The 144179-nt window shown below is 42.7% G+C and overlaps 1 long non-coding RNA gene across 1 annotated transcript; it reads right to left on the bottom strand.

The window, feature by feature from the left end:
- Positions 1-2638: 2638 nt before the first annotated feature.
- On the bottom strand, positions 2639-113800 carry LOC309653927. Its single transcript, XR_014259650.1, has 3 exons — positions 113751-113800; positions 76456-76503; positions 2639-2702 (listed from the first exon to the last, which is right to left on the bottom strand). It is a non-coding gene; the product is annotated as an uncharacterized lncRNA (long non-coding RNA).
- Between the last annotated feature and the right edge of the window lie 30379 nt (positions 113801-144179).

The following is a 144179-nucleotide window of genomic DNA, read 5'->3' on the forward strand; positions in this document are numbered from 1 at the left end:
CTAACCAATAGAATATGGCCAAGGTGAAGCACTGTCACGCCTGAGATTATGTTGTGTTATATAAAATTCCGTCTCAGCAGACTGGAAATCAGGATTCTGGCCTTAAAGAAGTACATAGCTGTTTTGTGACCTGCCAATGAAGGGGGCCACATGGGGCGGGACCACAGGCAACTTCTAGGAGCTAAGAGTGCACTCCAGCCAAGAGTCATCAAGGAAACAGGACCGCAGTCCTACAACTGCAAGGAAATGAATTCTGCCGACAACTGCAATGAGCTTAGAAGCAGATTCTCCTACAGTCGAGCCCCCAGATGAGAATGCAGCCCAGCCAACACCTTGATTACAGACTTGACAGACCCTGGGCAGAGAATGCAGTTAAAGCTGTGCCCAAACTCCTGACCCAAAGAAACTGTGTGTTGTGTTCAGCCACTAAGTTTGGGGGTAATTTTTTATGCAGGAAGAGGTAAGGAATATAAAGAAACATTAATGTGAATGCCAGGTAAACATGTTTCCTGGAAAAGGTTGGATTGGATCCCTAAAGAAGCCTGAAGATATTCTGGAAAACCTGAAGTATAATATGTCAGCGCCCTTGAGGGAGGGCAGAAGCCATGATTTATACTCCTCTGCATCATCTCCAACATCCAGAAAAAGATACAAAAAGACATACGAGAGTTCTTCTACTTGATTTGACACTAAATCATTCGCTTAGCTGTGTGTGTCCATAGCAGAGCAATTGGCTATGTAACTTCAAATATCTGCCAGTCCTATGTATTATTTGAAGCATTTTAAAGTTCACTACTACAGAATGCTTCCAAAGACTTCACTGATGGTAAAACCCTCAGCCCCCAGGTACTTCTGGCAACAGATGTCATTATGTAAGAGTTTGCAAATCACCCATATTCCAGCCAGTCACAAAATGCTGAGTAGAAACTTCTGGAGCAAAATAAAACTGAGATTAGGAAGATCACGTATTGATTACATTAACAGTTGAGAAACACTTCCATTCTAGTTTTCCAAAACAACAGTAAACACTTTTCTAAAATAACCCTATAACACAGTGAGCCCCTGTAACTGTCCAAGGGGAATCCAGCCACAGCAGCACATGGACATGGGGAGAGGGGTCAGAGATGGAGTTGGGAGCCAGTCTTGCCACCTGCAGTGGGTGAGCCCTATGACTTGATAATTTCCAGCTTCCCAGGCCTCCACGCTTCCACACACAGCTCTGTGGACTTACAGTGTGCCCTGCTTATCTCCATGCTTATCGGGAAGGTCAGACGGTATCAGGACTGAGGATGTATTTCACGCACCTTAAAACTGATGGAGCTGGGGCTTCCTTGGTGGCTCAGTGGTTAAGAATCCGCCTGCCAATGCAGGGGACACAGGTTCGAGCCCTGGTCCGGGAGGATCCCACATGCTGCAGAGCAACTAAGCCCGTGTGCCACAACTACTGAGCCCACGAGCCACAACTACTGAAGCCCACGCGCCTAGAGCTCGTACTCTGCAACAAGAGAAGCCACCGTAGTGAGAAGCCCGCGCACCACAACGAAGAGTAGCCCCCACTCGTTGCAACTAGAGAAAGCCCTCGCACAGCAGTGAAGACCCAGCGCGGCCAAAAATAAATTAATTAATTAAAAACAAACAAACAAACAAAAAACGGATGGAGCTGTTATGACCCCAGGTCCACAGGCATGTTTGCAGAACGGAATCTGTGTGCCCTCCAAGGTGAAACGCAGGCAACAGGACCACCTTGGCAGCTCCCGCACGGGGGCAGGGCCAGACCACCGTGTCTGTTTGGAGAAGCTCGGAAGTGCCCTATCGGCCCCCAGTTCCACTCAAAGAAGCCCTGCGGCGCCGTTTCCCTCTGATGCCGCACGGGCATGTCTTCCGGCGTCCCCTTGCCACCACCCTGCACGGTGTTTCTTTGGTTCCCACAGTGGACTTTTCCAACTCTTGTGCTCACGGCCCCTGTGGGCTTTCCGCCTGCTCTTCCTCTGAGCGGCCCCTGTGCCATCAGCCGTCAACCTTCACAGCAGGTCCCTGGGTCCCTGGTTTGCCCTGGAAGAGACCGGGCAGCAAAGCAGCCCTCCCCCGCTTCAGCCCAGCTGATGACTCTAGACCGTGGTTGTCTGGGACAGCAACGCCCTCTCTTCTACCTGAGAGCGCGGGGAAAGTAAGGCGCCCTCCATACGGGAAAACGTGGGCAAGCCTCAGCCCAGAGTATGGGCAGCCCAGGGGGTGAAGAGTCAGGTGAAAATCTCGGAGAAACCCCACCACTAATAAAATCGTGGCTTCCTCCAAAAGGCATGAGAATCAGCATGCCGAGAATCACCCACAGGAGAGCCATAATGTGAGGTGGGAGGATGGCAACAGCTTGTACCTTTCTTCAATATGATAAAAAAAACTTTTACTGTCTGATGAATAACGGAAGCAGTGGGTGGCTAGGTTTTAAGAAGTCTCGAGAATGTTTTTAATGTGAATTTACACACGCACACACACACACACACACACACACACACCTGAAGGAGAGTGAACTTCCCCAGCCACAGAAGAACATGATGCCCTCCCATTCCAAGGACCCACTGGCACGTGGTCAGCCTGCAACTGTGTCCCGAGTGTCCGTGGCTGTGTACGGGGCCTCTTACCTCACAGAAGCTCTGGCACTGCTGCTTCCGCAGGTCCCAGGACACCTTGCAGGGCTCCAGGCACTGGGAGAGATGAACAGGGAAAACCAATCAGTGAACACGGGAAAGAAACAAAGCCCAAAAGGAAAGAGCCCACCTGTGTGCACCCCTGGCTTTTCAGGGCCTACTTTCCCTAGTGACTTCGGGAAACACAATGAATCAGCAGCTCATCTGAACTCTGTGTATCACAGGAATATGAGGAAGAGCGTCACGACCGAGCAGGGACAGAAAGACATATGTTTCCACACAATCGAGAAAAGAGAGCCGCACGGTCTGGAGGCGACACGGAGGAGAAGCAGTTATATCCCCTGTCAGGCACAGCAGTGTGGATATTTACTTTTATTCAGTAAAAAATATTTTCTAAAGGTTGTGGTTACAGATGGATTCTTTTCTCATCTGCTTTAACAATAACTTGCTTTTAAATGGACAACATAGGGCTATTTTTTGAATATTCTTCTGTAAGTGACTGAAGTATTGCATTAAATATATGTATATGTGTGTATATATATATATGTTTATATATATCACACCCATTACTGTTAACTTATGTGTTTATCTCAGTGAATCCAGCAGCATTCACATTTGTCCAGTTTAATTACTCTATTAAAATGGATTGAATAAACCTGAATATGAGACTCTGCCATAAGAGCTTCAGAATAAAGTTTGAATACATATATATAATTTACACATATGATTTAATAAATCAAAGATAAGAGCCAGGATCCACTGTTCAGTAACAATTGTAATAATAAATATATTATTGAATGAACAAAGTATATATACATGTAAATGTAGGTTTTATATACATACTACTATATATAATATATAATTATAACACTTAAAATATAGTACTATATATACTATCTATATAATATATTGTAATAAGAGATAACAGCCAAGCCTCGTGATTGAAATTAAAATCTTACATTCATATGAATGGATATTTGATTCTCAAAATTATATTTTAATGCAAATTTTAATTAGTACAAATTAATCATCTCATATAGTTAAATGACAGTTTTCTAAATATTGGCATACCCTGGCTCCCATAAGCTCATGATTATTCTATCTATCTTTCATTATTGATAAATTTTCCAGTTGATATCAAAATTCTCAGTTAAATTTCAGACATATATAATGTAGAATTCAGAACATACACCCGTACTATATTTTCACTTTACTCTCTAGTACCCTCCCTGTTTTAAAATACAGTTTAAAGATGAACTGGAAGACTCTATGTGAAATTTACTTTGCAAAAATCCATTGCTTTATTTTTCAATCAAAAATGCATATATGAAAACAAACTACTGACTGTATCAACTGTCAGTCTGTCACAGCACTGCTCTCAAAGTGTGATAAAGGACCAATAATATGAGCATCACCTTGGAGTTCATGGGAAATGCACTAGATGTACAGAGTCAGATCTCTGGGATTGGGAGCCAAGAATCTCTTTTAGCAAGTTCCCCTGAAAATCTTGGTGCTTACACTAAACTTTAAAAAGAACTGCCTTATTGTGGTAAACATTTCCCAATATATATGTGTATCAAATCATCACACTGTACACTTTAAACTTACACAATGTTATATATGTCACTTATATCTCAATAAAGCTGGGGGAAAAAAAGAACTGCTGTAGAATTTGATGAAAACAGAGTCTGTAATGGCTCTTTCTTGGTTCATGTAAGTATCATTTAAGAATCAGTCTACTTCTTGTGAGAATATTCTAGATTTGATATCCTTTAAATGTTGCATATGAACAATTCATTTTTAGTTATTTTAAATTAAAAAACTTGAGCTCGTCAATGATGCTTTTCCAAGACCTATATAAGCGTGTCCCAAGTCTATTAGTGTTCACCTCTTCCAAGCATGTTCTAAAACAGATGTACAATTTTTCACCAATATAACAATTCTAAAAGAATACCATTTTTCTAATAGCAATGAAATAGTTTAAAACTTGTCTACCTTACATATTTCATGAGCTCCCTAAAGAGTGAGTTTTGTTTCCTAAAGGTACATCCAATGCCTTACCCACAGAGCTATCCTAATTTGTTGCAAGACATTGGCTCCTAGTCAAAAAACTTTACTGGTCATTTAATAAATATGCTTAGACTTAACTCCTTCTCAAGACTACTTGAAATGAATAACTGACATTCTTTCAAATACCTTGCAATTTTTTTCATTTGAAGAAGTGGCCTACAACGGAGCAGGACCGCACCACAAGACCTGGGGATTTTTCACGGACAGAGGCTCAGCTACTGACAAGTTAAGTCTCTGTCATTTCACTCGGGAAACATCCAACAAGCATTTATTCCATATAAAAAGTGTTCAGTGCAATGTGGCTAAAAATGTCTCAGAATAATTATGTAATTCTTGCTTTCTGTCATTGCTGAAAATGTGAATTATGAAAACAAGATATTACATGTGTACAGTTGCATTTTCACAACTAGGGACATGCATGAGTGCATTAAAAAAGTCAGTCCTTTGTGATGTCCATGATTCCAAATAACCATATTCCTGACAACTTGTGGAATAAATGCCTTATAAAAACTAGATATCATTTACAAAAGTGGGCATATTTCTGAAATGCTAACAACAGCAATACGTAATGCACTTGTCTTCTTGTTAACCCAGAATCTCCATCTGTCAAGTCTAGCATTGGTATATGCAATTCATTTAAAGTTCTATTTTAATTGCATGCTTGCCTCATTTCCAGTCACCACTAATCAGTAGCACCTAAAGATACATCTCAAAATGCTACTAATGACAGCCAACATTTTCTTTTAGTAATCCTCTGTGAAAACTACCTGACAAGAACAGCCTAGATGTAAACATTTGAGTAAATCTTTGCAGGATAAATTTTCCAAAGGTCTGTTTCTTTATGGTGCTACTGGCCAGGTAAAATGATTTCAACAAAAGCTGAAGAGGAAAAAAATGACAGCCTTTTCTCTCACACTTTGAACAAGAAGGAAACACTTTCTATTTCTCCAAGTAATAATAATAAAAAAGTACTGCCAAAGAAAGGTAGTCGCAAAACTCTCTTCCATGTGTGAAGGGAGTAGAAGAGAAATAATACTACAAGCAAACAACTGCAACTCTAAGGGCCATGATCACATACTGTGTCAAACTACAAAAACAAACAAACAAAAACAGTAATCAAAGTTAGTATTTTAGCAAGTGGTTTAGGCTTTCAAGTTTTAGGCTGATCAACTGTTTGAAATCATTTCCTCCTAGGCTACTGCTTCAAGCCCAATGAAGAGAAACTTTACATTTCAGAGAAACTTAAAAAAAAAAAAAAAGGTTGAGCAAGCTAATCACATTGATCATCATTTGGAATGTAGCTATCAATTTTTTTTTTACTTAATCTAGAAAGATACATTCACAATATCACTTGCTCAGATGATAATTGTATATTAAATTTATATTTTTTAAATGTACAGTAATAGAGATTGGTTCAAGATGGTGGAGTAAAAGGACGAGTGCTCCCTCCCTCTTGTGAGAGCAACAGAATCACAACTAACTGCTGAATAATCATCGACAGGAAGACACTGGAACTCACCAAAAAAGATACCCCACATCCAAAGACAAAGGAGAAGCCACAGTGAAACAGGAGGAGGGGCGCAATCACAATAAAATCCAATCCCGTAACCGCTGGGTGGGTGACCCCCAAAATGGAGAATAATTATACCACAGAAGTCCACCACTGGAGTGAAGTTCTAAGCTACATGTCAGGCTTCCCAACCTGGGGGTCAGGAAATGGGAGGAGGAATTCCCAGAGAATCAGACTTTGAAGGCTACTGGGATTTGATTGCAGGACTTCGAAAGGTCTGGGGGAAACAAAGACACTCTTGGAGGGCACACACAAAGTAGTGTGCACATCGGGACCCAGGGGAAAGAGCAGTGACCCCATAGGAGACTGAACCAGACCTACCTGCTAGTGTTGGAGGGTCTGCTGCAGAGGCAGGGGGCGGCTGTGTCTCACCGTGAGGACAAGGACACTGGCAGCAGAAGTTCTGGGAAGTACTCCTTGGCATGAGCCCTCCCAGAGTCCGCCATTAGCCCCACCAAAGAGCCCAGGTAGGCTCCAGTGTTGGGTTGCCTCAGGCCAAATAACCAACAGGGAGGGAACCCAGCCCCCCCCATCAGCAGACAAGCGGATTAAAGTTTTACTGAGCTCTGCCCACCAGAGCAACAGCCAGCTCTACCCACCACCAGTCCCTCCCATCAGGAAACTTGCACAAGCCTCTTAGATAGCCTCATCCACCAGAGAGCAGACAGCAGAAGCAAGAAGAACTACAATCCTGCAGGCTGTGGAACAAAAACTACGTTCACAGAAAGATAGACAAGATGAAAAGGCAGAGGGCTATGTACCAGATGAAGGAACAAGATAAAACCCCAGAAAAACAACTTAATGAAGTGGAGATAGGCAACATTCCAGAAAAAGAATTCAGACTAATGATCGTGAAGATGATCCAGGACCTCGGAATAAGAATGGAGGCAAAAATCAAGAAGATGCAAGAAATGTTTAACAAAGACTTAGAAGAATTAAAGAACAAACACCTAGAAGAATTAAAGAACAAACAAACAGAGATGAACAATACAATAACTGAAATGAAAAACACACTAGAAGGAAAGAATAGCAGAATAACTGAGGCAGAAGAACGGATAAGTGACCTGGAAGACAGAATGGTGGAATTCACTGCCACAGAACAGAATAAAGAAAAAAGAATGGAAGGAAATGAAGAGAGCCTAAGAGACCTTTGGGACTACATTAACATTGTAGAGGTCCCAGAAGGAGAAGAGAGAGAGAAAGGACCCGAGAAAATATGTGAAGAGATTATAGTCAAAAACTTCCCTAACATGGGAAATGAAATAGCCACCCAAGTCCAGGAAGTGCAGAGAGTCCCAGGCAGGATAAACCCAAGGAGAAACACGCCGAGACACACAGTAATCAAATTGGCAAAAATTAAAGACAAAGAAATATGATTAAAAGCAACAAGGGAAAAACAACAAATAACATACAAGGGAACTCCCATAAGGTTAACAGCTGATTTCTCAGCAGAAACTCTACAAGCCAGAAGAGAGTGACACGATATATTTAAAGTGATGAAAGGGAAGAACCTACAACCAAGATTACTCTACCTGGCAAGGATCTCATTCAGGTTCCATGGAGACATCAAGAACTCTACAGAAAAGCAAAAGCTAAGAGAATTCAGCACCACCAAACAAGCTCTACAACAAATGCTAAAGAAAATCCTCTAAGTAGGAAAAACAACAGAAGAAAGGGACCTACAAAAACAAACCCAAAACAATTAACAAAATGGTAATAGGAAGATACACACTGATAATTCCCTTAAATGTGAATGGTTTAAATGCTCCAACCAAAAGACACAGGCTCACTGAATGGATACAAAAACAAGACCTATATATATGCTGTCTACAAGAGACCCACTTCAGACATAGGGACACATACAGACTGAAAGTGAGGGGATGGAAAAAGCTATTCCATGCAAATGGAAATCAAAAGAAAGCTGGAGTAGCAATACTCATACCAGAAAAAATAGACTTTAAAATAAAGAATGTTACAAGAGACAAGGAAGGACACTACATAATGATCAAGGGATCAATCGAAGAAGAAGATATAACAATTATAAATATATATGCACCCAACATAGCAGCACCTCAATACATAAGGCAAATGCTAACAGCTATAAAAGAGGAAACTGACAGTAACACAATAATAGTGGGGTACTTTAACACCTCACTTGTTAAATGGACAGATCATCCAGACAGAAAACTAATAAGGAAACACAAGCTCTAAATGACACAATAGACAAGACAGATTTAATTGATATTTATAGGACATTCCATCCAAAAACAGCAGATTACACTTTCTTGTCAAGTGAACACGGAACACTCTCCAGGATAGATCACATCTTGAGTCATGAATCAAGCCTTGGTAAATTTAAGAAAACTGAAATTGTATCAAGCATCTTTTCTGACCACAATGCTGTGAGATTAGAAATAAATTACATGGGAAAAAATGTAAAAAACACAAACACATGGAGGCTAAACAATATATTACTAAATAACCAAGAGATCAATGCAGAAATCAAAGAGGAAATCAAAAAATACCTAGATACAAATGACAATGAAAACACAATGATCCAAAACCTATGGGATGCAGCAAAAGCAATTCTAAAAGGGAAGTTTATAGCAATACAATCCTACCTCAAGAAACAACAAACATCTCAAATAAACAACCTAACTTTACCCCTAAGGGAGCTAGAGGAAGAAGAACAAACAAAACCCAGAGTTAATAAAAGGAAAGGAATCATAAAGATCAGAGCAGAAGTAAATGAAATAGAAACGAAGAAAACAACAGCAAAGATCAATAAAACTAAAAGCTGGTTCCTTGAGAAGATAAACAAAATTGATAAACCTTTAGCCAGACTCATCAAAAAAAGAGGGAGAGGACTCAAATAAAATGAGAAATGAAAAAGGAGAAGTTACAATGGACACTGCAGAAATACAAAGCATCACAAGAGACTAACAAAAGCAACTCTGCCAATAAAATGGACAACCTGGAAGAAATGGACAAATTCTTAGAAAGGTATAAACTTCCAAGACTGTACCAGGAAGAAATAGAAAACATGAACAGACAAATCACAAGTAATGAAATTGAAACTGTGCTTAAAAATCTTCCAACAAACAAAAGTCCAGGACCAGATGGTTTCACAGGTGAATTCTATCAAACAGTTAGAGAAGAGCTAACACCCATCCTTCTCAAACTCTTCCAAAAATTTGCAGAGGAAGGAACACTCCCAAACTCATTCTATGAGGCCACCATCACCCTGATACCAAAACCAGATAAAGAAACTACAAAAAAAGAAAATTACAGACCAATATCACTGATGAATATAGATGCAAAAATCCTCAACAAAATACTAGCAAACAGAATCCAACAACACATTAAAAGGATCATACACCATGATCAAGTGGGATTTATCCCAGGGATGCAAGGATTCTTCAATATATGCAAATCAACCAATGTGATACAGCATATTAACAAATTGAAGAATAAAAACCATATGATCCTCTCAATAGATGAAGAAAAAGCTTTTGACAAAATTCAACACCCATTTATGATAAAACCTCTCCAAAAAGTGGGCATAGAGGGAACCTACCTCAACATAATAAAGGCCATATATGACAAACCCACAGCAAACATCATTCTCAATGGTGAAAAACTGAAAGCATTTCCTCTAAGATCAAGAACAAGACAAGGATGTCCACTCTCACCACTCTTATTCAACATAGTTTTGGAAGGCTTAGTCACGGCAATCAGAGAAGAAAAAGAAATAAAAGGAATACAAATTAGAAAATAAGAAGTAAAACTGCCACTGTTTGCAGATGACATGATACTATACATAGAGAATCCTAAAAATGTCACCAGAAAACTACTAGAGCTAATCAATGAATTTGGTAAAGTTGCAGGATAGAAAATTAATGCACAGTAATCTCTTGCATTCCTGTACACTAACAACAGAAGATCAGAAAGAGAAATTAAGGAAACAATCCCATTCACCATTGCAACAAAAAGAATAAAATACCTAGGAATAAACCTACCTAAGGAGGTAAAAGACCTGTACTCAGAAAACTTTAAGACACTGATGAAAGAAATCAAAGATGACACAAACAGATGGGGAGATATACCATGTTTTTGGATTGGAAGAATCAATACTGTGAAAATGACTATACTACCCAAAGCAATCTAGAGATTCAGGTCAATCCCTATAAAATTACCAATGGCATTTTTTACAGAACTAGAACAAAAAAATCTTAAAATTTGTATGGAGACCTAAAAGACCCTGAATAGCCAAAACAATCTTGAGGGAAAATAATGGAGCTGGAGGAATCAGACTCCCTGACTTCAGAATATACTACAAAGCTACAGTAATCAAGACAGTATGGTACTGGCACAAAAACAGAAATATAGATCAATGGAACAAGATAGAAAGCCCAGAGATAAACCCATGCACCTATGGTCAACTAATCTATGATAAAGGAGGCAAGGATATGCAATGGAGAAAAGACAGCCTCTTCAATAAGAAGTGCTGGGAAAACTGGACAGCTACATGTAAAAGAATGAAATTAGAACACTTCCTAACACCATACACAAAAATAAACTCACAATGGATTAAAGACCTAAATGTAAGACCGGACACTATAAAACTCTTAGAGGAAAACATAGAAAGAACACTCTTTGACATAAATCACAGCAAGATCTTTTTTGACCCACCCCCTAAAGTAATGGAAATAAAAACAAAATAAGCAGTGGGACCTAATGAAACTTCAAAGCTTTTGCACAGCAAAGGAAACTATAAACAAGACGAAAAGACAACCCTCAGGATGGGAGAAAATATTTGCAAACAAATCAATGGAAAAAGGATTAATCTCCAAAATATACATAAACAGCTCATGCAGCTCAATATTAAAAAAACAAACACCCCAATCCAAAAATGGGAAGAAGACCTAAATAGACATTTCTTCAAAGAAGACATACAGATGGCCAAGAGGCACATGAAAAGCTGCTCAACATCACTAATTATTAGAGAAATGCAAATAAAAACTACAATGAGGTATCACCTCACACCGGTTAGAATGGGCATCATCAGAAAATCTACAAACAACAAATGCTGGAGGGGGTGTGGAGAAAAGGGAACCCTCTTGCACTGTTGGTGGGAATGTAAATTGATACAGCCACTATGGAGAACAGTATGGAGGTTCCTTAAAAAACTAAAAATAGAATTACCATATGATCCAGCAATCCCACTACTGGGCATATACCCAGAGAAAACCATAATTCAAAAAGACACATGCGCCCCAATGTTCATTGCAGCACTATTTACAATAGCCAGGTCATGGAAGCAACCTAAATGCCCATCGACAGATGAATGGATAAAGAAGATGTGGCACATATATACAATGGAATATTACTCAGCCATAAAAAGAAACGAAATTGGGTCATTTGTAGAGACATGCATGGACCTAGAGACTGTCATACAGAGTGAAGTAAGTCAGAAAGAGAAAAACAAATATCATATATTAATGTATATATGTGGAATCTAGAAAAATGGTACAGATGAACCGGTTTGCAAGGCAGAAATAGAGACACAGATGTAGAGAACAAACGTATGGACCCCAAGGGGGAAAAGCGGCAGGGGGTGTGGGTGGTGGTGGTGGGATGAATTGGGAGATTGGGATTGACATGTATACACTAATACATATAAAATAGATAACTAATAAGAACCTGCTGTATACAAAAAATAAATAAAATAAATTCAAAAAAAATAATTAGGGATAAATCTGATTTTAAAATGTCAAGACCTATATGCCGAAAACCCAGACTACTTCTAAGTGAACTTAAAAAAGAAATAAATAAAGTGAGAGATATGTTGTGTTTAAAATAAATAAATAAAAAATAAAATGTACCGTAATATAAAACATGTTCATACAATATTCCACTCATGGAATAGTGAGCAATGAGACTTTGTGACATTTACTACATTTACTACAATACTCTTTATCATTTAGCTGCAGCTCAATAAACACCTGCTGAATAAATTTATTGATAAATTGAAATGTTTTTATAACCAGTACTTAGGACTGGGATACCCAAGTACTTCCAGAGACCAAGCAAATAATGAGGAAGAGTGAAGGGGGTAAATTTTGGATAACTGGGGTGACAGAAAGAATGGTAAACTGGAGAGGTCAGCCAGTATCCAGGAAACAACTGCTCTTTGCTGCCTTCTGGTTGTTTTCCAGAATTGCCTGACACTCAAACTTTACAGAGAAGCCAATGATGCAGAATTTATCTAAATCCTTCCAACTTTTAAATATATTGTACAACACTGTACAGGTCTTTTTTATTGTAATTAACTTATATCATAATATACTAGAGGGAATCCCCTGGTGGTCCAGTGGTTAGGACTCCACGCCTCCACTGCAGGGAGCCCAGGCTTGATCCTGTAAGCCGCGTGGCGTGGCTAAAAAAAAAAAAGATAGTAGGTAAATTTTTTAAATTGCTCTAAGTAAGTGGTTCTGAAATGGGAGTGATTTTGTATTCCCAGGGGACATTTGGCAATGTCTGGAATCATTTTGTTATGATTAAGGGGAGAGGTACTGGCTTCTTGGGGGTGACGCTAGGGATGCTGCTTAAACATCCACCAGGGCCCAGATAGCACTCACATGATAAAAAATTACCTGACTCCAGATGTTAACCGTGCCAAGGTTGAGAATTTTTGAACAACATGCAAAGGAACCGGAGTAACAGAGCTGGTCCTGAGAAACAACTTCCCCAGGATGGAGGAGTAAATGCTACTCAGGACCATGACCTACAATCATGGAACAATTCTGTACATTTTGGCCACATTCATCCTTCTAAAACACGGTTTTGAAGATGTGAGGTCACTGATACAATTAGTCAATCATTATCGAATTTAACCTAAAGTACATGGTTTTACATTCAAAACATCTGGTCAACCAGCAAATCCTGTCCAACCAACTCCTTCAACCTCCTATGAATTGCTTCCAGTGAAGCTGGTTGCTTTTCTGTTCCCCCCAAACAAGATCCTTTCTAATTCCACTCTGTTGTGATATGTCTTCCTTACAGACAAGCTATTCTGTCCTTCTCCACTCAGATCAGTAGCTGCTTCAAACCATCTATTTTTGGCCATTGCTATCCACACAGCACACACTGATTTGCCCTCTCTGCAACCATGTAGCATTTAGAGTTCCCCCCAAGAATTCTCACATTTTTGACTGATTTGTGGAGCCTATGACTTGTATTAAAGTTACACTACCTCCAGATCCTCCTGAGGAGGGAATACGTCTGCAAACCCTTTTATAATCCCTCACAAGGCATATGGGACTGAACATGCAAACAAGAGAACAGATTATAAAAAACAAGCCATGTGCACCATGGAATGGAAAGCCGTGGTTTGAGCCCTAACTTGGCCATGTGTCTCATCTACAACTGAGAAAATCACATGAACTATTTAGCCTCAGCTTGATAATTCAAATATGAGAACACCACCATCCATGTTCACTTGTTAAACTATCACCGAATGTGAGAGAATCTTTACAGATTTATGGAGCACGTTTAAAATGATTTGTTCAGTGGAGCCTCTTAACAACAAAACTACGGAAGTGTGTAAAATTAGGTATTATTATTCTCACATTTTAGAGAGAGGAAACTGCAGTTTAGAGAGGTTGAGGAAACAAAGCAAGTGACTGTGGGTGAGGCTATGGGAACTGGAATTTTGAGCCACGCTTTGGCACACTCCAAGGAATGTTATTTCCATTATAAAGCACTGCCCCATTTACGCCACATGCTGCAAGAGCTTAAAGAGATGAGATATGTGACAGAGATTTGGAAACTGAAGAGCAGTCTGCAAATCTATGAGATTACTAAATTATTATGATCCCAAGGAGGATTCAGCTCCAGAATGCCCTAGGTGCTACAAATTCCAAGGTATTTATGTATACCACAGACAAAGAGATCCCACTCTTCTGAGCCAAAGTACTGACAAGGAGGAAAATTATTGATATTGCTTTGGTGAACTACCATCTGGACAGTTTAGCACAAAGTTCCATACCTTACATTTAACCCAAAACTTTCACGCAAAAGTACAGAAAAGGAAATTATACTACCTAAATGGCAATCACAAAAAATTCTGAGGCAAAAAAGTTTCCTATAAAATTCAAATTTTCACACATGCCCAATCCTCAAGGAAAACAGAACCCATAATTACATTATGCTAAATAGACAGAACCCACGTTAAAACAAAGCAGCCAGCATTCCATACTTTTCAACCTGTTCACATTAACTTCTGCTAAATCAATGAATGTGGATTCGTATTTCCTATGTGCTAAGTGGTCATCGACTCACCAAGGTGGGGGAAATCTGGTCGAAATTTGTTCCACCCTGAGGTAGTCTATCATCTCCATGGGAGAAAAGCATGCAAATAAATCAGTCTACAGCAACAAAGTATACAATAAGTGATAGAAGAGTAAAGTCCCATAAGAAACCAAAGTGGTATGTTGTTCCATATGGGATAATTGGAGAGGATTTCACAGAACTGAGGGCTCATGAATTAGCTTAGAAGGATGAGGAGGACCTGATCAATTGTAAATAGATCTGGGGCCTGGACAATGTCGTAAATATGTGGAGTGTGAGAGCTAAAAAAGAAGATGCAATAAAACACAAGGCTAGGAAGATGGCCCTTGGAATTCAATGAGAGCCACTGACAGTCTTAGAAAGGAGTTGCTTGCCCCTATCTGTGCTTAAAATGACTTGAGTGTTAGAATAGGAGATGGATTACGGAGGCAAAATATGCAGGAAATGAAACCAGAGCAAAAGGTTTTACAATTTCTTCCAAACCTTCTCTCCAGCACTTCTAGTGCCAATACGCCATTTGGATGGAAGAGGACATTGGGTGAAAGGAAAAGAAAAAATCAACCTATGAAAGGCAATGTGGGAGAAGTGAGAACGGGAAAGGCACCCAACTTTCTAACCTCAATCGGAGGAGCTGACTGTGTCAATATGACGGAGGGTGCAGGCGAAACAAACATGGGGCGAGAGGTGGAATTAAGCGTTTAACGTGATGAGTTTGAGCTGTCAAGTGGATATACAGGGAAGGATGTCCACCAAGCTACTGGAATTATGGATACACAGTTCTGGAGAAAGGGTAGAGCTAATGATGAGCATTTACAGGTTTCTTTTCTCTTTCTTTCTACATCATGCATTCATTTCTTTCATAAACATGTGCTGAATTCCATCACCACGGCATCATGCTAAGTGATGGATCTGTTAAATTCATGAATTACACACACACACACACACACACACACACACCTGTCTTCAAGTTCTTCACAGTCTAGAAAGGTAAACAAGGCATGTTCACTTTTAAGCAAAAGTCCAAGATACATGTCAAAAGGAAGTAGAGAAAATATGAAGTTGGCATGTCAAGAATTTGGGGAGCTGGGATATATGACAGCTAGAATGGCAACACTGAGGCGACCTCACAGTTCAGCAAAATGGTTTTGTGTGATCTATCTTGCCCCCTCTTCTGTATTTGTGCCCGGGAAGACTGAAAAAGAAGGGACTGGAACATATTGGTAGGCAGAAAAAAAGGATCAGGTGGAGGGGGTCTGACTGAAGATGTAGGAGAAATGGGAAATAATCAACAGATCCAGGTTCCAGAGAATGTTGCAGGGGTTACAACATGGAAACACAGAATTTTAGAAAGGCAAGCATCTTTGATGGCATCTAACCCAACCCTACATCTTCCAGATTTGGGAACTAAAACATCTTTACAGGAACAATGGCTGGGTAGCAGGATTCAGGTCCAGGGCTCCATTTGTGATTGGACACAGACCAATCAATTCACTGTTGAGCTTAGAGGATGTAAGAATCTGGAGGCAGAGACACACAACAATGGTCATGAGAAGCACATTCTGTCCATAGTTCTCCAGTGTGGTGAGAAAGTGCTGATGATGAGATGTGTGTGCCCTTCTAGGGGCAATTCTGGTGACTGAGCTTGCGAGGTCCTGAGCTGATAGACAACACAGGTGAGGGACACAGAAACTGACGATTCCAGCCAGGTCTGAGGTTTCTGACACATGAAAGAGTAACATTTGCCCAAGAGGATTCTTTCAGAATAAAAACTTTAATGACCACATTTTTAAATGCCCCTATGTAGTAGGTACTCAGTGAATGAGATGCCCTTCCATTTCTAGAAGACCAATAAGGAGAATTAATTTTAGTTCTTTCATATTTCCCGCATATCTACCTTTGTTTCTTTTAATTAAAGAAGAAAATAAACCTTCTTTCAATTCTAGTCTCTCAAGCATGTTCCAATAATTGTTTTAAAAGTGCCAATTTTTTGCCCAAATTCCAACAGCTATGGACGGGTGAGGTGGCATGTTCTTGCGTATGTGGCCGGAAGGTGGAATCAGAAGGAAAAATCTGAGACTAGAGCACTGTACGTTTTATAGGACATATGGTATGCTCTCACACAAAAAAATTTTCTGTTGAATAAAAAAAAGTTAAATAGTGATTTATATTTAATTTTTGTCTGAATGGTTGCCTGGATGTAAAGAATAAATTTGGGGTTCCACAAAAAAAAAATCCACTTTTCATTTCATACAGGTATATACTCATAGCATATAATAATGCCAGCAACAGACGTTTCCAAAGACCTTTTCTGTTTTCTGAATTAATGGCAGCAAGTTTCTCTAGGAAACTGTAGATCTGTTTTTTAGATGGAAGCGTTTTTTTCCCCAGTATATTTCCGGAAATATGTGCGCCATAGTGGCTTTAGAAGTATTCACGGACTCTCTCCAGCTCTAAACTGGTATAGAAATTGTTACAATCCTGTTGTGTCAAAAAGTGTACCGCGTCTTGCCAAAATAATGAAACCTTTTGGCAGCCAGCCCACGGAAGTACAGCTGAACAATCAGCAGAACCTAAACCCGAGAGCTTCAGCATTGCCAGCCCAGCACGGCGATGTCACACCTCAGACATCTCACATCACAAGACAACTTTCTCTGAAACACTCTAAGGATAGTTACTCTCCTGCCGCGATGCTTATCAAGAAATCTGGGCCTCATTTGATCACAACTACTGTTCACAATAAAGGGAATTCTAACATCAAGAGCTCTTTTAGTTTCAGCGAAAGTATTTAGAAACAAACAAACAAAAAAAACAATTAAAATGGAAAAAAGAAACGAATCGAGGTAGTTATTATCAGAAAACCGTCCTGTCACTGTCATTCCTTCTCATACCGTTATGCCTATCATGAAGCCTCTTGAAATAGATCCGTCAGGGGATTCTGTTTCATTAAAGACCAAACAGACTTTCCTAGCATCCAGATTTTCCACTTGATCATCTGCTATGGCATTTTGGCAGAGTACTGAAGTTCCAGATAATAGCCCATGGTTACTTCTCAAATTAAAAAGATACTATGTATACCTGTATACATACCTGTAACTTATATGATATTGTGCATCAAATATAGTTCAATTAAAAATTTTTGTAATAGAAAGTTTTCAAAAATAAAGGTAAAAAATATTAGTAATGAAGAGAAAGTGACAACTTTACAGGGGAGAAACCTGGAGATAATACCTTAACTAAGTGATAAAGGATACATCTCCAGGAACGGGGAAACCCACCTGGTGCGCCCCTGATGCGATGCACTGGTAAAAACAAAGCATCACCATCACTGAGACAGTGTCCTGCCCAAAGGGCAGAACCTGAATTGAACCATGAGGAAGTATCAGACAAATCCAGAATGAGGCGCCTTGTACAAAGCAACAAGCCTCTAGTCTTAAAAAATACCAACATCGGGAACTTGCTGGCAAGACGACGGCATAGAAGGACGTGAGCTCCCCCCTTCTTAGGAAAACACCAGAATCAGAAAAACAAAAACAAAAACAAACAAACAAAAACACTGGAACCTACCAAAAAAGACCCTACATCCAAAGACAAAGAAGAAGCCACAAGGAGACGATTCCTTTATAAGAACTGGTCTCTCATCTTTGTATCTGTGTGGTCAGTATTTGCAGGACTTTGAATTTACCCACATTAAACTTCATACTATTAGTTTCAAAACAAAACCCAATATCATGAGAGGCAAAGAAGGGCTGAGGATTGCTTCCAGATGAAAGGACAGTAAAGACATGTGACAATTAAATGCAAAGCCATGCTGATGGGTCGGATCCTGAATCAGAGAAAACAATGCCAGACAGGACGCTATTCACACAATTAGTGAAATTTAAAATTCAGACCAAATGTGAGATCTTAAGATTACATCAACGTGAAATTCTCTGAGTTCGATTATTCCACGGCAGTTATGCAAGAGATGCATGCTGAAACGTTTAGGCGTAAAGAGTCATGATGTCTGCAACTTACTTTTAAATGGTTGGGAAAAAATAACAATTGTAACAAGTGCACACATACACCTATATCTGTCTATCTAGAGAGAGAGAATGTGATAAAGCAAATAAAACTTAACTGGTAAATCTAGATTGGGGTCAGAAACTAGAAACCAGGGACCAAATCTGACCCACCATCTATCTGTTTTTGTAAATAAAATTTACTGGAACACAGACACACCCATTCATTTATGTATTGTCACTGGTTGCTTTTGTGCTACAATAGCCGAGTTGAATAGTTGAAACAGTTTGTATGGCCAAGAAAGGCAAAAATATTTACTTGTCTTTGTCAGAATGTTTGCTGTACCCTGATCTAGATGAAAGATATGTGGAAGCTCTCTGTCCTATTCTTGTAACTTTTCTGAAGTGTTCTAAATGAAGTTAAAAACGAATAGATCAAAACAACAATCCTACTGTATAGCACAGGGAACTAGATTCAATATCCTGAGATAAACCATAATGGAAAAGAATGTAAAAAAGAATGTAAAACAGAATGTATATATGTGTATAACTGAGTCACTTTGCGGTATAGCAGAAATTAACACAACATTGTAAATCAACTATACTTCAAATTTTAAAAAATGAACACATCAAGTAATCTTAAAATTACTCAAAATCACAAATTTTCTTCAGCAGGCATCACTGAAATCTACTATGGACATAGACCTATGGGCAAAAGGTGATTTTAAAATTAGTAAAGCGGTTATAAACAAGTTGTGGGAAGAAATGGAGACTTAGGGACAAAGGCTTGAGACCTGAAACCTCATAGTGACCGAGGGGCACGTCTTCCCACAGAATGGTTAACAAAAACCGTCTAGGCTCTGCAAAGTTGTATCTAACAGGTTCTGTAAACAGGTGGTTTAAGGACAGCCTCAGGAACCCTGATGGTGCTGAGGCTGGAACAGCCCCGTCATCCTGGAGTCTCAGGGTAATTCCATGCGGGGGTGTGTGACGACCCCAATCATCTCGACCCCTTGTCTCGGTTTCTGATTATAAACACAGGAAATGAGTTCACTCAGCCCTGTGGTCCAATTTGCCTCTGAAAATGTCCCTCCCTCCTTTGTACTAAAGGAACCATTCTTACAACATCAAAGCAAAACGTTTCTCACAATGAAAGTAGGAAATGAGTATAACCTACTTATTTTGCCATTGCAAACCATTCAATGAGACGTCCTGCATAATTATCAGCTTCCAGTAGTACTTGCACATGCTGCCTAAATTCATACCTAAATTCTAAAATCAGCGGAATCAGCCCATCCCTATTACAAGTCCAATGAGGAAAAACTGATCCTGGTGTTTGGCCAAGGCAGGGATGTAACAGAAGGGTGTGTTCCATTTCCTCATCCTAACTTGAACATTTCCCTAAAGACACTTGAGAATGGGCCCTCAGTGGGATATGGACTGCAGAAGCAGACAGCCCAACCAAATGATGTACACGACAAGACAGCCTTTCCTCTGGGAAAATTAAAAATGTATATTTCATCAGGGCGCTCAGCAAATCAACAATGGCTGGAGAATATTATCTCTATGTCATTTCAAAGCCAGATATCTCCCTCTCTCTCTCTCTCACGCATGCATGCACGCACACACGCGCACACACACACCATTTTTTATTATAGTTTGATCACAGGCCTGTGTGTCCTTCACAGGCTATCAAATCAACGACTCATCCTTCTCCAATATTGACCCCCAGGTAATCAAAATAACTTGGGAAGCCTGTCTCCACCATGAGTCAGATTTTAGAGACTGAATTAAGAACTGTCTTGTGCTTTCATTCGATCAGATGCTGCACAGCTCCAGAGGAATCCCTGGTCAGAGTGTCCTGCGGGTTTAACCAGCCAGGCCCCGCTCCCTCGTGAAAGCCAGAATGTAATCTGCACAGCATGCGTCTGACAGCACTGAGGCCCGAGTTAAGGAACTGCTCCCGACATGCCACACACTGAATGGAGATTAGGACTGCCCTGCCTTCATGCTACATTGAAAAGCTTAGGCAAGTCTAGCGTTGATCCTTATCTCCGTATATATTTTCTTCTACACATTTTCTTAACAATACACAATTCCTAAGGAATCATGTAATTGGTGGTGTCAGAGAACCGTGTCAATCGTATCCCCAAGCTGGGTGGCCTGCTGTCCTTTTGCCCTGAGCTACCGGCCTTATAATATCTTGCCTACGTCACAGGAGTAATTGAGTTCTCAATTTGGCCCTATATTAAACCTCACGGAGGTACCTTTGAACTTATTTATAATACGTGCTCTGGGTTAATAAGATTATTTATATCAGCAGTATATAAGAATGGCTTAGGCAGATGTACACTGTGGCTAATTATTTCCAAGAAGTCGGATCCATTTGTCTGAGAGGTGAGTGATTGTAGCAGCTACTCCGCAAGGACCCAGGAACGACGCAAGTCCTTACAGTTAGACAAATCATCAGGAGTGTCAACGCTAATCCTTTTCAGACAGAAGCAGCTTGTTACACTGACAGCTTAATATGTATCTGTGTGGCTCGGCTGTCTGACACGTCAAGCTCCAGGAAGGCATGGCGTGCTCCTGAAAGGACGGGGAGTGGGGGGGGCTGCAGCTCGTAAGGACTTTCATGTTTCCTGTCTCCCGAGCCAGATCAGATCACCCTGGCTTTGTTGACAGTAAAGGGCCTCTAGCACATTAGGGCATCCCTGAACAAACCCATTCAAGTGGGCCTTATGCGGTAGGTCTGCTCAAAATTAACAAGTGAGTCGTAATATTCGTAACCTTCCAGAAGCTGAAAACACTGGGGAGGAGGATATACGTTAGTTATGGGTGGGAGACCCTATTTCTATAGACCCTGTTTGCCCTTTAAACCAAACTTGGAACTTGCACAATCTCACCTGGGTATTTAATTTTGTTCTCCCTTTGAAGAGTGATCTTGAGGTTCTTGTGTCCAGTGGAATTCCATTATAATAAAATAGCAATTAAACCTACTGTGAGCCCAATCAAAACTAGCAGCAAGAGCAAACTTAGTAAGTTTGGATCAGAATGAAGATTTGTTTAATGATTCAGATTTTGCACAAGGTCTAGAATAGACTTCTTTACACCGTGGGCAACGCAGATGTGGGTTTCTTTGCTAATTTCCCCTTGTACCTCTTTTGACCTGAAACACACAATGGAGGACCCAACCAAGGAAGTGTCCTCTTGCTGTTCCGCATGTCCCAACTCAGCTGATTCAACCCTGCTTGATGAACTCTATGCTGACCCTCTCGACCACCTTACCCGCTCCTTCATCAGTGGCTCTGCTGGACCAAAAAGGGCAGAAAGAGAAGGCATTTGCATCATCCTGACCAGGGCTACCCAACATAAGACCCAGTGGGAATGCTCTACGTATGCATGGTCCAATATGGGAGCCATCTGCCATAGGAGGCAACTGAGGGCCTGAAATGTGGCCAGTGTAAATGAAAAAGTAAACACTTAATTTTAATTCATTTAAATTTGCAGAGCCATATGTGGCTAGTGGCAACCACCTTGGGGAGTGTTAAAAGAAAGTACAAGGGTGCACATTCAATATCCACTATACATACTCCTTCTAGTGGGAAAGCAAATAAAAACTACATTTCCCAGATGACCGTATCACTAAGATTCGGAATGCAATTTGGCCATGGTAATGAATGCTCCAGGGCAACCTTTGAAGGCAAAAGTGAAGCAGAAGGTATTTTCTTGCTCGTCCCCTCTTCACTCTTTCAGAACCACTGTGGATGCGTGCAGGTTCTCTTCTGTCTTCACTCCTCAGCTTCCTGGATGTCTGAAGAGACTTCCCTGGGGGAGATTCCCAGCTCTGAGGTCATTGTTCTAGAGAGACCTCAGAACAAGCAAGGGGGTCGGCTCTGAATCGCTCTGGAGTCACCTCTGGAGGTTTAGTGCAGAGCCCGTTCCTTCAACACTTCCAATCATTTTAGAAGCATTTAATTCCCTGTATTAAATTCCTTCTAGTTTATGCACCTAGAGTGGTTTGTTTTCTTCATTGACACTGGCTGACACAAGCAACTAGGACGACAGATGTGCATTCAGATTTAACCCCTACGCCATCAAAAATGCAAAGGGTGTACCCACGGCTTCTCCCACTGTCTACTGTGTCACCCATGTTAATTTATAAACTCTGCCTTCACTTTGTTACCTCCCTACCCCTGCATAAGTATGTGTTGAGCCACATCTGTGTGTCCGACACCCTGAGAGACACGGGAAGTTCGTGGGCACATAAGACAGACAGTCTGCCTGCTTCAATCTTAAGTGTGATGGAGGGCAAAATTAATCAAGCCAGTGTAACACGTGGGATCAATACCATGGAAGAAGGATGGAGAGAAGCACAGATGGGGACAACGTAACCCTAGCATAGAGCTGGACAAAGCTCTCTGCATGAAGGGGTGTCTAGGCCGTAAAAAGAATAATGAGTAGGAGAAGAATGCGTAGCAAAAGCAAGTGGGATGTTCTTGTCAAATGTGACCTTCAGAAGCATGAAGATAAAGCTGTAAATTTCAGCAATATAGATCCATCCCAATAGTTTCTGCTGGGTTGTGAGATGGGAAACATGCATGATTTATAACACACAGGCTACTCAGAGTAAACTTTAGCTGTTGGGCAAATGGAAGCTGGGATCTTAGCAGTCCTTAGAGTAATTGCTGAATGTGTTTCCAAAAGCATAGCAGACATGATGTCAAAGTGTAGAACAGAGGAAAGAAAATGACTCTGTTATTAAAGAAATTTATGTTCCCTTTATCAGAGACAAATGATCTAGCTTCCGTTTCTCCAAATATGCAGTGCCGTTTATAGAACCAATTCTTCAATTACCTAATAAATACAGCATGGAGAGAGCTGCTTTATGAAATGGTAAAATTCCTAAGTAAGAGTCCATGCACTTGAAAACAGTCTATATTAGGACACTCCTATATTATAACAGACACATGTGGTATTTATGACATAGCTGGTATATTAAGATGGCTTTCTTCCAGCTTAGGGGAGCTTAAAAATAGTCTCACCCACACATGAGATTATTTTGGAAATTTTAGATAAGGTGTACAAACCTCATAAATCTGAGTTGGCAGCTCAATATAACTGAGGACCACTAAATGTGGCAGGATAACTGGCCAAGGACACGCAAGAGGAAAAGTAAAGGGTATTTCTTCCACAGGTTCTATTATTTTCTGCCCAGTTCATTCAGTGTGTTGTCCACTTGCTATTTCCTGAGAGGGACCTAAAACACCTGGAATCTGCAGAATAAAGTAGAAGTGCAATCAGCCAAGACACTGCTAACTGATGGTAGTGTAGCCACAAGGCTGATGGCCAGCCACTCTGCTCTATTCCTGATGGCACCTAATGAACGCACTTTTACACTCTGAGGACTGCTTTTCTCCTGTTTCTTTAACACACTCGCGACGTCTCTCCGTGTTGATACAGAACATTAGAAACGTGTACCCCATTATTAACTTTAGGTAGGAAATGTGACTGACTCGTACACAGACTTCATTGCAAAGAGCATTCCAGCGCCTGCAGGAAACAGAGTCTGCTAAACGCTTCGAGAGACTCCAGGCTTGTCCGATAAGGTAAGTCCTTCCCACGAAGTGAGGAGTTTCTCCTTCTTCTAGCTTTTATTTTTTGGACACGAAGCGGCCCTTGCTGTTTGTTAATGAGGAGAAGCCAGGGGCCTTCCCGTGCAGAGAAGACTCCAGTCTTCCTCTCCAGCCCTCCCCCGCCCCCCCGAGAGTGACCCAGTGACAACAAAATGCTCTCGGGCCGGGTGGACGGCTCCTCAGGAGTCTTACAGACCACCTAGCAATCAAAGAAGGGGGGGCAGGCCGCCTTTGTGCGGGGGTATTTTGTCCATCCTCCCCCCCCCCACTCCCTCCCGGACACCCTCACCACTGCCCCGCATGGCTAGGCAGCCAGAGGCAAGGGCTTTTCACTCCGAATTTCACGGCCTGATAAAATGCAGGGGCTGTTTCCCGGGGGACCTGAAAGCCCTCCTTTGTGAGCCGTGGAGGGTCAGGTTAAGTCCTGCGTTTTGGCAGCAGGCATCTGTTTGTCTTCAGCGAGGTCTCCTAATGGGAGGAGGGGGGAGGGAGGGGAGGAAGGGAAGCCGCTGCAGAAAGGGGGTTTCGTCTTCGCAGGGGCAAATCCCCGCCTGCCGCTCGACAGAAATCAGGCACATGTAAATGGGCTGCCCACCGCACTGAGAGCCCTACCAAATCAATGCGATTAAGCCGTGAGACACGGAGCTTTCTCTGTCTTGCAGACTCGGCTCTCCCGTGTTGCTCTAAAGAGAAAAAAAAGCAAAGCAGAGCCTTTTGCCCACACTTTTTTAATTAGCAAAAAGAACCTGCAAAAAATAGTACTGGGAATATTGAAGATCTGTTTCTTGGGCTATTTTTTCTTCTGCTTGCAATAAAATCGTACATAGGACTTTGAAATTAATTCTTCTCAATTCAGGAACCCTGTTGGACTGTTAAGAGATATTTGCTATTCGAGGCTAATAAAGAGCTCATTCTATCTAAAGACAGTCTCTGTGAGAAAAGCTTTACAGGACATGATTCATATCGATTATTTCTATAAGTTATAGCTACAATTTCTACTCCGGAAAGAAACCAATGGGTAGAGATGGCCCCATCACTGACTATGACCCAAGTCAGTAGTTAAAAAACAGAGTTTTCTAATGTCGTTATAATCAACAGAGCAATGCTTTCTCATTGTAAGAGGACTGTACTTCCTTCTCCAATGTTCTTTAAGACTATACTTCAATAGCTTAGCTTATACGAAGAAAAATAAACATTTTTAAAGTATGAGAAAACTATTGGAAATAAGTGGGTTAGTCAGACATATGGAATGCCCAAAGAGTAAGGAATTTTACAGGGGAGGAAGCAATAAAAAAATAATATATTTTATGACTCTGAAGAGTCATAAACATAACCAGGTACACACACACACACACACACACATACACACACACACATACACACACATACACACACACATACACACACACACACACACAGCAAAGAAATAAAAGCAACACACTGCCAACTATCTAATTCATCGTTGCTAAAACGAGAGAATAATCAATAATCAGATGTGTGGAAAGAGAAAAAAAGAGGCTTCAGGACAGCGGTCAGTGAAATAAAATAGTGATCCTTATATTCACCTTCTCATTAAAGTATTATGTCTTGTGATCCTTTTTCCCCACTGTCACTAAGGTAGACACAATTATCCCATCAATCTTCTTAAAGGAAAGACAATATCACTGGAAAGTCAATCTTGTTAACAACTGTCATCCTTCTTTGACCCATTAGAATATTATAAAGAGAAAGTACAAGACCTGAAAATCAGAAGACTGAAAAGCAAATAACACACACAGGCATACACACACAAATACACACGCTATTTTACTGTAAATCATCATGGATATCTTAAAGCCCACAAGATATCACATCAAATACCAAATGTAGACCCCAGTTATGCCAGTGTGCTCAAGGGAACGTCACCCTGAGGGAATGTGGGGGTGTGCACGCAATCTCCTCATCTTTTCTCAACAGTACTAAGCAAATTTCCCCACAGGCTGATCTAAGGTTAGTGTTTAGTGTTCCAGAAAGGCATTCACTCTGGTTTTGTTTTGGTTTGTTATTGTTTTAATGTGAGGCGTGAGTTTTATTATGTCAGGAACTTACAATGGGGACAAACAATGAAAAAGAGTTTATCTTAATATTATAACAGACAACTGTAGAATAAAGTTAATGCAAAAATTTCAGGATAAAATATGTCCAATAGGTTTAATAATTCCATCCGTGCCACCCAAAATTTGTACACAAATGTTCATAACAGCACTCTTCATGATAGTCAAAAGTGGAAACAACCCTAATGTACATTAACTGATGAATGACTAAACAAAATGAAAATGTACAATGGAATATTATTTGGCAATGAAAAGTAACGAAACACTGTTGTGATACATGCTACAGCATAAATGAACCTTAAAAACATTATACTTGGTGAGAGAAGCCAGATAGAGAAAACTATGTAGCATATGATTCCATTTATATGAAATGTCCAGAAGGACCCAATCTACAGAGGGACAGAAAACAGATGAGTGGTTCTCTAGGACTGGGGAAATGAGAGGGAAATGGGAGTGACTGCTAATGCCTACGGTGTTTTCTGAGGGTGGTGTTGAAAATATCCTGTAATGGTGCTGATGGTTGCACAACTCTGTGAGTACACGGAAAACCAATGAATTATTTAAATAGGTAAATTGTATGGCATGTGAATTATATCGCAATAATGCTACTATTTTTTTAAATTATGTTTATAAATCCACCACTATATAATTTTACTGAACAATAATCGAAAATGAAAGTCACGTAGGTTAAAAATTTAGTGATCTTTGTCCCATTTTGAATAGATTGGTGCTGTCAGACGCATCCCTCCCATTCAGTGGGCTGAGCACATAGATGAGTCTTTCTCAGAGTGTGAGCTCGGTCCCCTCCCCAGCACCTCACCAAGATTGGGATTCAGTCTGAAGGAGCACCCAGGAAGATGTGTCCACAGGGACTCCAGGTGACGCTTATGCAGGCTGAACTTGAGGACCACGGTCCAAATGACAGCAATTACTTCAGGTCACTCTGAGACCGGAAGAAGGCCTGGCCACATAAAAACAGGACTCTTTCTGAAGAACTTTAAATGTTTCTACTTCCATGTTAATTTTGGAATAATTATTTTCCACACAACGTATTTAACCACCCACAAGCAATGAATCTAGAAGACGCTAGAAAACAATGACATTATCTTAAGTTTTATAGGGCAGTCAAAACACTTTTTTTTATTTGTCTGTCACCTGGGGAAAAAAAAGACCTCTTGAAAATGAAATGACCTCTTGAAAAATAAATTCTAGACATAGCAGTGCAAGAACTGGCAGTCCTTTATGGATTCCTGACATTGCATATGTTACCCAGGAAAGGTCCTTATAATAAAAAAAATAGGAGGTGTGTTTGCAACTTGTAAGCACTGGACTCTTTTCTAATCAATGTAGCAAAATGACGTATCATCCCGAGATACTGGTGACTACAATTTTAAGCTAAAATCCTCCATTGCACTCATGAATCGGGTCCTCCCATTCTAAGTTATATTACTGTTCTGTTCTGCTTCTTTTGAAGATTTAGGTTGAAAGGAATGGCTTCTGTGGTGTACCTTTTGGCCTCAACACTGTATTGGATGGGCTTCCCATATGTATTTTGAAGTGAAATGCTTTTACCATTAAAGCACTCAATTTCAAATGCATGTTCCTCAACATGCAATTCAAGGCTCCTTGGGGGAGAAGTGCAATGAGGCAGAGGTACCCTGGCGCTGTGTGCAACCTCCCATCGACAGAGGGAGGTCAACGTGTCCAGCTGTCCAGCAGGAGAAGAAACGTCCACGCCCGCCGGACCCAGAAGGGTGACCCAAAGGGCTCTCTGCAGAGGCTGGCAAAGCACGAACTGACTGAGATTTCCAAGTGCTGGCCTCCGTGAAGGAAGACTTCTTGTGTGGACCCTCAGATTCTACATTCAATAACCCTGCCGACCTAATGCAGCGGTAGACGGAGATCAGTGTACTTTGTGTTTCTACTATTGCTTCCTCTTATTACATTTCTCCACTCACCTTTAATGTGTTATCGTTACGCTCTTTTGTTTTTTCAATTTATTTTGGAATTCATCCTATCTTTCTCTTCTCAGCAAAGAAACATGAACTCAAACATTGCCTGAAAGTTGGGTCTACCTGATGGAGTTTCGTATGTCTTTTCTTCTTACACAAAAAGATCTGGGGAGGGAGGGTGGCTATATGCAGATATACAGATTCTCTCTGATTCTGGAAAAAGACTGTTTTAAAATTCTCCGTAATTTACTTTTTCAAAAGAGGCAAGAATATCCTTAGCTGTATCTAGGCATTTAGCCTCATGGGAGTCTTTAGCTGGGGAAGAAGAGCAGTAGCATGAAATATGTGTATCATAGACTCTACTTTTCAAAATAGTAACAAAGAGCAAAGGAAAAGCTGCAGAGTTCAAGAACAAGAGTAATAAATGCGGGACCATCAAGGAAGACGTGTTCAGGCATGTGAAATTTGAATTCTGTGGGCCTAATGATTTTGGAAAGCGCTGCCAGGATACTGAAGTGCTTTAAGAATGGCTACAATGAAATGACATCATATGTCTCAGCATGAACATAAATGTAAAATATAACACCCATCTTGCATCCTTACTTGGCTATGATAAAAGCTTTATACCTTTTGTAGATTGCAATTATTAGTAAAGGCTATCCCTCCTCATCCCCCCACAAAAAGGGAAAGTCTTGAAGATAGAATCATATTTTAAGAGAATACGTCATGCGGCATTTGGAGGCTACTAATGAAATCGAGGTTGAGGGCTTGACCCCCAAATGGCACAATCTGTCATATGCAAAGCAAACTCTCTTCTACCTTCTGAGCAGGCGTCTGCTAAGTAATGTACTGTTCACCTTGTGGAAACAGGCAGGGCTTCTCAGCCTTAGCACTCTGGACATTTGGGACCTTATATCCTTGCTGGGGGAGGCTGAGCCGTGTGCACTGTAGGATGTTAGCAACATCGTTGACCTCTACCCACTAAAGGCCGGCAGCACCTCCAGCCCCAAGTACGAGAACCCAAAATATCTCAAAATATTGCCGAGCCCCCAGGAGAGAACCAACGGGGATGCGGTAAGAGCATATGAATAAATAAGTTTAAAACCATCAGCACCAAGGGGAAAAGCATTCAGAGCACGCCCTACTGATTCTGAATAGGAATGCTCATCTCCACAACGTGGCTTTCTCAACAATATAATCCAGATTGCTAAAACCAGTAGGTTGGAAGAGAAGTAATTCACTGTAGCAATTCAAAGGGTGAAAGAAAAGAACAAGGAAAATAAACAACAATTATAACTAACACTTGAAAATAACTTTAGAGTTTAAAAGTATTTCTGCAGATCAACATTGTTTTGAATAATATTTCTGTGGTACTTTGGAATATTTATGTAAAGAAGTCAAATCTGTTAGCTTTTCAGTGAACAGAATGTTTCTAGCTAGAGGCTCTTTTAGAGATACCTTCCCTCTTAGCTGTAAGCAGTAAGCAAATAGAGTTACTATGTTCAACCTTGAGAAAAGACCTAAGGTTTCCAGGAAGATGAGGGACAGAGAGAAAAAATGAATCGTTACATTACTGAAATTCCCTCATCATACTCTCTTTAGCCAAAGGAACACCTTAAACGCACACATTTTGATTGTACCTCATTTAGTCGCTCTGCTCTGGTCCACTCAGCCGTCTACTTGAGGGCAACAAACATCATCAAAACTTCCCATTTCCACTAAGCATTCAAAACCTGGTGAAGTTCATTAAATTGTAATGATGTTATAAACTGTTAGATGAGCCAATTAAAATAATGCTTCTCGGGTTAATCTTCAGAGTGTAAAATACTTTATATGTTTCTTATAAAGTAGACCAATACGATATATTAAAACCGAATCATTATATAAAGATAATTTTATTACAAAGGAAACAAATTTAATCAGGTCAAGTAAATGCTAAAAGAAAGCATCCAATCAGCATTCAAACTAAGTTACTATTGGCCATAATTCTGGAGTCTAAAAGAAGCAAAGTAATTCAAAGGTGGGCCAATTTTTTCTCATTTTGTTATACCTAATCCAAGCTGAAGAACAACAATTCTTTAACACATGTTAACTTTATATCCTCTATATTTTCAGTATATATTGTCACTTCATAAAATAAAAGAACCATAGAAATTTGTTACTCATATTAAGCACCAATACTGTATTTAAAATACTCTTATGAATCTCTAAGAGAACCAGTTACTACACTGTCAGTTTTAACATATATGCTTATTTACTTGTTAATTTAATTTCCAGATAAGTTAGTAAATAGCCAATGTTAACACATATGCTCATTTAATTAAATTTTAAAAAATTAATAGCCCGTTTCAATATATACTTATAGACATATGGACATATGGTATTCTAAAGAACTCTGCACAGAACCAGGTGCACTCTAGATGTTTAATAAATAAAAATTGAACCCATGACTGAACATTGCCTTAGAGCTCCTTTCTTTAAAATAAAGAACCAAGCAAGGAATGGCAGTGTCCCAAGCCAGCAATTCCTTTCTCACCAGACCGTCCATTAAAGTGGTTCCAATAGAGAAAGGTTTAAAGATATGAAAATCCCCTAGAAAAACGCTACACTGCTCTAGCCTACGTCTCTCCCAGGAATGACACCTGAGTTCCCTTAGTACCCCAGGTATTTACAAAGGGGCTCGTCCTTAACTCCAAGACACCTCATAAAATGCAAAATCAAAACGATCCCAACATCTCTGATGGTAAGAGGTATGTAGGGATGGAATTGTTGAGACCAGACATGAGATCGAGAAAACAAAATATAAGACTTCATAAATCCTAAGAATGATCCAGAAGAGTCGAAAGGATGCCATTTTTCTGCTGAGAACGTTATGGCCCAGGGAGTTGACATATGTGACTAACATCGTCTCATGACAAAACCAGGACGTGAAGACCCATCTCCTCACCTCCCCGCCAGCTCCCCATCATGCCCCTGGCACTCACTCACCCGGTGGTCACAGCATCTCCCTGAGCCACGGAGAATGGTTACCACCACATCCTTCACTATATTTTCTGCCATAGCCCCATCACCGTCTTTTCTTACGCTCACGAGGACGAGATTTTTGTCTCTGTCCTCAGGGATACTTTGCATGAGCCGGAGGTACTCCACGAATGAAGACAGCAATCAAATTCCAGCGCCCCCAGTCTTCACAGGACCAAGTCCTATAATTTAAAATTTCTCACCAACAGGAATTGTCATCTCACGTTTCACCAGCACCAAGTGGAGCTCCCACGAGCACCAGCTACTTCTGAGGTACACCTTCCGGGGGCAGCAGGTGCTGAGCCCTCCCTCCCCAGGTGCCGAAGTGAATTTCACAGCATGCTCCCCAAGTTGAGAGCTCATGGTTCCTCACTCCACATGAGCCCCCTCCAAGGCCCTGGAAGAAGTCTTTGCTATGTGTCCACATATAAAATCTGCAAAATTAACACATCTTCATTCGTTTTTCTTAACTATGTAAGCTTCCATTCCACACACCTCCATTGTGTGATGGTGACAGGCTTCATTTTTGGCAAAGGGTTGGCTGGTATTAGTTTGATCTGCTGCCCATGAGAGCTGCCTGGGGGACCTGCCACCATCCCCTTGTGGGGACTGCAATGTTTTCCAGAGTTCTCCAGGGTCTCTCCTGGGTGTGAAACTGTTGCCTCAGAATATGCCTATGACCCTGTCTGATGATGCACTTTCTATCTGCCCTTTACGAGAACATCCCCAAGGGTTCCTGGACCATCAGGAAAAGGCATGTGAGAATCAGAGTGTCAAATCAGCTCTATTTGTAAAAAGAGAACAGCACTGTTACAATTCAGAGAGAACCAGAAGATGGGGTAAATAGAGCAACTGTAGGAATTACCACAAAAGAGACAGCCAACAGGAGAGGATGGAAGATACCCTCCTATAAAATACAGTCTGAAAAAGAGGTGCAGGCTGATGATGAAGGCTGTCACCCTCAGGAGGCTGTCCTTTTAACCACACTGCCGAATCCAAGTAACAGGAGAGGTGTAGACAGGGGGGAAATCCAATTTGTAGTCACAGAGGGAGGACAGAGTGAAAACTATGTGAAAAGGAGTCAAGGCTTAACAGAACTAGTTTATCAATGAAAGACATTTCAAAGCCTTAAAAGGAAAATTACTAATGACCATTGCTAATTAATCATTCCACAGATTCTCATGCAAATGTCCTTTGGGTGGCTTTGATCCACACTGACACCTGAAAGAAAGCACACAGTGTCTCCAGACTGGACAGATGATTGGGAAGAAATGGCCTGGCCGGGACACAGAGCCCTGTGCCGCGTACCCTGGGAACGCCGGGGCTGCTGGCACGGGGCGGCCAAGCACGCAGGTCCCTCCCAGCCTACCCGAGGGACTCAGAGATGCTCCAAGGTGGCCCGCCACCTCTCAAACCGCAAAACACGTAGCCTGCTCAAAAGCAGGCGGCCTTCTCATGCCCTCTGTCTTCAAGCCAATGCAAATCGCCTCCCAGACCCCTCCAATACTACCCTTTGCATGAAAAGGAGCACAGAATACGTTAAGGCCTTGAAGAACCGGGGAGAAAATGTTAAATAAAATTAGCCAGAGATTAGCAAAGTCACGGAACTGGAGGGGGAAAAGAAGATTACTTGGGAGGGATTAAGGAGAAAACCTTTTTCAGAACGATGTTCTCATCTAATAGGTGACCAAGTGTCATCATTTTTATCTGATTTAGAACAGGAGTGTGTCTGAGGGATGGGCCTCTGATTTGCGGGATACTAAAAGCGGGTGCACCTAAAACCATTTAAAATGATATTAAATCAAGAAAGTTTCCCCAGTTGAGATTTCTGCACTGGCTTCCACAAGGTCACACAATAAAACACTTCAGAGGGGAAAACGGCACGTACAAAACTCGACAGATTGCTGCCATTTTTACCTATGTGAAATAAACTCCTGTCAAACCAGTAGTTTAGCTGCAACTGCATTACTGTCCTAAAGCTCCCATCGTAATTAGTGAGTAAAGGGCTCAGAGGTCCTGGGTCAGGTGGAAACTTCCCCAGGGGACACGCACTTCAGACGGCAGACACAGAGAATGCGGAGGTCGGGGGTACATTGAGGCCTTGGGTTCTGTTCTTAGGAATAATTTTAAGTGATACACATATTCACAAAAATAGAAAAATGACCTAAATTGGAAGTTAATGAGAAGAAATGAGAGGAAACGAGGTCATGACGTGGAATCAATAATCTGATACCAAATTACAGCCTCCAAAGGCCTTAACACTCACTGAGCAGAGGTCACAAATACTGGTCTCAGCTTTCGATGACCTGGCAGGGAAAGGAGACCGTGGCCATCCACATGGTTCACACATGTAGAAGTCAAAAGTAAGGAAGCAGGCTGCGGGAACAATGACTGCCGATGCAAATACTAAACAGAAGGTCCTGCTGAAGTTCAGCAACAGCGCATTCTGGTAACAGAACACATGCTCCAGTATCCTCCTAGGAGTGACGCTGGGGGTGCCCCCCAAGAGCCCCTTCTCACAGCCTGTGTCACCGCAGGGTAGCGTCTCCCCAGAGCCAAGTCAGGACCCTCCGTTCCACAGGGTCCGGCCGACCGTGTGAGCAGAGCCAGCCCTCCGTCCGAGTGAATGAAGCCCGTCTTCGTTGCACTTAATTCACATCCCTCACCCTCAGATTTGCTGCTTTCCTTCGCACTTTTGTCACGTGCTCACCTCGTCACTGGACGTGTTTTGGGTTTGCTGATTTTGAGGCACAGAGGAGAAACAAAGCTCATCGTAGAGCTGTGCGTGAACAAGTCTACGTGAACCCACCATCCCTTTGCTGGGTTGCTCTCCCGGGTGGAAAGGAAGCGCCCAGATGGTGAATGCGTGGTGTCCGCCCCAGCAGGTGACGTCGCCCCTCCATCCCTGGAGTCGTCCTGGACATCTTGCTCTCTCTTCTCCCAGCTGCAATCCGTCCACCATATCAGGTCTTGGTGGCTCCACCTTCAAAATCCTTCCCAAACACCTACGTCCTCTCTCACTTCCTCCAGATGTGCAGATACGAAAGGTCTTTAGCAGGAACCTTTTGCACAATAAACATACCTTCCCCAAACTCCCCCTTCCCCTTATCTACCTTCAGTTTTCTCCCTTGCTCTCCTTGCCAACCACAGTATTTAGATTTGCTTCTTGTGTTTCTTGTTTCTCTTCTGCCCCAGAAGGTCCCCCATGAGGACGTGGAACGTGTCCACCCTTTCATTCTAGAATCACTAGAGTCCCTCACAGTCTTTGGCACTCAATAAACGTTCAATGTATGAGTGAAGAATAAACCAGATTAACACGCAGCTCCAGATATGAAGCAACATCTTTGGTTTCCAGCTGAACTGTAGTGAGTACCAAGCATGGTGCCAGGTGCTGAGGATTCAGTGGTGACGAAAATACACATGGCTGTAGCTTCCAGGGAACTTCTCAGCTAAATCCCTTGGCACTGGCCCTGAGTGGGATGAAATTAATGGCTCTGCATTTCAGCTTCAGCCTCAGACACTGTCCCTGCTCTAACTTTCAAGGCCAAGCCGTCCAGCCCCAGAGCTGACACCTCTTTTGCCAGCCATGCCCCCTTGAAACTGGACCTGGTGTTTTCTCCCCATCGGTCTGCATCAGGAGGGCAGAGTCTACCGGTACAGGACGTCAGTATTAGCATTTGGATATTTACAAAGAGCATTCAATAAAATTGAATACAAAACCCCTCCCCCCCAAAAAAAAGAAACCTGTGCTCTGCTAGTAGGAAATGTAACACCACAAAAGAAACAATAAACTGTGGTCTTGGTGAAGGTCTGTCTCTACTCCATCTGCCCAAGAGCAACAAAATATATTTCTGATCTTCTGCTAAAAATTCACCGTGCTGTGGCCTAAAAAAAAAAAGTCTGGGGCTTCCCTGGTAGCGCAGTGCTTAAGAATCCGCCTGCCAATGCAGGGGACACAGGTTTGAGCCCTGGTCCGGAGAGATCCCACATGCCACGGAGCAACTAAGCCCGTGCACCACAACTACTGAGCCTGCGCTCTAGAGCCCGCGAGCCACAACTACTGAGCCCGCGAGCCACAACTACTGAGCCCGTGCGCCACAACTACTGAGCCTGCGCTCTAGAGCCCACGAGCCACAACTACTGAGCCCACATGCCATGAATACTGAACCTGGCACACCTAGAGCCCGTGCTCCGCAACAGGAGAAGCCACCGCAATAAGAAGCCCGCGCACCACAACAAAGAGTGGCCCCTGCTCACCGCAGCCCGAGAAAGCCCATGCTCAGCAGTGAAGACACAACGCAGTGAAAAATTAATTAATTAATTAATTATTTTTTAAAAAGTCCTTGTTCGGCAAACAAGATTTTACATTCCTTGATTCTTGCTTTTTATATCCATTTAATTCACCCAATATAGGAACTGTAGCAGATTTTTAAGAACTGAACATAAAAAGCCTTTAACTTATGTCCAACAGCAAAACTTAGCCCAGGGCCTGCTCTGGGATCTCTGTCCCATGACTGCAGTGCTCCCTACACGGTGCTGACATGATTTACCTCTCCGTTTACCTCCCTAGAATCGTCGATAAGCTCCTTAAATCAGGGGCTGTGTGTGTCATCCAGGGTTTGGCCAGCTAAGGCCAAACCAGCCTGACTCCTGTTTCTGTACAGCCCACAATCTAACCATGATTTTTAAATTTTTAAATAGTTGAAAAAAAACAAAAGAAGAATAAGAGTTTCATAGTATGTGACAATTACATGAAAATCAAACGTCAATGTCCAAAACCCAGGTTTGATTGGCACACACTCCCATTCACTGATATACTGTCCACAGCTGCTTCCAGGCAGGCAGGGTTGAGTAGCTGGAAGAGGGCACTCGGCCCCACAAAGCCCCAAATCCTTGTTATCTGGCCCTTTAAAGAAAACGTGCCAAGCCCTGTTCTATCAATAGTTTATCACTCCTCCCCACCATACAGCAGGGCCCTGGAACACAGAGGGTCCTCCTCAAACCTATATCAAATTCAAATCAGCAGAATTCTGACCTTTGGAAAGAATCTGAGACCTCAAAATTGTTTTCCTTTATCTCGTAAAGTACCTTAAATAGCATCAGCAAAACGGGGCTCTGGCGGGTACAAAGCAAGTTTATCGCTTGTAGGAAGCTCCCCAGCCAGGATGAAGGAGAGAAGGTGGTTTTATCCGAGGCGGTGTCACTCAGCTCAGTCCAGCAACAGCAGCGGAGTCAGCAGAAGTGGGAAGCAGGCCCCTCGCTCCCCAGAATCTGAGACCCAAGGCTCCGGCCTCAGGTTCCCCCAGATTCATGCTGAGGGAGCTGCGTGCTAAGGAAGGTGGCCTCCCTCAGAGGGGTCCGGCCTTGGTCCTCTCGCTCTTGGGAGGTGACCTCCCTCTAAACCCCTGGCATTTCCTGAGTGGTGGGAGTGCCCTTCTTATTCATGGAGAGTTTAACTGATGAGATGACTGACTGATGGCGGGCCGCATGGTACACGGCCAAACTCTGGGGAGGTCGGCGGGGGCACCTGGAGATGGAGGTACGTGGGCAGTGACTCAAGCAACCATGCCCACATGATGAAGCCCCGAGAAAACACTCTGGGCACCAAAGCACGGGTGAGCTTCAGGCTTGGCGATGTTCAGTGGGTGGTGTCACACGGGGATGCCGGGAGGGAAAAGCTCTGTTTGGAACCCTCCCAGACTCTGCCCTGTGCGTCTCTTCCTTTGACTGGTTCACATTTGCCTCCTCTCCCTGTGATAAACATGAACCATCGAATTCTGCATCTTTTCAGTGAACTTTCCAACCTAAGGGAAACTTTCCAACACCATAAGTGAACTTTCCAACACCATTCTGCAGTGGCCGAGAAGTAAAAACGGAACATTTGAACTTATAGCCGGTGTCAGACGAGGAGAACACACGTGACAGTCAGGAGGACTGTGCCTGTCACCTCCCGGCCTGGAGAGGTCCTGGCCAGCGCGCTCCTAGGACAGAGCGGGGGGGGCAGGGGAGTGAGGCAGGCGAGGGCAGGAGCCAGAATGCAGTCACGTAGAGCTTCTGCTCTGAGCACCTGGGGCTCCGCGGCCCTGGGGACCACTGCGGACCGCTCTCCCACCCCAGTGACAGGGAGACCCGGGTACTTATCGCCCACCACCTCCCGGCGTCAGGGCTTGGGGGCTGCTCTCAGGGCGGCAACTCCCAGCCCTCCCGGCCGTCCCTCAGGTGGCTGAGGGCAGGGTCCCCCCCGTGTCCAGGCTCCCAGGCAGAGTGACATACACGTGCAGAAGCAGCGTGGGTGTGAGGGCATCAGCCAGCGCCACAGGGGGGACACAGGAGGCCCCACCTGCATCTGGCCTGGTCAGCTCTACTTCCTCCAGTGAGCCTGGCCCATCCGGCTTTCCTATAGCGGCCGTTCACCTGCCGGGAACACAGACACGCCCTCGACCCCCCACCCTCCCAGTTGGCCGACTCATCCTCCGGAGTCAGCTCAGCTCCAGTGTCATCCCGGGGCCTGGGGGCCTTGTCTTATTTGCCCTAGCCGTCCACTCACAGCACTTCTCAAGTTCTGTTACCATTTCCTCTTTATCCTCTGTTTTCCCCCCATAAGATCTGACTTGTCCGATTTATCCCCAGAGACTAAGATATTTAGTAATTGTTCAATGGATATCTGTTGATATTATGAATGAAGGAATTTATTCTGGGAATAATGGTATGAACTGATTTAAAACTTGGTCTCAGGAGCATTGTCATTTTAGAAGGGATCCCAAGAAACTCTAGGGGAAGAACTGCAGACAGGACACCATCTCCTTGAAGGAGGGCAGTTTGGAAAATATCTTCACAGGCCCTCAGCTTACACGCCCTGGATGTCCACCTCTTCTGCTCTTGATTTGCAGGTAAAAGGCACGCACCAGAACACCGTGGAAAACAAGGAGATATGTCTTCCTTAACCCACAGCATGTCACAATCTTGTTGCATACACACACTGTGCTTCACACTTCAGATGCATGTACACTCTAGAGGAGATGGGGAATGCCTTGTAAACAGTAGGGCCTCACTGTACATTTATCAAAACAGAAAGAACTTCAATGGCCCAGACAGTGATGCATGCCAGGGCAGACCAGGAAGCTGAACAGCGGGCAGAGGAGACAAGAGAAACACAGCAGTACCTACTAAAGGCAGTTCTAAATAATATGCTAACGGTTACAGCAATAGACCGATCAACCAGGTAAGAAAGTGTAAGGATCTAGGCAGATGTATAGGTTGCTAGGGCTATCAGGATACAGTACCACAGACGGCGGGCTTAACCACAGAAACTCACTGTCTCGCAGTTCTAGAGGCTGGAAGTTTGACATCAAGGTGTCACCAGGGTGGGACTCTCCCGAGGCCTCTCTCCTCGGCATGTAGCCAGCTGTCTTCTCCCTGTGTCCTCACGTGGTCGTCCCTCTCCGTGTCTGTGCCCTAATCACCTCTTCCTGTAAGGACACCAGTCCCACTGCACTAGGACTCACCCTAATGACCTCACTTTACCTCAGTGCCCTCTTTAAAGATTCCATCTCCAAATACTCACATTCTGAGGTTCTGGGGCTTAGGGCTTCAACATATAAAGCGGGAGAGGGGACACGATTCAGCCCAGAATGGTAGACTTTTTGGAATTCTATTGCTTGTTTGATTTTTACGAAGGATTGGCTCTGACCACAATTCAAAAAGCTGATGCTAAACAAGAGTGCCTGCTGCCATAGTAAGAATAATAAAGACCACACCGTTCCTGGGCTCCCGGTGCGGCAAGCGGTCCTGATGGTGTGGGACCGGCCCATCGCACACACAACTGGCATTCCTCACTGTTAAAAGCGCTCCTCCCAGGGCATGAGAAAGAGCACGTCCACGCTTCCGCCGGCCCTCCTGCAGGGCTCAGGCTCTGGTTTTCTTTCACGAGGTAAATAAAAATTCATGAGTCCACACTGATAACACAAACACAAATATGAAAGTAAACTCTTCCTTAAGACAGGATGCAAATTAATAAACGCAGAAGGAAAGAGGAACCCAGTGGTCCCCAGAGCTGTCCCAGACAGAGCTGTGCTTGAGACGTGAGCTAGTCCCAGCCCCACGCGCCAGAACCACCAGCGAAAAGGTTCCACTGGTACCAAAGGGCTTCCTAGTCCTAGAAAAAAATACAGGAAGCAAATGCCAGCAAATGCTAATATTTGAGTAGTGGAACTATGGGCGACATTTTTTTCTCCCCATTCGCATTCTCTACATGTTTTTGAAGGGGTGTATATTGCCTTCAACATGGAAGCAGCATTTTTATACTATGCTCTCAGTAAGACAATTGTTGAAGTCTAAAATATCAATTTTTTTCCTTCTTAAAACTACTCGATAAGGATGTAGATGTTTCAGGTGCTGAAATGTTGGGGATCCAGATGATGTAAACATTTTTAAAAATTCTCCTCTTGGTTAAGTGACTATTGAGAAATAAGTGACTATTGGGAAATAAAGCAGTCACTTAATTTAACCTTCAAAATATTATAGCAGGTAACTGTGGCAGTATTTACCATGCTCACTCTGGCAAAGTGAACAACTTTTGATGATATTCTTTGAAATTAATAATACTGACATTTCTTCAGTCTAACTCATAAACACTTCACAAAGGAAAGAAAAGAAAAGAAAAGAGAAAAGAAAAAGAAGAGAGAAGGGAAGGGGTCTCATATTTCCAGCTTATTGTGTAATCTCTGTCACATATGTACCAGTATGAAGAATCTCCTTGTTCACACTTCACAAATTTTAAAGATTAACATGTTTATACAGGGAGTCGAAGGAAACAGGAAATAGTGTTCAGTGTTCACTATTAACAATTCAGGGATTCCCAAACCAGTATTAGGTTATCTTTTCCTATATCATAGGTGTTGTAACAAGAAATTAAATAATGCTGCTACTGTGAGCTAAAGGAAAATTTACACACACACACACACAAAATGGAGTCAGAAAATTTGCAAAATTGTGATGTTTTCAAGTTTTAACTTTTAACGTGTTGACGCATCATTATAGTTGGTTACAGAGGAATTTAAGAATTTAGGAATTCAGGAGTGCATGGGCTGGTGTCTATGACATGGTGAGAACCTTGAGAGGAAATGCTCTACATTCTGCAGTGGCTGAGAAGTAAAAACAGACAAACTGGTTTTGTACTAAATGAAACAGTGGCATCTCTCCAAAACGTGGAGATTTACATCACTTGTGATAAGTGCCCTTTAATTCCATATTTCCTCCCAGCCTCCAGACTTCTTGATAACTGGAAAATTCGACTCTCCTTATGAGCCCTGGGATGAGGGCCAGGGATACCCAAGAGCTGACGGCATCACCCACGCCAGCAATCCGCCCTCCTGCTAGCCACCTCGAACAAGCACAACAAGTGCCCACAGGCGGAACCACCTGGGAGAAAATACATCCTGCTCCAGGCCAATCAGACTCGTGAAAAGAACAGAAGCCCCAGCCATCACCCACAGCCTTGGGCTGAATAGTGTAGAACTGTATGGGAATTATAAACTCTGTCCATATTCTTTCACCCAGCCCTACCCCGTCAGACGCTCAGAGTTGCTGACACTTTTCCTCAAAATTCTAGGACATATCTAAGAAAATTCAAGTCTACAATGAAGAGAAAAATGAGTTTACATTTGCTTTATAAGAGATTCAAGCCTTCCTGATATTGCACAAATGAAATTCTTCCCTAATTTCATGCAAGTTTCAGAACTTAATCTTAGAGGTCAAACCCAGGAGAGTATCTCATGAAAACCCTTCAGTTCTCAAGTAGAAGATCAGAGTTCCCGAGAATGAACATGACCGTGGGACCCGGCTTACACAGCAGGCAGGGGACCCAGGGGATCAGGGGTCACTGTCCTTGCCCACTTAACTCCACTGTGAAGTTTATTGGATATCACACATCATCAGGGATGTGGAGGGTTTCTTTTGGGGGAGGGGGGAGCAATTTAAGGAATTTAGCTGCCAAAGACCAGAAACGACCACTCTCTTTCAAGTAGGCTCTCCCCCAAATCCCGCTTGGGTCAGGAGGGCAAGACTGCAGCTGTGCAGGAGCAGGAGGGGGTGGAGGCTCAGAGCGTGGACTGTGGAGCCAGGTGTCCCGGGTTCAAATCCTGTCTCCTCCAGATGCTCCACGTGTAGAATCAGGGAAGGAAGAGAAGCTACTTCATAGGCTTGCAATGGGTTCCGCGGGAGTTAATACCTGCAAAGTGCTTCCAACTGCCTGGAGCACATAAGGTCCATTCAATTACAACAGCAGCTATGAAAACCTCTATGTCCACAGCAGCAGGATCAGTATTACAGTATAAACCAAAGTGCATGGAGCCAGTTTCCAAAACAGCGCTGACCCAGGAAAGCTACGTCAACTTTGTGGGAGCCATAACCTTCCCCTGTCCTACCCATAACCCAATGGCTGGAATCAACAACTATGGTCCGAAAGCTTTGGGTTGAGGTAGGAGGGCCTCAGCATCAAAGGTGTAACAGCAAATCCTTTCCTTGTGGCCACAACGAAAACTAACAAAAAAGCGAAGTGAGGGTAAAACTCCAAAGCCTCTTAAGAAGACAGTTAAAGATCGGTGGTCCCAGGAGAGGAGGGAGGGAGGGAGTGATGAACAGGTGAGGCACAGGGGACTTTTAGGGCAGTGAAACTATTCTGTATGACACTGTACTTGTGCATACATGGCATTATATGTTTGTCAGAACCCACAGAATGCACACCAATAATGAAACAGAGCAGGACCCCATGGTCCCTTCCCCACCATGTCCTCAGCCTGCCTTTTGTCTGTGAAAAAGCTTTAGCCAAAGAATAAGTTTAATGAGAGAAGTAAGAAAATGCAGAAGCAAAGGAAAACAGTCAACGGAGACCAAATAACAATAGTTTAGTCATTAAGCAAAGTCAAGGACCTTGAGTTCCTCCTCAAGGGCTATAGATCATCTTCTGAGCCACATCTTGTGAGCTGTCTTGTAAATACTGAAACCCCGAGCAGGGGAAGAAGTGGACTCCATAATGACCAGACTGTAGCCATGACATATAAGCTGCCACAATTCCGAGAACTGGCCTAAGGAAATGGGAACAAACAGACCCTGGAACTGAAGACTAACTGTACCTAAAACAGTCAAGAGGACGCTGGTCAGACCATCAATGACCAATTTCAAGATGACGGTCAGAGCTGACCGTGCTGTCCCCTCCCCTCCGCCTATAAAAGCTCTTGCCCACTGATTGTCGGGGGCGGGGTGGGTGGGGAGTCAGCCTTTGGTCAGGCGTCCACCCTCCCACCCCGGTTGCCGGCCTCCAAAATAAAGCAAGCTTTCCTTTCCACCAACCTGGCCTCTTTATTGGCTTTTGAGGGGTGAGCAGCCGGACCCCACTCTTGGTTACATTAAGTGTGAACCCTGGAACTTCCATGGTGGTCCAGTGGGTGAGACCCTGGGCTCCCGATGCAGGGGGCCTGGGTTCGGTCCCTGCGTAGGGAACTAGATCCCGCACGCCACAACTAAGAGTCCACATGCCGCAACTAAGAGGCTGTGAGCCACAACTAAAGATCCCACGTGCCACAACTAAGACCCGGCGCAGCCAAAATACATAAATAAATAGACAAATATTTTTTAAAAAAGTGAACCCTAATGTAACCTATGGACTTTAGTTAATAATAATATATCAATATTGGCTCATCGATTGTAACAAAGGTACCAAACTAAAGCAAGATGCTAATGGTAGGGAAAACCATGCAGAGGGAAAGGAATATATGGGAACTCAATGTATTTTCCACTCAATTTTTGGGTGGAAGTGCTAAAAAAAAAAAAAAAACCCAACATAAGTCTATTCATTAAAAAATCCACGATCTCTTAATGTTCTCAGACATATGGCAAACATGCAAACATTCCATCAAAGACGATACCTCTAGTAAGAAATCTATCAACACAAGTACCAAAACTATGTTGAAATTAATGCCACTCCAAGTAGGTGGATGGACTGAGTTGACATGGTAGATGACAAAGAAAACACAATTTAGAACTCTACACAGAAATTTAAGAAAAAACACAAGAAACTATTGCTTGAATTATTTTACCAGCATCTATAAATGGTAAAAATGCTAGCTTGCATATATTATTAAGTATCTTTCATCAACATGCATGTGACATGAAGGTAGCATGTCAAATAGGATATCAATGAAAGAAGAGAGTAAACACCTGCCTTTTTTTGTGGATTCAGAAATGCCCTCTAAAATAGGTATTGCAACTATGTCATTACTTCCATTAAAAGTAGGATATTCATCCTGTCTGTACATTGTGGAATGACACTGCCTGTGAAATGAAACCGCTTCAGCAGTGGTCCACTGGCCACCCGCATTCGGGCTTATCACTCCCTTCTCCACGTGCGTTTATAAAGCATCTATCAGCACAGCACCCGTGATGTGCCAGAAAACTTACATAAACCCAGATTTCCCTATGTGGTTGAAACTACATGAATCTGCAAGGTAAAACTTAACTTTCATTATTCTCATTTTGGGGAAGAAAAAGGCAAGGAGAGGAAGGTAATGGGTGTGGCCACACAGCAGGTGTGAAGAGCGGGAAGTGGACTTCACGCTGACCCGGCCTCTGGTCCCGCCCATCCGATGAACCACCCTAACTGCCGCCAAGGTTGAGTCCCCGCCCATCCTCACCAACATACTGTGCTTATTAAATTACCACGGAGGCAGGCAGTGACAGACACTCTCCACGGGCACAGAGAGTGGAATTACCCAAGGGGTTCTCCTAGGACGCTGTAAACGTCACACAACCACTGACAACTCAACTTTACGTCTCTCGTCCCAACTGCTCCTGAGCCAGAGACCTCAGAGACCTCTGTCTAAGAGCTGCCTTTCCTTATCTCACAGGCTTCAATGTATCATGTTCGAAAGGAAGTTTCAACACGGCCCTCCCCTCCCCAAGAGGAAGAGCCCAGCCCCTCCTCCAGTCTCTTCCATCTCAGTAACTGGCCCATGCTTCTCCCCAGTTCCCCAAGAAACCCAGGCATCCCTCTCCCTCAGACCTCATATCCAGGCCTGGCCAATTCTGAGTGGATGTTCCCCACATCCATCCTCTTCACCCTGCCTTCACCACAGTCTCTCTCTTCTGCCTGAATCAGTTCATGTGCTTCAGAACAGGTTCCCAGTTCCCAGTCTCTGCCTTATGAACCTCCCCCAAATATAACTTGTATCACATCACACACACACACCAAGTTATGACTCCTCATTGGCTTCTATCTTTGAACTTTCAGACAGGATATAAAACACTTGATCCTCCAAAGCCCTGTAGAGCGCAGGCCCCAGCCTTCTTCACCAGGACTCCTGTGGCCATGTAACAGTTTCTTAAACTCCCCCAAAGATAGTGAGTTCTTTCCTGCCCCAGTGCCTTGGTACATGCCATTGACTCTGCCTGCTCTTCAAAATTTCCAAGAAATTTCATCGTCAGAGAACTTTTTCAATATGTCACATCTCCTATCTTTCTCATCTTAGTACCCTATTTTTTCCAAAACACTTGATAAAATGTCTATCCATTTCTGAAATGGCTGCCTTCCTCACTTCCTTCTTTGCTAATAGTACCGATTTTACTCCATAAAGGCAGAGTCTGTACCTATATGCAGAGCACCCTGCAGAGAAAAGGCTTAGCACACTATGATGTGCTAAAATGAGTGTTTTTTAAGTGAATGGATGAATGAATCAGCACACTATGATGTGCTAAAATGAGTGTTTTTTAAGTGAATGGATGAATGAATCAGCACACTATGATGTGCTAAAATGAGTGTTTTTTAAATGAATGGATGAATGAATCAGCACACTATGATGTGCTAAAATGAGTGTTTTTTAAATGAATGGATGAATGAATCAGCACACTATGATGTGCTAAAATGAGTGTTTTTTAAGTGAATGGATGAATGAATACATGAATGAATTATTTTAAAGTAAACATGAGAAATATGTTAGATATCAGAATTCATTCATTCATTTAGTAAATATTTACCATCCTCCCCCTCATTTTGCCGTAGGAAGGGGAAAAGCCCTTTTCATAATATTAAATATTTGTCATTCATTACATGATATCAAGGTACCTGTTGTGTAGGAGAGAACCTCACTTCCAGAAGAAAGAGGTTAAATACTAGCTTCTTACTAATATTTCCATTTTTCATCTGAGGCATTTATAAAGGGTCAAATAATTTACTTTAGGGAAAGATGTTTTCATCTCTATGAGGGGAAATGCCTTAATTTAAATATTTAACATTCAAATATTTTTTTTTTTTCAGAAAAGTGGGTCAAGGCATGTACAAATCAGATAAGAGGATATTTGTAGAAAGGTGCAAATTACATTTCCTTTCCGGTTGTGACTGGAGGATACAGCGCTAAATTACTCTTCTGAATAGTAATTTCCTCCTGGTTTCAAAAGAGAAAAAAGGAACATGGATGTGAAGCCTCTGTGCTGAGCCAGGATGTAACCTGACCGAATGCCAAGACCCATCAGTAGCCAGGAGTGATCCTCTGACTTAGGAAATGCCTCGGCATGCTTATAAAAACCAGCCTTCTCTCACATAAAGCTACATTTACACATGCTTTCTATTATGATGGCACATATTATATGTACATATACTATGTGTGTACAGAAGACCGTTCAAAAACTCCAATGATAGAAATCAATTTTCTTGACTGGATCAAAAAAATCACTTCCCCAGAGAAATCACGGACCCCACACACACACACACACACAGAGTCCTGTTTGTACCACATGGCTCCCCTGACATTAAAGAGAATTAAAACTTGGACCCACCCCACCATGCCAAGGAGAGTTTAGAAACCTACTTTTACAGCAGGAGAGCGTCCGGTTCTCGGTGGTAGCTGCGTGTGCACTGCCCGAGGGCATCAGTGTACACGGAATCCACCTGCCGCTCAGGCCCTAACCTGTGTGTATAAACCCCAAATCTATCAGCCCAGTTCCCAGGAACGGTCTGTTTAGGCTTGGCCTGAAGCAGTGGGAACGACCCACGCCGGAGCGTTCCCCGTCAAGTGACGGGGGGTCAGTTTATAATCTCCGCCAGGGCCAGGGGTGCCCTTGCTCCCAGCATGCGAGTCATTCATGGCTAACAAGCTTTGCTGCAGCTCAGCAGCCGGGAGCGCTGGGCACAGGGGCTGATCTCTTGTCCCCTCGATGAGAATTCGGAGCCAGACACCCTCGCCCTTAACCGGCCCATGACAGGGCCAACCAATCTGTTAATTCATCATCTTGGGGTCTTCAGCTTGAGCAGCAGTCATATCCTGATTGTAACAGGAAAACTCATCGCCCAGAGGGTGGCTGATCTCACAGAGCAGGAGAGCACGACGGACCTCAACAGGGTGAGTTTTCTTCCAGGAAGCAAAAAACAAGAGTGAAAGGACATTTTCTTAATTGTTCCCGGGGACATAAAAATAAATAAAATCTACTAAAATCATAGAACCAACAAAGAAGTTAGAACTGTATCTCGGCAGCACATAACTAAATAAATATTACCTAAAATGGAGTATCGATGCAGTATTCAACTTTATTATGCACATTACGGAACAAGACAGCTATTTTTTTTTACACTGAAATCATTTGTTACTTTAGATGTCCTTTAACATAAAAATATGAAGGTGATGTAACATGATTTTAAGGTAAAACCCATATTTAAAAATTGTTACTGTGCCACCAACATCTGTTCACCTTTTGGCATTAATTCGGTAAATGCTACTTAATGCTTCATGCATGACTACCTACCACTGATCTAATGTATTTTTAAAACTGGCGTGTAACACTGAATTTGGCTCTTTTCTCTGCTCATTGATGCCCCCAGGAATGACTTTTTTTTGTTCTTTTTCGGAAACTGACAAGAGATTCCATAGGACATGACGGTGCTTCAGAAACGTGCGGAACCATGGAACTTGGCAGTCGTACGTGTTTCTGTTCACCATTACTACAATCTTCACGGAAAAGGAAACTCTCTGTCTGACAGACCTGGGGAGTTTTTCCAAATGCTGTCAAAAACAGAACCCTGGTTTGTACAGAGAGTCAGAGCAGCCTGCAGACACATCAGCCCTCTGGATCCAGGACGGCATGGGCAGTGATGTCACCTTAAAGGCGGGTCTGAGGGTCTCCCCTACAGTACACACACCAACTCCTACTTCCAGACGGTCCTCCTCCATGTCCATGTCCGTATTCTGCGAGCGTCAAGAAATGGACAATGAACTCTGTTCTGCCTTGAAATGTCAGGTAAAGTTAACTCATGTTTCTGAAATGATCGTGTTGGGTCCTCTCCCCAAATCACCACAGAGACGATGCTTAATTCATTGTCCAGGTTGACTGCAGTCAACATTTAAGCGAGATTGAGGGGCCAAAGGTGCACATGCTTGGAGAACGCAACCAGCAGGGGCGAAGGGAAAGTGGAGTAAACTGTGATGACCTTGACGTTGCAGGCCGGCCGGCCTCGGCAAGGGGCCACCTCCACCACCCAAAGCTCTGCACTGCAAGGGTGCCTATTGTCTCTCTCTGCCCAAGGTGTCAACCAGCCTGTCACCGCGCGCCAAATGCCAACAGTAAAGGACACTTCACAAGCTCCCGAGAAGGGCCGCATAAACCAAATGTAAGGACCTTTTGGCTTATTTCTTGACTTTCCACCAAGACACTCATGGTCTGGATTTATTTATTTTTTTTAACACGCGAAGACTCTACAAAGCCCCTTCACTTTTATGTGATAGAAAAGGGAGGCGCAGAATCCACGTGCGTATCTGTTGCAAAAGCACACAAAGCATTTCCTCAAGGTCTCGGCTAATTTAGGTTTCAAAAATACTACTCTTGTTTATTCTTTTCAGAAATGAAAAAAATGCCTACTTTGTCTGTTTTGTTGTTTGTGTTAACATTTCTGTGATCCTGTTAAGTCAGACTTATAAAATCAACAAGCCTCACAAAGAAAGTAACACATGTTACTAATTGAGTGATGGGATTGCTGTATCTGCTTTCTAAGGTCTTAAAGACACAGATGACTCAAATGACAAGCATAAAACTCTAGGCCTGGGGAGTTCCTAATAAAATGCATGTGCCTCATCCATGTGAAATTTATAATTCACACACAGAAATCCCTGAATTGCCTCTAAAACGTGGGCGATCCCAGGAGCAATAGAGGAATCCCAAACAGATTTTCTCAGGCAAACTGTGGTATCTGTGCATTTGACCTCCCGACTTGGCCGTCTCTGCCCTGTCTCCATGCAATCAGCTCCGGGTATCATAATAGCAAGTTCCCACTTCCTCAGCCCCTTTTTGATTGTAGAGTTACCCTTACCAAATACAATCTGAAAGGCGTATGTGGGCCATGGAAGGAAGTCTAGAAACTGAGTCTTGCACGCATGGACTACCATGCACCCTACACAAGAAAGGAGCTTCCCAAGACCCAAAAGCTGTGAATTCAGCACCCTCAACTAGCACAACTTTCCTTTCAAAAGTTGGCACCCCTGAACTGGCACAAAAGTTAACAGAGAGAACCTCCCAAGTATTTTGTAACATAATGTGTTCCATATTTTCCTAGGCATCGTGGTAACACACAGATACATAAACTGATCATATGCTGGCTTCAACCTTCAAAGCAGAGAAGCAGGATCTCAAAGCACCTCCTCAAAGAAAGGCATGGTAACCATGCCACCAGAAGTCCTGTCCTCTCTGGTGGTGTTCAGGGAGAGTCCACCCAGATGTCAGGTAAACTCTCGAGAAATTAATGACCACGGCGGTCTCTATCCGAACGTGGAGCTGAAAACAGCCATGGGTCTTAACCTTTGGGAGAACGCAATCATCAAGATATCTAAATATAAGAAACCCATGTCTTTGGTCTCTAAAATTAAGCATATCTACATCAACAATTTTGTTTAGAAATGGTTAAGAGGAGTTTCTCCTTGGGTGTCCCAGTTTATATTTCTTGCTGTTTTGACTGATTTGTTTTTCATTTAACTCAAATGGCAAACCAGCCAAAGTTGAGAATTGGGTTCCCTTATATATGGTTTAATATCATATACTTTGATTTCCTCTCCAAAATCGCTCATTTTGATGAAATAGCATAACTAACTGTTTTTCCTTTGGAAAGAAACTAAGAAAACTAAGGCACATGCATATGTTATCTTTATTTGCATCAGCTATTCTGGGGAAAATTATCTTTCCAAATATGAAAAATGACTGGATACTTTTTGTAAAATGTTGCATCATTCGTCCATAAGTTCCACTGAACTTAGGAGGTGGGGGGCGTATGCCTTCTCCTCTTAAATTGAGATGTTCCGGTAAAAATGTATTTATGAAAACATGGTCTCTACATTTAGGAAGATCCCTAACTGTCTCATAAATGTTCACTGAGGGGAAGAGAACGACATTTTCTTTCTACCTTTCTTTCCCTTCCAAGACTGACCAAGGAAAATTGAGATGCAAAAATGACTGGGGGTTTTGAGAGCTGGCCTATTTCCAAACATTATACATTGACTAGTGCAGTCTTTAAAAACTTTCTCAAAGGACACATCGGTGACAAAGTGGAAAGGGCACCGCCTCCCAAACCAGAAGACCTGGGCTCCACCCCTGTGACGTGGGCATGACCAAACCAGTTTTCTGTTTAAAATATATTAGTTCACTCACGTATGAAGACAGTCAAATCGCTCTCTCATTTTTGTAAATCTGTAAAATGGAAAGCTTATCTGCTTTAGAGTTCTGCAAAAATTAAATGAGACAGTTGATGGTAAAGTAATGGTCAGTCACGGATTTCTACACGACGAGGACGAGCATTAACATTACTGACAGTTGTGACTTCAGTGAGGGTCGTGATCTCCACAACCTAAGACAGAGATTGGAAAAGGAACACAGAAGCTGCACTACCTTGTCCAGAGAAATCTGTTGTATAAGCATATTACTTCCCTGCTCTCTCCCTTCCTCACCTCAGTCTTAGTCACGCCTTCCCGCTCACCTCAGATGCCGCTGTCCAGGAGGACTGTGCGCAGCGAGGGCTGGAAACGTTCTCTACCTGGGCTGCCCCACACTGCAGCCTGCAGCCGTAAGTGCACACCGGGCCCTTGCAGTGTGGCTCACGTGGAGTTTCCCTACCTGAGCACTACTGACATTTTGGGTCAAATACTTCTTTGTGGTGGGATCGGTCCTGGGCACTGTAGGATGTTTCGAGCCGCATCCCTGGGCTCTACCCACTAGACGCCAGCAGCACCTCCTCCTGCTAGCTGTGACAACCAAAGATGTCCCCAGACATTGCCAAATGTCCCCTGGGGGCAGCAAATTTATCTCTGGTTGAGAACCATGGGGCTACTGGAACTGAATTTTTAATTGCATTCAATTTAAATTAATTTAAATAGCAAATGTATGAAGCAGCTACTATTTTGGACAGCACTGTCTTAAAACTCCTGAGATTAGTATAAAAAGCTAGACTGGGCTTCCCTGGTGGCGCAGTCGTTAAGAATCCGCCTGCCAATGCAGGGGACACGGGTTCGAGCCCTGATCCGGGAAGATCCCACGTGCCGCTGCGGAGCAACTAAACCCGTGCGCCGCAATTACGGAGCCTGCAAGCCACAATTACTGAGCCTGCGAGCCACAATTACTGAGCCCATGTGCCACAACTACTGAAGCCCGCACGCCCAGAGCCCATGCTCTGCAACAAGAGAAGCCGCCGCAATAAGAAGACCGCGCACCACAACGAAGAGTAGCCCCCGCTCGCCGCAACTAGAGAAAGCCCGCGCGCAGCAACAAAGACCCAATGCAGCCAAAAATAAATAAATAAATAAAATTTATTTTTTAAAAAAAGCTAGACTGACAGTCAACAAATATGATGGGACAATCAGAATTATTTTTCCTGAAAGGGCTAAGGATTAAAACAATGTAAGCTTTCACTTTATTTGCATAATAATTATTTATTTGCTGTCTTCAGCTCAGAGCAGTGACAGCAATCCGAACCCAGCAATGTGTAAGAAGGTACAAAATTGATAGGAAAAGGAGATTTTACAAAAACCACCACAGGTTTTTTGTTTTTGTTTTTAATCCATACCTGCCACCCAGGGAGGGAATAATGAGATGAACAGAGATCCATCAGTAGCAGGGGCCGGAAGCAAAGAGGGGGTTAAGAGCCGTGACCACCCCAAGCTGTGCCTGCTGGCTCTCTCTGTGCCCTCTCTGCGAACACCTCCACCACATGGGACCAGGTGCGACTGCTCTGGGGCAGCAGGAGTGACCCGACCCGGCAAGCTGTCCCTCAGCCCGCTGCGGTCACCTCATTTCCGTCACTGGACCCCGAGCCGATGCCGGGGCCTTTCAAGGGGGGTTACACAGGTTCACAGGATGCGTGGAAAGTTTAGTGACGAAGGAGGAGGGAAGACACTCCCCCATGGACATGAGATAACTGTGTCAGGTCAGAGAATCCACAAACAACCAAGGGCCCCAGAATGAGTCCAAGTTCAAAGGGAGTGGCACATAAAGCAGTCCGCCTCTCTGGAATGTCAAAGGCAATTGAACAGCAAGAGCTGGAGGCTGAAACGTCTCACTTCCCAGTTCTACATCCCAAGAAATATACGGGTACTTCTGGAAAGAAACAATATTCAGTGTGGTGAAACACATTAACATGTTATATTTCCTCCCAAATACTTGGAGGGGGAATCTACTCAACGTTTGTGATGTCAGGAACAGTCAGTTAAAGTACAAAGAAAGAACATGGGCTGTAGAGACAAACAGTCCTGCCATTTAGCCCACAACTGGCCAATTTCGGGAACCTTGGACAACTCGTTATTCCAAGCAGAGCCCAGCTTTCTGAACTGTAAAATGAGAAAAATAATAGCCACTTTCTGGGGTTCTTGCAAAAACTGAAAAGAGCATCTTTCAGAATGTGCCAACCCGTACATTTCGCCCATTTCACGTGCTCTAACTTTCAACTTCCCTTTACCGAGGGTATTTTGGTGCTCGTGGTGCTAAAAGATACAGAAAAGAATAAAGACTTCCCTGCCCAGCAAGGAGCTCACGGAGCCCCAGAGGCTGTCAGCACTGTCTCTCCGCTCCAGGGACGCCCATCTAAGGAGACAGGCACATAAACACCGCAGTAGATGAAAGAGGTCCACAGTGGGAACACACCACTTACTGTGGGAGCAACCCGGACGCCACGGCTCATATAATCTGGAGAGGAAATGCCCCCTAAGTGAACAGCTACCAAAAGAGAGCAAAATAAACAACTCTCTTTAATTGTAAAACAAAAAGGGTCAAGCATCTGTTAGTTTCAAGAGCTCTTCCAAAGGACAAATAGTTCAAAACCATTGATTCATGAGTACTTATTCAACTCAAGAGTCCTAGAGATAAAATGATGACCGACCAACCTTTGTTTTGACAATTTAGCATAAAAAATAACAATAATGGTCAAGTAAGTAACAACTTGGCTTTAAAAGAAGTGCATAATGGTAAGTGAAAGGAGCCAGACAGGAAATGACAAACACTGCACGATTCCACTTACATGAGGCTCTTAGAAGGGCCAAGTTCACAGAGACAGAAAGTAGAAGGGTGGGTGCCAGGAGCTGGGGAGGGAGAAATGGGGAGTCAAGTGTTTAGTGAGTACAAATTTCGGGTTTGGGATGATGCAAAAGTTCTAGAGATGGATAGTACTGATGGTTGCACAACAATGTCAATGTGCTTAATGCCACTTAAAAGTGATTACAGGGGCTTCCCTGGTGGCGCAGTGGTTGAGAATCTGCCTGCCAATGCAGGGGACACGGGTTCAAGCCCTGGTCTGGGAAGATCCCACATGCCACGGAGCGGCTAGGCCCGTGAGCCACAACTACTGAGCCTGCGCGTCTGGAGCCTGTGCTCCGCAACAAGAGAGGCTGCGACGGTGAGAGGCCCGTGCACCACGATGAACAGTGGCCCCCGCTCGCCACAACTAGAGAAAGCCCTCGCACAGAAACGAAGACCCAACAGAGCCAAAATAAATAAATAAATAAAAATAAAAATTAAAAAAAAAGTGATTACAATGGTAACTTTTTAATCTTATGTGTATCTTATCACAATAAAAAAAAGATGAACGGCCTGGTTATGCAGCACTCCTAGCTATGAGGCAGGCACACGCACACACACACACACAGGCTCACACACACACAGGCACACACACACAGGCTCACATACACACACACACAGGCACACACACACCCACACACACACTTTGCACCAACGGGCCCCTTGGCATTGAGATGGGAGAGAACGGTGGAGAAACCTCTTGGCCGCCCCTCACAGCACACTCCACTCACAGGAAACCAACAGTCCTGAAGGTGTGCCCTGTGGCACGCACCTCTGCTGTGACTGAACTGCGGAATCAGTGCTAAGGAGAGAATGTTAGCGGACACTCCTTGCCGCGGACACGATGCTTAAAGTATCCCTGTCTCCTGCCGGGTGCCCACGTCCTGTGGTGTAACATCACCCCTTTGTCTTGCAGCCACATCAAAGAAGCTTTTCTGGTTGGTGACCAAGCAGACTGCTAACAAGAAGAAAAACACTTTAACAATTCGTCTTTTAGGCAAATATCTCCTTTTTAAAATAATGACAATAAAAGTTCCTGGAACTCAGCTTGTCTGGATTAATTTTAGTTTGTGGTGAAATAAAATAAATTAATGCCTTGGGAGACAGAATCATTTCCATTAGGAGAAGAAAGGAAGGAAGGGAGGGAGGGAGGGAGGGAAGAAGGAAGGAAGGAAGAAGGAAGGAAGGAAGGAAAAGGGAAGGGAAGGGAAGAGAAGAGAAGGGAAGGGAGGGGAGGGGAGGGAGGGGAGGGGAGGGGAGGGGAGGGAGGGGAGGGGAGGGGAGGGGAGGGAGGGGAGGGGAGGGGAGGGGAGGGGAGGGGAGGGGAGGGGAAGGGAAACCCAGTTCCACATAGTAAAATGGAAAATTCACTCAACTACATGTCATAACCTTTGCCACGAATGAGCAATGTTACTGTAGACATGGCGCCACCCCCGAAGGGCTGCCGTATTTCCAGTTCATTGGTTAGACCCTTGCTCTTCAAAATGTGGTCCACAGACCAGCAGCACCAGCATCACCTGAGAGCTTGCTGGAAATGCAGACCCTTGTGCCCCATCGGACCCGCTGAATCTGAATCTACATGTGAACAAGATCTCCAAGTGATGCACACTCAAGTTTGAGGAATCTGGTCTACGTAAGTAGGCCCCCAAACGGGGTCTTGACACACTGGTGCACTGCACTATGTTGTGTGACATGGCACTAGTAATCTGTGGTCTGTAATAGCAAAAACAGTTAAAAACGTCAAATAAATACATGTGGGCAAATCCATGCTTTTTCATCTAAAATGAGAATCTTAGCTGTTTGCATCTCTATAAGGTTCCTTGACTGGGAAACAAAGTGGGGAGAAGAGAAAAGATACAGCCAAAGCCAGACCCAAAGGTCTGCACCCCTGGGATAATAAAGCACTATTAAGACATCAAGATGTTACACAGAATCACATGTAAAATAATTCAAAATTTTAGCTGATAGAAAAATTATTTGTAGCAGAGTATTATGCATATAGTGCATATTAAATAAACACTGCCTGAAATTTCACACATTAAAGAAATCATACTATTTCATCCAGGTGAGTTGCATGAACCAGTCCTGTCTCAGAGGAGTTTCATGCCCATGTTAGGGCAAGAGAACACCGCTTCCAACACAGCTAAATAAACAATGGCTTAGGTGTGATATTTTAGTATGAGTGAGGCAAATTATCTCCAGTTACTGCCATTATTTGCAGACCTGCAAAAATGTTTAATGATTAAAACCAATACTTCATCATTCTGTCATTTTCCTAGTAAGGCAGACTGTACGCTGATCCCAAATGTCTTCTGCCCCGCCTAGAAGTGGATGCCCATGACTACATACACTTCTCTGTCCATGGGTGCTGTGTCTTGCTTGGCCAATGGGCTGTGAGAAATGCCAAGTACCACATCGGAGCAGAAGTTTTAGGAGCCATCCCAAGATTCTGCCAGTTTTCTTTACCCCCTGCCTCAAAACTAGCATACCTGTCAAGTCTAGCCAACAGACCAAGCTGAGGAACCTAAGAGGGTAGGGGAAAGTGTTTTCCCTCTGCACTAGTCTAGGAAACCAGCAATTATAAAGCAGGCAATGAAAATCAGTATCCATACAAACCAGTAAAATGTGAGGAGGAATATTAACTTATGCATATTCAAGAAAATATAGCTAAATCTATTGTTTGAGAGACTGTCCTGCCGCTCAAAACCCTGATTTCCGTTTTTATTCTCTTTTCCTTATGGCCACACTACCAAAAGGAGGAGGCACTATAACATGAAATAAATCTCTCCATTTCCACATTTTCCTCAACTCACATGCAGTCAGGCTCCTGCCATGCAGGCTCTCCTACCCCTCCTTCAAAGTCACCAAGGCCACTGGGGTACATTCCACTGTCCTCATACCCTATTAGCCACGAGACACTGAGAGGGCTATTCACTACACCGTATCTTGCACAACAAAGAAAGTTAATATTTTCCCTTCTCTTTTCAGAAAGATGCTTTGACAAGCAAATGGTATTAATTTATGTGAAGACTTTTGCAGACTGTAAATCTTAACCAAGCAAAAAGATATTAACATCAGGACTGAAGACCAAGCCAAAGTTGCTGTCAACACATTTCGGAAGGAATCTAGAAGTAATAAAAACGTCAAATTACCACTAATGTACATGTAGGACGTGAAAGAAGTATACTGATCAGAAAGTGATTCTGAGAACAGAAAACTGAAGAATTCTGATCAGATGACGAAATGTATATCCAACCCACACCCCATCCCCTCGTCCTACTTATCCCTCCGCAAGCGGGACCAGGCACACAGACATAAGGTAATTAAAGCTGGACCAATATAAAGGGAGTGAAGAAGGATAAACTAACTATAATAAAGTGAGGGTCACGAGGCTCCAAGCCTCGAGAATCTTGGGTTCCACATGCAAACACACAGCAGCAAAAAACTCCAAGACAATGAAAACGAACACGACATCGTGTCGGCCACAGGAGGGGCTGAGTCATCGGTCCTGGGGCTGAGGAAATATAAAGGTCAGGAAAGCCTGCACAAAAGAAAGGAATTAAATCTGGCCATTGGAGGAAAAGGAGAATTTCACAGCAAAAACATATGGAACGGGCACATCTGGTTTTCAGGTCCACGTGTAAGGAACATGGAAGTTGCCACTCCATCTTAACAACAAATTAAAAGCTGAACAGACTGAAAAATCAGCAACTGCTCTTGGACCCGTAAGGCAAGGGAGGACACAGAACAAACCAGTGCGCCCAAGACTGGAGAGCCAGACAGGCAAATACAGGCAGTCACGGCTTCCCAGAGCAGAGATCCACAGCTGGAAACCACCGTGGGAACCAGTGCTGGGGTAGGGAACCTCAAATCTAACTGACCAACTGCTGGAGGCTCCAGGTGACAAGTCTGAGGGTTAAAACTCCAGAGGGACTCCAAAAGGAACCCTTCTGAAATATGCTGGAACACTCTGTTCTTCCCAAGAGGGCCAGCTTCAGGGAAACTAGTTCAGCAGACCTTAACTGGCCAGGGTATTATCAGAGCCTACCTGACCTGGGGACAAGGAATACCCAATGCCAGCTGGCTTTAGCCATTCTGTCCCACCTGAGGGAGGAGAAAAAATTTCAGAAACACGTGTGAAGTTCACAGTCCAGAGGCAGAGGCTCACTAAAAGACTGACATCTAAGGATAAGACTAAGGACGCCTCCACTCCCCACACACCTCACCACCACGCAACTAAAGGCCTATTTAACAGCCGCTCCTTTTACCTGGTAGATCACATCCAGCCTTCAAGAGATAATTACAAGCCATATCAAAAGGCAAAAAACACAATTTGAAGAGAAAAAGCGAGCATCAGAAGCAGACATGGCAGGGATGTTAGAAATATCAGACCAGGAATTTAAAACAACTATGACTAATATGCTAAGGACGCTAATGGATAAAGCAGACAGTATGCCAGGACACATGGGCAATATAAGCAGAGAGGTGGAAATCCTAAGAAAGAACCAAAAAGAACTGCTACCTAACAAAAACTGTAACAAAGGGGCTTCCCTGGTGGCGCAGTGGTTGAGAGTCTGCCTGCCAATGCAAGGGACACGGGTTCAAGCCCTGGTCTGGGAAGATCCCACATGCCACGGAGCAACTAGGCCCGTGAGCCACAATTACTGAGCCTGCGCGTCTGGAGCTTGTGCTCCGCAACAAGAGAGGCCGCGATAGTGAGAGGCCGGCGCACCGCGATGAAGAGTGGCCCCCACTTGCCATAACTAGAGAAAGCCCTCGCACAGAAACGGAGACCCAACACAGCCAAAAATAAATAAATAAATAAATAAATGGATCATCACATTAAAAAAAAAAAAACTGGTTCATTCTTAAAAAAAAAAAAAAAACTGTAACAAAAATGAAGAATGCCTTTGATGGAATTATGAGTAGCTAAGTGCACGGCTCAGGAAAAAAACCATCAGACACAAAATTTCAGATCCACAAGCTCAATAAACAAGTGGAATAAATGCCAAAAATCTACACCTCAGCATATCACTTTCAAATTACAGAAAATCCAAGGTAAAAAAAGAAAGCCTGAAAAAAGCCAAAGAGGAGAAAAATATACTTTACCTACAGAGGAACAAAGGATTACATCCAACTTTTCCTCAGAAACCATGCAAGCAAGGAGAGTGGACAGAAATATTTAAAATGTTGAGATGAAAAAAACCCCACCAACTAGAATTCTTTAACCTGTAAAATTATCCTTTAAAAGTGAAAGAGATATAAAGACTCTCAGACAAACCAAAACTGAGAAAATTTTTTGCCAGTACACCTGCCTTGCATGAAATGTTAAGTTCTTTAGAGAAAAAAATAACATCAGACACTCAGATCTACATAAAGCAAGCAAGAAAGCATATTAAAGAAGGAATAAGTGAAGATAAAATTTTAAATTTTATTTATCTTATTCTTAATTCATAACTGTTTATTCAAAATAATAATAGCATCAAGTTATTCAGTTGTGTGTGCTTACATATACATTATGCATTATAAATATATATTTATATGTGCATATTTTATTTTATAATATATACATTTATCTATTATATAACATATACAAAATATATATGTATACATAATGTATATATTTATACATAAATATATATTTATATAATTGTAGATATATATATTTCTGTATACTTATATATAAGTAAAATGAATGACAGCAATGATAGAGGGGCCAAGAGAAAGGAATTAGGATTAGTTTGTTATTGTAAAGTACTCACACAACCAGTGAAGTGGTATAGGACTATTTGAAAATGGACTTGGATTAGTTGTAAATGTATACTGTAAACTCTAACACAACTAGTAAATAAAGTAGAAAAAAAGTATAACTAACATGCTAAAAAAGGAGAGAAACTAGAATCATAAAATGATTTAGCCAGACTCATCAAGAAAACAAGGCAGAGGGCCCAAATCAATAAAATCAGAAATGAAAAAGAAGTTACAACTGACACCATAAAAATACAAGGGATCATAAGACTAGTATGAGCAACTATATGCCAATAAAATGGACAACCCAGAAGAAATGGACAAATTCTTAGAAAGCTACAATCTCCCAAGACTAAACCAGGAAGAAATAGAAAATATGAACAGACCAATTACCAGTACTGAAATTGAATCAGCAATTTAAAAACTCCCAACAAAAAAAAAAGTCCAGGACCACATGGCTTCACAGGAGAATTCTACCAAACATTTAGAAAAGAGGTAACAACAATACTTCTCAAAGTATTCCAAAAGATTGCAGAGGAAGGAACACTTCTGAACTCATTTTACGAGGCCACTATCACTCTGATACCACAACCAGAAAAAGATACCACAAAAAGAAAACTACAGGCCAATATCACTGATGAATATAGATGCAAAAATCCTCATCAAAATACTTGCAAATTGAATCCAACAATACATTAAAAGGATCTTACACCTTGATCAAGTGGGATTTATCCCAGGGATGCAAGGATTTTTCAATATCCACAAATTAAGCAATTTGATACACTACATTAACCAGCTGAAGAATAAAAACCATATGATCATCTCAATAGATGCAGAAAAGGCATTTGATAAAATTCCGCATTCATTTATGATAAAAACTCTCCAGAAAGTGGGCATAGAGGGAACACACCTCAACATAATAAAGGCCATGTATGACAAACCCACAGTTAACATCATACTCAATAGTGAAAAACTGAAAGAATTGCTCTAACATTAGGAACAAGACAAGGATGCCCACTCTCACCGCTTTTATTCAACATAGATTTGAAAGTCTTAGTCACAGCAATCAGAGAAGAAAAAGAAATAAAAGGAATCCAAATTGGAAAGAAAGAAAGAAAGCTGTCACAGTTTGCAGATGACATGATACTTTACATGGAAAATCCTAAAGATGTCACCAGAAAACTACTAGAGCTCATCAATGAATTTGGTAAAGCTGCAGGATACAAAATTAATATACAGAAATCTGTTGCATTTCTGAACATTAACAATGAACTATCAGAAAGAGAAATTAAGGAAATAATCCCACTTACCATTGCATCAAAAAGAATAAAATACCTAGGAATAACCCTACCTAAGGAGGCAAAAGACCTATACTCCAAAAACTATAAGACACTGATGAAAGAAAGTGAAGTTGACACAAACAGATGGAAAGATACACCATGTTCTTGGATTGGAAGAACCAATATTATTTAAATGACCACACTACCCAAGGCAATCTACAGATTCAGTGCAATTCCTATCAAATTACCAATGGCATTTTTCACAGAACGAGAACAAAATATTTGAAAATTTGTGTGGAAACACAAAAGACCCTGAAGAGCCAAAATAATCTTGAGAAAGAAGAATCAAGCTGGAGGAATCACACTCCCTGACTTCAGAATATACTACAAAGCTACAGTCATCAAAACAGTATGGTACTGGCACAAAAACAGACACATAGATCAACGGAACAGGATAGAGAGCCCAGAAATAAACCCACGCATCTATGGTCAATTAATCTATGGCAAAGGAGGCAAGAGCATACAACAGAGAAAAGACAGTCTCTTCGGTAAGTGGTGCTGGGAAAACTGGACAGCTACATGTAAAAGAATGAAATTAGAATGTTCTCTAACACCATATACAAAAATAAACTCAAAATGGATTAAAGGCCTAAATCTAAGATTGGATATTATAAAACTCCTAGAGGAAAACATAGGCAGAACACTCTTTGACATAAATCGCAGCAATATTTTTTTGGATCCTTCTCCTAGAGTAATGGAAGCAAAAGCAAAAATAAACAAATGAGACCTAATGAAACTTAAAAGCTTTTGCCCAGCAAAGGAAACTATAAACAAAATGAAAAGACAACCCACAGAATGGAAGAAAATATTTGCAAACAATGTGACAGACAAGGGCTTAATTTCCAAAATATACAAACAGCTTATACAGCTCAATAAAAAAAAAAAACCCAATCAAAAAATGGGCAGAAGACCTAAATAGACATTTCTCCAAAGAAGACATACACATGGCCAACAGGCACATGAAAAGGTGCTCAACATCCCTAATTATTAGAGAAATGCAAATCAAAATTACAATTAGGTACCACCTCACACTGGTCAGAATGGCTATCATCAAAAAATCTAGAAAGAACAAATACTGGAGAGGGTGTGGGGAAAAAGGAACCCTCCTACACTGTTGGTGGGAATGTAAATTGATACAGCCACTATGGAGAACAGTATGGAAGTTCCTCAAAAAACTAAAAATAGAATTACCATATGACCCAGCAATCCCACTCCTGGGCATATACCTGGAGAAAACCATAATTCGAAAAGATACGTGCACCTCAATGTTCATTTTAGCAGTATTCACAATAGCCAGGACATGGAAGCAACCTAAGTGTCCACTGACAGATAAATGGATAAAGAAGATGTGGTATATATACACAGTGGAATATTAGTCATAAAAGAATAATGAAATAATGCTTTGCAGCAACGTGGATGGACCTAGAGATTATCATACTAAGTGAAGTCAGAGTATACAAATATCAAGATACCACTTATTTGTAGAATCTAAAAAAATAATACAAACTTACAAAACAGAAATAAACTCACAGACATAGAAAACAAACTTATGGTTACCAAAGGGGAAGGGATGGGAGGGATAAATTAGGAGTTTGGGATTAACAGATACACGCTAGTATATGTAAAACAGGTAAACAACAAGGACCTACTGTATAGCACAGGGAGCTATATTCAATATCTTGTAATAACCTACAACAGAAAAGAATCTGAAAAAGAATATCTCTATCTCTATCTATAAAACTGAATGACTTTGCTATACACCTGAATCACTGTAAATCATCTAGACTTCAATTTTAAAAAAACACAAAAAGTAGGAACAAAGAACAACAGCAACAAACAAAATAGTATCAAATATGATAGATATTAACCCAACTAAATCAATAATCACTTTGAATGTCAATAGTCTAAATGTACAATTAAAAGACATTGATTGTCAGAATGAATCAAAAAACCAGACCCAACTATATGTTGTCTATAAGAAGTGTGCCTTAAATATACAGACACATATAGACTAAAAGTATGCTAATACTAATCATAAGAAAGCATGAGTAGCTATATTAATTTCAGACAGAGCAGACTTCAAAGTAAAGAAAATTATCAGGGATAAAAAAAAGAACATTACATAATGATAAAGGGGTCAATTCTCCAAGAAGACATAACAGCTCTTAACAAACTCCATGAGACAAAACCAAATAGAACCACAAGGAGAAATAGATGCAATCACTATCATAGCTGGAGACTTCAACACCCCTCTCTCAGCAATGTACAGATCCAGCAGGCAGAAAATCAGTGAAGATATGGTTGAACTCAACAGTACCAACAGTCAACTGTATATAATTGACATCTATAGACTACTTCGTCCAACAACAGCAGAATACACATTTTTCTCAAGCTCACATGGAATACTCATGAAGACAGGCCACATTCTGGGCCATAAAATACACTATAACAAATTTAAAAGAAGAGATATCATACAATGTCTGCTCCCAGATCACAATGGAATGAAAACTAGAAGTTAATAACAGAAAGATCACTGGAAAACCCCCAAACATATGGAGATTAAACAACACACTTCTAAATAACACATGGGTCAAAGAAGAAATCTCAAAAGTAATTCAAAATTATTTTGAACTAAATGAAAATAAAAACACAACTTTTCAAAACCTGTGGCATGTAGGGGAATCAGTACTTAAAGAAAAACATATAGCATTGACTGTTATATTAGAAAAGAAAGATCTAAAATCAATAATCTAAGTGTCCGATTTACAAAACTAGAAAAAAAAAGAACAAATTAAATCCAAAGTGAGGAGAAGAAAAAAGAATTAGAACAGAAATAAATGAAATTTAAAACAGGAAATCAATAAAGAAAATCAACAAAAAACAAAAGCTGTTTCTTTAAAAAGATCAATAAAATCATTAAGCCTCCAGTCAGGTTAACAAAGAAAAAGAGAGAGGACACAAATTACTAATATCAGAAATGAAAGAGGGGACATCACTACAGATCACATGGAAATTTGGAGTATAATAAAGGAATACTATGAACAACTCTATGCTCCGAAATTCAATAACCTAGATGAAATCGACTAATTCCTTAAAAGATACAACCTGCCAAAACTCACACAAGAAGCAATGACCTGAATATGCTTATATCTATGTTAAGACATTGAATCAATAAGTAATAACCTTCAAAAATAGAAAGCACCAGGCCCACACGGGATCACTGGTGAATTCTACCAAACATTTAAGGAAGGAATTATACTAATTCTCTACAGTCTCTTTCAGAGGATAGCAGCAGAGGGAGTAATTCCTCACTCATTCTATGAGGCCAATATTACCCTAATACCCAAACCAGACAAAGACATTACAAGAAAGCTGTAGAAAATTCTCTCTCATGAACAGAGATGCAGAAATCCTCAAGAAAATATTAGCAAACCAAATCCAAAAATGTATAAAAAGAATTCACAACATTTGACCAACAGGGATTTTATCCCAGCATTGAATGCAATGCTGGTTCAACATTCAAAACTCAATTAATGTAATCCATAATGATAAGAGGCTAAAAAAGAAAAATCACATGATTATATTAATAGATGCAGGAAAATCATTTAACAAAATCTGACACTCATTCATGATAAAGACTTTCAGTAAATCAGGAATAGAGGGAAACTTTCTCAACTTGATAAAGACCATCTACAAAAGTACCTACAGCAATCATCAGACTTAATGGTGAGAAACCTGAACCTACCCTGGACCAGCAACACCAGAATCCACTGGAAGTCTCTTAGAAACACGGGATCTCAAACCCCAGCCCAGACCTACTGAAGCAGAATCTTTGGAGCTGGGACCCAGGAATCTGTACTTGAGCAAGCTCACCAGGAGACGCTTAAGCATGCTAATGTTTGAGAAGCATTGCTCTAAGAAGTTGGGAGCCATAAAATAGTAGAAAGAGGGAGAAAATAGAGGCCATGAGACTAGTATATTTCAAGGACGATACACATGTGAGTTATAGCAGAAAGGATGGCCAATTAGCTTGAGGCATGAAACTGAAGAACTTTGCAAAAGGATGGGTATATAAAGGTAAAGGAGAGGATGGCACTAAGGAGCATTGTGAGTTTTTAGGTTGAGTGATTGAGTGAATATCCACGTTTTTAATTACTATAGAGAATCCAGGGTGAGGGACAGGTTTGGAGAAGGCAAATAGGCAACTTGGTCCAGGTCACAGAGCTTGTAAGTCACACCCTCAGCCCTGGAACCCAAAGACCAGACTCTCCACATGACGCTCACCACCTCTCATGCAAAGGGCAGAAGAAATGTGTCTCAGTGAGGACTCAGCAACTTAAAGGGTTTTTAAAGGACCATAAATCAGAAATGATCAGTATGGAGCTGAATCCACATCTCAGGATAGAAATAATGGCAGTGGTTTGTGCACGTATAGATGGAGGAATATCAGGAAGAATGAGGCAAGTAAAGAAGTGACATTTCATTGGCCAAAAATGAAGTTCTCATTCTGCCTTCCAAATATCAGAGAGCAAATGCGACTGTCCCATTTCCACTAGATTTTGGTGATTCAGAAAGACAGCCTTCACCTCTATACATTAAGTGTCTTAAGGCTTGATTTATGCTACTATAAATGCATTGTTGATACTATCTTAGAGGTCCAAGGAGACTGCAAGCAACCTAGCTTTGCCTTCGTCCTGAGCAAGACACAACCTCTCAGCAGAACGACAGCTACTGTGATAACATGGGGGATTCCAGCATGGTGGCTCACAGCGGCCTGGAGACATGACTCTCCCAACCTAGGTTATTTTTTCCTCCCCAATACTGTCCCCTGACTGAGCAGAAAATGATTTAGAAGTCACATAGAAAAGCCTCCGAGTGTTTGTAATTCAACGTTCCATCAGAGTTCACTTCTCCTTATAATATTCTCCATTACCAGTTGGAAAACAAAAGTTCTAAGGAGTCTCATTGTCTTTTTGTCTCCAAATGACAAAGAAACGAAATAAACACACACAGGATGCAAACAACAAAAGCAGAGGATGGAGCAGAGAAGAAGCAGCATTCCAGCGTTTTAAAACACAGCAGATCAACATGTTTGCTGCAAATTTGCCCCAGGTCTTGAAATTACGCTTCCTGGTGATCGGAACACTTTTCGATGCAACTTCACGCAATACTTTGGGGATGGCCAAGATTTACAGTTGATTAGCCCGCATAGTTCAGCTTCTTTCTCAAAAGCTTCTAGGAAGGGATTATTTCTGTGCCCAAAGAGCCCCAGAGAATAGGGAGGGCGGCTCGCGGCCATAATGTGAATTCCCCGGACTCGGTACACTGTGCTCATTGAAGCAGATAAAGCAAAGTTAAAGAAGCATTTAGTTCTTCAGAATGCCAGCCTTAATAAGTATCTTTTTGTGGAAGGATTTAGGAGGAGGGGAGGGTTTACCCTTAGTGCAGGCATTATTTCCTCATACAAAAAGGGAAAATGTGCATACAGTTGGATGTAAAAAGCCAAAAACGCACATGCCCCCCTCGCTCCCCAAGGAAAAGATGCTGAACACACACTCGCAAACGCCAGAGCATGAATCTTCACAGCTTAATAGTCCCGAAGCCATTATGCAGCTTCTCTTGGGAAAGGCGGCTCATTCATCTGCAGCCGCCCAAGTTCATCCTTGCAGCTGTGAGAACCGGGAGGCGCGCAGCCCTCCAGAGCCCCACCTTCATCAGCAGGCGGACTCCACAAGAGCCGCATCCCGTCCGGAGGAAGAGCGGGCAGCTCCCCGGCGCCTCTCCACACAGCTGCCATCAAGGCACGTGGGAAACGTCCACGAAAGGCTGAACCGGCCACATCTGCAGGCGGCCGAACACCCAGTGACCTCTGCTTGCAGAGCGCAAGGCCCGTCCTGGCCCAGGCAGCTTCCACGGTTCTCATTCCCTATGTGGAATTCGACGCAGAATCAGTCCCTCGTAATTACTTAAAACACCCGGTGTTTAATAAGGCAATGCCATGTGATCCCAGTTTTCTAACCACCAGCACACGTCTCCCCTTCAGCTCCGCCTTACCGCGACCTGTCTTCCAACACGAAAATACATCAACATCTATGTGAACTGAGCTACTGACGTAAGGAAAAGCACATGGAGATGCACACGCTGTAGCTTGAGTGGGATTTCTGCTGTAGCTAAAGAAGGTGAAATGCCCAGTTCATCCACATCTATTATTCTGTGCCTAAAATTTTCAAGAGAAATTCCCATAACCTAAGGCAGACTGGGAAGGTTCTTCATAGACATCAACATTTGCTACTCTAATAGATACTATAATAGAGAGAAAGAAGAAAAGAAGGAAAGAAAAAAGGAAGGGAGGGAGGGAGGGAGGGAGGGAGAGAGAGAGAAAAAGTAAGTAAAGAGAAAGAAAAGGGAAAGGGAGGGAGGGAGGGAGGGAGGAGAGCCATCTTTACAAAGTGCACATTTTAAGTCATTGCCTCCCCCATGCGAATGGAAAATGAACTCACCCACATTGGTAGCTCTGCTCTGAAAAGACCCAGTTGAGAGAAGTTCTTTCTTTATTGTGTGGTTTTAAAGACTATTCTTTGACCTCTGCTATTTATGCCTTAAGATCTGTGAAGACAGGGCCAAACCCCTTTGGCTCGAAAAGGCGCTCACAAACAAAAGCTTTTCACCTTTGTTCCACTTACCTCATTCCCCCTCAGAACACGTCCATACGCACCCCCTGGTTTCACAACTTAAACTGCATTTTCTTCTTTCTTTTGCCCAGTCACAGCCATTACCTAACTGACAAGTGGCCACCTTCGCTCCTTTCCAAGGAGTGAAGCCCTAGTCGTCAGCACCAGCTGAAAGAGCTCTGCTAGGAATATAGATGTCTTGTCATCTCACCTCAGTGAACCATGAAACTGTGGATAAAATGGTTCAGGAAACTAAACAACGCACGAGGCAAGTGCAGCCACAATGGGGCATTTCTCTAGTTATTTGTAATTTTAGGGATTTATGGATTTATCTATTGCCTTTCTCACTCCTAAAAGGATTCAAGACAATTTACAAAGATCCATAGGATACAGCTAGAAAACAAATCTTACGTGTGTGTGATAAAAACAAGATAAAGGAAAATAAAAACTGGAGTCAGGGATAAAGCTACTTCCCATATACACGGGATAAATTTCAGTAACCTTGTTAAAGTAGGTGATTTTGTTTATCATTCAGCTTTCTAACAGTCAGTTCTAAGGGGAAAACACAGTGTCCACAGTTTCTAAGGGACGCATAATTAGTACTGATAAAGTGAACACAATGAACGCTTTCCCAAGTTTTCTCCTAAAGATGGCATGGAATAACAGACCGATGTCCTTGGCAAGTTCCTCAGAGTGGCCTCGGTGACTGGGCTTGTGAGATAGTTTCTGAGAATATTACACGTGCTGCATTGCAGCAACATGGGATTCAGTAAATGTCATTTGTTAAAGGACAATTTTGAGATTGTGAAAGAACATAGTTAGTCCTGTAATGGAGGCATGGATTGTACAGCATCTGGAAACTATATATCTATCAGGCATGTATAAATACTGTTTCTCTCTGGTGCCTTTTGGTACTGCAAGGATACAAAAGGTTTGATATTCTAGCTCTTGGCAAGTACCAGGAGAGCAGCGGCTTGTTGATACGTCACTGTCATTTCACAGCCAGCAGAACTGCTGTTAGCTCTGACATCCACAGCAAAAATTACAGATCCTAATGAGGATGACTGTTTGAATAAAAACGTCATCCTAACTCTGCCTAGACACGCATCAAAGAAGATGAAGGGAGTACTTGATAAAGATCCTCCTTAGGAAAAATTTTCTCTTCCAAGCCAGAAGAAAACAAAAGGTACAAACTCACTGGTAGATCCCATGCACAGCTACAGTAATTTTAGGCTGAAAAAGAGTTTAGAACAAATGCCCAGCTTAGCCATTAAACATACACACACACACACACACACACACACACACACACACACACTTCATATTATAACCAAGCAGCACCTTATGGGACCTTCCCAGGACAGACCATCCCCCCATGTCCTCTGCATTCCTCTTGTTTGTAGAAAAACTTTAGCCTCCTAGGCTTTCCCTGAGTTCCAAAGAACAAATTTCATCTGAGAAGTGAAAAATGCAGAAACAAAGGAAAACAGTCAAGCAAGACAAAATAATAATAGTTTAGCCATTAAACAAAATCAAGGACGTTTGTTTCCTTCTCAAGGGCTATAGATAATATTCTGAGCCATGTCCTTGGGCTGTTTTGGAGATACTGAAACCCCCACCAGGTGGAAGAAGTTAACTTCATGTTGACCAGAAGCATGTTGACCACAAGCACGTTGACCCCAGACCAGCTGGAACCAGAAGGTTGATGACGTTGACTCCCAAAATACCACCAGGTTACCTCACCACCAATCAATCAAAATTATGTCCACAAGCTGATCATGCACCTGCAACCCTTCTCCTCACCAAGTCATTAAAAACCTTTCCCTGAAAGCCATTAGGGAGTTTGGGTCTTTTGAGCACGAGCTGCCCATACTCCTTTCTTGGCCTTGCCATCAACACTACACTTTCCTTCACCACAACCCAGGGTCAGTAGAGTGGGTTTACTGCACGGGCGATCAGACCCAAGTTTGGTTCAGTAACAACATCACCCAAAGAACATCATGCTTTGAGCAATGAATCTTACAGAAAGTCCTATGACCCCAAATATTAGAAAACAAATATACTAAGGTAATTGAATGTGATTATTTATAGGATGAAGGAAGTTCTTCCACATCAAATAGATAATAAGTGAGAAATCTTAAGAAAAATTAATTTTTCAAATAATTAGCCTATATTCCTTCTTTAGGCAAATTAGACACAAGAGCATCTCCTAGTAAAGAGAGTGTCAGCTAGTAAAAACAGAGTTGAAATTAATACCTAGGTTTATTTCCCTATAACAACTGCTCTTTTACAAACATAGAGCAATAATCTTTCCAAGACAGACCGTGTACCAACACATATTAGGCTTCTAAGAGGAATTCCTGTGTATATTAGGTAGAACAACTTGACCCTCATGTCAAGGATTACCTACAGGATGGGGTCACAATCATGAACATAGAAAAGCAAATGCTGACCCCCCACTAAATTCAAGAGAGAGTTTTCACCTCAGTGGAGACTACTTCTCCTTGGAGAAGGCAGGGCAACTCAGCACAATGACGTATTCAGTGCCCACAAATTCTGCCCTCCCCGGCTTATTGAAGTCCAGGTCTGTCTTCTTTGTAAAACATAACCATTCCCATCCCTCAATCGACACTGGTGCTCTTTGCCAGTTGCCAGCTCAAACCCAACATCTTCAAGCAATCGGAGCTCATCCAGGCTCCTCTGTGTGCCTTCTGATGAATACATTACAACTTCAAAACGTCTGTCAGACCATAATCACCATGTGACGCATCCTGACGTAGACGTGTTTCATATGTTCAAAATGCATTCCCTTTCTAAAGCCAGCTTTCAGGAACCCTTCCTCAGTCATGAACCAAATAAGAGATTTCGTTTGCATCTTCTTTCATCAGATGGAAGGAGAAATTAATAGGAAGAGCTGAGGAAGGGGTGAGGATAAAGACTTACACAGAGGTGCTTTTTCCCCTCCACATGTCTTTGAAGTTTACAGCAGGTGGAAGTCTTTCACATCCGTAAAAACCGATATGGAAAATCAGAAACACGTTGGGCTATTAACATGTCACATGTTGGATTTAAATCCAAATAAGAACCTGTTCTTTTCCTTAAATATTGATTGTGCTATGAGCCTGGCCAAGTTTTGCAAGTTATTGCAGCACACAGGCTAGTTTCCAGGCTAAAAAAACCCTGGAATGTTCCAGCTACTGATGGCTAATGATCGCCCCAAAGCACACTAATATGTTTGATAAAAGTTCCCAGCGTGAGGGCAGAAAACACTTACCATAAGAATGACAGTGTGAGGGAAAGCAAATCAGTGACACCAGTTCAGGCTGCCTTCCGTGCTGAAGGCTCCAATTAGAGCTGTGAGCTTGCATTCCAGGAGGCGGTGACAGATGGCAAATCTCTCATTGTTAAAATCATCAACTCACCGATCCACCTGCCTGAGCCCTAGCAGGGACCCTGCTGGGAGCCTTCGCTGATTCTCACAAACCTCAGCACTTACCACTTCAGAAATGAAGTTTTGAAACTAGGTGTTCATTTAGCTCCCCCATTTGTAAGTTCTTTTTGTTTTTATCTGTTGTTCCACATTCTCTCACTTTGTTCTTTCTTTTTTCTCCATTTCTGCCTTCACCTCAGAGACGATACCGACTTGAATGTTCCCCTACAGTGACACTGGATGGAGTACTTGAGAATGTAGCTACACATGGACCCCTAACTCAAGGTTGCTGACGATGTGATTTTTCAGCTGCATGGAGACCAGGAAATCCAAGAGCTCAGGTCTCCCGGAGGAGAGACTTCATCTCTTGGTAAGCACAAAAGCACATAATGGTCTTTGGGGTACTTAAAATTATGCCATTTACTGGCATGATGTTATAGGATAGTCTAACAAATGTGCATTTGACAATTTTTACTCATCATGCTAGTACAATATTGCATGTACAGACTGGTATTTCAAAAGAACACTAGCCAAACTTTCACACACCTCACAATTTTTCATAGGCATTCCATACACATTTTAATTCCACTGGTTTAAGGAAATAGAATATTTCTCTTCTCTTCCTAGATTATCACATCCCATTTACTTAGAAATAATATCATGATCATTACTTATGGAAATAATAACATTGGTATCCAAAATAAAGGGAATTAATTATAACATTGGAGAAGTTTTCTACTCCTCCAGTGGCACAAACCTACAACTTCTCTTGACAATCAATGTCAATGGTGGCTTTGCCTGTGAAATAATTGGTACCTCCCAAAAGATATCAATATGTTGGACAAGAGGTGCTCAGTATACATCAACTTTGTCCTTGAAGTTGATTACACAAAATCAGGGAAAACTGTATGAATATCAGTAAGTAGTACAATAGGCTTTAAATGTTTTAAAGGATATAAAACAACTGAAATTTCAAACTGTTGTATACTAGAATATTACAAAAAATAAACTGTTCAACTTTGGTTCTTTGGGTGTTTGGACATAGTGCGTTTCCATGGGTGCCTGAGTTTTCGTTTTCCTCCTTAAGATGTATTTTCCTGGGGCTCTATGGATTTACAGTCATTACCACATAAATCATAGAAAGCATCTAACACAACGCAAAAACCTTCAACAGTCACATTCAGTCATGTTTCTGGGGTTTGACCTTTATCCAATAAATTTCACAGATGTCAAATGAAACTGTCCAGATGTTCGTACAAGCAAAACCAATCTTCCTCACCTCTAAATTTGGCTCTGAATAAACCTGGAAAATCACTAAGAATCTGGAGTTATAGCCCTTATAAGAACCAAACTCCCACCGAGATCAAAGCAACATGCCACCGCACCAAGATTGAGCCCTAAATTACTGCTTTTCAACTCAAATCCTCACAACCAAATGGGAAACAAAAGTCAAGTGAGTGAGTTATAACACCCAAAAGGAGAAGGACGAGAACGCCTGCTCCCCAGACAGGGGTGGGTGTCAACAAGAATGCCATTCTTAGATACAATGTTTAGAAAGGTAACTGAGCAGCGTAAGGGCAAAGGATGCTTATTTTATAAAGTAAATGCATGACTCGCATGCAAATATCAAATGAACAAGTGTCAAAGATTTAACTCGTGAAATGCTGCAAGAACCAGTAATATGTTACATGTGGTTCAAAGGAGAAATCCAAGAAATACAAATATAAATATATTCACACACAAAAACAAACGCTAGAATGGATTTACAGCTAGATGCAAAATGGTCTATTGATGGGGGAAGCATCAATTGCAATACACTGCACACAACCATTTGCATTTCCATGGACAAGATTCATCTGCATTATTATCAGCTTTCTACATTTACAGAGTAAGAAAATAGCTCAAAGACGATGAACAATGCAGATAACCTGCAAGGGTGCAAGAGAGGGGACATCCAGCCATCTTTCTGCCCATCTTGAAGTGCTCCACAATTTTTACTGGCTCTAATAATCGCGTTTTAACACTGAATTTTCAAAAGTTAATTGTGATTTGATGTCTTCTTACTGTTGTTTACCATTCCTTCGTTCATTCAACAAAGCCCCGCAAGCTGACCAACAACGTTCCACACAGGAGGCTAGAAACTGCCCATTTTTTAGTTTGAATACATCAAGATATGTCTTTGTATTGAGAGACAAATGCAACTTTACTGTTTTGTTTTTGACTGCTTTTACATATGTGAATGCAATGGCAAACTCTGGCAAATGGGCAAATCCAACCTGGCACTTGTTTGTGTACAGCCAGCGGGCAAAGAATGGTTCTTACATTTTTTAATGGTTGGGAAAGATAATAAAATTTCATGACATGAACATTACATGAAATTCAAATTCCAGTGTCCAAACATAAAGCTTTATTGGAACACAGCCACTGTCCTTTGTTTAGGTACTATCTATCACTGATTTCATGCTGCAGTGGCCACATGAGTAGTTGCCACAGAGACTTTATGGGCTACAAAGATGGAAATATTTACTATCTGGCCTTTTACAGAAATTGTATATGATGTGGACTTCCCTGGTGGTGCAGTGGTTAAGAATTCGCCTGCCCATGCAGGGGACATGGGTTTGAGCCCTGGTCCCAGAAGATCCCACATGCCATGGAACAACTAAGCCCGTGTGCCACAACTACTGAGCCTGCGTTCTAGAGCCCACGAGCCACAGCTACTGAGCCCGCGTGCCACAACTACTGAAGCCCGCGTGCCTAGAGCCTGTGCTCCGCAACAAGAGAAGCCACCTCAATGAGAAGCCCGCGGACCGCAACGAAGAGTAGCCCCCGCTCACCGCAACTAGAGAAAGCCCTCGCGCAGCAACGAAGACCCAACGCAGCCAAAAAATAAATAAATAAATAAATAAATTTATTTAAAAAAAGAAATGGTATATGATGAGCATTAGAATTCCTAACATATAATGAGCCCCTGAAAAGGTGCTTGGCGCATACCACATGCTCGGTAAATTATATGTTTATTCTCCTTCATATAAGAAAGTAAAACTGCTGAGAATAGGAGTGGTTCTTCAATTCCTTTATAACCCACAAAATGCACAGACCAGGGTTTTTCAACCTCCCTCGGCGCTACTGAGCTTGGAGCTTCTTCACTGTGAGGGCGTCTTGTGCATTGTAGTTTGTCAGCATTCCTGACCTCCACCCACTAGATGCCAGTAGTGACAACCAAAAATGTCTCCCGCCATTGCCAAATGTCCCCTTGGGAGCAGAATCGCTCCAGCTTGAGAACCACTGGCCTCAAACCGTGCAGGACAGTAAGTCACTGCTCTGCATCATCTAGGAGCTAAATGATGCTAAAGACCCCTGACTTCACAGTACTGGCTTCATTATAGGAGGAAGATTTTCCTAATTAATAATAAATAATCATGATAAGTTACATGGACACAAAATGGATTATAACCTTTCTCCTGAAGGTAATACAGTAATGATGTACTTTGGGGGAGGAAGGAAATGTTCCCTATGGACTTCATTCATGGATTCATTCACAAATATTTGGTGAGCAACTACGCTGTGCCAAACACCATTCTAGGCTTGAAAATACCACAATGAACAAAGAGAACTCAGTCGATGCCCCTCGGAGCTTACTTTCTGGTGAAGGAGACAGACTCTCAGAGATAAAGGAACAACTATATAATGTCGTGTGGGTACAATACGGCCGAGGAAGTGTGTAAATGGGTGGGAGGTGACCTGGGAGGGCAAGGCTGAGAAGGTGGCATTTGTGCTGAGACATGAATGGGGTGCGGTGAGCTGGGTGACTGCGGAAGGAGCCTTCTGGTGGAGGGAAAAGCAGGCTTGATGGGGGTAAAGCAGAGGAGAAAGTTGGAGAGAGAGCACAGGCAGACAAGACAGGGCCGATGTTTTAGACTGAGTGAGGTAGGAAGATATGAAAAGGTGTGAGGCAGACAGCAGCAAGATTCAGCTTGTATGTTTAAAGGGTCTTTCCAGCAGCCACGTGGGTAGAGTAGAAGCTGGGAGACCCAAGAGGATGCTCCTGGATTGGTCCAGGCAAGAGATGATGGCAGATTGGACAAGGCAGGCAGTTAGATGGGAAGAAGAACTCACCTTCTGGAGGGATCCTGAAGGTGATGGGCTTTGCAAACACAACCAGAACTAATCAGAAAGTGTGTACTTTCTATAAAATATTACGTAAACTTTATCTTTTAACAGATATTCAGAAAAATTATATCATCAGCATTACTTCTTGATTTGGTGAGGTGTTTTTACTCTTCTGTCCCAATATTTGCTCAAAACGGTTTTTCAAGTTGTTGGTCTCTATACAACACAGCCCAGGAGACGGCATTCCAAACTTTAGTTCACCTCTACTGATTTGCTGAGTGATTCCAGGACATTATCCAATATGTATGTGCCTGAATTTCCCCATGTGTAAAATGGAGTTACCACCGCTCACCCTTCACCTCATTAACCTAAAAAGCAAAGGAAAAGCCTACACAATGCTTCATGAATCTCAGAAGAAGTGCAAACTGTAATTATCTGCAAATGTATCCCATGGTGATAATATCCAAAAGAGATGAACTTTGATTAACATGTAAGATTCATCCCCAAGGATTCAGACTAAAGACAACCCTTAAATTTATGTTGGCTTTGTACTATATTCCAAAGTTTCTGTTGAAGTTATCTATGACTTATTGATTCATTTTTGCTTTCAGGCAAAAGGAATTGAGTTCTTTTCTTGTCAAGTTCAGTCTCTCGTGTCAGCCTTGATCATTCAATTACAAAATATGGTTTAACAATCTGTATTCCCTAGGGCTTCAATGTTCTTTAATTAGGATATTTTAAAAGCAGTTTAAATGAACGTGTCCCATTCAAATTTCAAGTGTGTAAAAAAAAATTAATTTCTTGATGGCATAAGGAGCAAAGAGGTGCTTATGAGAAATAATACTGATACAACAAGTTATCATTCATGTAATACCCAACTAACAAAACTGGACAAAAACACTACTTATGAAATCTAGTCAGTCTCATAGCCATACATTCATATATATATATATATATATATATATATACACACACACACACACACACACATATATATATATCCTCTCCTGCAGTGATGACATAAAAAAATTACCCAGAACACCAACTGAAGAACAATTAATATAATAGATAACCAGAAAATACCTTATCAGAGCAAATATGTATGATATTATATAAAAAGAGTAAAAGGATCATAAACCAGACATTTCATTTCTGCCCAGGATCTAGAGAGTCAGAACTAAGCAAAGTTTATTTTCACCAAATTATTTCACATTCACAGAATAATTCTGTTCTGTTTTTAATAACGTTCATGCGGATTAAATGACACAACGCATGCATGAATGTCAGAATGTATCATTATAGTGAAGTTTTAGGTTTAGGAACATTATTCTACAATCATTTACTTTGAGATAATTTGTTTGAAAGACCTTTGAAACTAATAATGTTCTTCATAAATATGCTGTTTCATATTATTGTGTATTGCTCAGGCGAAATTTTGGTTGTAAAATAAAGGAATGCTTCAATTTTCGGTCTAATACTCGTAACCATGAAAGAAATCTCATCAAACACTATTACAATCCCAAAGTACTGCAGTATTTATAGCAAGTTTAAACTTTATTCACTTATATAATCTGAATATAAAACCAACTTTGAGACTGGAGCTAAAGCATATATATACATATATACTCTCTATATACACATATAAATATATTTAAAGATGGTGATGTTTGGAGACTGAGGTAAGAAATCTATGCTATGAAACATATGAATGAGTATAATGATAGCTTTGGAGCATGTGTGTGCAACAAGAAATACTCAAAGATAGAAAAGAGACTGCTTAGTTAAAGAATCAGATTAGTGAACGAGCAATTCCCACACATAAACACAATAAACGCATACAAAACAACTTAGGTGTAAGTAGAATGCATTAAATCTTCTCGTGCAATCAGAAGATGTTTTCTCCTTAAAAATACTTTTGATTGAAATAATTAGAGAATAAAGAGAGAAATAAGGTAGTATACAGAAATGTTGACACATGTATCTTGATTGCAGTGGTGGCTACACTAACTAAATCCATACATGTGATAAAATCTCATAGAACTATATACATACCTTGTACCAAGGCAATTTTCTGCTTGTGATATTGTTCTACATATACGTAAAGGGTAACCACTGGTGGGAAATGAATGAAGAGTACATGTGATTTCTCTGTACTAGCTTGGCAACGTCCTGTGACTCTACAGTTGTTACAAAATGAAATGTTTTTTAAAATACTGATACAGTTGTAGGGAACATACCTTAGAACATTGCTTGTGATTCTGGCACCAAACCAGGGAACCGTTGTTCTGCAAAAAGAAAAAGAAATATTGACTCATTAAATAATTTTCTATTTGGAATCTACATACACCTGTGTGTATTAATATAATTTTAAAATACTTGCATTAATGAAAGACTAATTTTGCCACCCTGATATATGTCTCTCTTCCTAAAATGGGAAATCATTTTTTGCCCTTGACTTTATGAAACAAATACATATAAAATAACGAAGATTTCAACGTGTTTCAAAAGGAAAAGTGTCTGAGCCACCTCTCGGGTGTGCTGAGCAACGGAATACAGACCAACAGGAAAATGAATGCTAGACGGTTCTTCCATAGTAAGCAGCTGTGGTAAATTTACAAGTTGGCATCCTGGAGGCTTTCAATTTTAACCAATTCAGTAATAATTGTTTGAGCCTGGAAGTCAAATCCCATGGGAAAAACCTCCTCTTTCCCTTTCACTGGGATGTGTGACTCTGGACAAGGGACTTACTATGTCTGTCCCTCAGTGTATCTGTCTGTAAAGCATAAGGACAATATCTCCTGCATGAGGTCAGTGGGATAACTAAGTGAGACACAATCCACTTCACACAGCTTGACAGTTACTCAACACGTACCAAATACTAGGACTAGGATTTATTTGTTCATTAAAATTTATTTTATTGAAGTATAGTTGATTTACAATGTTGTGTTAATTTCTGCTGTCCAGCAAAGTGATTCAGTTATATAAATATATACATTCTTTTTCATATTCTTTTCCATTATGGTTTATCACAAGATATTGAATAGAGTTCCCTGTGCTCTACAGTAGGACCTTGTTGTTCATCCATTCTCTATATACAATAGTTTGCATCTCTTAACCCCAAACTGCCAATCCTTCCCGTCCCCAACCCCCCTCCCGCTTGGCAACGACAAGTGTGTTCTCTATGCCTGTGAGTCTATTTCTGTGTTGTAGGTAAGTTCATTTGTGTCACATTTTAGACTCTACATATAAGTGATATCCTGTGATATTTGCCTTTGACTAACTTCACTTAGTATCATAATCTCTAGGTCCATCCATGTTGCTGCAAATGGCATTGTTTCCTTCTTTTTTATGGCTGAGTAGTATTCCATTGTATATATGTACCACATCTTCCTTATCCATTCATCTGTCGATGAACACTTAGGTTGCTCCCATGTCTTGGCTATTGTAAATAGTGCTGCAATGAAGATAGGGGTGTGTGTATCTTTTTGAATATAGTTTTGTAGGACTATGATTTATTATCCCTAGTATTTGAATTTCTGCTTGAAACTTGTCTTTCCACATGACTAAAATTTTGGTGATGGTTGGACTGTGATATTTACATCAGATTGTTCTACGCTGGGGTGGTTGTAACAGATAACAGAAACAGTCACCCAAAAATTAAGATGCTGTGGCCTCTTGTTCTTTGAAGTTCAAGGTTGGGTATGAGATGAAGTAGTCCATTTCCTATGTATGAATGCCTACACTTATAATTTTAAGAACATCGGTATGAATAGAACAGCATCACCTTTGCTTGCAGTTAAAAGAACATTGAACCAATAATGTATCTTTTGAAAAATACTCTTATTACACGTTTATTGATACATAATTCACAAACACAAAAGTTAATCATATAACTCAGTGGTTTTCAGAAGAAAGGCTGTGTGACCATCACCACTAATTTCTGAACTTTCTCATCAGCCCTGACAGAAAGCAGTACCCAACAGCAGTCCTTCCACCCAGGTCCTGGCCACCACGAACGTACTTTCTTTCTCTATACATTTACCTACTCTGGACACTTCTCATAAACGGAATCATACAATACGTAGTCTTCTGTGTCTGGCTTCTTTCATTTCATAATGTTTTACATTATGTTAGGTGATATGGTATTTTTGCTTCACCCATATTGTCACGTATGTCAATACGTCATTCTTGTTCGTTGTCACCTTCCATTGTACGGATATTTGCTCTTCCATTCACAATCATGTCTCTTAATAATGCAGGATTCCCAAAACCACTGGGTAGATCTCAACTGTTTAGGATTAGAAATTTTCCTCTCCTATCTAAACATCACTCGGCTATAGATCTCAGTCCCACAGTAAGGCTTTAGCTATTAAATCTCTGCACCATACGGCCCTTTCTCCTTTACAGTCTTAACTCCCCAAAATTGCTGAACATACCTGCAATTTAGATAATCTGGTATCAACCTACTCATCCCCTTCTTAAGGTCCGCACATCCTCAGGGGGCCCTCATCTCTCTCTACGTATCAATGTTCATCAGTCCGACAAACAAGGGCTGAAGCTGGAGCAGTACATGAACAGCCTGGGCTGAGGTTAAGTATGATCTTTGGCAGGGTTGACATCAGAGAAATAATTAGATTGGGCAGAGGCCAAAGCTGGACAAACAGTGGACATGGTTTAATTACTGGAAATGATGTGTTAGTAAAAAGGGTGCAAGAAAGAGGGCATTATGGGCAAATTGGTGTTTCAGAAAAGGAGCCCTTGGCCTGGTGACAAACTCAAAGTTCACAGCGGGGTTAGGCAGACTGAGCTGTCGGTCATAAACAGGGTGACAACTGCAACAAAAAGCAGGGGCCAGACGTTGAGGAGTATATTATCACAGGAAAGCTGACAGCAGGGTTCAGGCACTTTGGAGAACATCCGCCCTCATTGTCTTTTCCCGGAAGGGTCTTTGGTCCATGCGGGGTTGGGTCCTGCTGGGACTTCCGAGGACCACGTCTGTCAGAGAACATCCCGGCCCCAACTTGAGTGCTCTGTGCTCACATCCCAGAGATGGGAACCAGTGAGATTCCTTCTAAAGAGACTCAGGGCTGAAGTGAATGGACGCCAATCTAAGAGACTAGGTCAGGGCCAGATCCTGACGACCTTCTGCCTCCTCGTGTCAGGTCAGAGGGTCCTGCTCCTTGCTCTGGGAACCTTGACCTCGGACCAGCTTCCACCTCCTTCCCCTCCAGGTCTTCCTTTTCCTGGACAGATGGGCAGGACCTCTGGAGGTCTGCCTCTGCTGCATTTGCTGCACTGCTCTTGAAAGATGTATCACACACACCCTCTCCTGCTGTAGGATCTGTTTTCTTTGATCTAAGCCTTAGCTCCTCAACTAGAGCGTGGTCCAGCAGACCGGCCTTCCTGTTTGCTGTGTGCTTCAAAGTTTCACACTAGCAACTGGACCAGCTCCTGGTTCTCACAGAGGTGGCCTCCATCAAAGGCCACGCAAAGGTGACTGGGCCTGCAAAAGTAGGCGTGGCAACTGCTGCCTGCCCCCAATTAGTGGCTGACAAAAATATTACCAGTGGGGTAATATGCCACTGACCTGATTATTATCGATAAATATTATCATGATTACATGACTAGCCACATCTGTATAGCAGGCACTTGCTCTGGTGTTGGACATATTCAGCCCCACATAATCATCCCACATACGACACAAGTTTCATTTACCCATTTTCTACTTAAGAAACTGGGAGTCAAAGACGGCAACTAAAATATGGACATCCTGAAGCCAGTGGTTAAACTCAACTGTGAGTGCCCCAGTGAGGAAAGCTGAGTGAGACACAGGGTGAGATTTACAGTGGGCTGTGAAGGAATCTCCGGGTTTATAATCTTGGAAGGAGAGTAGAATTGGTCCAGACAGTCCTGAACGCTGTAAGCTCAGGGAATAGCAGATCGGATGAATGGGCTGGAGCAGACAATAGGAGAGGAAGCTGGCTGAATAGGTAGAAAGCAGATTACAGTGGATTTTGACTTATTGGAAATAAAGTATTTTATTTAGTAAATGTCATTGGGTTTAAAAGAAAATAGAGGATTAGATCTGTGAAACGCTCTGGTCATGGCACACCTTGGTTAGAATTCTTTTGTTCCCTTTGTAGATAAAATGGTCCAACCTCAACAATAAAAGAATCCAGCAAAGACTGTCTTCAGCCGCCCAGCAAATGCAAACTCTGCTGCAGCTCCCCCCATGCTGAAACACAGCGTTCCCTGTCCTATTGGCTCGTATACCCCAATAAGCCACAAAGCCCATCTGTTGTCTACATTTTATTGGGAATTAATATCAATGCATTTCCTCAACCAAAGCATTTTCATTTTAAGCAAACTTTCCCATTAATCATAAAATGAAAAGCTGTCATTAGAAAGAAATATTCGGGGCAACAGCGCGAGCAGGCATGGAAGATTATTGTGATTATAATCATTTCTTTTTTCATTACTGAAGATAGTATGTCACAGTTTGCTTGGGAAGATTAAAAAGGTAATCCATGCAAAGTATTTAGCAAAATATTTGGCACAGAGTTAGATGTAAAAAAAAAAAAAAAAAAAAAGAAAGGCTACTGTGATTATTGATGTTACTTTGTTTGCCATTATTTGTGTTCTGAGGAGTGGAGGAGGAAGCCTGGACTTACAGTCTCCCAGCTCCTGTGTATAACACTCATCCTATGCTAACCGGTTCCATCTTATTAGTGAGGCTTGGGGGGTAGGAGGTGGGACGGGGGGAATTATCATGGTTTTTTTCCCTGGGTGGCAGCAATTTTCCAATGTTTGCCAATGTGATGAGAGGGCAATTGCTTTAATTGCCTTTGATTGGCCATTTGTATTTCCTTTACGGTGAACTGTCTATGCATTTTACCATTTCTATTTTGGATGGTTTACCCTTTTCTTAGCAATTGTAGCAGCTATTAGTACCAATTAGACTTAATAATAATTTGTCTGTAATAGGTGTTGTAAAATGTTTCCAGTGCATCATTTGCCTTTTGAATTTATTCATGGAGTTTTCTCTATGCAGAAATTTTCTACACACACACACACACACACACACACACACACACACACACACACATACATTTCCACCCTATTTCTTTTTTGGGTTTTGGGTTTCCTATTTTTCTTAAAACAATCCCCCCCCCCAACGTCAAGGTTTTGCAGCTGCCCTATGCGTTTGCCTTTATCAGTCAGCATCGGCCATACAATACAATTTACCTCTACAAAGAACTTCTAAGAACCCTGCCTAATGGCATCAAGGATGTCTATAAACCCCTGAGTAACTCCAGCCACTGTGTTTGGGCCAGGTGTGCACGTACATTGCACCATCCACCTACGTTGCTTACCTGGAATGCTCTTTGAGCAGGAAAGCAATGCAAAAAGACAAGAATCCCGGTACATTTCAACATCCCGCCTGGGGGAAGTTTTTAGTTGGATTACAATAGCCTTCACCAGTAAAGCCAATTGACAACAAAAATAAAAAAGTCTCACTCTGGCTAAAAGCCAGCAAAATAAAGAGACAAAGTACATTAGGCATGAAAGACATTTGCCTCTAGAATCATCATTGTAACCTCCAGGTAGGATCAGACAGCGGGACTTTTGTAATTATATAAAGATTATATCCTGTATTTTATTGGTTTAACTAGATCAAACATGAATGCCAGTCAATCCAACTTTCAAAGAGTCTATATAAGTTCAATCAACGGCACCCAGACACTATTTCAATGATATTTTCAAAGTCCCTCCATTTCTAGCCTTTTGATTTTTTCCTTAAAGAAAAATAATTCTTCAAAAGCTTCAAGTAAACACTTCACTCAAAGACAGCCCTCGAGGGAAGGATAGAGAGAGATGAAAACTAGTTATCTAGATACAACCATTTGCAAAGAAAAAAGAGAATCAGAACAGATCCCACTTGTTTTTTAGCACAAGCAGGTGATGGTGTGGAACAGCCACAAGGACTAAGCAGTGTGCAGTTGCGGAAACTCAACACTGAGTGACTGCCCAACAGCAGGACAGAACATTTGAGTTGAAACCATTCCACAAAACCCGCAATAGACCTACACTTTACAAACCAACCCTATGAAACCACAAGCAATTAGCTGTGACTCAATCGATGATTTTCTTTTCATGTTAAATGTAAGGTTTTTAAAATGAAGGCATAGATTAAAATTTAGCAGTTCATTTTAATCCAGAATATTTTCCTATTACTTTGGAATTAAGAAATAAAATAGTTGATTTCATTTATTGTTATAAGGCTATTCCTTTGTATTGTCGATATACTCACAAAGTTTCTCATATATTCAACAGCAGCTAAAAGAGGGGTTCAGGAGACAAACTGAGAGTAAGCATTTCCATGGCTCAAAATATTTTTTAAAATGAATCTTTGCCAGTGATCATCACAACTATACATTCATTCAAAATATTTCTCAGGAAACTTAAATGCATATTGCTAAGTGAAAGAAGCCAATCTGAAAAGGCTACAATATTGTACGATTCCAACTCTATGACATTCTAGAAAAGGCAAAACTATGGAGACAGTAAATGGATCAGTGGTTGTCAGAGGTTGAGGGGAGGGAGGGATGAATAGGCAGAGCACGAGAGGACTTTTAGGGCACTGAACCCACTCCGTATGATACTGTAATGGTGGATACATTATACATTTGTCCAAACCCATACAATGTACGAGAGCGAACCCTGATGTAAACTATGGACTTGGGGTGATGACGACATGTCGATGAAGGTTCATCCATGTAGCAAATGCACCACTAGGGAGGGAGGGTGATAGCAGGAGAGGCTGTGCATGTACAGGGTCAGAGGGTACATAGGAACTCTTTGTATTTTCTGCTCAATTTTGCTGTGAACATAAAACAGCTCTAAAACAAAGTCTACTGAAAAGGGAAAAAAAGCTCTGTGTTTACATTTGTTGTTTAGAGTAGGAGTTCCTTCAAATGTTACAGATCGTCCTCAGTAAATAAACAGCCTTTTCATTAACCACTCCCCCTGAAAAATTTCCCTCTGGATTCTACAAATCTCTCACAGTGAAATGAATTCTATAGGAAAACAGTATTTAACCATACAAATATACCTCTCCAGACACCCAGCCCTGCCCTCTGGCCCCCACCACTGGAATGCAGGGCCCGGCCACATTCTTTACTTCACTTCTTCACACCTGGCAAGCTTATCCAGGAATGAGAACCTCTGTAAGTGCTGTCCTCCCACCCAGAACTTGTCCCCTCCCCAAGTCGACTCCCATGCACCCTTCAGGTCACTGCAAGTGCCACTTCTTTCAGGAAGCCTTCCCTGACCCCCACTCCCTGACTACAACAGCTCCCCTGTTGCATATGCTCTGTGCCTCCCTGTGCTTCTCTTCCGAGGCACTCTACACAGTTGCCAAGTATAAACATATTCGTGTTGTTTGTCCTTAGTGATCATCACCACCACTCCCCACCCCACCCCTGCCTATGACCTCCTTAAAGACAGAATGTGTCTGTATCTCCCCCTCACCACTGGCTCCCTCATGATCTTAATGAATATTGACTGAGTAAATAAATGAATGGAATAGGGAGTCATACAAATAAATTTAAACTTAATCATTAGATCATGAGGAACTGAAAAGAAGGAAATAAATAGATGGAGCTGAACAAATTTTTCATCTTCTCTGGGTGGAGCTTTTAAGAAATGGCTTCATTATTTTGTTTCCTGTAGAGTAAATGTCCAAGAGATTCGGCCTGAGAATATGAAAATCTGAACAAAAACTTGTATTCAGAATCAAGTACAAATTATTTAAGAAATAATCATGCTAATTATCTTTTTATAGATGTAAATAAAGTCATCTAAAGAAAAATGTATAGAACAGCAAGGGCTCGACGATGCCATATGGGAAAACATTACTTTCTTTAACACTTTACTGTGAATTTTAATAAGGAATATGCTTACAAATTCTGTCTGTGGGAGAGCACTAAATGAGGACGCAACTTTTACTACTTACTGTCTCTGGCAGAATGCTGGGACCCACCATAGAATCGGAGATACTAGCTTCTGTTAGCACACCTCAGGCAGTAGTCTTCCAACTGTAATCTCCTCCAAGAGGATGTGCTAGCTCTGAATTCATTCTTGCCACAGATATGATTTTGGATATGTATTCACTGAACCATGTTTGGTAATAAAATTTATATTTTCAGGAGGAAATTCTGGTACATTGTGCATTCTCCACAAAAATCACATAAAGCCCTGGAAGATTTCAAGACTGAATAAATGACTTGTGCCGAAAGAAATCCAATCTTAGGTAGCCTTAGAGGGAGCATTAAATGTAATAACTAAAATTTAGTAAATGACTCGTATTACAAAGTAAGGGAAGCATGAGCAATAGAGTAGCTATATAAACTAAACAACTACAGCATTGTTCCTGGGAAACCTAAAAAATAAAGAAATTTTGGTATAAACTTCATTCTCTTCCCAGCCTCTGCTTCATAGCAGGGACAAGAAACAGGGTCGATGAATGCAGCTTATAAAGGCAGGCATGCTCAGACATCACTCTCAAGTTTTTACTTCGCTTGTAAATTGTGTGGATTCTCCCAATTCCAGGAACCTCTCCCCAGTCGCCATAGCTGCTTGTCTAGAAAGTAAACACCTATGGAATAAAGTGCCCAGGCTGGCAGGGCAGAGGTACAAGGGTTCATCATGTAGGAATGACCATCTGCTTCGAAGTGCTGGAAGGGTTATCTCCAAGGTAGGTGGCTTGAGTCGGCCACACCCACTTCTGTTTCCAACCCTTACTTTGAAGGGTCCCTGACTTTAGTTTTGATCATTTGTGTGGGTCTCAGTGATGGTGAGAAAGACAAGACTGGGAAGAAGAGAAGGAGCCGTAGGGGAGGAAGTGGATGAAACAGGCAAGAAAGATAGAAGAGGTCCCAAAAGTCTGAGGTAAGTGGCATATTAAGTCCTTGGGCATAAACATGAGATGTTAAAACCTCTCTAAAATTTAATATAAAAGCACATTTTGCTTTTGTCATCAAGAGGCGAAGGCAAATCTTCTGCACTCTTTAAGATTATCATAACCCAGACACACTAAAGCCACTGGCATGAGGACTGCCATCAGCTGCCAATGGGCTGCCTCTCAGCAGTCCCTTTGGTGGGTGTCTGAATGAAGAGGTGGCACTTTCTGACACTAGGAGGCTATGCTCAGTTATGTAGCTTCAGCTCGGTCTCCATGGCAGCCGGGCCAGCCCATCCAACTTTGGATATGGGGTTCCCACTAAAATCTAAGTATCCCAGCTACACGGGCAGTCCACAGTAATTAGAGACAAAGCACAGAAAGAAAGTTTGGTGGACACGAGGAGGCAATGAGTTCTGGGAACATGATTAATAACCAGGATCCACTTGTTTGGACCTAGAACGTACCCTTTCAACAACCTTAGGAAAAGTCCTGAGATAACACACCATGAAGACGTAAAATCTGATTGTTTCTGAAGTCGGGGTGCTTCTTACCCCAACTGTGATGAACGTGCACCATCACTGTTGGCCAGGTGGCAGTCATGACATAGAGGTCAACACTCCACACATGTGAACTTGGTGGTCACAGTTGTGCACGCTATCACCATTTACACTGAGCTGTGTACCTTGTTGGTTCTACACATGTTGGGTTTAATTACTACTTAAAGTGTGATTCAAAAGATCAGAAAGAGAAATTAAGGAAACAATCCCATTTACCATCGCATCAAAAAGAATAAAATACCTAGGAATAAACCTACCTAAGGAGCCAAAAGACCTGTACTCAGAAAACTATAAGATACTGATTAAACAAATCAAAGCTGACACAAACAGATGAAGAGATATACCATGTTCTTGGACTGGAAGAATCAAAACTGTCAAAAGGACTCTACTACCCAAAGCAATCTACAGATTCAATGCAATACCTATCAAATTACCAAAGGCATTTTTCACAGAATTAGAACAAAAAAATTTTACAATTTGTATGGAAACACAAAAGGCCCTGAATAGCCACAGCAATCTTGAGAAAGAAAAACGGAGCTGGAGGAATTAGGCTCTCTCGCTTCAGACTATACTACAAAGCTATAGTGATCAAGACAGTATGGTACTGGCACAAGAACAGAAATATAGATCAATGGAACAGGATAGAAAGCCCAGAGATAAACCCACACACATATGGTCACTTTATTTTTGATAAAGGAGGAAAGAATATACAATGGAGAAAAGACAGCCTCTTCTATAAGTGGTGCTGGGAAAACTGGACAGCTACATGAAAAAGAATGAAATTAGAACATTCTCTAACACCATACACAAAAATAAACTCAAAATGGATTAAAGACCTACGTGTAAGACCAGATACTATAAAACTCTTAGAGGGAAACATAGGTACAACACTCTCTGACATAAATTGCGTCAAGATCTTTTTTGATCCACCTCCTAGAGTAATGGAAATAAAAACAAAAATAAACAAATGGGACCTCATTAAACTTAAAAGCTTTTGCACAGCAAAGGAAACCATAAACAACCCTCAGAATGGGAGAAAATATCTGCAAATGAAGCAACTGACAAGGGACTAATCTCCAAAATACACAAACAGCTCATGCAGCTCATATCAAAAAAACAAACAACCCAATCCAAAAATGGACAGAAGAGCTAAATAGACATTTCTCCAAAGAAGAAATACAGATGGCTAAAAAGCACGTGAAAATGTGCTCATCGTCACAAATTATTAGAGAAATGCAAATCAAAACTACAGTGAGGTATCACGTCACACCAGTCATCAAAAAATCTACAAACAGTAAATGCTGGAGAGGGTGTGGAGAAAAGGGAACCCTTCTACACTGTTGGTGGGAATGTAAATTGGTGCAGCCACTATGGAGAAGAGTATGAAGGTTCCTTACAAAACTAAAATTAGAGCTACCATATGATCCAGCAATCCCACTCCTGGGCATATATCCGGAGAAAACCATAATTTGAAAAGATGCATGCACCCCAATGTTCACTGCAGCGCTATTTACAATAGCCAAGACATGGAAGCAAGCTAAATGTCCATTGACAGATGAATGGATAAAGAAGATGTGGTACATGCATACAGTGGAATATTACTCAGCCATAACAAAGAACTAAATAATGCCATTTGCAGTGACATGGATGGACCTAGGGATTGTCATACTGAGTGAAGTCAGACAGAGAAAGACAAATTACCATATGATATCGCTTATACATGGAATCTAAAATAATGGTACAAGTGAGCTTATTTACAAAACAGAAATAGAGTCACAGATGTAGAAAACAAACTTACGGTTACCAAGGTGGAAAGAAGGGGAGAGGGATAAATTGGGAGATTAGGATTGACATATACACACAGCTATATGTAAAATAGATAACTACTAAGAACCTACCGTATAGCACAGGGAACTCTACTCAATACTCTGTAATGATCTATATGGGAAAAGAATCTAAAAAAGAGTGGATATATGCACATGTATAACTGATTCACTTTGCTGTACTGCAGAAACTAACACAACATTGTAAATCAACTATGCTCCAATAAAAATTAATTTTAAAAAATGTGATTGAAATAATTAGACTAAGATTTGACATTGAAAGGAAAAATTATTCTGTGCTCAGAAATGCAAAGACTAAAGAGGTGCAGCAAATATTCATTGGTGGAAAGACTGAACTTGCACATTTTCATATTTTCTTGTAACTAATAACTAATACTTTATAGGATTTAAAGAAGGAGTATGTCACAAGTAGATGAATCTGTGCTACACATTCTTACTAATACATGAACAAAAGGATTCACAATCTCATGCAAAAATGCAAATGAAGGCAGAAGAAATCACCAAATCTCCTGGACCAGATGAAAGCTGTTAACAAAGCAACAAGATATTAGTGAGGCCAAATGATGCTTCATAAATGACCATCATTAAACCGTCTGTCATTATTTACGATCACTTTTTTTTTTTTTTTTTTTTACTATCACTTTTAAAAATCTTAGGGTTATGTAAAAATGGATGTTCTGCCCATGGCTTCTTAGATCCCATGAAATCCTGTATACAGATGTATGTCAGCTCTCCACAAATCCCTTTCTCCTCCATACTGACGTATCTTCATAGTTACTCTTTTGGGGACTATTCCCGCTTTCCCTAATCTGCAGTCGGGAAATAATTAGTGAGGGATTTACTAAACTGGTAAGTATTTTCTAGAAAGTGGGCCTGTGCTGATAAGGAGCAGGGTATGATCTGCGGATGCAGGCAGGTCTGCCCATACCACAAACACCGAAGGTAAACCCAGTGTCAGTTCCGATGCTGTCTACATGGAATGTGAGTACAGAATCTGTCCTGACGGGAAGTTGGGAGGCAGGAGCTTCCCGTGCCCTTCATTTTTCCCAATGAGACCAGAACTGAGGAAATTTTCCACAAGACGTGAGTGTAATGGGGGAGGGAATTTAAGGAGAGAAGTGAAAAGTGCACTCGTTGCTGAAGGAAGATGAGAGTTGGAGTTGACCCGAGGTACACTCGGAGGATGGACGGACAGTTCACATGTTTACCTGCGGCTGAGACTATGCATTTACAGTCACACCACTCCATACAGGTGTGTGACCTTCTCTGGCAGTACCCAGCACTGAACTGACATCCAAGTAGGCAGCTATTAGAGCCTGACAGATTTAGAGTTAGAATTTTATAGCTAGAGAGTAGCCAAAGGGCAAGAAAATGAAACTACTGGGGGAAAAAAAAAAAAAAAAAAAAGATTAAAATGATGCATCACGGGTCCTAGACAGGACTCAGCAGGAAATTACAAGAAGCGTCAATGTAACAGTACTTTCAAACTTCCCTGGTTCAAGAATCACCTGGGAAATGTGTTAAACATAAAGGTTCTCAGGGACTGACTCAGTAGACCTAGACATGACCCTGGAACCTGTAGATTAACAGATGCCCTGAACGTTCCTTACAATGTGGCACATGTGGTAAACACTAGGCCAATAGACTATCTGAACTTTGAGGGATTACGGAATGAAGGTCTTGCGGTGAACGAGACAGAGCACTTGTGCAAAGGAAATAAAAGCACTAAAATGGTAGGTGTTTGTGCTCAGCATGGAAAAGTGGAGTTTAAAAAGCGTAAGACAGAAGAGTTCTGGTGGGTGAGAGGGCCAAGGGGTGCCAATGGTTGGAACTGTAGAATTCTGTTCTACAAAATAAGAGTAATTGTCTGTGGGTAATACTGCCATGGACCACAAAGATGTCCCCACATCCCAACCATGTGACTGAAATGAACACATTCCTGGCTCTTGAGAGTGTTGAGAGCTGACAGCTCACAGCTAAACTCCCTCTCTCCCCGCCCAGAAGTTGTACTTGGTTGAAAAGAGCTGACCCAAGGCCATGTTTCTTCAGGGAGATGCCCATATCCAATGCCTGGTTGATGCTGGGGAACAAAGGACCAACCTTGTCCCATTCAGGGTAACTTTCAAGGCACCCTAAGCTCCAGAGCGTGTGATGAGACCCACGGTGGCTGCAGTTGCTCCTGCCCGCAGCCCGACTCCTCCTCCCACTCCAGGCTCCGTCCACTTCCCCTCCAGGGCTGATCCTAAGAACACCACCCAGGAACGTTCTGAGCTCAGATCTCAAAATCTCAGAATATGCTGCATGAATAACACAACCCGAGAAAAGTATGCATCTTGCCATAGACATCACGTCTATGGGGAATGCGGGAGGGAATGCGCTTTCTCCAATGGAAGGGCTTCTGGAAGAAGCTAGGTCTCCACAAAGGCAAGCAGATATGAGGCATATTTCTCAAAAAAGATGAGGGTGTTGAAGAAATGAACCCCATGGTGGGAAGGTGTAAGAGCAGCACGGAAGTGTAGCCCCTCCAGTGCAGAAGAGGAAAGTGGGTTCCTACGAAAAGGCTGGTGAGGGGGTCAGCGTTTTAGCCCAAGGACACATCTCTTCAAGTCCCAACAAGATCCTCCTCAATCAACCAAGCTAGTTTAGGAGCCATCACAATTTCACTGCAGGTTAATACATTTTTCCTGAAACTAAGAGAATTGTGGTCTCTTGAGCACATTCACCAAAGAACATTGTTTTTCCGATACGTTTCCACTTGTTATTGGCAGCTATGTTAATCTGCACTTTTGAAAGCAACTTTCGTGTGAGGCTGTGTACCAAACAATTGAAAGGAACAGTGGAAATATTGTTTAAAAGACACATCAAAGTTCCTGTGAAGAGTTCAAACCATTGTCAAAGGAGAAAAAAATGCAAGAGCAATGTGGAACAGTAATTTAAAAACATAAGTTTACACAACTCTTAATTACATCTTTTACTATCATTCTCTGGATAGACAGTGATGAGGTACATATTTACAACTCACTAAAGTATACTTAGGCAATGTTAAATGACTAGTAATGTTTAGGAGTCTTCTTAGGTCTTTTCTTTCCTTAATTGTTGTCACTCTTGTTGCTGTTGTGTTTTTACTGTGGGATGTTTTATACGTGAACAAAACAGAAAATTAGGAGAAATTTTAGCAGAATCTAAAGGGATGTAGTCAGCCACTAAAACAATGACCTCACAAGATCTCTGAGCTACAGAGGGATTCAATCTTATCCTACCTGGGAAGGGGAGTATACAAAAGCTGCTCTTATTCATAAGCAATTGAAAACCAATTTATTATATCAAAACTTATTGAGGGCTCTCCACCATTCATCACATGAGCCATGTGGGATCCCAGAGCTCTCTGAGACCTCCTTCAACATTACTAACAGTCACCTTCTGTGCAAAGCATTTGCATCAGTGGGTATTTCTGTCAGTCCCTCTCTGTGAAAGTATAAGATCTATTCGACTAGGACCAAGCCTGTTGTCTAAGTACAACCAGGACAAGGAAAGGGACCCAAAACATGATTGCAAATACCCACTCAAAATGTTTGTAAACTGTAGAATTCTGACTCAGATGCTACCATATGATTACAAATCAGAGAAGACCTTTGAGGGTCATTTAATCCATCTTCCTGCTGAAAACAAGACACATGTAAGTCATTAATGACATGCCATTGTCTTACAATACAAGGAACTTTCCAAAGGAAAGAGGTTAGAGTGTCCCAGTAACATGTTACCCTGTCTCATCGACTTTTCCATCCCTGAATTCCTACCTAAACCTCTCAAAACCATTAAAGAGCAAAGGGGTGAGAAGTTATTAACTTTCAGACCTTCTGCCTGCTAATATTTTATCCTCTAATTAACTAACGCCTCTAATAACTCCCCAAAACATCTACAATGCCTACAAAGAAAGGCCAAAACCACATGAGAAAGACACAACACAGGGTCCATCCAGTCTGAGTCCTAAGAGGGAAGACCACAGAGATGTTCCTCAACCCCACGAAACTCAAGGGCGGGACCAAGATAATGATGCAGACAACCTGCATCTTGGAAGTGAACATGAAATGGGGAACTTTTTGAGAAATGCCCACCAGTGTCTGAGGAGAAGGGAAAGTGCAGAATGGGTGGGGAGGGAGGATATAAGTGTCCAGTGATGGCACTAAACCTCAGAATGACCATGCCTAGGACTGTCTCGCCACTTGGGTCATTCGTTATCATGGATTTGAGTAACACATGAAAGCCATCAGCAGTACTGGCAACACCAGGTTCTGAGGAAAATTCTAGATCATGAGAATTGGGACAGTTAAGGGAGATTCAAGACCAATGCCCTCTCTCTAGAGATGCAGACAGTGGAGCCCAGGAAGTCTAAAAATATGTAACACATTGTTGATTCAAATCAAAATATTTTAATAGAAAGCACACCTCATGTGGAGTCAGAAGACCCTACTTAGAACCCCAGGCCACTTCCCCGTCATAAACTGTGAGCTTTCGGAAAAATTCATTTCTTCTCTGCTAAAATGCGAAGAAGAGTGTTTTTATAAAGATTGTCACAGAGATGTTTATGAAGACCCCTGGGATCATCTAAAGTCAAGGCTGCTGTCTATGGCAAGATGCAAATCCATCGATAGGAGTGCTTTTCACACAAGGAGCGACTCTTAATAACTTAGAAATTCACAGAGAGTTCTAGAGTCCTGCCTGGCTCATGTGATTGATTAACTGTGGAGAAGTCAGAATTCTAAGAGCACCCAATAAGTTTTGATTTAATGATAAAGAAAATGACTTTCAACTGCTTAGGAACAAGGTCAGTCTTATGAACTTCTATATCATTTGGTTGCCTGGAGTCTCCGCAAAGGCACAAGGTCCATGCAAAGCATAGATCAGACCAGTACTTTAATGCAGAGCTGCACTAAATTAAATTCATAACTCATAACCCCATTTGGGGGAACATTAAAAATCTAATAACAACAAATACTATTTCTTTGGGGTTCCTGGACCCAATTCCAACATGTGTGTTGCGAGGGGGAGGGTGGTTTCCCTCCCTAAGCAAGTCTTGCACATCAACAGGGTGATTCAATTAGGACACTATCTATCCTGAGACAGCGCCAGATCCCACGGGATGAGGGCTCTGTCCCACTAGACTGCCCTCCGCCTTCAGATGCCGACAGCAAGCCCAGGCTATCACCTGAGCTTCTGACCAACAAACTACAGATTGGAGGTTCCAACAATCCCTCCTTGGCTTTAAACACCAGTTGCAAGTCCAAGTTGTCACCTATACTTGTGACCAACTGGCTATAAACAGAGGTTCCCATGACCCCTCCTTGGGTTTGATTAATTTGCTAGAGCGGCCCACAGAATCCAGAGGAACATTTTACTTCCTAGATTACTGGTTTATTATAAAAGGATATAACTCAGGAACAGCCAAATGGAAATGACGCACAGGGCAAGGCATGGGGAAGGGGCACGGAGCTTCCGTGCTCTCTCCAAGCTCAACACTCTCCCAGCACCTCCACGTGGTCACCGACCCAAAACCTCTCTGAATCCCATCCTTCTGAGTTCTTACAGAGGGCTTATTACATAGGTATGATTAAATCATGGGCCATTGGTGATTGATCCAACCTCCAGCCCACCTCCCCTCCCAGGATGTCTGAAGCGGGCGGCAACCAACCCCCTTCTTTAGATTACCCAGGAGCTCTCCAAAAGTCACCCCATTCTCACTGACATAACAAAAGATACCTTCATCACTCTTATTACAGGAAATTGCAAGGATTTTAAGAGTTGGGAGTCAGGAACCAGTGGGTGAAGACCAAATACATAATATGAGAAATATTCTGGTCACCTGAACAACCAAACATATATTCTTATAAATCACAGTATCACACTATTCCTAATAGTATTTAAAACGCAAAATGAAACACAGTGACAATAAGCTTCCTAGTGCTGCTGTAATAAAGTACCACAAACTAGATGGTTTCAACAACAGAAACATATTATCTCACAGCTCTGGAGGCTAGAGGTCTGAGATCAAAGTGTCAGCAGGGCCAAACCCTCTCTGAAGGTCCTAGGGGAGGATCTGGTCCATGCCCTTCTCTTAACTTTTAGACGTTCCTTGCTTTATGGTCAAACGGAGTCCCCCTAAGACCGAGTTCTCCTGCCAAGCATAAAATTAACCTCTCTATCCAAAACTTTATTCCCTTGCTTGTCCTGTCCCTGTTCCCATCAGGGCCGAGGAGTAGCAAAGAAAAGGGGGGACTGAAACTGAGCAGGACCCTGCAGGGTCCTCCCTGGTACAAAAGCCCCTCCATGTACCCTGTTTCTTGTTTACAGAAAAAGGCTTTAGTCTTCCAGGCCTTCCCTAAGTTCTAAAGAGCAGACTGAAGTAGTTACTAATTAGGGAAGTGAGGGAATGCAGAAACATAGGAAAAGCAGTTAAGCAAAAAAAGTAATGATAGCTTAAACAATAGTTCAGCATAAAACAGAGTCCTAGTTGCTCCTCAAGGAACATACATAACCATCTGACACGTATCTTTGAGCTGTTCTTCAGAAACTAAGGCTCCCACCCGGGTGGAGAATGGTGACTACATACGGAGCACAAGACCCAGTCTGGTTGGAACCAGAGGTTGATGATTAAGATTCCTGTTACCTCACCGCCAACCAATCAGAAGAAAGGCATGTACCCTGCAACCCTCACCCCAAATGATGCCTTTAAACACCCCCACCCGAAAGCCATCAGGGAGTGCGGGCCTTTTAAGCATTAGCTGCCCGTTCTCCTTGCAAATCCAATCATCACATAGTTTTCTACCTGTGTCCTCACATCTATGCGTGTCTGTGTCCAAATTTGCCCTTTTAATAAGGACACCAGTCATATCGAATTAGGGGCTCATCCTACTCAAGTATGACCTCATCTTAACCAATTCTATCTCCAACAACTCTATTTCCACGTAAGCTCATTTTCTGAGGTCCTGGGGGTTAGGACATCAGCATATGGATTTGGGGGTGGGGGACACAGTTCATCCCATAACAGTGACTAAACTAAATCAAAGCCATGGAAGAAATGCTATGTTGTTTCAACCAAACCCCAACCTCCACCCCAACTGAGAATCTGCCTTAATATTTTCATGCAGTTTTTCCACTTCCTTCAAAAAATCACCGTCGGGGTTTATTCCCTCACTTTGACCTCCCTGCCACCTCCCGGCATCTGTCAGAGCACAGCGTCTCTGTACGTCCCATCTTCTCTCCATCTCGCCAACGATGACGGGTCCCTCGTGTTTTACATAAAGTACTTAAGGCATATGCTTGCATCATAAGGAGACACTTGTTAACCATAAAGTAGACTCTTTAGGATCAAGCAGTCCAGTCTGTGGTGAAAACAGCCCTCTTAAATAAGCAACCACACAGTCACAGGGAGATGATGTGGCCATGCCCAGCATGTGCCCTCCCCCAAGGGGAACCAGTCCATTCTTATGGTGCTCTTTCTACCCTGTGTCCAGACCCCCAACGTCATGTTCTTGAATTCATTTCATAACAAACCTTGACCGCTAATGACTTTTGCTCTCTGAGGTCTCTGTTAAGGCGTCTTCCCCCTACACCTAGATTTCCTGAACACATATGGTCAGAGGAAGCAGTGATGGGCTTCTTCCCCCATCAACAGATTGGAGCCGTGACCCATGTTTCAAAAGAGATGACGGCCAGCGGAGACTCCAACCCTCTCCCTAGATAAGTGACTGTTTTGAAACTGTGCCCTCAGTGGCATTCCTGCTGAGGAAGCCACCACTGACTCCTACTTAATAAGCTAAATCTTAATAAATGTTATGTAACTTTGAACGAAGGAAGGTTGGTCAGAAGAGGAGTGTTGAGGTCAGGGGACAGAGAACGTAAAGTTTCCATGCTAGAACGTGGCACAACTTACCAAGCAGAGAAGGACCCTAGAGAGAAGCCCCAGAGCATAAATAACCCTACATCAGTGGTTCTCAAAGTGGGGCCCCGGGACCAGTAACGTCAGCCTCAGCTGGAAGCTTGTCAGATATGCACATCTCGAGTCTGACCCGAGACCCACAGAATCAAAAGCTCTGAGGCTGGGGTGCAGCGAGCTGTGTTAAACAAGGCTACCCAATGATTCCGAGGCTTGCTGAAGCTGGAGAACCAGCTGCAGAGGGAGAAGGACCGTTGGTCGTACTCCGCTACACAGGACTTCATGGAATCCCACTCCAAGTGTTGCTTCCTTCTCTCTCTCCATGTTGCCACGTAGAGTCCTGAGTACTTCATCCAGCTCTTCAGCTATCTCATAGCATCCTGGGTACTGAGACATACAATCCTCTTTATCAAGTAATAAATTCATCTTTGGATATATATATATATATATATGTGTGTGTGTGTGTGTGTGTGTGTGTGTGCGCGCGCGCGCGCACGCGTAATTTTCCACCAACTCAAGTCCGTTTCTGCTTCTGAGCCTGAAGGCCGACACTACCTCGGGAAGCATGAGTCACCCAGGGCAATGATCCCCAGCAGGTCCAGGCCACGCTGGCCTCCACCGTGTCTCGGCCTCACCTCAGTCTCTGGGTATCTTCATAAAATAAACAACTCAAGGAAGATGCTATGTATTGATTGGGACGACGGTGAGGAGAAAAATCGCAGCAGTCTTTAAAGGCACTCTCAAGTCCCCTATTATTTTTCAAAATAGATGCTTGGCAGCTGTGAAACTTGACAGGGGTGATCCGTGGTTCGTAATAAGCAGTTCCCGAGAGACTCATTACGGCCTGGTTTCTGGCATGTTGACCGGCAGAGGCTAAGGATTAATTTTAAATTATCGAGCTAATTACTCAGAAGCATTAATAGTAACCAGAGACAATGTGTTGCCAGATAACATGAACTGGATACATGAACTGGATTCTATTGCTATTATCACTACAACCATTGAACGAATGTTACTTGAAAAAACATACAGTGCCCTATAAATGAAAACTACTTGCATTCCTACACAAGAGTTTAGTAACCCGTTTTGGAATACACTCAATAAATCCTAGAAGGACTTATTTTAATACTAAAGCAAAATCTACCACCTTGATACACACATATAGGCTGGAAGGCTCAGAATGTAGTTTAGTTGACTTTCATTTGTAGTGGAGAAAACCTAAGCAGGAAAAAAAGAATTACTAGAGATACATGGTTTTCCCATTCTAATTGACTTTACTAAGTCAGATTTTTGTCACATGGTTTTCTTGTGATACATGCTTCTTCATTGTGCTAATTTATGCTATTCATTAGAGAGTACAGAATAATTAATCAAACTAATACAGAGCACCTCAAAGTCCATTATACCCTGACTTATATGATATTCTAGTCCATTCATCATGATTCTGGGTTATTTTAATACGGACTTAAAAAAAACAGCATGTTTTAATGAGAGGTCACTTGAGAAAACATGATGAATTAAATGGGATACAAGAGAAAGCACAATAACCCCAAGAAAAGACCTTGCTTTGCAAAAAAAAAAAAAAAAGTCAATTTCAAGAAAAATGTGTTATCTGCAGAATTATAAGCACCCAGCATCTGGGAAGTCAGCTATGTTTTCCTAATAGAATAGATGACCTAGAATTCAATGGCCTTTTCTACTTACACAATACCTATCCTGGATTTCAAATTTCAATTTAAAAAGTCTACTTAAGCTGTTCCCATGCGTCATACGGGAACAGAAAATCTTTAAGTGACAAGAGCATATGAGAGATCTGAATTTCATTCACTACCTAGAACTAAGCACTTTCTGAGAAACTTCAAAGGGTTTTTTAAATTAAAAAATTAAATTTTAAAACATTTATTTTAAAAAAGTTTTTATTTTTTAGAGCAGTTTAGGTTCACAGCAAAATTAAAAGAAAGGCACAGAGATTCCCGTACACCCCCTGTGCCCCCATACACATAAGCCTCCCCCATTATCAACATCCCAATCAGCGGCACATCTGTTACAACTGATGAACCTACACTGAAACATCATTATCATCCAGAATCTATAGTTTACATTAGAGTTCACCCTTGGCTGTATATCCTATGGGCTTGGGCAAATGTATAATGACATGTCCATAACTATAGTATCATACCTTGTGCCATCCCTCATTCTGGCCTCTGTACGAAGCAGCCTCAGGCAGAGGCCTCAGGGCCAGTCTAGCTGGACATTAGAGTGGAGAGCAGCCGCCCAGGGATGCAGGGTTCCCAGTGATGTGCTGTGAAGATGTCTTCCTTTCTGACCCTCTGCTGCCCTGTGGGCAGTGCGTTCCCCTGTACCTGTCTCAGGCCCCTCAGCAGGTGATGGGCTCTCTGAAGCTGCTGGCCCCACCCCCAGGCATGTCCCCCTGGGTCCTCCCCACTGCATCCTCTGGCTGTTCCACCACCTGGCTCAGTGGGCCTGAGCTGATCGCCCTCACTGGCTTCCTGCAGATGAGCCAGGGGGAGCCAAGACCCAGGTCCCCGGGGGGCTCCCATGCCCCCTGCTGGCCCCCCAGACCCTGCCTCTGACCACCCAGGTGCCGGTGGTGGCCAGAGCTGTTCTCACTGGGTGGACCCATCTCCCCCACGGGCCGCAGACAACCAAGGTCCATAGCCCCTCTGGGGGCAGAGTGGGCCCCCTACTTCCCCAGGCAGGTTCTGTTGACAAGAAAACAATGTTGGCTCCCCCCCGCAAAAAAAAAAAATCCTGAAAAACTCCTCTGGGCTCCACCTATTCATTCCTACCCAGCCCCCAGCCCCAACCCCTGGCAACCACTGATCTTTTTACTGTGTCCATAGTTTTGCTTTTTCCAGAATGACATACAGTTGGAATCATACAGTGTGCAGCCTTTGCAGATGGGCCTCTTTCACACAGTGATATGCATTTTAGGTTCCTCCATGTCTTTTCACGGCTTGAGAGTTCATTTCTGTTTAGTGCTGAGTAATATTCCATAATCCGGATGTACCTCAGTTTATTTATCCATTCACTTACTGAACGACATCTTGGTTGCTTCCAGGTTTTGGCAATTATGGATAAAGCTGCTGTATACATCTAAGTGCAAGTTTCATTGTGTACGTAAGTTTTCATCTCATTTGAAGAAACACCAAGGAGTAAGGGTAGTTTTGTTCTGTAAGAAACTGCTTGCCTTCCAAAGTGAGGGTCCCATTTTGCACCCCCAGCAGCAAGGAAGGAGAGTCCCTGTTGCTGCACACCCTCGGCACCATTTGGTGCTGTCGGTGTTCCGGGTTATGGCCATTCTAATGGGTGTGTGGTGCTATCTTGTTGCTTTAATTTGCATTTCCCTGATGACATGTGATGTGAAGCATCTTTTCATACGCTTATTTGCCATCTGTATATTTTCTTTGGTGTGGTGTCAGTTGAGGTCTTTGGCCCACTTTAAAATCAGGTTGTTGAAATTCCCTTTAACTGCTCTTAGACCAGCCTGGGAAGGATCGAGGGGTGTACGCTACTCATTTTTCTGTCCCAAGATCTTCAGCACCAGCACTCACTCTGTGCCTCGCGCATCTAAACAACAACAGCCAATACTTCTGTAGAGCTAAGCACACGTGAGGTTCTGCTCCGAGTGAACTGTGTGGCATCATAGAACGATCCAGTGAAGCTGTGCTACCATCGCCACCACTTTATGGGCGAGGCACTTGAGGTAAAGAGCACATAAGCGGTCTGCAAGAATGCTCAGAGACAAAAGTTTTTCAAAAGGAAAAGACAGTTCACTTGCAAAGAAGTTCCAAGGGAATCAGACTTTCGGACCAGCTCACCAAATTTTAAAAACGTAACAGGTATTTAAAGGAAAAGATGCAATACAACCAACTTTACACATTAGACTGGTCATGGCTGAAAAACCCCGATTTTCTTACAGGCTATCACACCCACAAATGCCATGACATATCTTCAGAATCATCACTGCTAAAGACAGAGATACTGTTGTTTTCTTTCAGGAGAACGTTTGCTATAGAATGGAAGACAAGCATTTTTTTCGAAATAAGTGCCTTATTCTTTCCCAGATTCTCAAATGGAGACATAAATGAGCACCTTTCCAAACTCCCATGTTATACGTGAAAAAGAACATTGTTACTGCAATCAATTTATTGACTCATGTATCTGAGTTTATTCTTTCAAAGAGGGTAACTGAATATGTAATAAAAGAGTCATACATACACATATACATTTAGATATGGATATACATATCTGAATACAGATATTGAACTAGAGACACATCGACCGAGACAGATGTAAAGTAAAAAGAGAGAGAACTAGACCAGTGGCTTTCAACAAGGGTGATTTTGTCCTATGGCACATATTGTAATGTCTGGAGATATTTCTTTGTCATGACCGGGGGTGGGAGGAATACTACTGGTATCTAGTGGGTAAAGACCAGGGATATTGCTAAACATCCAACAATGCACAGCACAGACCCCATAACAAAGGATAATCTGGCCCCAAAGGTCAGCAGTGACAAGGTTGAGAAACCATGAACTAGACACTCTTGGATCATACACATATGGAAAAAAACATTTTGGCCCTAATTTCATACGGCTGTTCAAAAAAGAAGAAACTTCCTCCTTTTTTTTTTTTCAAAATTGTGGAGTAATAAATGGGACTAGAGTATGCCAATCTTGCCCAATAAAAAATAGGTTTAAAATACTATACAAGTCCATGGCCCCTGTATAATAGAAACATCAAAATACAAATGGATGTCTGTTCTCATGGAGTCTCACCTCTAAATATGTTTTTCTCTGGTGATACTTAACAAGTGAATAGATCCTGTCCAGAAGTATTTTTTTTATTTCTTTGCAGCTGTGAGGACATTACCTCATAATTCCGGAAACAAAAATGTGGAAACAACAACAACAAAAGATGTTCCCTACTTTCTTTTAGATTCTGGCCCAATGGGAAAATAACTTCCCAGATGTAGGCCATTCCTGGAATGATCAGCAAATGGGTTTGGCTGTGCTGCTTTCAAAATGGTACACAGCCAAGTGTCAAAATAAAGGAAGGAGAGGGAGAGAGGAGGGGGTGACAGAAAGGGAGAGAAAGTGCATTTCTAGTCAAAGATGCGCCAGGGATATTTGCCAAACCTCTACCGAGGGCCTACCTATGTCTAAAAGAGGAAGAAAGGAACTGGGGTACATATTTTAGGTTTTAAAGGCAAAGTTCTAGTTCTAAACGGCTATAATAGCCCAAAACGTGGACGAGAAAATGAGAAGCCAAGAAAGTGCTCACCTTCAACCAATGACTATCTTTAACCGTGGACAGCATCTTGGGTGATTTCTCTGCACTTCCTTGCCACAGAAGAAATGTAAAAGAACTGCAGTTACCAAAGCATTTTAACAGCGGCCTGTCTCCTATTTTCTGCTCATCGTTCCTGAAAGTAATCAGTAACTTCTGCATAAGCTTGGCATCCTTATCATTAACACACTTCCACTCCAGAAAGCAAGCTCCAAGTTATGCTATGTTGCAGCTCGTAACTTTACCTCTATTTGAATCATCCATATGGCAGGACTGCTGGGCAAGAACGGGCCACCCCAGATGCCTGGGTGGTCTTCTGAGCCTTGTTTCACACGAGGTTTCTCCTCTATGGTGAGCAAAACCCTCTTCTTGGGGGAATGGCCATCAAGGGAAGGATAGACATCAGTAAGCAGGGGCAAAAATAAGTAGCCTGTCATGATGGATAGGCATGGATATCTGAGTATCTCAACAGAATTGTTTGTACAGAGATTTCTCAGGGAACAGTGTCATATTTCCAAATGTGGTGATGATGATGGTGATGGTGGTGATGGTGATGATGATGATAATGGTGATGGTGATGATGATGATGATGGTGGTGATGCTGATGGTGATGATGGTGATGGTGATGATGGTGATGATGATGATGGTGATGATGGTGATGATGGTGATGGTGATAATGGTGATGATGGTGATGATAACGGTGATGGTGGTGGTGATGATGATGGTGATGGTGATGGTGGTGATGATGGTGATGGTGGTGATGGTGGTGGTGATGATGGTGATGGTGGTGATGGTGGTGGTGATGATGGTGATGATGATGATGATGGTGATGATGGTGATGGTGGTGATGGTGATAATGATGATAATGGTGATGATGATGGTGGTGGTGGTGATGATTCCCTCATGATTGGAAATGGTCTTGGTATTTGCATTCTGAAGGGGTCTGCTCATCCGTTGGAAAGCAAGCTAATGATCCTGAGATGCCAGGATCCTTGCCATATTTGGGTTGTTGTAACAGCACTTGGAAACCTGTCCAGCGGCTGGGGTGACATATCACTACAAGACGTGCATCCTCTTCAAAATCTCTTTTGCTATTGCAAGCCTTTGTCAATTTTGTTTCCAGACCACAAAGTATAACCAACAGTATAAATTTCAAAAGAGTGCTATTCATTCCAGTAGTGTAGGCATTTAAAGACAGGAATAGAGGCATTTATTTAAGTCTAGAAAGTGCTGTCTCTCTCAATTATGTGTTATCAGAGAATTAAACAAGAGTTGATAAACGTTCATCAGATGAACCGTTTATATGAACTCAATAGAGACACAATAAGTAATAGGTAAAATCACCTTTAACCTGAAAGCTTTATATTTGTTTGCATTTAGAATTTCTCAACTGTTTCAGTCTTTCTTTTAGAGAAGCTGTCAGTAATCTCCCAAGAATGTGATCCACCTGGTTTGTCCTCCGACAAGACCAGACCATCATTTGCATTGGAGGGAGAGAGGAAGAACAAAAACACTGTGATGTGTTTCACACATAAGAATTATTAATGCATTAGAATATTAAAGTGGGTTGAAAAAGGTGTAAACTGCAAACAGAATATGGAGAAAAGAGCTCTAAGTTGCTTAAGTGAATGAATTCCCATCATTTTTCTTGTCCCCAGCACCAGTATGATTAACAACATTTTTGTAAGGTGATGGATTACTGTGCAAAATTAACGTTTCTTGTTTCATTAAAAGGACCCTCTGTTTTGTGTTTTCACTTACAGACTTATAAAATTGTCACTTCTTTGGATATAACCAGAAATTAGCTATGAAATTTAAAAAGTCATCCGTGATAATTAGATACTGAATTGAGGGGAAACATGCATTCTTGTTCGCTGAAGGTTATTTGAGATCCTATGCACGCCAGTAAGAACACGCACTTCCCTAAAATGAAGATGGCGGTCACCAGACATTACTTGACTGTTTTCAGTGGTGACGGCATATCTGCCTTATCTTTCGAAGTAAGAAGGTAATATGAAATACAAAATCATATATTTTGAGGTCACTCTAACAGAATGTTATTTTCTCAAGTTGGCAGGATATTAATCACTTGGAGACCAAAAAGCTTATTAAATGACGAAAGTTATAATTTAAAACAAAAGGATAAATAGCATGTGAATTAAGAGCTTTTCTTCCCTCTTGATGAGCCATTGTTTCTCAGATTCCCCTGAGGATAGATTTTTGCACTCTGGGGGATTAAAGAACCCCAATTCATCACCATTTTCTTTTCATGCACTGCCTTGAGAATTTTCTAAATTCTTTTCTCAGAATTCCTTACTGTCCAACTTTTATATCTTAGAGATGATGCAAAGAATGATAAAATGTAAACACACACACACACAAACACACACACACACACTCCCAAAACCAAAACAAAAGGAAAGCGAGCAAACTTATAAGACACCCTGAGTTCTTGGAAGTAGCTGTCACATACCTACAAGCCATGAACACCACTTGCAAATATTCCAAATGTGTCCCACCACTGTACAAAACAGCAACGGCAGCCAAGAATGAAGGTCAAGGGTGAAGCCCTGAGACCTCTGTTACTCCCAGACAACAAACTCATCCTCCACGGCATCAAGGAGTTCAGCTGTTCGTGAAACATGCCTGCAAGGATCACAATACTACTCTGTTATTTTGCTAGACAAGTGGGATTCTGGGTGGACCTAAACAAAATCAACTTATAAGGGAAAAAAAATCTTCATCTAAGAAATTATGATAATGTGTTACACAATTCTCTATAAAGATTTAAAAGATGATTCATGATTATAACACTTTCTTCACTTCAACAACTCTTTGCAACTATTTGCGTAAATGTCTGCCCCCCCCCGCCCCGCCCTCTCTCTCTCCACTAGAAAATAATTCTTTTGTGGGCAGGAAGCATGTGTCACTTATGCTGGGTCCCCAGAATCTAAGCTACCTAAAAAACATCTGTGTGTGACAGATCCATATTGGTTGGAAGAAAGATTGGGGTAGACAGATGCACAGCGGATGTCGTTGATGGACTGATATTTTTAATGGTTTTTTTCTATCACACCAGCAACCTTTCAATCGTCCACAATTGTGGCACTTCGTGATGCAGTGGTACCTCCAAGAGGCAAGGAGAGAGTGAGACATGGAGGTCCGTTTCCCCCCAAAACTCCGTGACTGTCGATGATATTACAGCTGATATTTTCACTCTGTCTTCTCTCACTGTCAACATGCTGAGAAGCAGATCATTTAGTATAAATATTTAGGAACATGACAATTAGGGCTTGAGTTTCTGCTATAAAGACTTGGCTATCTCACTTCCCAATAGCTCACAACCTTCAGTTGTCTTATCTGTAAACATAAAATAACACTCCTGACCTCAAAGAGTTGCTGTGAAGGTCAAATAGATATTTTATGTGAAACTACTTTCTCAGCACCAAGAAAGCAAAAAATGCGATGAACGCTAAGTACCTTCTACCCCCTGTGGCTCAGTGATTCAGGAGAGTTTCTTACTTAGGATCCAGCCCCACCAATCGGAACTGGGGTCCGTCCGTAAGCCAAAGCGTGATGGCAGGGAGACGGGAGACGCAGCCCCCTTCTCTCCTTTTCATGCTCATCTGGGGCTCTTTCTTAGGGGTGCTGGCGAGGCTCTCCACAGAGGTCAACTCCGTAGCATGAGGGCAGCTGGTAGTGTCGCCTGATGTCCAACCACATCAGCACGAAGCAGGAAGACACCCCTAAGCGTGATGACCTGCTCTCAACCCGTCCTGCAGAACAAAGCACTTGAGCTTTGTACCAGCTCTTACCAACAAGTTCCCAATGCCTGGCTGCAGGCTGGGCGGGCTGACGCCGCATCCCGTCCGTGAGGAGCCACCGAGAGCCCCCAGCAGACAGAGCAAACTCCTGCGAGACTCTGCGTTTGCTCACGTTGGCTGTTCTGCGTTGGAAGAGCCCAGCTTTTGAGGCTCAGCTCAAGCGTCGTCTCCCCTAGGACGCGTCCCCTATAGCAACCAGCCTGAGATCTCACACAAGTAACTCTCCCTGAGCCCTCCCTTGTGGACTGCAGTGGTCTGTTTACAAGTCTTAGCCCCTACCAGACTATAAATCCCTCAGGAGTAGGGACTTTACCACCTCATCTTTGAAATTGCAGCAATCCATCGATATTAGCTGAAATAAGTGGAAGTGATTAAAGCGGCGTTTTTTGTGGGGTTTGTTTGTTTTTTAAGGGAGAAACAGACCCAGCATCTACAGTCTGAGATTTACATTAAAATGAGCCATAAACACTGCTTCCATAAATCTTTCCTTACTCATCGGCTATCAGGGGTAACCACTTTTATCCAACCTTCTCCATCACCATCAGGGAAAATGCCTCCGCTCATTATTTTGAAACCATGTGCGTAATCTTTTAAAGAGATGGAGGGGACTCTTGGTCCTGGGAGATGTGGCAGCCTGGTCACTTGCTGAGTAAATGCAAAGTTGGTTAATATCTGAACTAACTGGTCCTCTTTGCCATCCTCTTAGACCTGCCAGGGGTACTGAGGTTAATGATGTCCCCTCACCCCACCTACTGTCCACCTACCAGACAACTATTTCAAGCTGGCTTTAACAGTACAGTCGTCCCTTGAGATCTGTGGGGGATTGGTTCCAGGACCCCTGTGGATACCAAATCCGCAGATGCTCAAGTCTGTTATGTAAATACGGACAGCCGGTCCGTGTTATAATAAGAGTATAGCCGGTCCTCTGTATCCGCGGGTTCCTCATTGGCGGATTCACCCAACTGCGGATAGGCAGAACCAGAACACACGGAGCGCCGAGTACACATATTTTTTCACAGAGGCAATGAAGGAGCACGATGTGCTTATGTCTTAGGATCAAGATTTGAAACTTTTTACTGAAATCATCAGGAGAGATAAACTAAATTCAAATAACAGAAGACGTACCGACTCTTACGTGCTTCCCCATCTAGAAGGATTCTTTTTTTAATTTGTATAAACTCTCACTTTTTTTTTTTTAAAGGGAATGGTGGATTACAAAACAGAAACAGACTCACAGACGTAGAAAACAAACTTATGCTTACCAAAGGGGAAAGGAGGGGGAGGGATAAATTAGGAGTTTGGGATTAACATGTACACACTACTATACAGTATATAAAATAGATCATCACCAAGGACCTGTTGTAGAGCACAGGGAACTCTACTCAGTGTTCTGTAATAACCTATATGGGAAAAGAATCTGAAAAAGAATGGATATATGTATATGTATAACTGATTCACTTGGCTGTACACCTGAAACTACACAACACTGTATATCAACTATACGCCAATGTAAAATAAAAATTAAGTTAAAAAAATAAACAATAAAAAAACCAATAAAGGGGATAGTGGGGAAAGTCTGAGCTGAGAGTTGTGAACGCTGGGTTATATCTTGACTTCTACTATCTATTATCTGTATGTGCTTGAATGAATCATTCCTATAAGCATCAAGCTGTCCAATCTGCAAAACAAAAGGGTTGAATCAGATGAGGTATCTGAAGGTAGGTGTCTGAGGTTGGGTTTCGTGGAAGCTGAGGCTGAAAGGGGTCTTTCTGTGAATGTGATGTATCAGGGGGGAAACTCTCAGTGGAAGGGGAGGGAAGGATGCAGGAGGAGCTGAGTAGGGATGTGATCTCGGCTAGAGCCCTGATAAGCCTGGCCCCGTGCAATGCTTTGCAGCATAAATTGCACCAGAGTTGATCCCAGCAGAGGGCTGGCCTCCTGTATCCCCCAGCGGTGAGCCAATGGCTATGATCTGCCCTCATCAGGGAAGGAGGGTACACTGCCCTGCTGGCAAGATGGTGCCCAGCGGCTAAAGGTTAGTCTCTCTGGGGGAGCAGCTGTAAGCTATTAGCTGCCGATCCAGGAGCCAGGGAGCTGGTGGGGTGAGGGACAGAAAGTCACCAACAGCGTCTCCTGAGAAGGAATAGGTGTCTATGACCCATTTCCAATATTCAGAGAATCCAAAACAAATTACACATTCTCCTAAGATAGATGGTACAAAAATAACTAAAATGTCAAGAATGTCAGTTTTATCAGTCTACTGTGGTAATGCGGGCGACCTCACGCTGATCTGAAGTTTGAAGGAGTTATGGATATCTTTGATTAATGTGACGAGGAAAAACTAGGTCATACTTAATAAAGGCCATATGTTGATAGACAACATACTTCCAAAATATGGAGTGCAGGGTGAGTGGAAATGTTGAAAGGTGGCTGGCTTCAGCACTCGAAAGGACTTGGAGCTCAGACACTGCACCAACAGTATGAGTTATGGGGTAATTTGACAAAGCATTCCAACAGGGCGTTTGCTATTTTCCCCAGTACTATTGTTCATATAAAAAATGTCTCTCAATAATACAGATACGCTTCACTGATCATTGTCTCAAGCCCAACCCTCAAAATCGTGTGAGAATCAGATTTCCGGAAGGCAATAGCAAGTCACACGTAGGAACTTCTCCATTTCTGAGTGAATACAAGCAGTGCCCACTGACACTTTGATAAGTTTCTTTACCTAGCCTGAAAGTTTTATGCCCATTTGCCGAAACATACCCAGGTAGGTTATACAGTGAAACCTGATCAATCTATTTCAAAAAAACGTAAAAAAATGATAAGTTAGGAGGCTATTAAGGTGGGAATGCTTAAACCAACAACATTAACTTTTAAATGTAGGTCTCCAAACATACATACATGTATGTATTTTATTAATATAATATATTGAAATATATAAAAATATATACTATACTCGATATATAAACATATATAGATATATAAATATAAATATATTTCTCCTCTAATAGTACAGTGCACAAAGAAATAAATAAGTCGGTATTTTCTAATGTGTTTTCTTAATGTTCTGTAATAGTCACAATAAGATACACTTGTAAATCACGGTTCAAGGAGAAATGCTGTATTAAAAACATGAAAATTTGCCATGAATAACCTAATATTTAGTTTGGGTCAAATTCAGAAATTCTTAGAAACACAGCCAGAGATCCAGTGACCCAGACCAGGAAATATAAAGGTCAAACTTGAGGATGGACTCTCTTCCCAGAGACTTTCTAGCATGTAACTTCAATCTCACGGCAGGCCAAACGGACACACCACAGCTGAGTGTATTCACCACAAAATCGCTCCTCCAAAAATCTGCGAGCCTGGGGCAGATTTGTGGCTGCTAAAGGTTTCTGATGCTTTGTTTGTTTGAAACAAACAAAGTAATTGTTTGTTTACTTTTTCTGAGAGGAGAGGCTAGTCCTCTAAGCAGAATGAGCTAATCACCAGCTTAGTTCTCCCTTTTGCCAAAACAAACAGCTTCCAATTACTGCTAGAAAAAAGCCTCTGATCTCTAATCAGCTACCTAAACGAGTCTATCAGCAGTAGTTTGGAGAGTGACTAATGTCCCATTAAGGTGGAATCTCTTAACACTAATAAAATTCTAGAGCCCTAGGACCAAGGCTGCCAGCAACCTGCTACTTATCTTCCAAGAAGATTCCACCCACTTTTCCCAAAATTTTCAGGTCCCAAAATCTGGCAGAGAAATAGACGCACTCTTCCTATTTTATTACACGTGGGCTACTCTTTTTCCTCAAGCCCCATTCTACTGAGCCTCCTCTGGGAAAACTCGGGCAGAGAAAGAGCAGGTTGCAGGTCTGCTAATATTTAGTGCAAGGACTCTATCGGTAAAGCTGAGACTCAGCTCCATCACTGCCGTGACGAGCAGGACCTAGCGAGACAGGCAGGGTCTCCGCCCTGAAGGTCCCAGCGAGCGCAGGAGAGGAGGCCACTCTCAAGTTAAATGAGAGTCACCCAAAAAGAGACAGAGCTTGCTTCAGGCACATTGTCTCTGTTTTCCCTCTTCTTTAATCTTCTAGTGAGGTTGAGAAAACAAGGGCACAGCAGGTTATTCCCAAGTGAGCACGTCAGCATTGTACCCTTGAACACGATGGACAGAATATGAAGAACCACCAGGACAAGTGGGCTTAACCTACCTCTTCCAAGGGTTAAAAAACCCAAACCAGGGCTCCCCTGGTGGCGCAGTGGTTGAGAATCTGCCTGCCAATGCAGGGGACACGGGTTCGAGCCCTGGTCTGGGAAGATCCCACATGCCGCGGAGCAACTGGGCCCGTGAGCCACAACTACTGAGCCTGCGCGTCTGGAGCCTGTGCTCCGCAACAAGAGAGGCCGCGATAGTGAGAGGCCCGCGCACCGCGATGAAGAGTGGCCCCCACTTGCCACAACTAGAGAAAGCCCTTGCACAGAAACGAAGACCCAACACAGCCATAAATAAGTAAATAAATTTATTTATTTATTTATTAAAAAAAAAAACAAAAACCCAAACCAGGGCCAGCTTCAGGGACAAATGACCGGTGCACGTGGCCCACGCTCAGAAGGGGCCGTGCACCTGAGGGGTAATGTGCCGAGACCGCCACACTGAAATGCTCAATGATCTTATCTTGGAGTGTGCGTTTCGTGTGTGCAGTCTGATGGGATACAGGAGCATGTTCTGGAGGCTCCGGCAGGCATGCTGCTGCCTCTCACCGCCCCCTCCTCCCCAGGCAAGATTCTCGGCTGCCCACTCCCTGGCCCACCGGCACCCCAACCCTCCCAGCCTCCCCCTCCTCACCCCCAAATCACGGTCACACCCTACCCTCTGCAGGGACCTGAGAGTGACCACAAGGAGGGTCAGGGCGGCGCATGCGTGCGGTGATGTGTCCCAGAGTTCAGTGGTAGCTGTCCCCGTCCCACGCTGGGACCATCATACTGTGTTTGGTGGATGGCCAGCCAGAGTCCGAGACTCCACGGGAACAAGCCTACTGCCCGTCCCTAATGCAGGTAGCTAACTGCATCTGGCAAGCAGATCTAAGTACACCTGGGGGCTGACCATCTGCTACGGGTTGAGCAGTAGGAGGGGGAGACGCCTGGCTCAGGTTCCTGAGGACCCGGCTAGAACAAAGTGCAATGCGTTGGTCCAGCAGCTGGCAGAACAGGGCACTGGGCAAGTGCCGTGCCCGAGCAGGCTTGTGCGCTCGCCAGACCCTGGGTGCCCATGACGGTCTACACACGTCCTGCAAGATCCCCTTGTGGGGCACCCACTGGGCACACCCTACACAGGGCACTTTGGGGGTCCTCGCTTCCTCCTTCCCACCTTCCTGAGTCTGGTCCCCACTTTTCCCTCCAGGGATGGACCAGGAAATCAAAACTGTGCACAGCTGGTGATTCCACATATAAGTGAAATGATCTGATGTTTGCATGTAACGCTGGCACTGCACAAGAGAAAGATGAACAGTGAAATCCATGCGAATGACTTCACGTTTAAATTATGCTTTACCGAGAACAGCATTGGATAGCAAATTCCAAGAGAGAAGGGTCACAGAAGAAAGAACAAGTTTTATATTTTAGTTCCTTCGACAACACTTCTTGCTCTCTGAATAATGGACGGCATGTTTCCATTTGGCGCTGGGGCCTGAGAAAAAGGCAACCAGTTCTGAAGTAAGTTAAACCACTAACCAATAAAATCCTAGAGATAGGAACAAATCCCAAACCTGTAGCTGTCCTTGCTGGGAACCCAGGTCCCCCGTCTATTAGCGTCTCAGCATCTCGGGTCCTTATCAGTTCTAGGAGGACACCAACGGTACCTTCTTTGTATGACGGTTGTGGGGATGAAATGAGACAGACTTGTAAGACCCCCAGAACAGTGACCCCTTTATTACCATCGCTTTCATTATCCCCAACAAGTTTTATGATCTCCACCTTGCTGGGCAGGTGTCCTACCGGGCACACGAGAGGCTGGAAGTTCAGGAAGGTGATCTTCCCCAAGCTACATATCTGCCAAGTGGCAAAGCCTGACGCAGAGCCCATCTGCCCGGCTCCAGAGCCCACCTCCCTGCTCCTTACCCCACAGCTGCATTCACTGAGGAAAGGACGCCCTTCCCAACTGCCTCCGTTGCCAGGCTTTTAGCCACGTGCACGCATGATACGTGTGAACCTGAAATGGCAACGTGCCAAATGCCCTGCGCACGGCATCGTGGAGCCGGGTACTGATAACCTGTGAGATGCTAGCCGTTACTGCTTTCCACAAATGAGAGGCAGCCCTCAGTGGTGAAATCAATGACTCAGTTCAGAATCCGTCTCCCTTGCAGTATGAAATCCTAAGCTCCTTCAGGTCGGGGACCGTGGGCAGACCATTCAGGATACAGATGCTCCGGTATCCCCATCACCACCCCCACTTCCAGGCATCAGTGTTGAGTCCCCTGTGCCGTCAGGCAAGGTTGACAGCCACATGACTGACAGGTGAAGCCGATCCAGCCCCACACATGTGGAGGCACACGTGCGCCCCATCCACCTTCAGCCTCGAGCTGCAAGGCTGGGAGGCACTGGAGAGCGTGCAGAATTGGGGCGGAGACGTTTGGACCCCAGCCTCCTCTGCAGGCCTGCTAGCCCAGGTCACTGGCCCTGACAGCCCCTTCAAAGGAGGCCGGGAACTGAGCAGGAGAAGCTGGGAACCGGCACCTGCTCCAGAAACAGCCTTCTGCTACGGTTTATTTGCCCAAGTGGGTGGGGTGACCCTGAGAGAAGGGGCTCTTCCGACCCCTTCCACCAGCCCAGCCTCTCCTGCCCACTAATACATTCCACGTGCAGCGTAATGAGCTGCCCGCAGGCTGATCCCTCCACATCCTTCCAATTATTTAAGAAGGGGGAGGGGCAGGGAAGCTTGACGCTTTATAAGGAGTGTGTGCTTCTGTCTTCTCAAATCTTAAGAACGCTTAATCCCTGCAATTTAGATAAATCAGATAGGCATTACCAGGTTAGGGTTAAACCTCCAAGAATGGCTTTGCAATTGATTGCAAAAACAGCAGTTATTAAGTCCTAACTGAGTAATTTGCAGCTTATTTCACCCAGCTAATTAAAATGTAATCAGGATTGTCTGGCAATGTGTATTCTGTCAGCAGTTTTTCTTCCGAAGAGGAATCATGCCAAGAGACCACAAGAAAAGCCTTTCACAGGAATTGGCTTGATCTAAACTGCTTCTTTAGCCGCTGAAACTGTAAAACAAATAAATTACAGCAACTGACAATTCAATTAAAATAAAGAAAGAAGAAAGAAAGGAAGGGAAGAAGAAAAAGAAAAGATACTCTTTCTCCCTGGGAACAGGCTGCCGTTTTGTTTTGTTTTCTGTTGTCGTTTACACAGTAGCGCGGCATCTCCTCAGGAGAGTGACTGAACGCAGGGCCGGCGGTTTGGAAACCAGGTGGCTGGGGAGGGGCCCTCTCCAGGATGTCGGCGTAATTTCAGCGCACGAGACCACACTCCCTTTTCCCTTTCCCTGAGGACCCACGAGGACAGCAGAGCGCGCCGAGTTCTCTGACACCCACCGGATGTCGCTTCTTTGAGAACATAGAGAAGCACGCACTCAGGCGCACGCAAACTTCGCCAGCTGGTTCACTCTCTGAAGATCCCAACTTTTACTTCTCCTTGTGCCATTCGGCGCGAGGTTTCATGAGTTCTCAAGCCAGAATGAACATGGCTTCAGACTTCGGAGATTCGTCCCCAACTCCACGGTCATTACGATGGCCTCCCGTCGCAGGTTAGTCCCCAGGGCCTCTGGGAAGGCCCATTTATCCCGCCCGAGTGGAAGAGACGCCCAGTTTATTTCTCAAGGGCAGAGGGCTCGGCTTAGAACCCCACCCAGGAGCCCCGGTCTCCTTCTGGCCTCCGCAGTTTTCCCTGCGGCGAGAAGTCGGAACTTTGGAACAGGTGAGCAACTAAGGAGAGAGACGAAGAGCCGAGGGCGAGAACCACGGCAGACGAGAGGAATTCGGTTATCTGCGTGAATGGTTTCAGAGTGCGCGCACTCGGGTCAGCTGGGGAAGGCAGCTGTGAGACGCGCCTCGGTCGGGGCCGGGAGCGGTTCCCGTGCGCCCACCCTCAGCCAGTGTCCCTGAGCAAGTCCCGCGGGGGTCCTCCCCTCTGTGGCGCCCTCCCTTCCCCCCCCCCCCCCCGCCCCAGGATCCCGGCCATCCACAGCACCAAGCGTGCCGTTCTCTGAACCTTCTACACACCCAACACCCACACTCCCACAAGCTCTCCTACCCTCAAGCCGACAGAACCTACGAGGGCTGGGGGCGATACTGGCCCCCGGGAGTCCGCTCAGAGCATCCAAACACGGCGCCTCCAAGTCCCGGATCCCCTGCATCCACGCCATTCGTTGGCGAGACCTAGAAGCTCTGGGGCTCCGAATCGGGGCGCGCACAGCTACCATCACCACCGCCTCCCCGGGCCCCAACACAAACGCGCTGGAACGCACGACTTGGCCCCCCCAGGGCTCGAAGGGTGGGCCGCGAGCTCTCGGCCCGCCGAGTGCGAAAGCAAAGCTCGAAAGAGACAAAAGTGTCCGCCCGCGGGCACCTGCGGGGCCGGGGCTCGTCGCGCGGGTCCCCGGGCGCAGCGGTGCGCGCCTCCCGGTCTCGCTCGCTGTGCCCGCGGCGCCCGCCGCGCCGAGGGCCCGGAGCGCCCCGGAGTTTGCGGGACTCGCTACCAGCCCGCAGTCCCGCGCCGAAGTCCCGGGCAACTAACAAACCCACACTTCCACCCTTGGAAGCCACAAAACTGCTCTCCCTTCCCAAAGAAACCGCCTTTCGTTTCCCCCTCGGAAGAAGGGAGTCAGGTAAAGATGCCGCAGGCTTCTTTTCCCTTTCGGGAGCAGGGAGGGGGCTGGAAAAGAGGGTTCGCGCACCCAGATTGTAAAATCCGCGCGGAGGGAAAGCCGGACCTGCCGGCTGAGCTGGGCGAGAAGTTTGGGCGGCGAGGCTGGGAGGCGCGCGCCCCGTGCGCACCCGCCGCGGCCCGCAGCGCCGGGGAGGACCCGGGCGGGCGGCGGTTCGTACCTGGAAGTGCTGGAAGAAGGCGGAGATGCGCGTGATCTGCAGGCTGAGGCGCACCTGGAGGCGCAGCGGGCGCGCTGGACGCTCCCGGCGGACAGCGACTCGTCCAGCCGCCGGGCGGCCGTCGCGCCGGAGCCGGCCGCCAGGCATCCCCCGGAGGCCGCCAGCCAGAGGCAGAGGGTCAGGGGCGCCCCGGGCACCATGGCTGCGGGTCGGGGGCGCGGGCGCCGGGCGCTGGCCGAGGCTCCCAGCTCCGCGCCGGGGCCGCACTGCCGGGAACCTCGCGGCCGCCGCAACTCCGCTGGAAAGTTCAATCATTCAACTCCGGCCCCGCGCCCTCCCTGCCAAGGCCCTCCCCGCTCTGCCTCCAGGGGTGGGGTGAGGGTGACAGGCGGCCGCGCCATTGGCTGGAAGGGAAGTGAGTGACGGGGGGCGGGCGGAGGGCCGTGGGCAGGTCTGAGGGGCAGCGAGCCGGGAGCTCCACCGCAGGGGGATGCCGGCCGAGCGCCGCCGTGCGCCCCTCTCCAGGTGGTCCGCTCCCGCGCAGGTTCCCCCACGGTCCGCTTGCGCTCCTTCCTGCCCCACCTCCCCCTTCGCCATCCAGGTGAACGTCAGGTGCGAGCAAGCCCGGGCCTGGATGTGAGGCGCTGCCTCTGGCAGCAGGGCCTCGGGACCCACAAGGCATGGGAAGAGGCTAAGGAAGGATGGAGCGCCCCTACGTTGTGGGCTTTCTCCCCGGTTCCTACCCCGGGCTCAGCTCCGCTCACGCTTTCGCTTATCTGAATTTCCCTTTTCCCGAGGAGTGGAAAAGAGCTAAGTGACAGAACTGTGATGGGTGTAACAAGGCGAGACAGCGGCCAGGCAGGGACGTTTGACTGACACGTCCCTCCTCCTCCCTCCCTCGTTCCTTCTTTCTTTCCTTCATTCCCTTCCTCTCTTCCTTCCTTCCTTCCTTCTTCCCCCTCTTCTTCCTCCCTCCATTCAGACCTTCCTCCAATCCTTTCCTTCCCTCCTTCCCATTATCCCGTGGAAACCGATGTGAGCGGGCAGCCAGGAACATTTGTTACATAGACCCACACCCCTAGTTTCCTCAGGTGTGTGTTGTTCTAGTAAGCACTACCCGCCCAGCCTGAGTGACTTATTCAAGACAAACCTTTCCTACACTCTTCTCCTTGTCTTTGCCCCAAGTCTTTTGATTTGGCCTTTTTAGCAGCAAAATTACTGCCCTGTCCCCTCTTGTACTCTCTTCCAATGCTCTTTCACCACACGCGTTCTCCATCCCCAGCTAGGGCCCCACCAGAGGAAGAGACGCTGCAGCATCTATGCTACACCACCCCTAACAAAGCTCTGTCCTGCCCTGAGCTCCACTGGGAAGTGACTGCGCTCCAGCCCCCTGCCGGTAGGAGAGCCTACAGAGGGCTGGGACGTGAGGAAGGCTGTGCTCCAAACTTGGGGATATTTATGGAACGCAACAGAGTCCGAAAGACTCATGCACACTCATTCGGATGCGGGACAACTGACCGATACTCCCATAAACTGACACTGCCACATTCTCATACAGAATTGCACTCGCACGTTCCAAAACGCAGTATCTCCCTAAATACACCACTAAGCGTAGCTGGAGCGTCTAGATGCACGCAACCTGCTCAAAGATACCGCGCAAAGCTGGAGTCTTCTTCCCATAGAGCCCATGGCTTTTTCCAACCTCCAATCCTGTCCCCCTAAAATTCTGCAGATTTTCCACTCTAAGATTTTGAGATCATCCTGTTCAATGGTAGCGACAACCATCTGCAGTTATCCTATTATACCCACGTTTCTTTTACATCATCTTACATGTATATTTCTTCATATAGTTTAAATCAGCAAGGCCAATACAATTAATTGCTTAGCGTGTTTCCCAGTGAGTTTTAAAAACCAGAGTTGTTTTGTTCAAAAGGTTCTGTAGGCAGAGCTGGCCTGATGGGTGTGTGACCTTAGAAGGATCCATACCTTGTTTAATGTTCTTCTGTCACAACCTTGATGGTAATTTTCAACACCATCCTCCGAATTTTCATTTCGCCCTAGGTCCCACGAATTACATAGCCGGCGGCACCTGTAGCTTTTAGCATGACAATGCTACACGTGAGCTGGAAACAAAAAATTTAGACATGAGCTCACATGAACTCATGTTTGTTTAAAAGATGCTCAGAACTGTGGATGGAAATCTTTTTAAAGAATGTTAAACATACTCAGTATTGACTAAGAGCAAAGAAGCTAACCGTGGTGACCCCAAGCAGGAAGGTGCATTGAGCCTTAGGTCAACTAACGGAGGAGAGACATCTAAATACAGGGATTGTCTTCTGAATGTTATCACTTTCATTCAGGAATTACTAAAAACATTTCCAAAAGCTGCAGTGGATCCTTCCCACAGTGTTTGAGTTTTAAAGTTAAGCAAATACCTGGTCTTGATGAAGGCAAGGGTATTATGCATGCCTATATTTTCTTATGGTATCTTTGATTTATAACTCTGCATGTTATATCATGAAATTTATATTCTAGAAAGTGAAATCACAAGGACAAGCATGCTGAGCTTTCAAAACAGCTTTTAAATGTTCAAAGGGATCACTATTTTTTTAAAAAGCAACGTGTGTTCTGCTTATATGGGTTACATAACATATTCATTTCCATGAATAAATGCATTTTATGATGAACCACAAAAGAACATCTAGTGAGTTGCACAGAAAGCTTAGGATTAAACATATAGGGCTGCTTTATTATGCACATGTTAAAATAATACTTGCGGTTATATTGCTTTCTTCTTTTAGAATTATCACAGACATCTTCTGTGATTATGCTGGCTTTTTTCATGTTATTTATTTTAATTGCAGTTTAAAGCAACTTTGAAAAGGAAAGCATTTTGATAAAGTCGGAATAACAGTCAAAATCTACTATTTTATTCTGCTCACATATGCGCAATCAATTACACAGCTGACCCTTTGAATTGGCACAGAAACTCCCTAACTTTTGACATGACTGGGTAAGCCATACCCTACGTTCCTGGAGACCAACCACATGAGAGGGGAACCAGAAGTAGGTATGGGAGGAATGACAGGTAAATGGATGGGTGGGACTCGTCCAGGTGCCTTAGTAAGAACACGCTTAGTATGTCTTTCCTCAAAGCCAAGTTGGACCTCATGGTCTGAATTTGGAGAGGAAATGAACCTCATATTGACTTCAGTGGGACTTAAATAGACAAAACACCCATCTATTAAAGAGAGTAGAAAAGGGCCTTAATTGACTCTTATCTCTATGTATATGAACACAGATGGACCAGACTGTGTGGTCCATCTCAGTCAGGTTACAGAAGAAACACAAAACAAGGCCCCCATTCCCAGTTTCCAAAAAGTTAGCTATGCTCTTCCTTGCAATTGATTTAGGTTATCAGTTTCTTCTCCTTTTTATACTTTTTTTTTTTCCTTAAGCAGAGAATAAGAGGCCCCTGAGAGGTTTGTTAAAGATGTACTCCAAGACTCCACGTTCAGAGATTCTAAGTAAGCATATCTGAGGTAGGGCAGCCCTGGAATCTCAGCTTCGAAACAAAGCCTCCTGATCCTATAGCAAGTGAGCCACGGACAGGTTTGAGAGAGAACTGATTTAGAAAACATGTGCCCCATTTAAAATGGAGTGGAAGCTTTGATTTCAGTAGCATCTATGACTTCATTTTGTTTAAAGTACCTTTTTTAGGTATGTGTGTTGATATAGATTGGACATACCTATCTACTTCTTAATAATCATATTGATATATTTTTTCCAAAACATTTAGCCAAGACACTCTTAGAGTCATTTTTGGGGGCCAGCGGCTTGTCTTTTTAAAGGCTTTTCAGCTGCATTCGATAAGGATAAACTGTGAAGGAAGCAAGCACAATCTTTCTCTGGCATTCCCCTCTTGGAAAAGCAAATTGAGAGCTTGCTCTAAAGCTGGAGAAGACCAGTACTTTAATTCGATGGCATTTATGAGTTTTAAACCTAGTGTCGTCCATGGTCACTGGTTTATAGGGGACAGTGAAGTGAGGGCAGGGAACTCACACATGGTGCCCAGTTTCCTTTTAATTGCTTTCACTGGATGATGCAATAACATGCATCTTCTCTCAGAAACTGCAGTTAACATCAGAGAAATTAAAATTAAATTAAAAAAATTAAAAATTAACATCTTGAGAAAAACCAAGAAGTGAGCCATGCTAGAGCCTTGGCCCATACTCACCTCTTCATCTGCATGTGGAGTTGTCAGAATTTGGTAGCCAGACTCTTCCAGATCTCTTCTTCAACTGGGCTTTCCCCCTCCTCCAGACTTAACTCTCGTCTGCTCAGCTTTGAACTGCATGATCCAGGGAACATAGAGAGAGCTCTTAAAAAAAAGAAAAAAAAAAAAAAAGTGAAATGGGGAGCTCGGATGCAGTTAAGAACTGCATGTCTAAATATCAGATTTGCATCCTTTGTAATATGATTTCAGGTAAGAATGGAGTGAACCTCTATGGCGCCGGACCAATCTGTTCCCTGATGGCAAATTTAATCATTTACAAATGAAAATTGTAGCATTTTGCACTGGGTCACTGAATATACACTCAGCTTTTTGGAAAAGGACGTGCATATCCATTTGCAATTATCTGCTTGCTTTTTTCGTCTTGCAATGTAAATATCCTATTTGGAGATAATTTTAGTTTACAAGACATGTTCCTCTTCAGCAAGATTATAAAAATTTGGTTGCAGTATACACAGGTTTAAAGGTATTATTTTTAATTACCTCGATGCTTACTAAGATATTACTAAGAAGTATCAGAAATGTGTTTGCTATTACTTTTGTGTGCTGAAGAATATTTTAATGAAAATTTTAAACTTTTTTTCTGCAAAATATACAAAGAATTGTCAAATATCACAATTTCAAGCTACTACTACGCTTCAAGAATTTGTCTCCTTGCCCTTTTTCCCTTCCCTCCCCCAAAGTCACCATCAATCCATCAATTAGTGTTAAATTTGTTTGGTACCTGTTCTGCAGTCATCCTAAGAGCCTGTTCTAGATTAAGTCATCACTAAAGTTTTATTCTGTCCCTGCAATAATTACTAAAATTTAAATACTTATTAAAAAAATGTATAGGAGTGTGCGCATTTTTATGTTTCAGGGATCAATTGTATGGTGATGGTGATATCCAGCTGTAAATACTTTTACCCTCGCAGCCCCAGGAAATTTTAACTGTAGCTTATTTGAGGGCTTTTGTTGATTTTAGCGTCTTATTGAGCATAACAGCTGCTGCCCATGCAAGGAACACTGGGCCTTTAAAACCCGATGATTTCAAAGAATGCTCAATGTCAGTAGAATTGAACACTTGTCCCAAAGACCAGGCAATTAACTGATTTTACACAAATTTTAATGTTAGCAACACTACCATGAGCAACCAGAAAGAGTTAGGGTTCTCACATTTGATTTTATATATAAGCTGTAGATACTGAAAAACATATAAATAGCCGTAAAAGAAATACTATGTAACAGCCAAATGCGTGACACTAAAATATAAAAAGTAACTTGTGTATTTCAGCTTCTTGACATGACCAAAATATTACCAGTTTGCCCCCAAACATACATTTTGAGAAGCATAAGCGAGTTGAAAGAAATGTAAATTATATAATTTTATCCCAAATCTTAAATGAGATAACTTTAACTGAAAACCTCATTTCTCACTTCTGAAGGGCCTGCTATTCACGGGAAATGAATAATAAATTGTGCAGTAAAATTCATATTTAAAATTTTGTAAAATGAGACTTTTTTGGCTCTTTAAAAGGAAGCTCAAATAATCATGCTTTTATTCTGATTTTCATTCCTAAACATGAAAAGAAACCTACACAGGTGCTCCTCAGAAAACTGAAGCTCTATTCTGTTGAAAGACTGAAGTGGGGTTGTTCTTCTTTGATGTTGTTCAGCCCATGGAAATTTCCACTGAGCCATGTAAATACCATAGGTTCGGAGGAGTTTCTGAAAATGAAAAAGGCAACTTTTAGCAGGAAACAGCGCCACACGCTGGCCATCTAAATAAAACGTGACGGCAGTCGACAGAATCCTCTGTTTGATAACCTAATTTGAGGACATCAACTTTAAGGCATAAATCTGACTGGGATAATCATGCAACGTTCTCAATTAATAGCAACTAGACTAATTCCACTGTGGACTTCAACACAGGAAAGCTTTCCTCCTTAACTACAGTCACACTGAACTAAACTAGGGAAATGAGCACAGCTGTCTTCAAATGAATTTTTTCCCAGCTTTCAAGCACTTCTCAAACTATTCACTACAAAACTAAACGACAAAGGCAGCCTGCGCGTGAATTATATTTGAAGTAGCTCCTGTTCCAAACACCTTTGCAGCTCACGCATTGCTTGCTTGTTAAGATTTCCTAAAATATGAGACTTAGGTGAATAAAATTCAACACCAGGGGAAACTAAAGCAAATAAAGTTGACAGCCTTTATCTTCAGTGTTAGCAAACAGAAAGAAGACCCAGAAACTGCCTTTCATCGCTCACTGGCCACTTTACACAAGATGAACCAACAGTCAAGAGATTAAGAGAAACACATTTAAGAATTTGAGGGAAGCATTGTGATACCCTGGGACCAAGGGAATAATAGACTGATGAATGTAACTAAGGTCGGAATTAATCTTTTTCTCTTCTGAATCTGCAGGGGCTAAAAAAAAAAGTGTCCCCCAGCACCAAAACAAAACAAAAAACAAAAACGTTTGGGTTTACTTCCAGGGTTTTCTATAGTGGCTAACAGGAACCAGCTGGGGGACATTCTGCCCTCTGATTGCCTTTGGGTGCTTCCAGGAATCAGAAATCAAAGGTCATTCCCCTCCCTCCTCTCTCCATACAGCTGCTTCTGGACGCCCTCCTGCCCACCCCTCTTCACAGGCTCACACGCCCTCTCACACAACAGGTTGACTTTGAGTTCCAGACAAGGAATGCCAAGCCTACTTTGCTCTGTGTGCTCTGTTTTCTTAGCAATCTGTGCTTCTCTGGGACACAGATGGACAAGAATTGGATATCAAAGACGGTAAATGGGGTTCCCCTAGTGTTTAAGTGGGATTCCTAGTGGGAACATTCTTCTTACGGTCCTTCTGGATGTTGCATCATGTAGAGAAAGTCGTTGGTGACAATGCAACAACTTCTGAGCTCAAGAAGAACTTTCAATCCGTTTCTTTTTCTTCTCCTGCAAATAATTAGTAGCTACCCTTTTGGATGATTACAGACCGCAGTCATCCTGGAGAAATTTACGTTCGACATGTTGATATTCATACTGTTCTTCATATGTGAGGACTGAGCTAGGAAAAGTGTTCAGTTGAGAGCAACCGTACCGGCAGACGTGTACCTGGGTCACTGAGACATAGTAAGAGGAGTTAAGAGGAGTCTGGGATCAGTGAGATCTGGCTGACTCTGTCACATCAGCAAGATCTCACTAAGTGAATTACTGCTTCCTGGCATTACGAACAACGAAAGAAATGAAAGTGATCTAAGCCCCTTCCTGTTTTCAGAGAATTAGGTGCACCTGTTCAATGTTAATCAATGTTAATTTAATACCAAAGACTTTTTACCCTAGATAGAGATTTTTCCCTCCCTGCCAAATAATTAACTGAAATTATAGCTGTAACTGTAAAAATTATAAAGTTATGACTTCATACTTGCCTCTTCAGATGCTAAGGGATTGTGAGAAATGATGTAGCTTGAAGACTAGAAGGGGTGAAAAATATCAGTTCGGAATCAACCTGGTGTTAAAATCTCAACAGGAGCAACGAGGGATGTGCCACCTAGGCAAATTCCTTCCCTTCCCTGCGTTCCCGAATCTTCCCATTGGAAAACAGAGATCGTAACAGAAACTACCTCCCAGGATTATTCTGAGGTAATACTTCGAAAAGATTAGGTACAGACCTTCAGTTAATAATAAGTGCCCAAACTAGGCAAGGTACATATAGCATTCACAGTATTAATGAAGGGATTTATAACGTACGTTTTGTTTTTGTTTTTCACTACTCCTTTAGTACAAATTTTATACCAGGGCTTCCAACCTCAGCGCTATTGACATCTGGGGATAATTTGCCATGGGGAGCGTCCTCTACCACGGGGAGCCGATCTGGCTTCCACCCACTAGACACGATCATCTAACAAAACTGTCTCCCGATAGCACCGTGTGTCCCCTCAGTGACCCCCAGCTGAGAACCACCGTGTTAGAGCAATACATCTTTAGTTTGGAAGAGTCAGTTCCCACTGATGGAAAGGTAAAGATGATTTTCAAACGACTTCTGAAATGAACATTAGCTTCCGAACATGAAAACGAAGTCCACTTTCTAAAAGGATTTCTCAAAACAGCTTATTTGACAATATATAAATGATGACAGACTAAAGAGAAAAGCAAATACCCAGGTACAACGACCATCTGCCTCTCCAGAGTGTCCAAGACAAGCGGTCAAACCTCGGATGTTATCCAAAAAGAACTCGCACAGCAGATGTGAACACCAGAGCCGTTTTTCTACACCTGGTCAAACACTCTACCTGATCTTAAACACACCTCTTTAGGTGCCTGCTGCATAAAATTTGATCGTTAGGGAGTTAAATTATACATTCTTTCCTCATTTAACTCTTTACTTTTTCGTCAGCTTTATGGAGGTAAATCTACTAAAAACAGAATTAACTTACATAAAATACAATTTGTAAATTTTAAATGAGCAATTTGATTAAGACGTAATTTGTCTTAACAAAGTATGCAGTTGTGTGACCACCAATACAACTGTGATATAGCATATTCCCAGCACCACGAATAGTTCTCTTATGCCCTATTGTACCCATTTCCTGCCCTCGCTCCCAGTCTCTGGCAACCAGTGATCTGATTTCTGTCCTTCCATTTTTCTCTTTTCCAGAACGTCATATAAACGACAGTATGAAGTGTTGTCTCTGGCTTTTTTCCACGGAGCATGATGTTTCTGAATTCAGCATGTTTGATGCAGAAATAGTTTATTCCTGTAACTATGTGAGGTTCTGAAAGTATGAGGTGGGGATTCAGGAACCGCATAAGAATTATCTGAAATTATTGAGACCTGAAACAAATGGAAATGCATCAGGCCACACCCTTCTCTCTGCTTCCCAGCATGCAATTTGACTGATTTAATGCAGCAACCCTGGTTACAGCTGCCTGCAGGGGGCGGCAAAGGGCTGGGATGCAGCACCAACATTTGCCCCCAGAGTCAGAGATGTGGAACTGAGGCCGGAAGCTCAGTCCCAGGTGAGAGAGCTTCCAGCTCAAAGCTTCAGCTTTACCCTCCAGCAAAACCTGAATTAGGCCCGGGGAAGTCAGGAAGTCCTCAAACCATCATCTGACATGAGAGAACAAATCAGAGGTTAGATCAAAGATAAATCCAGAACTAGAGACTAGAGAAGCATTTCTTAAATAAAACACACAATGCATTCACTTTTTTAAAAATAAGATATATTCAGTTATATTAAAAATTAAGACATAGTGTTCATCAAAAACATCTTAAAGAAAGAAAAGAGACTCATTACAAAGTGGAAGAAAAATATTTTCACCACTGACAAAATGTTAGAGTGAAGACCAGGGAGTGAATTCCTACAAATCAATAAAAACAGCATAAACAGACCAAAAGAAAAATAAGCAACAGTTATGAACAAGCACGGGCAGATGAGGAAACACATATTTCTAAAAGACAGATGAAGGCATGTTTGGCATCACTGATGATCAGGAAAACAAATATCTAAAATAAGACCACAGCAGATGTGATTTTACACCCTTTCTCTCGGCTACAACTGAAAGTCCGACCATGCTACCTCTCAGAGAGTAGGTGGCTCCACAGAAGCTTTTATTCACTGCTGGTGGGGCTGTAAACTGATGCAATGACTCGGGGAAAGGGCCAGACATCACCTGTAAACAACCAACCACTCACACAGCTGATGATCCCTCAATTACACTCCTGGGCAACCCAAGAGAAGCTATTGCATGTGTATTGCAAAAACCACAGACAAGCAAGTTTTTATAATAGCACAGCTCAAATTAGCAAGACCTTGAAACCAACAAAATGTCTATCACTGGAAGAGCAGATGCATACACATAATGAAGTCGTATACAGCTATCAAAACAAATTAATTACGGAGATGTACATGTTAAAGATCAACCTTAAAAACTAAAAACAACTTGGCAGTGAAAAACACTGCCAAGAGATTAGTATGGCAGGATATCCTTTTCATAAAGTTAAAGATAAGTAGAATCAAATTAATTAGTAAGCAGACAAATGCAATAAATCTACATTAAAAAGAAAGAACCAGGGATAGTTGACCTAGATTGCAGGGTTATGGTGAAGAAAGCAAGAGGGTTGGTTGATTGTAAAGACCTGGCTTTTGTTGTTGGTAATGGGATTTTCTGGTATCCATTACACTCTTAACAATAACTAATTAAATAGCTAGTTGAATACGTAAAAGGGGCCATAGCTGGAAAATGGTGAAAATGTCTGGACCAGGAATTATAATTCATCCAACTCCATGTTCCTGAAATTTAATTTAAAAGTATAATGGGGGACTTCCCTGGTGGCGCAGTGGTTGAGAATCCACCTGCTGATGCAGGGGACACGGGTTTGAGCCCTGGTCCGGGAAGATCCCACATGCCGCAGAGCAACTAAGCCCGTATGCCACAACTACTGAGCCTGTGCTCTAGACCCCGCGAGCCACAACTACTGAAGTCCACACGCCACAACTACTGAAGCCTGCACGCCTAGAGCCCGTGCTCCACGACAAGAGAAGCCACCGCAGTGAGAAGCCCGCGCACCGCAACAAAGAGTAGCCCCTGCTTGCGCGCACAGCAACAAAAATCCAATGCAGCCATAAATAAATAGATAAATAAATAAATAAATTTAAATATATATATATATATATATATATATATATATATATATATATATATAATGAAGTAAAATTAACAGTACCAGATACTACATGTTTATTTAAGCAGCAATTCAGGGCCCAGGTCTTCTAGAGCAATATTAAATGTATTCTTGTTGAAAGAAGAGTCAAAAAGCAATTCTTTTTTTTTCTGAGTACAAAGCCAGAGAAGAATAAGTCTTAGTAGTCGAAAGTTATTCTTGGGAATAATAAGGAACAAAAAGGTAGCATTCAAATGACTGAAGAATGTTGACCTTGAGAATGCAATAGCTCCGGACTTTGTAGAACTGTTTCGTGTCCCTAGGAAGACAATATGGGACTGTGAGAAAAATGAGAAGTTAAAAGTACAAGACAGGGAACTGACTCACTGGGAGACTATGAGAACTGCGGGGTTTAAACAACCACCGCCCATGGCATGGTCTCCTGTGCTCCTCCTGCCTGCCCACTGATAGGGGACGCCTTGTTTCTCAGCTCTTCACTCTCCTAACAGAAAATTTTAAGGCTCATCATCACACAGATGATATTCAAAACCACGGGCTGAATGAGGTCACATAGGGAGCAAGTATGGATATATGTAAAAGGGCAGAGCTACAAGGATTAAAGGCCGTCCCAAGCCAGGAAAATAGTTCCTACTATAATAAAGCCTCCCCTAGACTCATGGATTGGTGATGTCTGGAAAACCCAGACCTGTAATCTGGGGAAGGTCTCAAGTAATGTAATATTAGGAAAAGATATGTTCCTGATTGTATCTATATCAGATATAACCTAACCTAACCTAAATCCTTCTATCAGCCATTTGAGGGTTTTCTGTTACTATGATATTACTGAATTGTTTTCTCCATGTTTGTTAGACTTATCTTTTTGATTACTTGAGTGAGTTTTAGGAAAGATTCTCTTCAAACATGATCTTTTTCATGCTCGTGGGAAACCATTTATTAATATGATAAAGGAACTGTGATAGTTAATTTCACGTGTCGATTTGACTAGGCTAAGTGATGCCCAGATGGCTGGCAAAATGTTATTTCTGGGTGTGTCTGAGAGGGTGTCTTTGGAAGACATGAGCGCATGAATCAGTAGACTGAATAAAGATGGCCCTCACCAATGCAGATGGCCACCATGCAATCCACTGAGGGCCTGATCAGAACAGAAGGGCAGGGGAGGGGCGTTTTCTCTCTCTCTGCTTCTTCCCCTGCTTCTGCTTACACACATCCACATTCCTGGTTCTTGGGCTTTCAGATTCGGACCAGGACCTATGCCATCTGCCCCAGAATTCTCAGGTCTTGGTACTGAGACCTAATTGCACCACTGACCTTCCTGGTTTTCCAGATAGCAGATGACAGATGGTGGGACTCCTTGGACTCCATAACCACATGAGCCAATTCCTATAATAAACCTCTATCTCTCCTATCTATCTATCTATCTATCTATCTATCTATCTATCTATCTATCTATCTATCTGCCTAGCTAGCTCTCTCTATCTAGCATATCTATCTATCTACAGTGTCATCTAGTTATCTGTTATCCATGTATCTAATCTATTTATCTATCATCTGTTTATCTATTTATCTACCTACCTACCTATCTTCTATTGGTTCTGTTTCTCTGGAGAATCCTAATACATGAAAGTCTGCTTCTATTTCTAACCTCATAAGTAACTCTGGAAAAGTCTTGGGCATTGAAGAGAAAGAAAAACAAAAACACAACACTTGCACACTAGCATAAACTTAGTTAAAAGGAAAGTAAATAAACTAATAATCCAATCCAAAACTAAAATGTTTAAATCCAAACCACAATTATTCTAAAAGTTATTTTAAAGTTATCAATCCATAGGTATTGTATGTCCCAGTTTTTATTTATAGAGAAATTATAATGGTCTTATATTTGGACTAGCAGCCTAGCACACTAATAGCGTAAAATACTCTATAACTTTTATTATTATTACTATTATTTTGCATCTCCAATAAGTCACTGAAATGTTCACTAAAAAAAAAATGGACTTAGAAGTTAAGCATTGCTACCAACATGTCAAGACAAAGAAGTAAATATTTTTATCCTATTCCAGATCTATCTTTACAAGACTGGAAACATTTTTAATGCACATTTTTCCATATCTAAGTGAAAGACAATCCTTTTACAAAATATAAGAAGCACATAAGAAGCCACGGAGTAACGGTAGCTATTATATTCTCATTTAAGCTGGAGAGCTGTATCATTTTATTTGTAGATATTTTAAACACAGATAAGGTAAATCAACTCTGGTGGTTTTAATTTCCTGTGTTGCATCATTTAAATCAGTGCTGCTCAATGCTTGTGACCATGAGTAATTTAAAAATGCAGATGCCCAACTCAAGGCCCCAATTCAAGACATCTCCATTTAATGGTCTGGGGTGGCTTAGGTATCAGTAATTTTTAAGGCATTTAGGTGATTTTGAAGCCACCAGAGTTGAGAATCAAGAAGAAATTTTGTCCCTGAATTCAAATGAGAGATTTGAGAAAAATTATGAGAATTTGATGAAGATGGTAGGAAACTCATGATTTCTCAACATCAGCACTATTAACACTTTGAACAGGAGCCTCCTTTGCTGCGAGGTCTGCCCTGGGCACTGTAGGATGGTGAGTGGCCTCTCCGGCCTCCACCCACTGGATGCTGGTAGCACCCTCTCCCCAGTGTGACAACCGAAGGGGTCTCCAGACGCTGCCACGTGCCTCTGGGGGACAATCTTGCTCCCTTTCCTAGGTTGAGAACCACCAATGTGACTAATTCCTACATCAAGGATATCCAAGCAGTACTTCTAGGAAAAACGAAACAAATAAACAAATGTGTCCTTCAATGAAAACAACAATATATAACCATGCAAAAGAAAAAAAAGGAGACACTCTATTTCAAAATGAAGTTCTGGATGTTTTGAATTAGAAGTGAACCATATAAAAGCTTTCCGTTTCCTGTATGGTTTCGCTTCTGGATCTCCACCCCTACCCCGCCTTCACTCCACTCCCTCTCCAAATTGCCTCAGTGGAACTTCTTGGGAAGATAAAAGCCTCTCCCTCTCTCTCTCCCTCTCCCTAACTACTGGAAGGCTGTAACTAGCTCCCCCTACCACAGCCTCACTTCCAGCTACGGGCTCCACAGCTCCATCCCCACAGGCTGCACTTGGCTGGCCTCTTGCCCTGAATCAGCGACCAGAAGCAGCCCCGGGACACAAGAGCATGCATTCACCGGCTCTCCTTCTCCTTTCCTCCGCCTGGCAGGAGAGGGGTACAGTTAAATCAGTTTCTGTTTCTCATTTGCTCTCCTCCCTCCGCCTCATGATTTTAACATGATTAGTTTTATATTTTACTTGTCCAGCAACAAGTTAAATAATATCCATTCATTCAGTGACTCTCTGAGCCTCTCACTACGTTTCAAGCACTGTTCCAGACACTGTGTCGCAATAATAGACAAAATAAAGTCTCCACCCTCTGGAGGTTACTTATTCATAGGTGGAGATGTTTACATCACTCTAGACAATGATATTCAGTCCCACAGTTTGCATTTCCTTATCGCATGAGCTTCTCTTTTCAACAAATATTCAACCATTCAACTTTTCTAGTTCCAAAGAATGCTAAGAATGAGGTTTTTTTTAAATGTTGAACTTGCCTACCCTGTTACCTGAAGGCAAGTGAAGGCTGTTACTGGTCTGCTGGGATCATTTTGTAACCAGCCAGCAAATTGCACTTGGTCTTGAGGTGTCTGACAAGCATTACTGACACTGTGTTGAGTAAGTTCAAAAGCAATGAACGCTCTGACAGCAAGCAGGGGAGGGCACCTTGAAGAGCCCGGATGGGGAGCTGCAGGGCCAAGGTCACCCATCACCAGGTAGCACTGGGGACCATCTGGGTGGTGCAGCTTTACTGCAATCAGTCTCAGCAGAGAAGGGGCCCTGGTTGGGGTCACCTGCGCTGGTGACCACGGGGTTTAATCACAGCTGTCAGGTCTGGAGTGGTCTAAACGGCAACCCCCGGAGGATCAGTAAAATAAAACAGGGTTCATCCAGTGGAGAGTTGCTCAGCGCTGTGAGAATGGCCTCGCGTGCCGTCCACCTCTGGACCTGCCTCGCTGGTGCTGAGGGCGGACGGCCACTGCAGCCCGGTGGACACTGCTGGGTTTCATCTCAGCCAAGCCACTGGTGAACCGGAGCCCGGCACTTAGGGGAAACTCTGGGAACCAAGGGCTTTGCCTCAGGTGATGAGAGTGGGAGCGAGAGGTTCCTGCCAAGGGGTCGCAGCCACGGTGGGAAGCCGCGGTGCCTCCCTGAATGCCCCGTTCACACTGGGCAAGCAAGGCGGCTTGCTGGGCCCTTCCCACGTCCTTAGTCACTGAGTCAGAGGTGACGCGCCCTGAAACGCGGCTATCAGGTGGGAGACTCACAAAACCTCTGCAGATCCCATGTTGAGCGCTGACAGAAGCCCAGCAGCACGCTGATAGCCGCTCCTCAAAGGGGAGAGCTGGAGATTTCTCCCACTGTTAGTGTCATCTGCTGGGCATGGAGAACCAGCGTGTGTAGCACCAATGGTTCACAAAACCCAGCAGAAGTGAACGATGGCCATGACAACGTTCAGGGAAGATGACTGTCTCCCACCTGCTGTCTGGCCACCGGTGACCGTGAGACGCTGTGACTGTGCTGGGAGCCCCACCTCAATTTCAGAGAGGTTAATATGTGTAAAAATAGATGTTCTTGAATCTGTGAACTAGGGGGCAGTGTCCTGCTCATAGCTGGGTTGTGAGGCTTAAATGCACTAATCTTTATTCCGTGCGCACAAGCATGGGACGTCACAGGACACACTCAGTGTCATTCTCATTTAAGCCATGCACTACTTGCCTGCTTTCTTCTCTGGACCAGCTGAATTTGTCTACACCCTGGTACCTTCCATGAAGACAGAAGAGAATATAAGAAAGGAACCCACATTTGTCATATGATGTTAAAATCCTTTATAGGATGAAAAATGGAATGAATATTTCTGTAAAATAAAGCTATAAAAATGAGTTAAGAGGGTAATTCTCTTCAAAAACCTTAACCCGATGCTGTGATTCCTAATATGGTGCTCGAACACACCTCGACTCTACTTGTAGTCAGTACGACTACAACTACCACCCTGGTTACAACTCGGCTGCATTTTCTCTATATATTCTAAATGTGTGTGGCCATTATTTATTTCCAATCTCACAAGATTTCTAGAAGATAGTTTAAAAGCAATTATGGAACCATCATCCCAGACTTTGCAATTACACTCACTGACTGTATTGATTTTTATTTTTCAGGCTAAATGACTAGTCTAGTAACTGTGAAATTTAAGTGAAAAAGAAATTGTTGGTTCAAAATAATGTAATGAAACTTAGGACAAAAAGGTGCTGGTAGATGATTATTAGCTGGGTTTCCAAGCCTAGCATGAACATTAAGTTGATCTACTAGGAATGAATAAAAGAAAATGTGTGGCACTTTTTATGATGCTATTATAATGTCGATGCTTATAGCTGCAAAATGTGAGATTTGTATTTATATCTATTTATGAAGCACTGGTAAATGGCTTAAAACATTTTGAGTTTTGTGACTGTTACCTATCTCACTATATTAAAAATATCTGCCCTTTCAGAGCTATTCCCTATTTCTGTCACTGTATATTGGTAGGACATTTTAACAAAAATTTAGAAAATGTGGTTTTCCTGCTCTACATCTTGTCTTCCCTAAGAATAACCAATTAGTTGAATATCTCTTCTAAATATATACTTATAGTTTATGTGCTTTATTTGCATAATGTTCATAAACAGTCAAATTAAGAGGTCACTGGAACTTTATGAAAATATTAGAAAACAGTAAACTATTAATTGGAGGTTTCACAAATCGTAGCATTTTCTAGTGGGTTCAGCGCCTTCTATTTGACTTGATATGTGTTAAGAAAGAAATCCTACCCAAAGTAATCTACAGATTCAATGCAATCCCTATCAAATTACCAATAGCATTTTTCACAGAATTAGAACAAAAAATTTTATAATTTGTATGGAAACACAAAAAACCCCAAATAGCCAAAGCAATCTTGAGAAAGAAAATCAGAGCTGGAGGAATCATGCTCAGACTATACTACAAAGCTACAGTCATCAAAACAGTATGGTATTGGCACAAAAACAGAAATATAGATCAATGGTACAGGATAGAAAGTCCAGAGATAAACCCATGCACCGATGGTCACCTAATCTATGACAAAGGAGGCAAGAATATACAATGGAGAAATGACAGTCTCTTTAATAAGTGATGCATGGAAAACTGGACAGCTACATGTAAAAGAATGAAATTAGAACATTCTCTAACATCATACACAAAAATAAACTCAAAATGGATTAAAGACCTAAATGTAAGACTGGATACTATTAAACTCCTAGAGGAAAGCATAGGCAGGACACTCTCTGACATAAATCGCGTCAAGATCTTTTTTGATCCACCTCCTAGAAAAATGAAAATAAAAACAAAAATAAACAAGTGGGACCTAATGAAACTTAAAAGCTTTTGTACAGCAAAGGAAACCATAAACAAAATGAAAAGACAACCAACAGAATGGGAGAAAATATCTGCAAACAAAGCAACCAACAAGGGATTCATCTCCAAAATATACAAACAGTTCAGGCAGCTCAATATCCAAAACACGACCCAATCAAAAAATCGGCAGTAGATCTAAATAGACATTTCTCGAAAGCATACAGATGGCCAAAAAGCACGCGAAAAGATGCTCAATATCCCTAATTATTAGAGAAATGCAAATCAAAACTACAATTAGGTACCACCTCACACCGGTCAGAATGGCTATCATCAAAAAATCTACAAACAATAAATGCTGGAGAGGGTGTGGAGAAAAGGGAACCCTCCTGCACTGTTGGTGGGAATGTAAATTGGTACAGCCACTATGGAGAACAGTATGGAGATTCCTTAAAAAACTAAAAATAGGGGGCTTCCCTGGTGGCACAGTGGTTGAGAATCTGCCTGCTAATGCAGGGGACATGGGTTCGAGCCCTGGTCTTGGAAGATCCCACATGCCGCAGAGCAACTGGGCCCGTGAGCCACAATTACTGAGCCTGCGTGTCTGGAGCCTGTGCTCCGCAACAAAAGAGGCCACGATAGTGAGAGGCCCGCGCACCGTGATGAAGAGTGGCCCCCGCTTGCCGCAACTAGAGAAAGCCCTTGCACAGAAACGAAGACCCAACACAGCCAAAAATAAATAAATAAATAAATAAAAGTTAGCTTCAACTTATTAAAAAAAAAAAAAAACAACTAAAAATAGAGCTACCATATGCCCCAGCAATCCCACTCCTGGGCATATATCTGGAGAAAACCATAATTCGAAAAGATACATGTACTACACTGTTCATTGCAGCACTATTTACAATAACCAGGACATGGAAACAACCTAAATGTCCATCGACGGAGGAATGGATAAAGAAGATGTGGTACATATATACAGTGGAATGTTACTCAGCCATAAAAAAGAATGAAATAATGTCATTTGCAGTGACATGGATGGACCTAGAGATTGTCATACTGAGTGAAGTAAGTCAGACAAAGACAAACATCATATGATATTGCTTATATGTGGCATCTAAAAATATGGTACGAATGAACCTATTTACAAAACAGAAATAGAGTCACAGATGTAGAAAACAAACTTATGGTTACCAAGTGAGAAGGGGGGGAGGGATAAACTGGGAGATTGGGACTGACACATACACGCTACTATATATAAAATAGATAACTGATAAGGATCTACTGTATAGCACAGGGAACTCTACTCAGTACTCTGTAATGACCTATATGGGAATATAATCTAAAAAAGGGTGGATATATGTATATGTATAACTGATTCACTTTGCTGTATAACTGATTCACTTTGCTGTGCAGAAACTAACACCACATTGTAAATCAACTATACTCCAATAAAAATTAATTAAAAAAATAAGAAAGAAATCCTAAGTTGTTTCAATGTCTGGTACTTTGGTACTTTAGGGTTATCGTTTAATATTAACTAGGCTGCAAAGGAAATATTATTTGAGTATTCAGATGAGGAAATGAAGGTTCCCAGAAGTTAAGCAATTGCCCAATCCCAGTGGGTAAGTGTGGAACTGTTATCCAAACCCAGGTCCAGGTACTCCAAATTCCACACGTTTTGTAATAGACCATCCTTCCAGACACCAAAAATGCAGAAAAGGATTTAATAGAAGGAAGAAAGTAATTGGGAGGCAGAATAAATGCACCCATGGCTTCATCTGTAATAACCTGAAGTTAAAGGCTAGCATTAAAATCTTACACAGAAGTGAAAGATTTGCAAGTAAAAAGTAAACAGCAAGGAGAATGATACTATTTCAGTGAACTGCTCAAAAGACTCATTGTAGTCCAGAGATTAAGTGAACCTACAGGTCAGAGGTTGGGGGTGGTGGTGGTGGGTACTGAACGGCTCAAAATGTCCAGAAGCATGGGTCCCTGGACACACGGACGGCCAGAGTACGTGGCCACAATCTCTTACACGGAGCAGAGGTCAGGAAATTTTACGGGTAGCCCAAGACTCTAAAACAAGGCCAGCTAATTAGAGCCCAGGAGCCAAATCCTGCTTGCCTTCTGTTTCTATAAATAAAGTTTTATTGGAACCAAAAATGAGCCACGTCCACTCATTTGCATACTATCTATGGATGCTTTCACACTACACGGACCGAGGTGAGTAGTTGTAACAGAAACATCATGATGTACCAAGCTTAGAAGATGGACTACCTGACCTTTATGGAAGAAGTCTGCCCACCCCTAGTATAAAGCAGAGGCCAAGTGTTGGGCAAATGGCATTCTCAATGTGATGGAACCACGTGGCTTGCCTCCTGCCTGTGCACTCTTGCCCGAGTCTTGCCAATGATATCGTGTTACACAGCCCTGACACACCTATTTCACATCTGACCTCTGTTAGCACCTCCTCTGACACTGTTCTTTTCTGTTCACTACTTCGATAGCTGTCGAGGGTAATATTGAGTTCACTACTTCGATAGCTGTCGAGGGTAATATTGAGTTCACTACTTTGATAGCTGTCGAGGGGGTCTTCACCTTCACACCTGCCCTTCCCACTACTGACCAATGTCAGCAGACTGAGCCCTCAAAGCACAAAGTAGATGATGTAGCTCTCCTCCTCCCCACCCCCCATGGTTCCCCATCACTTGTAGATTAAACCCAATCTCTTTTCCTGTCCTCCAGCCCTTCCTGGTTTGCCCAGGCTCCCTCTTGTGTCCTCTCCTTGTTCTGTCCGCTCCAGCCCCAATGCATATCTTGCTGTACTTCAAGCTTGTTCCTTCCTCAGAAGATGAGCAAATGTTTCCCACAGCCAAAGACATTTTTACACCCAATCAGCCCTTCATCCTCCAGCACCCGTGCAAGTGTCACCACCGCATTCTTTGCCGCAAGGAAAATAATTCCACAAATTCCAGCAGAAATACCCCTAGTCTTTATGAGAATTGCATTTTGAATGTCATTAAACAAGAAATGACAAATTTCCTCAAAATTCTCAATACATAAAAGATGGTACATAAGTTGATTTTTATTTCCCTATCATCACTTTAACCAAAAAAAATTTGTAAAATGGCTTGTAATAAGCCAAGAAAAATATGTTTTTGTCAAGTTCTGATTTCTCCATCTCTAGTCACGTATATACTCTCAACCCCCAATCACTCACTAGACGCTGCTTCATTTTTCTTCCTAACACTTATCTCTGCCTGAAATTGTATTCTGTATTTGTACATTTATTTATTTTATTGTTTGCTCTTTATCTCTAACTAGAATAGAATCTCCATGAAAGCACTTTTTTTTTTCTATCAAATTTGCCACTCTTGACACACAACAAGAACTCAACATTTATCGAATATTGGGTGAGTTGTCCAGGTTTACAGATAAAATATTACTTGATAATACACAGATCCTGTTGTTATGCTGACATAATTTACATCCTTTGGACCAAATTGAAGGGATGATTCTACTTTACAGCTGCCCATACCTCTCCCCGTGGTGTGTGGTCTGACGCCCCCTTCCCTTTCTGACCTCTTCTGAAACTGCCCTTTCCTTCCTCCCTCCCTCTCTCCCCCCTTCCTCCCTTCCTCCCTTCCTTCCTCCCTCCCTCCCTCTCTCTCTCTCTCTCTTTCTTTCGTTCTTTCTTTCTTTGTGATTCTGGAACATTTCTGGCCTGCTTTCTTTTGAGGTCTTTGTCCTTGCAGTGTCCTCTGCCTGAAATACACCAGGGGAAAGAATTTCACATAAGCGACACTTGCCTCTGTCCAGTCTTTGCTCAGAGGCAAGCTTGTCAGTTCAGCACACCCTGCCCTTCACGTCTCAGGCTGGGAACTGCCTCCACCCCAGTCCTCTTGACCCCCTTCCTCTGCTGCACTTGTTTTCCCCTGTGACACTCACCACCCTTTTAAAGTCTAAAAAATGCAGCGTAAAATTATCATTATGTAAACTATAATAATAATGTGCAATGTAATTATGAATGATATAAAATGCTTATTGGTTATCATGTCTCCCTAAAAGGTAAGCTTCAGGAAGGCTCAAGTCTTTGTCAATTTGCTCCATTTCTTGTACCTGTCTGTGTGGGCTGCTATATAAACATACCCTAGCCTGGGAGGCGTAAACAACAAGCATTTGTTTCTCACAGTCTGGAGACTAGAAGTCCAAGATCAAGTGCAGGCAGATTCAGTGTCTGGTGAGGGCCCACGTCTCGGGTCATGGATAGCTGCGTTCTCAATATAACTTCACATGGTGGAGGGGTGCAGGAGCTCTCTGGGGTCTCTTTTACGAGGGAGCTAATCCATTCACGAGGGCTCCACCCTATGACCTCATCACTCCCAAAGGCTCCACCTCCTAATACCATCACGTTGGGCAACAGCATTTCAACAGCAGAATTTGGCAGCGGGAGGGGGCACAAACATTCTGTGTATTGCACTGTCGTCCCTTCCTGGTACTGGGGCTGGTCACCCCAGGCTGGTCCCCAGGCTCTCCAGGGAGCAGGCTTCCAGTTGGGATTGCCCAATGGGCAGTGCGTCTGGGCTGCTGTGTCTTTTAACAGATTCCAGCGCCTCCAGTTTCCAGCAGGCGGTGCTGGTCCTGGGTTTGGAAATCATTGTTTCCATCCTGCATTCCATCCCGAGGGGGCTTACTGTTTCTGGAGGCTGTGCTCTGCTTTGCCTTCCCATCCCACGTTGGCTGTTTAGTTCTTCCATCCACTGCCATCACCTTCCTGAATTCAGTGCCCTCTGTTTTAAATACTCAGAGTAGTGTCCGATTTCCTGGTAGACCTTGAAATACACATTTACCTTCCTTGTGTTTAACGCCTTCTTGGAAGTCAGGTAGGAGGAAGTGAAGCAAGGCAGTGGCCAGTGAGACACCCATGACTCACCACGGAGTAAAACCAAGTGACTTAGCCTCTCAGCAGGTTTAGCAGATAAGCTCCGGTGTAACGTTTCCTCCACTATCACAGGAGAGATGCGTCATAAATCACCACTGTAGACGAGAGCTATAATCCGATGTACAGTAGAATCACAGGCATACACGGCAAAGTCATTCATCATGAGGCCTTAATTACATGAGGAGACGCATTAAATTTATCTCCGTGCCCTCACCATCCGCTGCGCTTTCCACGTTACAGTATAAGATAGCACAAGAATTCTGACAACCCATGAGCGCCTGGATGAAGAAAAATCCCTCGAGTCTGCGGCATGAAATTGCTGAGGGCAAACGTTTGTACTGATGCATGGGAATCACGAGAGGAAGGCCTTTCTGGTGGATCTCGGGGCACCTGGCAGGCCAAACCCCCAGTAAACACAGCTGTGGTCACTGCCTTCTCCTCAGTCTCTGGACATCTTGGAACAGGCCACAGTGATTGACTGACATTCAGGATGGAGAGAGAAATACTCAGAACTCAGACCTGTATGGGGGAGGTCATCCCCATGGGCTTGCACGCACGTTTCAGGGCACTGACGTGTCATGGACAAACCCTGAAATAGATGCAGGACGCAGAACAGGAGATGGGGGTGGGGGGAGGACAGAAGACAGAGGAATTATTTTATCCTGTCGTCCAGGGTGTTATCGCCAGGCCTGAATGAGTAGTCAAGAAAGATAAGGAAGATTCACTGACTTCTGGTCCCCGTTTCGCCAGCACATAGCCCCGTGCAATCTTAAACACCCCCGTAGCCAAGCGTGGCTCCAGACATTCCTTGGAGAGTTACTACTGCAAGCTTCTGATAGATTCGAGGGGACCGGGCTGTGGACCGTGGAGGCACAGATGCCCCCCGCCGACACTGAGCAACCCTCTGTAGGAAACGCCTCCGCGGTGGTGTCCTGGCCCCTCGTGTGTGCTGCACAGGCTGCCCGTGCAAAGGCTGACCACACTCCGACCCACGTCTTGGTGGGAGATCCTGCAATTCCTTCGGGAGCTGATGGAGAGGAGCCTGGGGAGCAGCTGCTACGAGGCACGTTCCCAGCCCTTCCCCCCACCGAGGCTCACTGCTCCATGTCCCTAGCTTCAGCCACCCACAGCTCAAGGCCTCTGCCCTCTGCGTGCTTGAGTTCTGTGCTGTCGTGCGACACCAGAGTCCTGGGGAGCCAATGCCATGCTGACCCTGCTCCCTGCCTGCATCCGTCTGGGCTCCTTGTGTCCCCACTGGCCACGTCCATGGAGGAGTGGCCAGCCCGACCAGCAGAGAGTAGACGCTGCAGGCCGTGCTTAGCGATGGCAGGGCCACGTGGTGGTTTCATCTTGGCTTGCACCCTCTGTTAATGGACTCCGGTGCCCCATGCTGGGGTCCCCATGCTCCGTAGCACAGGCTGTCGTGGCTTGCCACAATTATGTAGGATGTCCTCTCAGTGACATAGCCACATGTACCTTGTGCTGTTTTTCGATGGTTTGCCAACTTTTCCCACAGGTCTGCAGGTCAGGATTCTCCTTGTGCAGCCCCAGAACTTGTATGCACCATTCACTAGGCATTTATGTGGTGAAACAGTTGATGCCATGAGATCCTCATATCGCTCCAAGTGTATGAGGTGACTCTACTAACTGTCCTCAATTATATCAAATTCAAAGATAGCTCCTTAAGAAAAAAAAGTGAGTTCATGAAATTTAGAGGCCAAGAATACGCTGTATTTCGTCATAGAGTGCATAACTTACACATGTACTGAATAGAAACTTCTCCTCGACTCCAAATATGCATAAAGCCCTCTGAACAGACCCAGGAGCAGGAACAGCATTAGGGAAAGTATTTGGATCTAGCTGCAGAGTATTCTACTTTTGCCACATAAGCCCTTTTCTTACGATAGCTTTACAGTAAATAAATACAAGTGTTAGCTTTTTCAGCGGTCACTGTCATGTGTTTTCAATCATGGCTCTTGTTAGTTTTGAATTCTATAAGAACTCAAATTCATTTTTAATTGTAACATGACTGTCCTCTGGCTAAGTACAACCCAGATGTGATATATTTGGAATAAAAAGCAGATTTCTCCACCACAGCCTAAATATGCTCCTATCGTAAAACATATCTGATCCCGAATGTCTCGGGCGCTTCAGTGATTGACTGTAGCCGGGCTTTGCACGCTCTGCCAAAGCAAAGACAAGAAGCACAAGTACGGGTGCGCCCGGTGTCCTCACAGAACAAGGGGGACCCGCCCCCGTCTTCATCATGACTGTGACCAGGGACATCTTCTCCAGTCACGCTATGTCAAGCGCGGTCTGAATTTCCTGATTCCTCTTTTCAGAACACAAGTTCCGAAAGGAAGATAGAAAGAGAGAGAAGGAAAGAAAGAAAGGAAGGAAGGGAGAGAGGAAGGCAATGCATACTTTTATCCAATCCGTAACTGCATAATAGTCAGAAAAGAATAGAAACTAAGATTTCCTGTAGAACCAAATGAGGCTATGAGTAAAATGTAGTTTTCACTTTTTGACTTTAGGATTTTCCTTTAAGTCACAGACTCACCAGTGCATGTTTATGCGCAGTAAACATTTAGGGGTTATTCAGATGGAGAGTGCCATGAGATCAATGTGAGATTTAAAGACAGTGCCTCATAGGGAGGGTGGGAGGGAGACGCAAGAGGGAGGGGATATGGGGATATATGTATATGTATAGCTGATTCACTTTGTTATACAGCAGAAACTAACACACCACTGTAAAGCAATTATACTCCAATAAAGATGTTAAAAAATAAATAAATAAGGACCGGTGCCTCGTCAGTTCTTTGTATTCAGAACGTGAGTGTAACAGTACCTCCAGTTGCTGAGCCTTCCTTGCCCTCAGGAAAGGCCTGCTTGTGTCTGTGAGCTGGGACACAGAAACGGACTCCCCAAGTTCAAGGGAGCCTTAAATAGCAACCTGTCCCCAATCCACAGAGACAGAAGAAGACTAGTGGCTGCCAATGGCCGGGAGGAGGCGTGAAGGAGGATGAGTTGCTAGTGGCTGTGGGATTTCTTTCCGCGGTGTTGAAAATACTCTGGAATTAGACAGTGGTGATGGTCGTACCCCTTTGCAGATGCGCGAAAAACCACCAAACTGTATGCTTCACAGTGGTGATGTTATGGTATGTAAACTATGTCTCAACTAAAACAAACAATAACATTTAGCAGTATGCGAAGGTCTTTGCACGCACATGCACACACATGCACACGTGCACACACACAGGTGCACACATACACGTGCGCCCATGCACACAGACTGCATGGGACATACTTACACTACAAAGGTCTTGTTATCCGAAATTCACATTTAATTGGGTTCCCCGCATTCTGGAGGTAGACTTTTCCTTTTAGAATTGTTTTCGGTTAACAGTTGAGGGGAAAGTAGAGAGTTTCCATACGCATAGATCCCGCCCCAACACACGCCCAGCTCCCTCTCTATCAGCATCCCACACCAGACGGCGCACTTGCTACCATCAGTGAAGCAAGCCTGACACATCATTGTCATCCCCCAAAGTCCATAGTCTACACGAGGGTCCACTCTGGGTGCTGTGTTCTATGGGTTTCGACAAACATACAGTGACATGTATCCACCATTACAGCACCATATAAAGTAGTCTCACTGCCCTAAAACTCCACTGTGCTCTGCTGTTCATTCCTCCCCACGCTTAACCCCTGGCAACCACTGACCTTTTTACTGTCTTCGTAGTTTTGTCTTTTCGAGAATGTCACAGAGTTGGAATCACGAAGTATGTAACTTTCTCAGATTGCCTTCTTTCACTTAGCCATATACATTTTAGGTTCTTCCATGTCTTTTCATGGCATCATAGCTCATTTCTTGTCATTGCTGAATAATGTTCCATTGTCTGGATGGACCACAGTTTGCTTATCCATTGACCCACTGAAGGACATCTTGCTTGCTTCCAAGTTCTGGCTATTATGAATACAGCTGCTTAAACACTTGCATGCAGGTTTTCAAGCGAATAGAACTTAGCAATTCATTTAGGTAAATACCAAGGAGTACAACTGCTGGATCGCATGGTAAGACTTTGTTTAGTTTTGCTAAATCTGGCAACCCTATGCTCAGTGAACTTGCACTTCTTTGGAAGAGGCCACAGAACAAGGACGTATTTCAATGAGAAAAGGCAATAAGGGACATCTTATCTTTATTCACTCCCTCATCACCTCACTCATTCGTTTGCTATTTATTGAACAAAACTATGTACTGGACCCTGGGAATGCAAACAACACATGTAATGGAAGGAACAAATACTGTAAAACACAGCAACGCAGTGTAACAAGGGCATTAGTAAAGGTTTCCAACATGCAAATTGTAGAACAAAGAAAAAAAGATGGAGAAGTTTCCCCCAGGTAGGCTGCAAGGGAGGCTCAGAAAATGTCCCCCAGAAAACGAAAGTCTTCCCCTTGAAGGATGCAGATAATCCGTGCTGGGGTATTGATGAGAGACAGGTGCAGGAAAGGATGACCTTGACAGAGGTGCAAAGGTAGGAACTAGCAGTGACACACATTTATTCAGTGATATTTAATACTCTTCTAGTATGCTGGGCCTGAGGACACAGCTCTCACAAAACAGGCAGCCTTGACAAGTATCCACGACAGGAGAACAAGTAACACAGGACAGCGCCGCTCAGAAATGGGAGCCTTTCCCATGGTTGGCAAAAGAGGTGCCTTGAAAGAGTGCTCCTTTTTCCTGGGTATTTCTCCCGTGCCATTATTAGGGAATACCCCCTCCTACCCTAAAAAGGAAATACCACTATCCATTTCCCCATCAGTTTCCCAAACACGAAGAGTAATGTAAATGTGTATAAATAGTGGTTACCATCTATTAGAATTTCAAGACTTGGTTTGGGGATTTTTCCTAACTATCGAAATCTCCTAAGTCCAGTGAACCTTCCGAAATTTAGTTACTATTGTCCTCTGTGAGATTTTTGTATCTTGTGTCCAAGGTGCTTGTTAGACATTTCTTTATAGGCATTTCAAGATTTACAGGTGCATTTGATCAAATAGCTGGAAAGATCGAGATGTTTTTCATTGTATAATTTATTCCATATACACCCAACAGCCAAGCATTTGGCAAGAGACCAACAGATATGATTTAGAAAGCCTGAATAGCTCATGCAGGAAGTAAGTAGCTGACAGATAAAGAAAAATGGCAACTTTATGCTTTAATGGCAACATAAACTATCTAGAAGGGACATTTATCAGTTCAACAGGGATCGATTTTCTTCACTCTCAACCCCTAGAACAAATCTTCTCTTTCGAAAAGGTAGGAGTGTTCGGTCTGGTAATTTATTTGTTTATGTATAACTAGCCCATTTCGAGAATCTCTATAAGACATCTTTCTCTGGCACATATTTTATCTTGTTCCTAGGTAGAAGATAATAATAACCAAGTGACCTGTTGAATAAGGCACACTTGGAGGCCAGGTAAGGAGTTGTGATTTAATGTGCATTAACAGACATCAGGGCAAGTGTTGGCTGAGTACTGAGACAGGGGAGCAGACAGCTGGGCGACCTTTGCTCCTTAAAGAGACGTGAACTATCTGAAGTGTCAGATTTTGTCCCACTTGATAGTTTCAAATGATGTAATTCAAAAGAGATTTAACTCGTTAACTAGTGAAAATCTAAAGACAGAGGATTTCTGGTTAATTCACAGAAAATGGGAAGTTTGAACAAATTTCAAGACAACGTTTTAACTAGGTGAAGTTAATTCTAATATGTATGTAACACAGAGAATGGAGAATTAACGTTTGTTCAACATTATCCAGTTCACTCCTTCAATGATCAATCATTTATTCAGCAAACGTTTACTGCGCACCTCTAAACGCCCGGGAGTATGCCAGGTTCCAGGAATAAAAAAACTAAGAATGAAATAAAACTTCCGGGTACCAGTTAAGTAAATAACCGCCATAATATGTGGTTTGAGAGCTATGGAACCACTACAGAGAACAGAATAAGGACAGTCACAATTTTGTTTCAGAACAAACAGATGATGCATTCTAGCAAAGGTGAAGTGCAAAGTGATTTTTGACCCAAGTCTTGAATGAATCAGGAGATGAAAGTGTGGTATAGACAGAGAATAGACCAGTTATGATGATTAAACATCAATTACATCCATCTTTACCAAATACTCACAATTCATTCCCAGGCAAAATATCGACACTTAGCTCTCTATCCTGTTTTCACGTCTGTAAAATAGAGATACTAATAATACCTAATTTACAGGCTATTAAAAGGATCAATTGAGATAATAAGCCTTAAACGCTTAGCGCATGGCCATGAAAGGCTGACCCTGTGGAACATTCCAATTAGTTAGGTTACCGCCCCTTCCTCCACCACCAATGGTGGGTGAATGGTTTTCTGTTCTCTCTTCCTCTCCCCTAAGAAGGATGCAAGTAACTTCGTAAACAACACAGAGCAGGAAATGAAAGTTCTGTTCTTGCTATTTACATGAAGCAATCCAAAGCTATGTGCAATGGCTCCCTGGACTGTACTGTATGTCATACCTCCGATTTTTCTCTTCTAGAATTTCTTGTCATTTTAGTATCATTTTTTACGTTGTCTTTTATTGGCAAAAGGTTTCACGGGAGGCAGAACTGTGGTCCAGTCCCCTCCCTAAAATGTTGATTGATGCTCTGATTCAGATTTCTCTTGAAGTATTTCCAATTTCCCAAGTAGTTCACATTTTCTGGTATTTTGTCATTGATTTATAATTTTATGGGATGACAAGTAACAAAGGTGGACCATATACAATTGCTAGGTCTTGGCAATTTTTATTCCTGGCACCTGTGCATGGCTTCACTTCTGGGTTCATTCTAGGTTCAAGGGAAGCTGCTGGACCTTTGAGCTGTAGAAAGAAAGTAAGGGCCAGTCCATGGTCATCTGCTTCGGGGATGTGGGACACACCCGCTGCCCACTGGAGGCCCCTCCTGGTGCGCCGGCAGATTGGAGAGCTGCTTCGTATTCTTACTCATCCCCCTCGTCCCTGAGTCTGACAGATGGTACCTACTTTGTAATAGTCCTTAAGTAAGTGAATAAATATTTATTCTTACTTTCCTGTAAAGGAGCATGACTAATTTTATAACATCTTAATGAAGACAGAAACCAAAAAAAAAAAAAAGGATCTTTTAAAAACTGTCATCATTTTTGGACATTTAACCTATTCCACTATCCTCTGTTCACAGAGTGAAGGTATTCCAACTGACCCCCTGTTATCAGTGAAGTAGTCTGTTGCAATTTTAGCTTATCACATAGCACAGCACAAAGATAAAATTATCTTAAGCATAAGCTGCAAGTAAAAAAAAAAAGCACCAACATTGAAAAATTGTGAAAGTATGATTACATTCCTCCAAGTAGCCAAAAACACTGAGAAACTACCTCATGGTCCAACAAAATCATCAGACTTGAAAAGCCGGAAACTGGAAATGCAATATTAACTGTGGAATTGCTTAAACTAATTCCTCTTCTTGACCAATTGTTCTTAGCGCAAATACAAGCTACCAAAGCTAGCAAGGGTGAAAAACCTAACAGCGCTTCAGTGGAGTTGTAATGAGAGAGAAAGACGTGAGCTTTATGTATACACCATCAGACACATTTTTTACTTTTACTGGTGATGGAGTGCTAGGAGAAACGAGGTTTTCCAAAGGCCCTCAATATGTCTTTCCCTCACACTATTCATGCATCTGTGAAAAAATCTGCAATACTTCAAAACATTGGAAGCAGAGCAAAGGCTGACATGAAGAAAGCTATTTACTTTAACAGGATCACTAGCTGTACATCATTATGCGTTATTACGTGTGACTGGGGACTCTCTGACAAAGTAAACACCGATTGCTGAATTAAATGATTCTTCAAAAAATTGTCGTTGAATTAAGTAGGATTGACCTTGGTTCTTAGTTCTCATTTCTCTTTAAATTTCCGTTAGATCCTCTGTTGTAAAATTCTTTCAGAGAAACTTAAAGTATTTTTT

This window comes from Balaenoptera physalus (assembly GCF_965194825.1).
Source record: "Balaenoptera physalus genome assembly, contig: HAP1_SCAFFOLD_1478, whole genome shotgun sequence".
In the NCBI taxonomy this organism is placed as follows: Eukaryota; Metazoa; Chordata; class Mammalia; order Artiodactyla; family Balaenopteridae; genus Balaenoptera; species Balaenoptera physalus.